The sequence below is a fragment of the Trematomus bernacchii genome, unplaced genomic scaffold (assembly GCF_902827165.1).
Source record: "Trematomus bernacchii unplaced genomic scaffold, fTreBer1.1, whole genome shotgun sequence".
Classification (NCBI taxonomy): Eukaryota; Metazoa; Chordata; class Actinopteri; order Perciformes; family Nototheniidae; genus Trematomus; species Trematomus bernacchii.
Genome location: NW_022987616.1, coordinates 6,353,546 through 6,497,724, shown reverse-complemented (window position 1 = coordinate 6,497,724; position 144,179 = coordinate 6,353,546). Strand labels below are relative to the sequence as shown.

Here is a 144,179-nt window from a genome sequence, read left to right as displayed (position 1 = left end):
GAAAGACTACAAATCCCAGAATCCCGGTCCCGCATGCTGGCTCTTAGGAACCGACTAACTCCCCTTGTGTGTATGTACAGCTCTCGACATGCCCAGACTTGTAGTGATTTTCACCTCTTTTAATACTTTCCGCCTCATTCTGAAAGAAAGAAGTGAAATGTGCCAACGTGACGGCCGTCTTGGTGTGTGGTGCGAGACGGGAGATGTAGTTCATTGAGCGGTTTCACACCAAAAAAGGGTTACTTCACAGTTTTCCGACACATTTTTATTTGTTTGACTTGCAAAATTATCTTTTAAATTGACAAACATCATATGTGTAATTCGTGAAATAAGGTCCCATGGAGGTCCCCCGGAAAGGGAGGGACTTCGCCTCTCTATAGTAATATTTCTTCAGATGCTTCTTTTATTTACCATTTCTCAGTGACTAGAGCCTTCTGACGAGTCACTCCTTCTGTAATGTAAACAGGTTTTACTCACTGGAACAAACACTGAATGCATTTTCTCTCCAACTGTCATCTTGTATTTATAACTTTGGCCCAAATGATATGGCTCTTTCTCTAATGAGCAGCGTTGCATTGTACAGCACTTATGCTTATGATTCTGCAGCATCAACATTTATGACCCCTTTATTACTACATCACAAAGCATGTCAAGAGGTTTCACATGCATCCTCTCCTGTGTTTAAACCCCCTGATCTCTCTCTCATGACCTCCCTCGTAGCGTTGTGTGGAGGCAATCTTAACTGACAAGCTCCACTGTTTAGCATGCAGGGTGGAAAACATTAAACGGGGTTAATCTTCTCTGATTCCCCGCTGCTGTCACTCAGTCACAACATACTCCTGAATCACATGAACGCAGAAACACACCTTTGATTTCAGACAGAAACACAGAAATACCCCGTCATTTGAGCGGCTTCACTGCAAAAATGTCAAATCTTGCCAAGTATATTTGTCAAATTTCTACTCAGAATATGTCGTTACACTTGATATAAAGGCCCGGACACACCAAGCTGACACCAAAGAACTGACACAGACGGACCCCCGACTGTTGCGTCGCCTCACGTCTCTGCGTCTTGGCCATGTGTCGCACTGGAACACACGCAAAGACTTCAGCCGACGGCCAAGAAGCACGTACGAACTGCGCATGCGTGAGTGGCAATAACTCTCCTTACCAGCAGGCGGCGGTAGTGTGTATTCGTCATTCAAAAGAGGCAACAACCGGAAGACAGAGTGCGTGATAACAGAGAGAAGAAGAACAGACTGCGTGATACACCGAGAGAAGAAGAACAGACTGCGTGATATAAACAAACAACAAATAGCGTGCGTTCCATGTTCACTCTACAGCGAGAAGCTCATGGGGCTTTCCCCAACCTGTGTCGAGAGCTGGAGGTAAATGAAATCTCAGATTTGCCTTCTTAATAGTTTGTTTGGGTCCCTCACTTCCGTTTCGCTTCTCATGCACTGATTCGCTAGTTGAACAGCCAATCAGAGTGATTTCTTTTGCCGACACCTTTTCGGCCGAAAAGGCGTCGGCACGGCTGAAAAGACACGACGGTGCCGGACACACCAATCTGAGTACGGCGTGGTGTGTCCGGGCCTTAAGACTTAATAACTTAAGTCTTCAAGGTTCAAGGTTCTTTATTGTCAAACTGACATAGCTACAGAGTAATTATGTTGTTGAAAATCTTATGTCACAGGCTTCTCCAACAATGCAACATAATAACAATACAGATAGCAAGAGCAATACAAAAAGAAAAATAGTTATAAAATAAAGTGAGCATGTGGAATAGTGCAGTACGAGTCTATATACAAGTTATTGGAATGATATATATTAGATATTAGATACATATTACTGAGTAGCAGACGAATGTTTTGAAGTTGTTTCAGCAGTTCAATTGTTTAACAGTCTCACTGCCCGCGGGAAGCAAACTGTCTTGTTTTTAGACAAGGCATCTTAAGCATCTTTCTAAGTCAAAGTCTCTTAAAAACATCTTATTTTATAGGAATATCTCCACTAACATCAGAAAGCTGAACATGTCTAAGCATTTCTGGCTTTTTTTGTTAAAGATTCTCTAATTCTGGTCAAATATAGTTAAAAATAAAAAAATACAATTTCCCAGCTAAATACAAGATCTCATTTATCTAAATATCCCATCTTTACTTTGAGGAATCTTACCAAGCCATTTTGTTCTTGTTCTATTTGCAGATTTGTTCACTTATTAAAAGCGAAAACACCTTGTTTTTATTATACATTTTTTCCAGTGTTTCTAATGTTTTTTGTGCTAATCACACGGAACAAAGACAGATATTTACCGTGGAGATAACGTCTGCTATTCCACATTTTCAACCAAGGTCCAATTAGCAGTGAATGTTGTACTTTCTCTTCAGTGTACACTTTATTTGTACAGCTCTTACAGGCGTGTTTTTGCCTCTCGCTGAACTCTTAATGTTGTGTGATCAAGGTGCTCATCAAAGTTCCACTTCATTATGGCGTCGGTCATTAATCTTGTGATTAATCATTTCAAATCGGTCGGGGGCAATTTAGAAATGAATATGCTGGCAGATCTGTTGCAGCTCATTAGCATATCGTGCCCCGTTTGTTGCCAGTTTGTTGAGTACAATAACAAGACTGTGCAGAAACAGAAACACCCCGTTGTGTTGGGATAAAGTATGCTTACTTTAAACTTTTTAACACTCTCAGAAATACATTTAATTCTGCAGCTGCAGCTAAATCTATACAATAAGGACGATTAAATGCTTCTAATCCTGACTCGTTTAAACAAATGGAGGTACGGCTGTGAACATCAAATAGCTCTTTTGCATTATTCATTGCGGTGTAGAACTTATTAGAAAATAACATCTCATTATACCCGTCATGCTCAATACCAGAATATGTTTGCAAAGATATGCTCTCTGACTTTATGCAAACAGAAGTGATATTATTAATTGAGCTTAAACCTGGACATTTAAACAGTTTTAGGGGTTTTACCTCAATTTCCTGCCTTAAAAATCAATGGAAACTGCAAAAAGTGCAAATTACCGTCACAGAAATCACTTGAATATAAAGATCTTTAAAGGTCCCATGTCATGCTTTTCCGGTTATCACCCGTCCCCTTGTGTGTTATGAAGGTTTTTCAGCATGTAAACGGTCTGCAGAGTCACAAACCCTCAAAGTACACCCTGTAAGGAGTAAAACTCTAACACAGAAAAGACCTGTCTATGCTGCCCCAGAACGCCTCGTTGGACATTTCTCATTTTCCATTTGTTTCTTCCGGGAACCGCATGACGTCATGCAGTTCCCGGAACCAAAATGGACCAATCCGCGGAGCTCCTCACACACCAGGAGGGGTGGGGACCTTTAGCGTACGTTTTCAACTAACAGGGAGTCCCCATTGACTTGCATAGAGCTCCCTGAACGCTGGTAATAGACGAGTTGGGATGGCGGAGAAATTCTCTCCGCAGACCCATTCTCTCTTATAAACCTTTTTCTTACTCAATATCAAGCCACACTTATTGTTTTTACTTCGGCTGTGAGTGTTTGTGTGTGCTCAGGATGAGTTTCGCGCTGTCCCGCTGTATCGCCGACCCGGAAACCACACCAGTAAGCCAGCTCAGTGAGCAGCGAGCCTCGCAATGTCCCGACCAATCAGAGCACACTGGGCTCACAGGGAGGGGGGGGCAGGAGCTCCAACAAGCCGTTTAGGACAGAGAGTGAATACACATACTTTACAGAGACGCTGTATGAGAAACCAATGTGAGTTTGGAACATTGCACAATATAAATCTATTCTAGTAGACCTCAACAATGGAAATATGATCAGTAGAAATGGCCATGACATGGGACCTTTAAGCACGATTCGCTCTCTGATGCTATTTATGTTATATCTTTTCTTTGGTTCATTGCTTTTTCTTTTTTCTCAAGGACTCCACGCAGTGATGTTATCATTTTTGTATCCATAGCCTATTGTTCTCAAAGTCATGCATCTGATGATCCATCCGATCAGAAGGCTGCTGTTTAAACATGGTGTGCTTGTGGACGTCAGATAAAGCAAAGTGTGAGGAGATAACGTTACTGTGCTCCAAATGTCTTTTGAATGTGATTATTCAGCATCGGATTAGAAAAGGACGCAGCGGCTGAGTTAAGCTTCTTTACATTAGCATGAGTCGTTTCAGCATAACAGATGTTCTTTTCCCCAAATCCCCCCCGAGGCAGAATCAAAACGTCTTTTCAGTTCAAAAATTTCAGTAAAATATAATAAAAACTAAAGATCCTTTTATTTATTTTAATTTTAAGATACCATTTGCTCCTTCTTATTCCCTCACTAATGAAATTCTCCGTCCAAATCATCGGAAATATAACAGCAGCTGTGCACTTCAACTGTTAGCATCAACGTAGAAGTACACTGAAAAAACTAAAACGTGGACTTCAATTAAATATATTATGTCAATTTCACATAACTGTATTAGGTTCTGTTGACATAATACCTTTAATAACTTTAATTTAAGTCAACGTACCAGTTTCTCAGTGTGGTGTTGCATTGGGAAATCTAGAGAGAAATCTACTTTATGTTGTGTTCGGGTCTCCCGTGACCCGTTTCAAGTTACATTTATATAATAACTACGCTCTAGTTTTTTGTATGGGAACAAGGCTTAATGATATCCTCCACAACAGATATATAAACACTACAAAACTGATTTTGACCATTTTTGCCAAGTCTGAAGGTCTGAAAAAAAAAGTGTATAATTTGGTGTTGGGGTCTGGGGAGACCCAGCAGAATTGTTGTGGGTGACTCGAGGTCAAATTTGGCCCAATCAAGATTCATCGTTGACTTTAGACGCCCCTCCCCCACCCCCTTCACCAACTGTAACAATAATTTTTTGCAACATGCACCTGGTCTCCCCCATGGATGTATAATAAGAACTGGATACAGCGTGGGAGGCGGGGCCTCATTCATTCCTATGAGAGTTGCTCATTCGCGCATGATGATAAAATGGCCCAACTTTTGAGAGAGCGAAACGTCACAGATTACCCGGCATGCCTGAGAAGTACCCGTATGTGCGCTCATAGCGCATGCGCAACTTTAACCATGCCCCCCAAAATGCTCGTTCACATCAAGCACGTCAATTTGCGTACACGTAACAGCACCGCACGTTCATGACAGCATGGTAATGTTTGTTATGATAGATTTGATATTAACGAGGCGGCAGTTAGCAGCTAGCGGTTAGCTAGTAATTATGCTAATTTACACATCAATTGTTATGTACTTTTATATTACGCTGTAACAGGATCTAGTGATATCCAAGCAACAGAGCTTCATTTAGCATGAAAGAATTATTGCACTGTATATATATATATATATACACAGTGCAATAAGCTTCTTAGTGCAATAAGAAGCTACAGGGACGTTAATCTACGTCGGTAATATTAACTTTATTTAATACAACATTTACGGTACAAGATTTAATCATACAGCCCATGTAGTATAATATTTTACAAATTATGAATTACAGCAAACATGTGCAATATATCCATTATTACAGCTCCGTGGGCTGGCAGTAAGGCGATATGGGTCCGTTCTTATTGTACATCCATGGGTAAAGATAAACGCATGTAGTGCTGAACACGTAACATGAACGTGCCGGGCGGCGCGGTCCCGTGGGTTAGATGCACGTTCATAATGCAGAGGGAAATAACTCTCAGAATAACGTTATTAGCACATTTTTACAACTTGAGAAACGAATGTTTTTAATAAGGGCTATACAAGTGTTCATACTGGGTAGTTTATTTAGTTTAAAAAAATGTATCCAACGATTTACAGACCACTCTTTCCCCATGTAAGTCAATGGCAAAAAGTGTTTCCGGGCCTGGCAACCAAAAGGAAGTGTAGTACCGCCGTTTGGCCAGCACGAATATTTTCATCAGAGTCCGGCGCACTTCCTGGGGGCTTGGTCTCCCCTCCCTCTGGCCCCCTCCCCCCACGGGAACTCCACCTTTCTCAAAGAACATGTACACTAACACTTGAACCTGAACTCACACATGCACGTGTGCAATATGTGGTGTAATGTGTTTTGGGGCCATAACATTGAATTACAACAGGATTGTACGGTTATGAATGCATTATAAGTTAGTTATGATGTAGTTAAAACAATATTGGATGAAAGTCTTTTTTTTGTGTGTTTTGGACTGAGATAAATCATGGGTCAAAATTGACCCGCGAACACCATGAACGGTAACAGCTTTCATACACAACACAAGGGTTAAAAAACCTGCTGAACGAAGTGCCAAAGTACATAAGATGCCAAAATCTAACAAAATAAACTATAAAAAGTCACAAATCCACTCAATTTAGTCATTTTCTTAAAGTGCTCACTGGCTCAACGGGCATACAACAACTCAAAACTGGATAAAAAAACACCAAAATGAATTTCTCCTTTCTTTTAATTAGTAAGTAAGTAAGTGAAATAACATTAAACCCACTTTTTGTCTAATTATCCCTCCACTTTTCCCCATAACGTCCTCCCTTCCTCTGAAACCCTGCAGAGTTTGGAGTAACTCTTGTAAATGTGCACTTGCATCATCTTCATTGACCTTTAAAGACAAATCTTTCTGCCCCAATAGTCCCGTAGAGAGCGCGCCTCTTCACGGCCAAAATCAATAACCTGTTTTCACACAACATTCATCTCGGTGTTTACGTGTGCCTCATCAGCGATAAGAGAATCTCTGACACTGTGTGCAACCCTCTGAGGCCCCGCGCTGCAATAATGCTGTTTTTCTGAAGCTCATCTGCTTTCTGCGCTCCGGAGCTTTCACTGCAGAGGGTTGCTTAATTGGCCTGATGTTGGCTTATTAAAGCTGCGTCTCTTCTTTATTTCTTTTGAGTCTCACAGACCCTCTAACACCCGCCGTAATTATTATTCTATCACAGCAGCGTTGTGAGCATTTCAGGCAACCATTAAATCATGATTTCCATATTTCTTTAAGGCTAATATGCTGGGAATAACACCATAAACACTTGTCTCGTCTTTCCCATTACCTTTCTGTACTCCCAAATATGTGTACGTCTTAATATTCTTTACACAAGCCATGCATTTGGTATTTACTTTGCGTAATGCATGATACATTCGAGTTTTTAGCCTTTATTTCACATCTGACTAAGCACAGGGAACATGTTTTTAAAGGAAAGTGTCAAAGCCTCACCGGCACTTGTTGACGACAGTGGAAATTGAACAAGGATGAAAACATGATTGGAGGCTTCAACGCTGCAGACGGAGAAACAAAAACCATTATTGAGAATGATTGTGCAGAACCGTCTTTGCACACAAGAGTGGAAAACACACACACACACACACACAAACACACACAAATATTTAATGTGACACTGAGACATCAACAAACATGAGTCACATTTGTACTTGCTGAGATGCAAAATGTACTTCAAACTGCAGCGTACAGTATCTCTGTCTAGTTGTGGCATGAATCTAAGTTCACTGAAGTACAAAATTGAGGTATGTGTACTTAACTTAAAGGTAGGGTAGGTAAGAATGGAGAAACCAACTCGAGTGCGCTAGAATTTGAAAGTACACAACCGTACAAAATCTGCCTCTTCCTTCAGACTTCCTTACAGAGCCCCTCCTCCAACACACACGAACGCGCACATGACCAATGAGGGCACGAGATAAGTTTGTGCACAGATGGAAGGCTGACAGGCAGGTAGGCCATCCAGTTATTTTAGCTGGGCCGGCTCAGATGATTGGTCGTGCTTTTTACAGCGCCACGGCTTCCACAGATGCATTTTTTTAATGTATTTATTGTCAAAGCATTTAATATATTCATTGCTATCGGGATGTTAAGAGCATTCCATGGAATATAACAAGTGTTTCTGAAGTGAATTACCTACCCCACCTTTAAGTATTTACTTTACTGCCACGTTATACTTATACTCCAATTCAAAGTAATATCATTATTCTACTTCTACTGCATTTATTTTACACCGTTAGTTACAAGATGTTTTGAGAGTTTTTTTAAATAGAAAATGTGTTTTTATTAATTGAATTGGCCAACAGTTTATACAAAACAGCATTTTGAGATCTTTAAAGACATTTTATTAGCGTCTATACACATTTGTTTGTCTCCTATCTGTTTAATCTTTTCACAGATGTCATCACAACGAGTCTCTATATTTCAGTTTTCAATCAGCTCTTAATCATTTCAAGTTTGCGGTCTTTCTGAGCTTCTGATTGGCTCCTGCGGTCACCGATCGTCACATGATCGATGCTTCCTGTCGCAGAGCTAACACCCAGACCATGACCCTCTGTAAGACACTTCCCTTTGTCTCGAACACCTCCCAATCCCACAAACATCCAGACCCAGCACTCTGACAGCCACACACACACACACACACACACACACACACACACACACACACACACACACACACACACACACACACACACACACACACACACACACACACACACACACACACATAGGGGGGAAATACAGTACAAACACTAACACACACACACACACACACACACACACACACACACACTTATATATATATATATAGGGGGAAAATACAGTACATCCACTAAAACACACACACACACACACACACACACACACACACACATAGGGGGAAATACAGTACAAACACTAACACACACACACACACACACACACACACACACACACACATATATATATAGGGGGAAAATACAGTACATCCACTAACACACACACACACACACACACACACACACATAGGGGGGAAATACAGTACAAACACTAACACACACACACACACACACACACACACACACACACACACACACACACACACACTTATATATATATAGGGGGAAAATACAGTACATCCACTAACACACACACACACACACACACACACACACACACACACACACACACACACACACACACACACACACACACACACACACACACACACACACACACACACACACACACACACACCCTGTCCTCTGGGGAATTGGAGCTGTGAGTCAGCTATTGGAAATGTGGCAACTAAGGAAAGCACTTGATATGCAGGCATCTGCTTTGTGGCTTATCTCCACTGCTCAACTGTGCAGAGCAATTGCTGCTTGGCTGGCCTCTGTAAAAAGCTTTCTCTCTTCTCTTTCTCTCTTCTCTTTCTCTCTTCTCTTTCTCTCTTCTTCTCCCCATCGTTTCCTCTCCCTTCAGTTCGCTCTCTCTCTGACTGCCTATAGGGCTTCACTGCTCTTAATTGCTATTTTGGAAAGACATTGTTAGAATCATTTCCAATTATGTCAATTGCAATCAAACGGGTGATTTAACCCTAATGTGGAAGATGGTCCGGTGCCAGGCTAAACTGTGTTAGCTGCTGATGGGAGAGTGAGGATGGCAAGCAGGGAGGGAAACAAAAAGCTCCTAATCTGTGGTACACAACAATAAAACCAATATCTCCAGGGTAATAGAAAAAAAACTGGAGCAAATATGAATAATCCTCATATTTGGATTATCTCATGCCAGAATACATAACAAAATAGACTAACTTTGCATCTGGTACAGATATTATGTGGGGTAAACTAGTGGTGGGATTCAACAGAAGACACAGAATATGATATTATTCAGAAATGTAAGTCACTTTTAAACATAATCCAAGGATTAAAATAGCATGTATTGTGATATATATTACCTTATTTGACCTGCAAATGGTCAAAATCTGTTTTATAGGATATCAAAGCATTTCTCTCTTCTCCTAAATCTCCATCTCTGTTAATCAAGCTTCTGTCTATCCTGCTGACCTATTTGCAATATTTATCATTTATTGTGTAAAGTAGGCAATCCTAATCCAGCAAGAGAAGGGCAGACTATTGAGCAATCACTATTTAAGATGCATACTGACGATATATAGTGTAAAAATAGGGATATATGTCATAAAAATAGGAGGGATAATGACTCTAATGACCTATTTAACAGCACATTTACTATGAAATCCTAATCAGAGGATTACTTGTTAATAGAGAGTTGGTTTGAACATCATTCATAGTCAAGTTTTTACTCAAGGATTCGTTCAATATCATGAAACAAGTCCTCCACCTGTAGTCTTTAGCCCTTCTTCTTTGATGGTGCAACCATTAGGGCAGCTCTTCTGTCCTCCTGCTGTGAAGAAAGCAGATCAGAACATGTCACTGAGAGTAAGCTCAGGCGCTGGCTTTTATTCAAATCAAAATATTAAAGTGAAGGAAAAAGGTGCAGGTTTCCTCTGCATTTATGAGAAATCTTAAATATCCAGAATCCATTAAAAGCTCCACCAGTTTCGTACGGGGAGGACACTGCAGGGGGTCTGTCCGCTGCACTGTTTGATCCTCACATACCATATATATAATCCAACCAGTACAGCTAATCAGGCTGCATTGAGTTAGAATTAAAGCACGTCAAACTGTCACTAAAATCACCCACTAATTGTTCTGCATTTGAAAGAATGAAAGAAATCATAATGTTCATAATGTCCCAATGGCATTAGAATCAAAAGGTAATTGTTGGACGGGAAGTGACTGACGGTAGGAGGTAATGGGAAATTCACTTTTGTGGTGAGCTTATAATGAAGCCTGAAAATAAAAATGTATCTTGGCTTTATGGTATTCACTTATTAATCCTGATTGCATTCAACTGAATAATCATTAATTTACCCCCTGTATCTTTCTCCAGGGAACCTACACCTTCATTTCTGCCTGCATACAGTTGTATAACCTTTGAATACCTTTCCTTTCTTTGTTCCCATGCCTGTGTTACAAGGATAAACTCACAGACGAATGATAAGGACTATTTGTCAGTTATTCCCAGCTCGCTGCCATCATATTACTTTTTTTATGAGAGCTTCTGACACCTTTCCTGATGCCCACATCTATCACTTAAGGTTCCTTACGCTGTCCTGCAATAATAAGGTTGCTTACGGTGTCTATATTTAGTTCATTCAATGTCATGTAAGGACGGGAGGAGATACCCACTGTGTTTTGTGGCAGGGTGTTTTTAAACTCTATTATGTAGCTGTACAAAGACACTCAAACATGTTGTCAAAACCCTTTTGTAGGTTCATAATCTAAGTCAAATTGTTGTTTTTTTAACGTAGTAATTAAAGCCTTCCCTCCGTACTTTCCTGTCCCTCTTATTTGAAGTCAGTTTTTCCTCTGATTGCTCATTCTGGCTCCATTATGTATGTTTAATGAACAAATAGACTCACAGACGCCATTAACTTGCAAATGTAACTCTTATAATTACAATTAGGCTGAAATTACACAATCTGAGGGTGGCAATTTACTCTAATGAATTCTCACGTCTTGCTGTTATTAGAAGTACTTTCTACTAATTGTCTCATATGAGCTCTGGACAATATGACACAGATGATACTGCAGTCACTTAGCCGGCTTGTAATTTGGTCAGAAACAGTTTCCATCCTGCTTTCCATTAAAGACCTCAAATAGAAAGCCCCACTCCACCCTGTCGAACGCTTTCTCTGCATCCAATGAGACCACCACCTCTGGATGGGACCTTTACATCAACAATGTTTTCGGTAGCTTGAGCCAACTCTCTGACAAATGTCGCCTCCCAGACTCTCATCTATTTCACTACTTCCAGGTCCGTAACTGGGTTGAACTAAATAACCCTTCCTTCCCCAATGTCCCTCCGGATTCAATAATTGACTCAATTCTGGACACTCTAACAACCGAAAAAGGTCTGGTTTCAAGAATGTACAATTCCATCTCCCGTCTCACAGAAACATCTCTTGGTAAAAATCAAACAAGATTGGGAAGAGAAACTAGTCCGAGCAAAAGATGATGAGGTCTGGGATGGCGCATTAGCGAGAGTGAACAATAGTACGTCCTGTTCCAGGCTCAATCTCATACAACTTAAAGTTGTCCACCGTATCTATTACACCAACTCCAAACTCCAAAATATACCCTAATGTCACGGATACCTGTAACAGATGTCACACGTCACCAGCAAACATGACTCATGGGTTTAGGTCTTGTCCTCGCCTACAAGGATACTGGACAAGCATTTTCAAACCCCTCGCTGAGGCCTTGGACGTGGTATTGACACCATGTGCAGAAACTGCCATTTTTGGAGTACTACCTGGCCACCGAATGATGAGGAGGAAAACTAAGGACAGTATAGCCTTTGCATCTCTATTAGCACGTAGAAGAATACTCCTTGAATGGAAATCCTCAATAGCACCTAATGCTAATCTATGGCTTAAAGATCTAATGTTATACCTGAACTTGGAGAAGATTAAATATAACCTGAGGGGCTCTTCAGAAATGTTTGAATCTGTCTGGGGCTCTGTGATAGCCTACATAGCTGAACTTAAGACACTAAGTTAGGAAGAAAGGGGGGACTATGTATGTGTATGTGTATGTATGTGTGTGGGTATGGGTGTAGATATGTACATATATATATGTGTATGTGTATATGTGGGTATACATATGTGAATATGGGTACATGTATTATTGTTATTATTCTTTATTTCCTTATCTATTACTTTATTTTTACCTATATATGTATTTATTTACTTTACTAGCTAGGACCGGGAGGGGGGGGGGGAAGGAAAAATATAGACCGTATGAATGTAACTCATTGTGCCTGACTCAATAAAAAAATATATTAAAAAAAAGAAACAGTTTCCATGCCAATGTTATGCTGGAAAACCCATTACTCTGACAATTATATATATTCTTACCCTTTTCATAACCAATCCAAGTCCTCATTCCTTCACTAACCCTAAACCCTAATCTAACCTATGGGCTGCGTGCCATGCCTTTGCAATAGTTGGAATACAAATATGGCTGTTGTTCTGCATAATAAGAGCCTCACATACTGCACTTCTGTGTGTTGGATGGTGTTTATTTTCAAAGCAATTGTCATTTCTTTTGGGGATATTTTTGAATGAATAGGCTTTTGGTCGAATGTGACATTTTTAGGACATCTGGAGGACTCCCATAAGAACAGTCTCTTGCCTTTTCTTGAATTCCTCGTAGATTTCTGGGTCATCCCTAACCGACAGCAGCTTCCTAATATAGCCGTTTCTCCATTTGGACATTTCCATTGTCATTCTGGTGTAAGTAACCTTCGTCTTCTTCACTCTTGGATGCTTGTTTTCTCATGATTTCACTCCTACGCTACTGACATTTTGTCCAGGAGGAGGAGAAGTGACATTCAGTCCATCTCTGCATCAGATAGAGTACTTTGGGGAGTTTCTAAATGTGGCTCTACTATATTGGCTGCCTGATAAATAGTTTACTGAGATGTGATCAATATAAATGTTGCTGTCATACTAAATGGATTACTATCGATGTTTTATATGACAAATAAAGAAGAGAAGTGGGTCTTCGAAATGCAAAGATAGAACCCACGTGAGTACTTTTTCAAGATGAATAAGACAATAAGCGTAGGATTTTTACTGCATATCAATCCACCTGCACGACATCCATCTGTTTGACAATGGTGGCATGAAATATGAGTGCGGCCCAACAGCGTGTGATTGATAATTGCTGTAGTGTGGCTGCCTCTCTGCCAATTCATCAGCATCACAGGCAGATTGGGCTATGACTAATGTCTGGGACTTTCTCTGACAAACCTCGGCTATACGAGCGCTTTCTGGCTTATTAGTGAGGTGACAGTCAGACGCTTGAACTTGGCATCAAATGAAAATATAAAAGGGGAAAGAAATAGTTTGAAGTGCTTTACCCCTTCTGATACTTCAAGAGTAAAAGTCTCCCCAAACAGTCTTAAAGCTTCAGCTACTTTATAAGCTATTAGTGCTGGATTCTGAAGGTCATCCATTAAACTTAGTTTTTCAGAGCAGTTCTTTCAGTGAGAGACGAAGAGGAACCACACAAAGGATTTTCTTTTAGATGTAGCAGCTTTCAGTGGCTTAAACGGCTCTTAGTGGTCTTATTTATAGATGTACTGTGAATATGTTGTGTACTGTGAATGTCATGTCCATTAGGGTTAGGTGTATTGTGTCCAGAATAGCCAAGGAACAAGTAGTATTCTTCAGTCAAACGATATCAACATTGAACAAGAACGGAAATACTTTTTGGTAGGGCTGTGCGATTATGGCAAAAATCATAATCACGATTATTTTGGTCAATAATTGATATCACGATTATTAAATACGATTATTCATTGACTTTGAAAACATCCATTTATTGAACTTTTAAATACAAATAATAATTTGAACAGTATCTTTTTAACTGTTGATTTCCCTGAGCGTATAATTCAACTGAAAAACCAATACAAAAATAAATTAAATGATACATTTATATCTATATTTAAATAAATAATATCAAAATAATAAATACCAATAAACAAGATCAACAAATATTTTGGAGCGCACTTCAACAAGCTACTAAACATATATAAATATGATAAATAGTGCACTGTCACAACCTAGCAAAGCAAAATAATCGTTTTTTTCGATTATGTTGTTTTCGTAATTGTGGCAGGCCAAAATCGTAATTGCGATTAAAATACGTTTAATTGCACAGCCCTACTTTTTGGATGGTTTTTCTCACTGCAAGCGTTCTTAGACTGCTCCTACCACAGCAGATACATCCCATAAAGCCTGTGATGTTATGAAGTACTGCAGGATATTTAATACTTGTATTTCATACATTTCTGTACACTTATTTAATTGGTATGTTAATCATTTGACTCTTTCAAAGTGTGTCTTTGTACACATGTGTAGTGGTGGTGGCATGTTACACAACTGAATGCTTCCTGAATACTTGATGGTTATTATTTACTTAAATATATGCGTTCATATTGCCCAGTATTTCCAGCTATTAGCATTTCATCCATCTTGCATTAGTCGGGAGATTCTGTAACCTTGACTGAGACTCATTGTCTTATTTAAAAATGTCTGCTTATAAGGTGCACCCTGCCTACTGTGATGAATAATCCACATATAAAGTGGAGGTGAGAGGACACTTTAACCTGCCCTGATTAATTAATAGTTTTAGCGTTGAACATGTGGTGCCACCTGCAGGCGTCGAGACCCCGAGTGACAGCAGGTCAAAGGTCACATGTTCATATCAGAGCTTCATGCTTGATAAGGTTCCCTATTTTCCGTTCGACAACACCGTCATTAACCTTCAGCAGCAGCATCTGATGGAGCAGGACCACTGGAGCAGCAACTCATTTGCTTAATACGGAGCGTATCTGTGCATGAGGGATGGAAATAAGAAGTCAATCAGCAGAGAACAGAGAGAACAGAGAGAGAGAGAGAGAGAGAGTGTCTTTGCTTCATTAACACACACGGGAGGGGGTGTGTGTGTGTGTGTGTGTGTGTGTGGGTGTGTGTGTGTGTGTGTGTGTGGAGGCTGGCAGCACCTGTTTGTTTCCCGCTTTGGTAACATGAAATGTGTAGGAATGTATGTTACACTACAAAAACTCGAAATCTTGCCAAGTATATTTGTGTAATATCTAGTCAGAATATGTCTCAATTGAACAGTCAAAACATCTTATTTTGATTTGTATCTCAGATGAAACACATATTTTTTTACATATTTATTAGAAAATCACCAACTAACATCAGAAAACAGAACACTTTTGAGTATTAGCAGCTTATTTTGTAACACAACATTTCCTGATTCTGGTCAAATATAGTTCAAAATTAGTTCCCCCAGATAATTACAAGATCTGATTTATCTAAATATCCCTTCTTATTTCAAGAAATCTTACCAAGCAAATGTTCACTTGTTCTATTGGCAGATTGTTGGACTTATTTCAAGTGAAAACAGCTTGTTTTCATTACATGTCATTTGTTGACGCTTTTATCCAAAGCGACTTACATACATTCAGTACTGTGGGACTCGAACTTGGTACCCCCTGATTCAAAGTCCAGCACTCTACCCACTGAGCCACAGCCGCCCTCATTATTGTTTAACTTGTTTTTGGAGTAGCATTTTTTCCAGTGTAGAAATGGCTCCACATAGGACTGAAAAATAATAAGTAAAGATAGTATGTTACTCTTCGTTTGTGAGCATTAAATCGAGCGTTATTTTTGCCGGGAGATCAGACAACTGCTTAATGAAGAAGGCTAAAAGGGAACCTATAGCTAATAATCGACTTTATCAATTAGAAATGTCACTGTGCAATCAACATTTACTTCACAATAAGTTAAAGCAAAACATAATCTGTCTATTGCAAAAGAAAATAGAACATTATTCAATAGATTTTGTTTCATCTGTTAAGTTTAGGTCTTTAGGTTGACATTTATTTAGTGTTTATTTAGTTATAACGCCTTGTGCAAAATGCTTTGGCAATATGTTTAAAATGTGGGCATGTCAATAAAGCCCCTTTGTATCGTATTGTATTGTCTACTTATTCTGAGAGAGACAAATTAAAAACAGAGCACTATAGTGGGAGTACTACCTTGCCAGACTGTAATTGACTACACAACCTCACAGTACACGGCAGGTGAAAACAGTTGTACTCTTTCCTATTGTGTTAGCAGCTGAAGTTTCATGTTTATTTGCTTTGCTGCTGGCAATATGCTAATCAAGTTATTGTTGGCGACAGAGCGCTGTGATCCCAGAGCTGCACTTGAAATGCCTCTAATGCATCTCAAATTAATAGCTTTTCCTGTTTGATTTACCGCTTCTACTCCACGAAAAGTTTCCCTCCTGTACTGTAGTGTTGTTCAACTTCATTCAAGTCTTGTGTGTTGATAAATCCATTTGCTTCTGCTCTATAATCTGGTTTATTTGATTTTTCTTTCAGTCAAAGCGCACCAAACGTCAGCTCGCTTCTCTTTCTGACACCGAAACATCTCTTGCCGTAGGTTAATTGCCACGTTAGAGCAGCCGACCTCCTTTGCCAGCGTTGAATGCATCTTTTCTTTGTCTCCTCGCATGAAAAGAGGAGAAATCAACAGCGAGGATCCTGAGGGCTGGCAGCCGACGCTGGCTCCGTGCCGGCTTTCCACAGAAAATGATTTCATTCGCAGCAGGCTTTCCTCCCTCAACAGGGGATGGAGCTGGATTTTCCTGCATTACACCAGAAAATCACTTTCAGTTTCAAATCTGGGTGTCACTCTTTTCTTCAGTGGAAACATATGGCAGCTGAACTCAGACGATCAGCAGGATGTACAGTATACTGTTGAAGTCAGTGCATACTTGCCAACTTTGAGACCTCAGAAATCGGGAGCATTTCCAAAACCACCGCGGGGGGGGGGGGGTGCTAGTGGATCGCCGGAGCTGTATTAGATTAACATTAACATGCTTATTGTAGTTGTAAGTGCACTGCCTTGCGGCCTGTAGCACCATGTGTGGGCTGGACCAGGAAAGGAGTGAGCAGAGGGTAGCATTGTCGATTCTTATTCTGTTTGCTGTGACTATCTTCCTCACCCTCTCAGACTTTCAGTTGCGCACGCTACGCTACCATGGAAACCAAACAATTAAAGTCCGAGTGGAAACAGTCCTGAGTAAATCTGATTTTGTCAGAAATCGGGAGAAATGCGGGAGAAATATGACCCCGGGAGGAAACCGGGAGAGGGCAATGAAATCGGGAGTCTCCCGCGAAAATCGGGAGGGTTGGCAAGTATGGGTCAGTGGTCGCATTTAGATGATCGCTGCAAATCACTAAGCAAAATGTCTGCTTTCATCAAACGACATAATCCATGCCTCAGGTAGAACTATGCAAAGAAGAAGATAATCCCAGCTCTGTTCCCTTTCCCTGGTGTGTGAATATGTGGATTACTCTTTCTTATACACATTCACAAGACATGAAAGAGTTGGCTTTCAAATATGAGTCACTTTTAAAGGCCAAACACTCTAATCATCACTTGAAGGAAGTAGTAGTCGTTGTTTACTCACATCATACTGCCACGCAAGTAACTTCATATTTGTTCATATATCTGCAAAACCCCAGAACACAATGAATGACATTTTTTAGCCAGATTATCTGTATAATATGCTATGGATAGCCAGGACATGTTTAGGCAAGGCAAGGCAAGGCAAGTTTATTTATATAGCACCTTTCAACACAAGGCAATTCAAAGTGCTTTACAAAAATGGAAGACATTAAGAAAATGGCATTTAAGATCAGTCATTAAAAAGAAAAGATAATAAAATAAACATTAAAAGAAAAAATACATGGATAAAAGTTAAAAGTTACAGTGCAGTTTAAGATGTGAATAGTTCAATTAAAAGCAGCGGCAAAAAGAAAAGTCTTCAGCCTGGATTTAAAAGTAGTAAGAGTTGCAGCGGACCTGCAGGTTTCTGGGAGTTTGTTCCAAGTTTTGTTAAGTAATCTTCCATGGTTCCCAGAGGAGTCATTTGATAACTACAGTCACTTTTTTATTCAATGCCATCAGGTTTTAATATGTAATACTTTGGTTTAAGAAGTGCAAGCAAGTGATCAGTGTTTCGTGTAAACTCATCAGCATTCATTTATTGCAAGCTAACAAGATGAAGAACCTGGTAGTTCTTATACCTTCCAAACATTGACTTATTAGCATTGTCTTTGTGAACCTATTAGCACGATGTTGTTAGCATTTAGCTCAAGTGCAGCCCAACTAGTGTTTTCTATGTCAATCATTTTTAAATCCTCAATTCCTGCAACATCATCTGCCGAACTACCACATCACTTCTGACTGTCACCTCTTACACCTCTGATGACTTTGCACTCTTGAATTGATTGATTCCAGTCAGAGATGAGTCTCTCAGCATTATCCGTCCTCATCTGAATGTCCTTGAGCGTTTTGACATTTGACAGTTGGGATGAAACCTTTTTTTTCCTGCATTCAGTCGCTGTTTCAACCTGCAACATTTTAAACAAATTAGACCTCTCTTAACTGTCAGTGCTGCAAAGTCATACCTCCACTGTATGATTCTATCCCACATTTAGTACTGTTTGACAAACTGGTCGTTTGCTTGTGCCACAAACCTGAAACCTATAGAACAGCTGAGAGAGAGAGCTATCAAGGTGTTTTGACAGAAAGCCTTATTCATACCACCACTGTTCCATCCTTGAGAAACACCATTTCTTGAGCTTTGACAATTTTAAGTATTTGAAATGTATGTGTTTTATTTATAAATGTTTACATGGACTTAGGGGAATTCATCCACAAAAAACACCCTGGACGCTGCACTAGGTCAGAAACCAGAGGAGACTGTGAGGTCCACCGTAGACGGACCACTTTTGGACAAAATGTCCTCTCCGTTAAAGGCAGCTCATTGTGGAACAGCCTCCCAACTGAGATACAGGATTGTCCCACTCTCAATACCTTCAAAGGTCAACTCAGAGAATGGTTGAGAAACAAACAGACGTGCAATCACCGCTAAATGCACTTTAACACAGGGGTATCTTCTCTTGCACTCTATGTAGCACTTCTCCACTTTATATATCATAGCTGCTACATTGTACTGCCATGTGATAAATACTTGTGTGTGCTGCTCATGCTCTTTCTGCATATCATGTATTTATTTTTGCTATGTTTATAAATGTCATGTTCTTAAATGTTGTATGTGAGGGACTACGGATGGAAATGAGCTCAAAGCTCAAATCCGGCATATTTACATTTGAAGCATTATTTGTTTAAGGTGTTCATCAATGCACTCTGTCCCGGTTCAAATAAATGTAAAATGAAAAAAATGTTTCTGGTCTTCAGATCGTTGTTTCTATCTGGCCTGCCACATTATGAATTACTTGCGATTGTGTGCCTATTTACACGGCAACATCAATGAGGCAGCTAATAAACAAATGTAGCAAAACATAATTAATCAGTCAATTAATTATGCATTATTCTGTCTATGCTCGCTGAATACATTTCCACTTTGAGAATGGATTTGTGAAATTGTCTTGAAGCCTGATATTGTTTTGTTTTCTAATTCAACTATGCAAAACCCAATTGGCACAATATGCTTGTTTAAAGGTTGGTTTCATTTAATAAATTACAAATGCCCTGAAGTGTTTTCAATGGATTTAAGCGCTAGTAGGAATGAGTGGAGTGGAAAGTGCTGCATTGTGTTTTAACGTGACTCAACAGTGCAACAAGTATAGCGTTTCCAATTGATTGTTTCATTATCATACTTCATTTAACTCTCCATTTTTCTCCTTTATTTCAGCTTCACGGCCGATAAATAATACACAAAGCTATTTCAATCCCAAAACCCCTTTTCAATTAGAAATTAATTATTTAGGAAGCGATCTCCGTGCCACTCCAACGTCTTTCATTGCCCGTTTGATTAGTGATTGTTTGTTCATGGGCCTAATAAAGTTTAATAGAGAGCAAGACAGCTGACTCTGCAATTTAAAAGTGAGCTACTGTGAAATAAAAAGCCCCGAAGTAATTATAATGTCACAAGTTATTACTCTGTTCTTCTTTCTTTCTTTCTTTACTTCTTCTCTCTCGCAGCTCGCCGGCGGTGCTTCGGCCAAGAAGTTCAAACATTTCATCTCGCAGTGAGGAAGAGGAGCAAGCAATTAGACCCATACATAAAGAAGAGCCAGCAGGCTGTCACCGAGCCGGGTTCACAACAAGGTCGAGAATTAAGTGCCGTGCTTCAGACAGAAAAAGCTGAATTGTGTCGAGGAGCAAATGTCCCAGCATGCATCAGCTTTAATGATTTATGTATACGTTCACATGACAGCATGTTTCTCGCTGACCTATTTATGACTCAAACTGAAGCTAATAAATGATGTCTTGTATTATTAAACGCTAAAGGTATGACCTAACATGCAGAGTTGTTCCCAATGCATAATGTATGCCGTGAAATTAAATTAGATCAAGCCTGGATTCTCCAAATTTGATATTTTGGGATAAAACCTTATACCTGAAAGTGTCCAGTTTAAAAGTGACCATTATTCTGTATCAAAGTTCAATCTTTAAGGCTATTCTTTTATCAGACTCAATGTATTTTTTTCCAGCACCACCATCACCTGCATGATGAGAAGGGATTCAATGAAGACTTCAGAGAAAAGGTGAATTGAAAAACACGCTGAGGACAGGTATATTTAATAACTTTCTCCCTGACCTTTGTTGTCCGTGTTGCAGCTGCTGTTGGAGTGAAGACGGAGCAGATCCAGGATCAGCAGAACAGGAGGAATTCAGCAGCTCTTTATCACCGGGGATGGGAAAGGACGGACAGGTAGGTCACTCTCAATACTCCCCCCATCACTCTTTCTCTCACTCCATACATTACTGATGGCAGAGGGGGTGCAGGTGAGATTTATTTCAACCCACAGTAACTTTGGGTGCAGCAGAAACCAGCTAACACTGAAACACTAGGGACTCAAACGTTAATATGATGCATTTGTTGCTTTGAACCATCAATCATTTGGATTTCCTCGTCTCCAGCTAAATGCCTTGTTAATCTCCAGGATTACAGTCACAGTTGTAAATGAAAAAAAGCTACAAAACTGCTTAGTTAGGTTAAGTAAAACCTTATGATTTAGCTTAGGAATTGTATGTTTGTTAGGGTATTTTTGTTATGGAAGTAGATTACAATAAGTAAAGTGGATTAACACAAGTAGTTTTTTCTGGGTGTGAGTTATTTTACCTTTCCATCACACATCATTTAAAGGGGACCTATCATGCAAAATGCACTTTTGTACGTCTTTTCTACATGAATATGTGTCCTCGGTGTTCCAGGGAACTCACCAAGTGTCAGAAAACACAACCCTCTCTATTTTCCTCCATACCCAAATCTCTAAAAAAGGGGCTGCAACGGATCTGATAAAAACTGATCCAGATTTGAACACTGTCCTGACGTCAGGACGGTGGCGCTACGGCTATTGGGCCAACTCCACCAATCAGGAGGAGACAGCCACGGCCATTGCCGTTCGAAAGCGCTGGAGACGCTGTAGTACATATGCCAGGCCAGTAGGTGGTGCTGTTCTCACTGAATCAGCCCTTGCACAAACAGAGCTAACATTTTTCAAATTGAGCGAAATGAGGCATGGCTAAAATGCATGATCTGTTTGGTATTTTGAAGAAAAAAAAGTATAAATATGCCTTACATAGGTATGGTCCTACACTATATTATTCAAATATAGCATGATAGGTCCACTTTAAGGATTTCCTCTGATTTTGCATTTGCATGTTTCAAATCAATCTGGGAGAACATATACATTTTAAGATGTTTCGTATTTGTGTCCTCCTGAAGAATGTAATTTCATAAATCATTGTTTTTCTAAATCTGTTTTGGTCTTCATGATCACTTTAGGGAAATATTTGGCTTTATAGCAGCTAATTGCTAACTTTATCCCTCTAGTTTTTTTACTGAAAACATCTGCTCACTGAGTCGATGAAAACGGTGAAGTTCAGGGCAGGTAAACCGAAATGAAGAACTAAAAAATCCTAAAACGTTATGTGTGTTTGCAGGTAACACGACGTGAACGTTATTTGCAGACGCATCCCCTTCACTTTCACACACAGTTTAACCTAATTAACTCATTTCCAGGACATTGTTAAAACATGTGTGGCAATTTCATGGCTGTTTTGTTTTGTGTGAAGCCACATTTAATTAGAAATCGTTTAGTGTGAACAGTTTCAACAACAGGCTCATTACAGGCGTACAAATAACGTTCACAGCTGACGATTTATTTAGCCAAAAATAATACTAATTTGCTTTTTTATTCCAGTCTAGTTCATTTGGATAATCCAATCCAAAAAGAAACCAAATAAACAATCATAATTTCTCTTAAATCTAAAAACAGGACACAGGGTACAAGGATTGTAGAGTTTAAAGTGTGATTGAGTGTGTTGAATGATGACTTTTATTAGTTCACCAATTACAGGAACATATGAGTGAATAGCAGAGAGATAGAGAAAGCTATTCATCATTTAGAAGTACAATCATCTGTAGGTACTAATGGAAATACCCATTTATCTTTAAACTCACTGATAATGGTAATGTATGTCCTGTTGTCGCTGCTGCTGTGCTATCTTTAATAATAGTTTCAACTAACATGGAGGTAAGATGGCTTATTTAGTTGGTAAATACTAATATTATAATGTCATGTCCTTCGTTGATTGGATTCTTTAATAATCATTATTACATGGCTTAGTTGAATACTCGATTCTGATTGGTCAATTCAGAACACGTGACACGTTGTTAATCCAGAACAGACAGACCGCTGTCAAGGATTTATTGACCGTTGTTAAGGACGCTCACATCTGCAGAAAGAAGTCCGTTTGATTTAACTGTATACAGTTTGGTCTTTTCAAACCGACAAGACAAGAGGGACAAGAAAACAGCGGAGAAGTAACGGGGCAGAAACCCTCCTTTTTACAATAGTATGAAGCTGCAGCGTCGGAGATTGCAGTTTCAGGACCGCAGTCCCGGGACCCTAGTTGTTTTGCAACATCGCCACCTAGCGAATTGGATGCCCGCAAAAGTACAACCAGCGAGTATTGAGTCTCATACACAGCGAGTCTCTTTAGACATTGTAATGCTTGTTATCATATATGCTTGGGGGGGGGGGGGGGTTGCTAGTGACTGATCCGACCGGCCCACATCGTTCGACCGGCCCACTTCAGTACCGGCCCATCGGGATTCGTCCCGAACGTCCCGATGGCCAGTCCACCACTGCTTCAAGGTCAAATGGTGACTCATCGGGAACAGCTTTACCTCATTGTTAACCCGTGTGTGTGTGTGTGTGTGTGTGTGTGTGTGTGTGTGTGTGTGTGTGTGTGTGTGTGTGTGTGTGTGTGTGTGTGTGTGTGTGTGTGTGTGTGTGTGTGTGTGTGTGTGTGTGTGTGTGTGTGCATGTGCGTGTGCGTGTGTGTGTGTGTTGATAAGGTGAAGATGGAGAGGTAACCTGAAGTATATTTCAGCCTCAGAGACATTAATGTCTTGTGTTCAGCGCCAGGTATGAGTCAGCCGCTGTAATGACTCGGTGGCGCAGAGGTGTTTGTGTTTGTGACCTAGATACTAACGGGACACACTGTGCGGGTCATTTGTCCAACACTGCCTGTCCTAATGGCTTATTAAAATAACAACCTAAGCTAACAAAACAAACTAGTGCATCATAACAGAGCCTTGATAGCTTAGATAGACATACAGTACAATAAGCAAACAAGGTGAATAGGATTGTTTGTATTTCATCTCTCTGTAAATTGAGCTGCTTAGTAACCAAATGTCGTTAAAATGAAATAAATTGACATTTCTTTATTGTACCATGTGCTAGTTTGACAGCTTAAATACATCCCTATAGAAGTACATGACCAGATTTAATTTGGATTTAACATCTGGGAAAAACATTTATATTTGTATCTTTAATTAACTTATCACTTGTGCAGTAAATTACACATGCAGAATGGACAGAGAAGCATAGTGAAAATCGTGAAACATTGTAAGTTCTTGCACACAGAGATGCTGTTGCACAATAAATGAATGCTGTGGAGACCTAAATATCTCTAGAACTGCCTGATATGAAATAAGTGGCTTTTGTGTGTGTGTGCATTCACTTGTTATGCTCGAATAACGCTTGTAAACTACAAGTGGTCCCAACTCCAGACCCTTTGGCCCCAATAATTGGACATTGATATAGTGCATAGCTTTGCAATATTACAAAAGTCAGACTACTATGTATTTTTGTATTCATAAAGCAGGTTTTTAAACGGCTTTTGCAACTGCAAGCGTAACATTTCTCCATAGAAACAACCTCTGCATCTTGAGCCTCATAATGTGAATGTATTGAATTGTGAAAACCACAGAAAACACATTTTTAAAAACTACCATTTGTGACTTATGGATGTAACAAAGTGCCGCTACAGTTGTGCACCGGCTGCAATAATAGTGCATTGAGACCCTAAAAGCACAGATACGACCAGGAGACACAAAGAAATGAAATCAGACGGATCTTAGTCAGGAGGAGGGGGTTTGGAAGAGAGTGTTTTTGACAGAGAGGGGTAACACAGGTGTATTCAGAATGAGAAAAATGATGTGTTTTTATTGTAAACATGTTGAAGTTGGAACCTGAAATACATAATGAACCTGGAAATGAGCATCATCTGTCCCCGTTCATACCCAGAACACAGTCATGTTGAAACTGTTGAACCTGCTGAGTACAGCATGCGCTCATCGTGTCATTTGTGGAGCGTCAAAAGTGGAGCCTCTTCATTTCCTCTCCACCCTGTCGAGTGCAGGCACAGAAACACACGGATGGAAACACCTCTGTCATGACTTCACACTGAACATTGTTTCTGCTCTCATCCCTGCTTTACACACTCCTCTGTGTTGCTTTTAACACTAACTATCAAAAGGACTTCATTTCCCTTTGTTCTTCTTTCACCTCACTGAAGTAGAATCAGATGAAACGATAAAAGGTGAAAGGCTAAAAGAAGGAATGTCTGCCTACTGATTTCTGCAGCTAATCACCCATAGTGCTCTGTGGGTAATGTGTGTAACCTTCTGGACTTTAACAGAGGCTTATTGGCTGCAAGCGACAGTCGAGCGCCGCTTCTCAAGGCTGCCGGGTTTGGAGATACGCTGTTTAATATGCATAGACTCACTAATTACAGCCCTCTTACTCTAATGATGTGGCCTTGAGACCGGCATGCAGAGGGATGGGCTCTCATGTGAAGCCATGCACACACACACACACACACGCACATGCACACGCACACACACACACACACTCACAAGTCACTAAAACACACAACACCCAGGCTGGAATCAATCTGACTAGCCCCTCGAGCAAATCTGCATGTTTGTGGGAATGTGAGACGGTGGTGCGTAGGTTGGCACATAACGGATAAAATATAACAGCGGCTCATCAACAGCAATGAGAGAAATAAGCATTTAATGGCGTAAACATTCAAATTTGTGTGCACATGTGGAGAGAAACCCAAAAGATAGACCTTCAGATTCATGGCTCATTGAGCTTTTATTACTCGAAACACAACCCAGAGGAGATGCTGTCATCATTTGGCGATGAAATGGGTGAGTGTGGGTACGAGGCTCTCATTCTGGACCTGAGTGAGGGTGAGTCATCTGAAAGCTCGCCTCCTGCATCCCAAATCAGCCATCTTTTCCTCGGCTGTCTGCAGCTTTCCAGGAAAACACACACACACACACACTTTCTGCACACACACACAGTTATTGAGCTGCCCCGGCATTTCTTCTTCTCCTCCTCCTCTGTGTTTCCATTCACACACAACAACTCCACACACACCCTGTGTACCTTTTGTTCCTGTTGTTGTCTCTCGCACAGAGACATAAACACACTCCCTCTCTCAAACACTCTCCAAAGGCACTGCGCTGTGGCCGAGACATTAAACACATGGAGGCAAAACGTTGTGTTTGAGCCAACACTGCACTCTTTGATAAAAAACCTCCTGCACTTTCAGAGGCTGCAGGAGGGGAGATTGCATTGTGATATAAAGTACATTTCTACGCCATGCTTTCTTTGCCATGAATCGTGCTGGATTAGTTAAGTTAAGGTATGTTTATTTATATAGCACATGTTCAGACACAGAGGCAATTCAAAGTGCTTCACATCATCATTAACACTTAACAAGAAGACAACAGAAAGGAACACATTAAATAAACATAATGGAATATCAGATTCATAAAAGACATGCATAAAAGAGGTACAGAACAGTGGCGTTTTCTCCCGGAGGCCAAGGGAAGCCAGGCTTCCCCTGTTTTTTCGGATTGTAGTTATAATTTAAATAAATAAATAAAAACACTTTGTTTTGTTTCGATAATTCTCCTTTGCTGTGTGTTGCTGCCGGCCCGTCTCTCCCCCACTCTCATTGAGTATTTTACAAACAGCGCCCCTCTAGATGTTATGGTGAAACAGTAGATTGCATTCACTGTTGCGAGAGGAGGCCAGTCAGATCGGGCTTCCCTTGGTGAAAAAAATGGAGGGATTGACCAATCAGATGAGGCCCACGTGATGCCCCTGCCAACCTGTGATTGGTCAGGGCCATGCCAAGGGAAGCCAGCTGCTTCTGGCTTCCCTTCAGAGGCGGCTGGCGATTTCACCTGAATAGATGAGATTGTTTATATTTTTTAGTTACTTTTGGACTACGGACTGAGCTAATTACAGAGACGAGGACTGTTGCTGCACTTGCCGTGTGTTAGAAAGGGAAGGGAAGAGAAGGTGGACTATCGCATGCAAATGTTTCTGTACATAATTGTTTTTGAATTCATGTGTTTCATACACGCCTACTGATACTTTGATGTGTACATAAAACTTTAAAGGTCTCCTGATTTACTTTGTGAATGAATGCACTGCGCATTGAGCGGCTGGTATTGCATTTGGGGGGGGGGTGTGTCTGCATAAATTAATAAGAAAATGCTTAAATTAATAAAACGAGAGCTGGAGAGTGCGTGCGGACCTGTCGGTTAGATAACAGGCGTGTGCAAGTCCTGCATATGTGTGATACAAATGTGTGTAAAATGATACCGGGTGCTGTAATCACTCATCTGGTTACGTTATTGACACCCCCCCCCAACCAACCCAAAAAAATGGGCTTCCCCTAAATTTTTCCCCACGCCACGCTACTGGTACAGAATAGTTTAAAGTGGACCTATCATGCTATATTTGAATAATATAGTGTAGGACCATACCTATATAAGGCATATTTATACTTATTTTTTTTCAAAATACCAAACAGATCATGCATTTTAGCAATTTCTAGCTCTGGATTTGCAAGGGCTGATTTAGTGAGAACAGCACCACCTACAGGCCTGGCATATGTACTACAGCGTCTCCAGCGCTTTCGAACGGCAATGTCCGTGGCTGTCTCCTCCTGATTGGTGGAGTTGGCCCAATAGCCGTAGCGCCACCGTCCTGACGTCAGGACAGTGTTCAAATCTGGATCAGTTTTTATCAGATCCGTTGCAGCCCCTTTTTTAGAGATTTGGGTATGGAGGAAAATAGAGAGGGTTGTGTTTTCTGACACTTGGTGAGTTCCCTGGAACACCGGGGACACATATTCATGTAGAAAAGACGTACAAAAGTGCATTTTGCATGATAGGTCCCCTTTAAACAACATACGCAGCTGTAAAAAGTAGTGTTTTTAGCCTCTTGTACATCTTCCTGTAGGGGTAAAAAGATGCATTGGCAATTCCCTTCAGCGAGTTCAGGCTGAAATTGAAAGTAAAGCATCCAAATTGTTCCTCAGCCCTCAGCGGGGCTTCTGCAGCGACACAGCAGAGAATCCTCAGCTACATGCAGCACTGGGCTATCAGGGGTAAGAGGAGGGGGGATTACAGCATTGTGTTTGCTTTCTGAAGCTGTTCCTTCGCCCTGCTCAGCGGGAGGTATTCACACCAACAATGGATCAATTACTCTGTCACAGACACCCATCCTCAGCGCTCTCACACAATTAACTCTGCTTGACACATGACGAGAAGCACCGGGTGATTTGAGGGCTGCTTCCTAGAAATCGATCGAGATGCATTCCCTCTCCAAAGAAAATAACAAATCATTTTTCTGTTGCACTCCAGCTCTTCCTCTGTGTATTTACCAGCTCTTTGAGTCCTATTGAGAACCTGGAAATGTTGAGTTCCACAAAGTTTTATGATAGAAATGTATAGTGTATAAACTCATGGATGCTAACATTTTCATTGGCATAAGTTGCATTAAATATTATGCAGACAATACCTACAAAATGGCTTGGTGATGTGGGCAATTTTGGAGTGTTTTTGGAGGATTTAGAATCATATTTTGTCATTTTCAGGATAAAAAATGACAGGTTTAACCACAAAGTGCCATATATGTACTTCCAGTGGGCTGATTGTGATACATTTCGAGTCAATTCTAACGTTTTAGGGCACTCCAAACTGCCATTTTGTACCCTTAAATGTCAGAAATAGTTTCAACATCCTCAAAAAACACATCAACATTGTCCAAATCCACCAAGACATTTTAATTGTCTTCATATGCTTATTAATGAAAATAATGCAACTGAAGCCAATTGTGCAAACTGCCCAACATATGCAAGTTAGCATATTTATTTTCGCTGGAGACCCGTACCATACATTTTGGGTGGAAAGTAGACAATTTCCTCATGTTGCAGCCTCAACTCTGGCATATCTATATATGTGACTAACACACAGTTTGGACTTAATTAGACACGACTAAAGCTCTGAGACCCACAGTTGTTTGCACAGACTCCAGCATTGACCCAATTGTCAGAGTCATGTTGGTAACAAAGCGATCTGCTCTGAATGTGACGCCCCCCCATGAGGTCGCCCGTGAACACGACGCTGCTGTAATTGCTGTTTTGTGAGCAGACATTTCATAGACCATTAGCTCAGAGAGTGTCATGATGTTTGACTTACTATAATGAAAGTGTAATTACATGAGCTCTGCAACAAACAGGAAAAATAAATACTTTATCTTATAATAGTTTTCAGAGTCATAAGCCTCCAGTGTGAGTCCAGTCATATCTAATGTTTTCACACACCCACACACACTGATAAAAAGATCAGTGTATGTACAGTAAACACTGCTTTGTCACATGTTGAATGCACTGATGCATCTCATGCTTTCAGAAAATGATGAATGCTTCCTGAATGTAGCATACCAGTGATGAATGCTTGTTGACACACGCGATTGAGCATACAATAACACGATAGAAGTTAGTGGCAGTTTATATTACTACTGTTTTCAGATGCTCCAAACCCATATCTCCAGGGTCTTATAGATAGTTTCTGCACACCAACGCTCCGTAACTTTGATGTTTTAAGTTTGTATTTGTCAGATTTACGGAAAAACAACTGGCAATATATGCATTTTTTTGTGTCTATTTCACATTGTGAATCAGCTCATGGCTATGCCGGTGGTCTATGCTCTCCAAATTCTCCTATACTATAGTTTGACTTGTTTTCATTCCATCAATTAATCAATCAATTCCGTTTTTTCACAAACAGTTAAAATAGAAGTACAATCTGGATCTGAAGCTTGAAATTGCGTTCCAACCAGACTGAAGCAAAGATAGCGTAACTTGCGCAAGTTTGACAGCGCAATCGTTTGTGTTTACTCGCGTCAATCAAACTACGCGTGCTGCAGAGGAGGCGGGGCTTATCTCCATGTAAATACCAACAGCTTTTCAGCCAAGGCCGAAATCAATACAAACACTAAGGATATAGCATTTAAAATATATGTTTCCAAACATGTTAGAATTTCTATTTGTACACGTGTAAAATACAGATGATGCATCGCCTCTAATGGAGCTGGGTTAAGTACTAAAAGTTAATTAATTAATGAATTGATTAATGTTGAGTAATCTGTATTGACTTGTAAATTATGTTTCCTGTGATTTTCCAACCCTGATTTTGCAGGAAAGGTAAAGTGCGTGCGTGCAGTCATCCATCGTGCAACACACCGTGAACTTGTGTGTGTGCATGCATTTGTGCGAGTGTGTGTGTGTGTGTGTGTGTGTGTGTGTGTGTGTGTGTGTGTGTGTGTGTGTGTGTGTGTGTGTGTGTGTGTGTGTGTTGTGAGTGAGTGAGAGGAAGGGAAAAGGGACAAAGCTGGCTCAGCACTCTGAACGTCTGAGGGTCACCTCGTCACGTTTTGTGGCGATCATCACGCTGCGGAAACAGAAATAAAATCTTTATGTCTTTCAATGTGATAAACTCATAAATAACATAGTGAAACTGTAGCTATTACTTTAGGACCAACTTTTCAGAACAACTCGCATTCCCATTAGCATATGTTCAGCCAGACATTTTATTGCCTCCCTGGATTTTTTTTTTATTGCTCCAGCAGATGTTCTTGTGGCTATCATCAAAGAGATTTATGCAAGCTGATTACAGCCAAACAGTCTCCAGAACTGAATAAACATGTTCACGCCGGAAATGGACCCCGTGTCCTTCTGTGGCCGAAGGAGGTCTGCTCTGAAGTTTGACCTGCATGTGGACGGAGAATAACATGGAGGATGGGAAAATGTCAGGGATATCGTGATAAGTGGCTGCACATGAAGACTTTCCTTCTCATTATGTGTGAGTAGCAATACAAAAACCTCCAGAACTGAGTTATAATGTCATCTCCACTCGTCAGAATGTGTGCAAAGGTGTGCAATTGTCAAACTGTTAGGAAGATTCTACCAATTATCCCCCTTTTCTGCCTTAACCCTTTAGAGTCCTGGGCTAATTTGGCTGTTTTCGCCGACGTTTGATTTGTCTTACTGTTGGGGAAATATTTTCCAAGGCCCATAACTTTGACCCAGTTGATCAGTTCATACTGTCCTGACTGAGCGCAGGCACCTGTAACCTTGGCTGCTGTGCTCTCAGTGTTGTGTCTCCCTGTTCCTGCCTGTTGGCGTCAGCTGATAGAGGTGTTATGCACAATGTTGATTATTCTCTCTGAACTAGCTACATACACGGGTCTGGGGTAGAGTTCTTCAGAATTGATTGTGGCATCTCAACCGTGTGGTCAGATCGTGGCCCGTGACTTGTTTTGTGAATTCTCCGGCCGAAGCTCCAAATAAACCGTCAGTGTTTGCCATCAAAGCTCCAGCTCTCCATCGTATCTCTCTCTGAGTCCTGACTCGAATTGCTTCAGACGTTTCCCCCACACTTACTAAACCCCGTTAAGAAATGTTTAACATGTCAATATTTGGTATCTATTTTTTTAAGACAACCTCAACTATATAAACTTACTTTTTACATTTTTGACCCAATTCAAAACCACTATTTAAATGGAAAATAAAATCAACCGTGACCTCAATAAAACTCAATGTCCACCGTCTGATTACGTGATTTAAGAAGTGGAGCAGTACAAACTATAGAATAGCTAAATCCTTATTGACATGTTTTACTGTGATGTCCTGTGTTTACACGACAGAAGATATGTCGTCAAAAACAGATCGGATTAGGATGCATCTTGGTGACTACTTTAGCGCTGTCCATTCATGAGCCTTTTTCCCCCAGATGCATTTAAATCCAAGGACGGCAGCAAACCTACTTTTCTTCCACTCTTGCACGTAGCACTTAGAAGTGTTTTTCTTATTTGAAGCTAATGCAAGCGCACTTCCAATGGTTTGTGTGATTTCTGATTGAAAGCTCATGTCCTTGCAGCCTTCTTGCTATTTTGAGTTTGATTCTCCGTGGTTGAATAAGTCACTCTGGATAAGTGTGGGCTAAATCAAATGTAATGTGTGAACAAGGTCACTCTTCCCACATGTTGTTTTGTGACAACAGGAAAGGCAAGTTTATTTATACAGCACATTTCCACACAAGGCAATTCAAAGTGCTTTACAAAAATGAAAGACATTAAGAAACATATTATAAAATGGTATCATTTAAAAGCAAAGATAACAAAGGTACACACATCTGAAATGGTTAGCTCTGACTCTCAATCATCGCTAACCTTTTAGCAGAAATGTCTTTGACCTCACTTTAGTTATTTCAAGTGTTTCATGCTAAACGAACCCCCCTTTGGAAAAAAATTCAACGGATCCTGGCCATATTTGTGTAGCATATAAAATGTATTTTCTCCCAGACATTCATGTGGCTTGCTAGTTGTGGACCCCATGCATCTGTAACCCCAATACACGCAATAGCATGTGCTGTTTGCCCCGAATGCAGCGGGTTGTTTGTCCATGTCTTAACATTTAATTAGAAACGTAACAAAGAATCCCTCAGAGTCCTGCGAGCTGACCTATCTATCAGTATTTAACTTCCTGCACACATTCAGTCTTAAGTGACACCATTTCATTACAGTCAGGCAGCACAGGGATCTCCTGGGTCCTCAGCTGTCAATATGAAGGACGGAGAAACAGCTACTGTCAGCCGAAATCAGCGATTAACAAATAACCTTTATAGGACCGACCCTTAAATCAGACTGGAATAGTAAATACATTACACTTTAGTGCGCCAATAAATGTGAAATGTAGTGTTAAGAAACAAGGAGAAATCATTGATAATCAGAGGAAAGTCATATTTTCATTTCCTCCTTCTTCTCTATAAACTTTTATTGAAGTAATTTGACATAAAATCCACTTTACAGATGAATTAAGAGGTGAAAAAGCTTTTACAGTTAGATTAACAAAGACCTGAGCTGCCATTGTCCGAGTGAAGTGATTTCTTTCCTAAATTAAAAGCATAATTAAGAATGTTTTCCACTTAATTGCTCAGATGTTCATTAGTTGTTAGATTTGTGGGTTTTTACCATGCACATAAACGTTTTGTTCTCGTGTCAGAGAAGTCTCTTAGCAATGAATGTCTTGTATTAACGAGCAGACATCCTATCTGTTCCTGACTCAGCACTTTCCCCTGATGAGCTCTGTGTGAATGCATGACAAAGAAAAAGATTAAAACAGCAGAAATATGTGACTCGCAGCACCATTACATCTATTGATTGTCCCGAAGGCGACTAAAAGGGATTTCTGTCCTCATTGATTGTTTGTCCTTTTCAATTTGTTGATTATTTCAATTGATTTGGAGCTTCGGTGCGTTGAAACCTCTCCAAGGGAAGTGCAGTTTTTACATTAGGGTCATTAAATCTAACCGTGAGGAAGACTCATATTTCTCCTCATGAACAAACCAAGTTCTCCAAAGTGCAGACCACGTATTGAACAGTGTGTTTATCGGCTCTGATGCAAAATCAAATATCATAAATACAGAGAGGGACTCCTACTATTTTAGAAAGCATATTTGCAAACTGACATCTCTCAAAGTGCAGTTTTTACATTAGGCTAATTAAATCTAACGGACTTGTTCAAATGCAAGACACGCTAATGTTTGCAGCTTACAGTGAGAAGACAAACATATCATTTTATAGATTAAACTGCAGCTTTCTCAAGAACTGCTCATCCAAAACACATCAGACTCATCACCACTAACATTATATATAATATAAACCTTATTGCATTTCTAGAAAAGCATCAAATGCAACCAATGTCTTTATTATGGAGGATTCTTTCTCTCCAAAATGTTTCACTTACACGTATAAATGTGGTCTAGCACAGTGTATTGTTGGAATTTACATGAAGACAGCTTAAGGGACTGTATCTTGTAACTTAGGGATTGTATTTTTCTTTTTCTTTTAAAACCCTAATAATGTGCCATGTCAATTTGACCCAAACACTACAAAAGGGTCCGAAATGAAAACATAATTCAAGGGTGAATTAATAATGTCAGTGGTAAATCTGCATGATCAGTACACATCTCTCCAAGGCTCATTAAATCTCAATATGAAAAAGCAATAAGACTTGGATTTCTCCACATGATCAAACCTAAGCAAAAGGACTCCCTACTTTTCAGGAACTACTCACAATGTGTGTGTGTGTGTGTGTGTGTGTGTGTGTGTGTGTGTGTGTGTGTGTGTGTGTGTGTGTGTGTGTGTGTGTGTGTGTGTGTGTGTGTGTGTGTGTGTGTGTGTGTGTGTGGTGTGTGCGTGCGTGCGTGCGTGCGTGCGTGCGTGCGTGCGTGCGTGCGTGCGTGCGTGCGTGCGTGCGTGCGTGCGTGCGTGGGTGCGTGCGTGCGTGCGTGCGTGCGTGCGTGCGTGCGTGCGTGCGTGCGTGCGTGCGTGCGTGCGTGCGTGCGTGCGTGCGTGCGTGCACAGCGCCTCTTCCTCCCTGTGGTCTGCTGCTGGCTAAGCCTCTGTTAATTTCTCTAACCACCTTGGCCATCTTCTCCACAGTCACCATTAATCATCTCCCCCCCACTTCCTCACCTTTTATTTCCTCCCCTTTCCCATCTCCTCTGCTGTGTGAGATAACACCAACAGGACCAGAAAGCAATGAAGTTAACAAAGAAAGCTATACATACAACTATTTATTATGATTAGATATAATGTCCTCACATTGTTAACAAGAACGTGCTATAAACCATAACTGTTTTTTAATAATGACTTTTTTATGATGTAAGTCTTTGACAAAGCTGCTGCAGGCTCAAATGTTGACCACACAGTCGATGTGAGCCATTCCTACACATTACACTTAATGACATTAGACACTGGATTAATGGGGTTGTTTTATATATGTAATCACAGCTATTATTCATACTGAACGACTGCATGTAGAAGAAATGTAAAAGAAGCAGTAAATTCAGAGGAGAGATCAGAGGAGAATCATTCAGCCTCTCATGAAGTGAACATGGTTTGAGATTAGAGCAACATGGCAGCAGCAGATGAATTATTTACCCGCCATATTGCAACGCGTTCACAGGCCTGTGGTTCACTCATGGATCCATATGTTGCCATGCCCTGTTTGTTTTTGTGAGTTATAAAAACAGGCATTAACATAATCCATTTTAGAGCGCAGTGGATGCATCTACTGTGGAATTCAGCAGACTGTTTGTACATCACTACCTGCCGCCAAACTTAGAGTCATTAGGAAGCAGCAATCCTTCAAAACAAATCACTAAATGCATAGGGATGTCTATTTTAAGGGGACACAGTGTGACAGCAGGAAGTTGGACTCTGTGGTTAATTAAGAAAGACACCAACAAACATGATGGATGAATTAATGTCCTTTCATTCTTCAGGCATGCATGAACACGTTTTAACAGTGTAATGCATATCTGCCAGTTATGGTTATTCCTCAGAAAAAAAGGTGCTTTTACAAAAGGTTAACATCGCGTCATCGCTAAATATGTTTTTTTCAAACTCAGCGCCTCCTCTGCATCAGTTCAGATATTCTCCTCTTTAAAATCAACTTCAAAACGTTCCCCTTTCACTCAGACACAATCTGTTCTCCCGTTATAACACACTGTAACTGCTGCCCCAGTAAACTGAATTTGTCACACACCAATGATGTGACTTCATATATCAATGAGTAGGTTATGACTCTCAGCTTCAGAGGAGAAGCCAAAGTTACTGAAAAAGTACTCAATGTATTTTGTACAGTGTGCTGGAATACATTTACCAACCTGACTTTGTATTCTTCACCACCAAAATCGTATATACACTCCTGACTTTCTCCCACATTGTGGTACTTTCAAAAGCAACGACATTACTTTCAGTTCAAGCGACTGAAACGTAGCGTGCACAAACACGGAGGTAGCTGATAAAGTGGACTCTGAGCGGGGGGTTTCAGGGTGAGATGATCTCAGCAGGGGGTCTTCAAACATAGGGGTTACTATAAAAGGTCATCTCACTTACACAGAGCCCCATTGGCTTCACAGCGGAAACTAGATCTGTGTGTGCAGCGGGAGTCCTTTAACACATCTTTACACTATCGCAGGAAGTGTGAATAAAAAAGCTTTATGTCGGCAGAATTCTGTGGTTATTTAGGGATTTTTAGGGAGTTTGGTTAATGTTAGTGTGTTGTTCATGTTTCTGTAGTCTCTCTTATACTTCCTGTTTATTGTCTGGGCCTCTATTCTCAAGCTTCAGATAGCAGATAGATACAAATGTCTCCATAGTGTCTTGTGATTGTACTTACAATTAATTGAATGGCCTCAACATAAAAATCAACAAATGAACACTAACAGTTTCTATTATATTTATCTCCAGACCATGAGTCCCAATCCCCCCCATGATTTGGCCGATACTTGGTACAGTCTGATTGATTACTTCCTGTATTTAAAGTCTCTGCTTTTGGACAAGATGTTCCTCCAGCAGCAGAGACACCCTCAGCATGGTAACTCAAAGTTAAATAGACATAAAAACAACTTAAGAGAGATGTATCCATGTATAAGTTGTCTCAAATCATTGATAGCTGCATACGAACTCTGCATTTTACATTACTCTGATTATTTCTGGTAATAGTTACGCTGCCACTTTTCGGCCCCCCTCAACATATATTATTGCAAGTTAAAGGTGGTATCTTTTGAATGTAGTTAAACCTTACACATCACTCCGATTCTTTCTGCCCTGCACTGGCTCCCTGTCCATCTCAGAACCCAATTCAAGGTATTGGTTTTCACATATAGAGCTGTCCATGGCCAAGCCCCAGCCTACATCAATGACCTGATCCTCCCTCACAGCACAACCCGGGCCCTGAGGTCCTCTGAGCAAGGCCTCCTAAGGGTGCCCCGAACCAGGCTAAAAACTAAGGGGGGCCGTGCCTTTGAGGTGGTGGCCCCAAGGCTTTGGAACAAACTCCCCCAGACACTAATGGCGCATTTCCACTACACGGTCGGCCTCGGCCACACTCGGTACGGCTTGGCCGCGTTGGGCCTTAACAGGGCCGACTCACTTCATGCTGCGCTTCCATTACAGTTTAGGAACTGGGGTAGTTACTATAGTAACGCAGTGTAGGCGGAGCCGTGACGTCATCTTCAATGAGAAATCCAGAAACACAACACAGCCGTTAGCTGTTAGCACTCAGAGCTCACAGCTCCTTATATATGTTCAGAAACTCGACAAAAGTTAAACAAGTACAAACCACAGACTGCCTGTGTCATGGTGAATACAGTCGCTGCTTTATTTATGTCTGTATAGGCCGTTGTTGGGAGTGTGGACGGTCGGAGCATATACTGCGTTAGCTTAGCCAATCTCCATCTAGAAAAACACGAATTTTAAAAGGTTTTTCTCCTGCCGTCTGTCTGCAGACTTGACAAAGCATTAATTCATGGTTTTTACTAACCGGTATCAGTATGTTGTTACTTCGGCATCATTTTGAAACGTGTATTACAATTAAATCACGGTCAAATATGTCCATCTTGTTGTAGTTCTAGCCCTCTTGCCAGCGCTCCTCTCTCTAGTTTAGCATACTCAGCCCGACTCAGCCCTGTTTGTTGGCCCCGATAGAACCACAATTTTCTAGGGCCAGAAAAGAGGGGAAAAAGTGGCCCCGCGCCGTGCCGCGCCGGAACGAGGCCTAGTGGAAGCACAACCAAAAAAGGGGACGGCACGACACGGCACGCTTAAAGCGAGCTACGCGCTGCAATGGAAATGCGCCATAAGAGCCTCTGCCTCAGTAGAGATTTTTAAGGGGCAGTTAAAGACCCACCTCTTCCGTCAGGCCTTTGGGGCGTCGGAGGAGGTGAGTTAGTAGCTGTCTTTTATTGGTGTTTTATCGTATGTTTTATCCTATGTATTACCTGCTGTTGTTTTATGCCTTTTTATGCCTTTTATTCTACATTTTAGTTGTACTGTGAATTGTGTACTGTACTGTAAAGCACTTTGTACATTTGTGTTGAGAAGGGTGCTATATAAATAAAGTTTTACTTACTTAATTACTTACACTTGGGCTCTTTCTGCCTGTCTTGTAATGGCCAAAAGGTGGAGTTTTGTTTGCCACATGCTCTGTTTTGGCATGCAGGAAAGAGCTTAACAGGCCTGCTGTGCTACTTCTGGTTGCTAAGCTATGATTGGATTCAGTTTATTGTCATTTTTATTGGGTACTTGAATATACTATACTATATAGTGTTCTTTTTCCAAGCCAACAGCAGTGCGACAAGAAAGGGTTTACTGTACGTCTAAAGATTACTTTAAACGCTACACAACTAAATAAACAATGACAAACCTTGACTTGCCATGGCTTTGGTATTGAGAGCCAATGTAATTGATTACATGCATATCCTACTGTTTTGCATCTGATTTGCACTCTGGTGGTTTATGGGATAAACAAACAGAGGGCTGAATCTGTGTGGGCGGTGATTCTGGCTTCACTCCCCCAACCTCAATCCAAGAAAGAAATGTGTGTGTTGCTGACATTGGTGACTGTATCTCCCCCATCAGGGGTGTTAAGGCCCACAGAGTGTCACTCCACAGGGTCTATCGCATCACCTCCCACCCCCCTACCAAGTGCCTAATGAGGTCAAATGACGAATTACACAGTCAGTTTAACGCGGGGGGTTTCTTGCACAGAGCAGATTGCACTGTGTATGTTGGACCAAGACCTGTGAAGTTTCCTTGATGCCATATCATATGGAGAGGAGGGGGAGAAGTAACAGACATGTAGGAACAAGAAGTTTGCTGAAAAGTGTTTTTTAAATCGCACCACCTACTGGCCTGGCATATGTACTACAGCGTCTCCAGCGCTTTCGAACGGCAATGTCCGTGGCTGTCTCCTCCTGATTGGTGGAGTTGGCCCAATAGCCGTAGCGCCACTGTCCTGACGTCAGGACAGTGTTCAAATCTGGATCAGTTTTTATCAGATCCGTTGCAGCCCCTTTTTTAGAGATTTGGGTATGGAGGAAAATAGAGAGGGTTGTGTTTTCTGACACTTGGTGAGTTCCCTGGAACACCGGGGACATGTATAAAAGACGTACAAAAGTGCATTTTGCATGATAGGTCCCCTTTAAGTTATCAAGTTATATAAGCCTTATCAAGAAAGAAAGAATACTTAAGTTGTTTGTTATTTTATTTGAGTTGTGCCTATTTGACTATTGTAAAGCCCTCTTTTCTTTGTTGCATGTGTAAAAGTTTGTTATTTTATTTTGAGCAAACACATCGCATAATATCATCTAAACCATCGGAGGCCAAGCAACTCTTCAACTGTAAGTAGGAAAGAAAACGTGTTAAAAATGTCTGTTTAAGGCATCTAGTGGCTTGAAAGAAAAACAAGGAAGGACGCCACGACAACACCGGTGAGGCAGCCATATCATATGGAGAGAGGAGGGGGAGAAGTAACAGACATGCAGGAACAAGAAGTTTGCTGAAAAGTGTTTTTTAAATCGCCCTCTCGTAGAACTACTCAGAAATGTGCAGACCCGGCGCAGAAATGCAGCCGACGCTCAGGTTCACAGACAGTGCAGCGGCCCCTCTTGGGCTCAGATTAATTGCTGGATGGATAAAGCCACAGTGATTGACAGATGAGTAGCAGCATCGAGGAGACGAGAGAGATGAATCTGGAGCATCTCAAAGTGAAAATTAGCATCGAGCGCTTTGAATTCCTCAAAAGAAAGTATATTAGAATCAAACATTTGGAGTTTATCTTGCAAAGTGTGATTTCAGTCATTTTGCAACGCTTACAGATGTCAGCGTTTTGTTCAGACTGTGCATTTGTACCAGATATCTATGCAGTATTATGTTCTCTATTCAAAGTAATGTATCTGATCTAAATTATGCATTGTGTGCTGTTCATTTTCCATTCCTCACCTAAATGTCACAGATGTTGCCTCCATCTGTAAGTGTGATAGTGTGCGCATGCAGGTATTAAAGCACGTCTGACCTTCTCTGTGTTCTGGACTGTAATGCGAGCATATGAAACTCAGCGTTACCTTCATTTAAATCACAGGTTTCAAAATATTTCAAAACACTTAGGACAATGTCTGTGCACAATTCAACATTTTAATGTAGAAATACAATACAGTTAAATGGATCCAACTTTGATCATTTGCTGGGCTTTTTTTGTGCTTAGTCCACTTTATTATATATATATATATATATCAGTCTGTGGCTATAAGTATGGTTTTATTGTCTCTTGCTTTTACATTAGTGTGCTATATAAATAAAGTTGGATTGGATATCTTTTTTCCAACAATAGTTCAAAAACGTTACATTTTTCCTTTTCGGTTTCCTTTAACCGTGTGTCATTTTGAACGGGGTTTATAATGGCATGCTGCAGTGCAAACTAACAAAGGCACCTCAACACAAGTGAAGCCACAGGTAGTTTATGTGCTTTCATCTGATGGAAATATGTTCCCACCTGCTCCAGGTGCTGGGCCTGATAAAGGGAATCTATCACCAGAGACCCAGACAGCTAACGTAGCATAAAGAGCTCAAAATGCACCGTGGTGAAGCGACCTTTCCTTGTAATTTGTGTCCTGCTTAATGAACTGCGAGGCGCCTTGAATGACAAATAAATTGTGTTTTTTTAGGCCAACACATTGCTCAATGCATCACTAATAAGGTTAATTTGAGTCCCAGCGCGCAGCAGGAATTAGCCAAAGTGTTTATCCACTCCAGCGCTGTCCCCTGTTACTCTGACAAACAGAGGCTGCCAGTGTCATCACAATGACACAAAGTGAGGCTGGACTCACTCATCAGCTCTGTGCCAAGTGAGCACCATGCAATCATGAATGACTTGCTGTTTTGGATATGCTGCGGGAAAATATACTTCCTCTGACTGGTATTCTGCAAGTGAAGCGTATGAGTCTTGGTGTTTGAAAGACAAGCAGAGAAACTGTTGGCGTGACGTCAAAGCTGGGAAATGAGCAGTCATGAAAAAGCTTTCTTTAATGCTTGTGCACATATAGTATATTTGGGTATCTTGAGTGCCTACCAATCAACAAATTATAATAACTGACAAACCAGTCAGTGTTTTGTATGCCATCAGAAAACATAAGATTCAACAAGACAATCAGATTTTCTTTATTTAACTTCTAATCATACATTTAAAGAGATCCACTGGGTTGTTAATATGTGTAACACCACTGTTATCTGGAATTAAATTATGAGTCCAAATGTAATGTATTCAGGGTTTCAGTTTAATCTTTACAGATATTACTGACGCAGGATTGTCTCGTAAATCACGATCCATTTTGTGTAACTAATCCGAGGGAATGTTAGTTTGCAAAGTGGCAAAGCTCTACCAGCTAATGAGTGGTGATTTGCATGGTGATACATTCAAACATATCTTATGCATTTCAGATTCAGGAGATACAGATATGAAAATTGCCATAAAATAATTATTTTCTTAAGTCCCCGAGTGGGACATTGGCAAGATATAGAGAATAGTTGCTTTGAAAAACAACGCCATCTCATCCAACCCTGAGAGCTACCTCTAGAGAGGGGTGCCATATTTTTCCTACGAGCCAATCAGAGCAGAGAATTTTGGGGCGGGGTTCTTAAAGAGACAGGCGCTAAAATGGAGCCTTTAACAAAAAAGTGAACACAGTTGTTTTAAACCAGACAGTATGATAAAAACAATTATTTTTTTAGAAGATTAAAGTTGAAACCATGTTCTATTACCTAAAGCACGCGTATGAAACTTAAATTGAGCACAATATGTGCACTTTCAGTGAATATAAAGCATAAAATGGAGCAGTGGATGTTTAACGTATTGATATGTTTACCAGCCCGTGTGTAGTCGTGTGCGCTGCATGTTAAACGTCCGGCGCCCATTTCCCTAAACTGATTACAATTACAAATGTTCTGTTCGGCCGACACAGCACAACAGTTATCTCCGGCCAAACGATAGACCTCCTTAATTAAAAACGTCCGACTTTGAGGCTGCTGTCGAATGAATTATTTCTCTGAGATGCCTCGACGCCTTTCAGTCAAACAGACAGTTTATACATGGTAAATTCTCCAGGGCTACTGTTGCATACAGTGGGCGCGATAAGCCTCATTTGAATAATTCCCATCGTCTTATCTCCGAGTTTACCCATCAGAAACGTGCGGCGTGCTGCTTATAAAGTTGTGAGGCACCTCTGTTGATCAATAACAAACTCTCTGCATTGTATGTTGCTGCAGATATTAATGACATCCCCTCAGACTGGAAGATCTATAATAGGCTTTGCAGAGAAATTGACATTTTGAATTATTTTCAGCCATGAAATTTCCGAGGAGCCATTCAGACTGTGGGCTTCCTGGGAGTTGATTGCAAGAAAGAGACTGGCGTATAGCTTCAGTTCTGTTTTGAGTTGGACTGAATCCCAGGTCCATTAAATCACTCTGTATAACAGATTAGCAGGAGCCTATTAGTTGAAAAGAGTTCTGAGATTTCCCACTCCCACGCGTATTCTCAAAGTCAGCTTGTCTCCTGAAATATTTGTATTACCTGCTGTAAAAAACACTTTTACAGCAGTGAGTGAGCACGGGCCGATCTCTGGGAGCGGATGTAATTAAGAGTAGGACGTTAGAGAGTGTATTTATCTCTCCATCTCAAGAGGGTCCTTGCACTCAGTGGGCATAACGTCACAAAAAGATGAGGTCGGTTTATTAAAAGTATATTTAAAGCCGATCCAAATTGTCCACGAGGAACATTAACATGCACACTGAAGGGGAGCGGGTCCAAGACGCTCTGCAGCATCTGAAGATGGATATTGTCCGCTGGATGCCAAGACTATTTTTGGGATCCGGAGCATCTGACTTGTCCCTGGGCTCTGATCAGCTCTGTCATCAGGTGTGAGAGCCGCTACGCACGCACGCACGCACGCACGCACGCACGCACGCACGCACGCACGCACGCACGCACGCACGCACGCACGCACGCACGCACGCACGCACGCACGCACGCACGCACGCACGCACGCACGCACGCACGCACGCACACACACACACACACACACACACACACACACACACACACACACACACACACACACACACACACACACACAGCCTGACACTCACACGAGGAAGGAAATGGGTCTTTGTCACTTTTCTGAGGAATAAAAGGGAGGAAAATGGCTTCTTCACTTTACCTCTCTGTCTTTTTGTAAACATGGAGAGGTAAGGATGATAACCTTGAAGTGGTTGGCTGTGTTTTATAGGTACCACTCAAATACAACAAAGACTTTAGGGCAAGGTTACTTTGGTTTGAGAATTGGGACCTCACTTTCTGCCTTTCTGCGTACTTTTACGCAGCGTCCACACGGCAGCGTCGCGTTGAAGCTTGCCGGTGGGCGTGTCTGAAACTCGACCAACAACCAATCACATTAATCTCCCGCCCCGGACACACAAGCATGCGGTTTGATTGTCTAGAGCTTGTACTGGCATATGATTTGATTGGCTGACGCTTCCGTCGAAGCTTCAAAAGTTGAACTTTTCTCAACTTTTGAAGCGAGCAACGCGAAGCGACGGAACCACAATGCAGTTCGGCAAAGCGTGACGTCACCACATTCAAAGTGAATGGGAAGAAGCGTTGAAGCTTCAACGCACGCCGCCGTGTGGACGGGCCGTAAGTACATTTACCCATGTACTCTGCTTAAGTACAACTTAAAGGGGACCTATCATGCAAAATGCACTTTTTGATGTCTTTTATACATATATGTGTCCCCGATGTGTCGGGGAACTCACGCAGCGTCAGAAAATAAAACCCTTTCTCTTTTCCTCCGTACCCAAATCTTTTAAAAACGGGGGTACAACGAGCGGATACAGATTTGCTGCCGATATGACGTCAAATCGGCGGCGGACCCACAGAAAGTTGCTATCAGAAACAATGCCTGACGTGTTTTGGACGTAATATGGTCTTTGTTTACATTAGCAAGCCTCGCTAACACTCAGAGCTAACCTGTACTGGAGAGCACATGTGTTTAAAAAGCAGGAAATAAAAAAAAGAACTCACCTTGTGATAAACCCGCAAGAGAAAAAGCATTTGAGCTCCATACTGTTTCAGAAACAATCCTTGATGTGGTTTAGAACAGGATGGCGTTTTATCACAACAGACTTGAACTTTATCTCCGGTAGAATTCTGATCAGGCATTAGCTCCGCCTCCTCTTTTTTTTTTTTTTTCAAGAAACAAAATCCCAAAATCCGCGTTTCTCTAACAGGGCTGCAAAAGAGGGGTTTGAGCAGTATATGAGGCATGGCTACAATGGGTGAACTGTTTGGTATTTTAAGCAAAAAACTTCACAGACATGTTTTGTATAGGTATGGCCCTACAATATATGTTTCCAATATAGCATGATAGGTCCACTTTAAGGGAAGGCTACTTTGCTTGAGAATTGAGGGTCAATTGTACATTTTACTCGACTACTTTGGTCTGAAGGCTTTAGGTCCCTTTTAATATATTTTACCATCCTCTTCTTGTTGTGTGAACACTCTAGATGTGTTGATGTTGAATGTTGCTAATAAAGTGAAAGATGAAGTGTTTCGTTCAGGTTTGAGTTATAGTTGATTTGAACCGGATCAAAGCTGGTAATGAGCAGGATCAGGATGAAAAGCATGCTTTGGTGCTTCCTATTTCTCCCCCACTTCATTTCATTCTGCAGCCTTTCTCATGTTTGATCTCGCTGATAGAACTCTGACATGTTATTAGCGTGTGTTTGTTTATTCCATTTCATATCTCATTGCCTTTTTCTGCTTCCCTTTCCATTTCCATTTCGCGGCATTTCTCCACGAGATGGAATGAATTCTGCTGCTGCGCACATACGAGCGTGTCCTTCTCTACTCCAGTGTGTGTGTGTGTGTGTGTGTGTGTGTGTGTGTGTGTGTGTGTGTGTGTGTGTGTGTGTGTGTGTGTGTGTGTGTGTGTGTGTGTGTGTGTGTGTGTGTGTGTGTGTGTGTGTGTGTGTGTGTGTGTGTGTGTTGAGGAAGTGCAGGAGAAGTTTGCAGTGCCTCAGAAGTGCGTGCGGCTGGTGGCGCATTGGCCGGCAGTGAACGGAGGGAGGAGGGAGATCACACATTGACTCTTTGCTTTCCGCGAGGACTCTCCTCCAGTTGGAAGAAGCCGGGAAGACAGAGGGACCCACTCAGATCTGGAGCTACAAATAAAACCCAGAGGAAAACACACTTCATTTCGTTCTTTTTCGGTTTGGGTACCCGGTGTTTTCCAGTGGATTTTACGCAGCGCTAGAGAGTGGAGGCACGGCTGCAGAGATGAGCGATGCGCGGTGAAGGACCCCCTCTCCTGATACAGGGACCAAACCAGGCTGATATTTTCTCAAAGATGATTGCAAAGGTGGAGCGATTAGAGAAGGGCTGATGACGGGACTATTAATCCTTTCAGTGCATCAAAAGCACCAACGGGAATTAGAAACGCTTGGATGGAAATCGGGCGAGTGTTTAGAACTCTTTTTGGTTTTATATGAAACTGGTGATTAGTTCATCTGCGAGGATCTTTCTTATTTCCCCTTAAAGATTTTAATAAGGAGTACATTTCCCCCCCGGAAGGTTGCATGGTATGAGCGGTTTCCCGGAGTGAATTTTCAGAAACTCTCATCTCAATCTCTTATTTCTCTCTTCAAGTATTCCTAAATCTAAATGGAATTAGTTGAGTCTGAAGCCGCTTGTGAAAGGAACAGACATGGTACATGGGCACAGCTTCCATCACGGTAAGACTGCAGCAGATCAACAAGCAGTGCTCATTAAGATCTGATTGCTTGTACCCTAACGAGAGAGAAGTAATCTTTTCATTAAATACAGAGCAACAGCTTAAAGTCAGAATAAGAGCATGCTGATGAAAGTAATATCATGAGGGCATGCACTGACTCACTGCAACCTGTAAACTGAAGGTCATCAAGTTCTTGGAGGACTTCAGGGAACATTATTTTGGGAGGAAATTATGTTCAATAAGCTGTGGTGATTGCATGTGTTTATAGTCAACATTCATCTCACAGAATCGATTTTATACTGGTATTTATTCATTTTGTAGTACTTTGGGTTATTTTAGTTATATTAAAAGTATTTTTAATTACATTTTTGTTGTTACTTCTCTCATTTATTTTTGAATTATATTTGTATTATTCCAATATTTTTTTTTGTCATTTCTAGGTACTTCTTTAGTTATTTTTTATATAAAAACGAATTAAAAGGGTAATATCCTGATTCCTTTCAAAGGAGTCCTTCTGTTTATTTGTTTTTACACTAAAGGCCTAGGTTATTTTATGTGCTATTTGGATTCTTTCAGCCATTTTGTACACAACAGATCATTGGCTGTTATGGCTATTGTTAGGTATTGTGTGCTTTTTTGGGCAGAAGGTCGAGCATACTGCTGATCATGAAATGTGTTCCCTGCTGACTCAACCCTACATTTAGCTGAACTCAAACACAACAAATGTTAACAAACAGTGGAAAATAACACAGAAAAAAGCACGCCTCAGTTGTCCATCATAATGTATTTGTCTTTCTCTTCTTACAGTTGTTGCAAGTCTTCTCATACTTGGGTTGTCTGGGGCAACAAGGAAGGATACAGCAGGTAATCTGCATCCCAACACGTCTTTCTTTACTGCTTAAACATGCTCTTTCCACGGCTTTAATCTCTCACTTTCTGCTTTTCTCTTTGCTGAATAGCGAAGAACAACTCGGGTGTGAAGCCTGCAGGTCAATGTGGAACGTGGGTGAAGGAAGCAGAAGGAGGGATCTTCACTTCTCCCAATTACCCAAACAAATACCCTCCAACCACAGAGTGTGTTTACATCCTCGAAGGTAAATACTCAGCCATTTGTTCCCTAAAACCAATCCCACAGTAACTTCTTAGAGAGCGATCAAACAGCTCATTAAACCAGCTGGTGTTTTTTAACGTTATGAGATATTATTAGATAGATCAGATAATCACAATGTGTAGAGGCTAATCACTTTCACAGCTTGGTGTTTGGGAGATGAATTGACAAACAGCCGGGGTTGGAGGTATTGAGCGTGAGGGCGTGGTGATAATGAAACAAGTTGAGCGTTCATCAATGAAAGCATGACTAATATCGCCCCCCCCTGCTGTGCCGGGTGGTAATTATTTTCATTGTGTCTTCCAGCACCCCCAAGGCAGTGTATTGATCTACACTTTGAGGAGAATTATTCAATCGAGTCCTCTTGGGAATGTAAATTTGACAACATCGAGGTTCGGGATGGACCCTTTGGCTTCTCTCCGATTCTGGGACGGTACTGCGGCCAGCACAGCCCGCCTGATATCAGGAGTAGCGGCCGATATCTGTGGATAAAATTTGTAACGGATGGTGAACTGGAAGCCGTGGGATTTTCAGCAAGTTACAACTTCACTGCAGGTACTTTTTATCCTCACTGCTCTTGTCACTTCACTCTCTTTGTGATGCTTTATGGCTCTCGCAGCGGATGAATAACAAACATCATCCGGGGAAGTCGCCCTTGTGGGAGCTTCTTGCAGGTTTATTGATTGTCTGTCTGCACACACTCACTATTTCCATTGTCATTGGCTGGGACACTCTTGTAACTACGCTGCGATTTCCTCTCTCTGTATCTGGAGTGGTGTCTGATTTTAATTCAGTTCAGCACTTTACAGACCAGGAAGTAGTTGAGAGGGCGAAGAAAACTAATCGGTATTGTCGAACACAATCTTGGCAATTAAGGTTGTGTGTAAAACCTTGGCTTTCTTAATTTGCCTCATCTATGGTTGAGATCCCATTACTGAAGCAAGCGAGAGGATTGATGACAAGGAATCAGGGCATAACCACAATTTAATATTCCTTCACCTACACTCGACTGGGTTTAATAACACTGTCAACTTTCTTGGTGTGTTTGAGCTTTGAGAGGCAGCGTGCCAGGAAGCAGGAACGCTATGCCAATTTGTCTTCACATCCACTGCACCTTCAGGGGGATTTTACCGTGAGTTTATAGGATGAACACTTGTGCAGTACATCAAACTTTCATCCCAAAAAACATGCTATAGCTGCAGGCAATGCGAAAGAGGGATATAGATTTATCTTTCAAGGCTTTGTGTGTGTGTGTGTTTGCGCTATCAAGAAATCCGAAAGTTGAAGCTCCTTATGGGAAATTACAGAGAAGAAGTGCAGTCAATAGGAATGAAATCTAGTGAGGAATAAAGTGAAGGACCGTGCGTAGTTAGGCAGACGTGCAGCTACTGTTCTGACATTTGCAAGCAGAAGTTAAATTGCTTCTGTGAAACTACACCGAAGTAAAACTGCTCGATGCATTCAGCGTAAAAGCTACAAGGTGTTCCACTGTCAGATACAATATTTGTCATGCAATTCACAAAGTGGTTGGTGAGAACATTTCAAGAGGAGTGTAAGGCATGATTATGTTCTCAGTTAAAGTCTGAGATTGCTGTCTGCTGAGGCATGAATCTCCTGCAGCTGCATATACACACAGCGCTATCAACTTTGATTGTAAGTTTATATATTGACAGTACATGCATAAGCTTACTTAAAGCTCTTCAGCAGCTAGGCTTGTTGTGTAGCCAAACCAGAGAATATCATTGGATGGATGGCGTTTTAGCTCATGCTAAGTATGCTAACATTTAAGAAACAGTTTGGACATTTTGTCTCAGTTCACCAAGCACAGGGCTAATTGTGCTAATTGCATCTTCCCATTGATTATGCAATTGAACTGCCTCTAGGAGTAGCCTTACATCATGTATTAACCAACATTTAAGCTCACTAAATAGCACTATTTCCTATTTATGTAGTTGCGTTAAAACGTTCATATTGCTAAGCGGTTAAGATAACCAGCTGCAGCCTCATATTCACTATACAGACAGTTGTATTCATCTTTTCATCATGGCAAGAAAACAAATTAGCATATTTCCCGAAGATGTGGAACTACTACATCTACATGCTTGTCTGGGTTTTTTTCTCGTTGTGGTAAAAGATAGTCTGCAAAATCGTCTTCTCTAATGGAATCGACCAAAAATGAAGTATAGTATATAAATGCAAGGAAACACCATACAAAGAAATGATCCAGAAGATACACAGGGAAGACGATTTGTCATTTCCAGGCCTTGATAGTCAGAGACGAAGCACCCGGACCACATTCTGTGTAACATGCAGTTGAAGTATTGTTCCTCCCGCCTGCTTCTCTCGGGAAGCTCATTGAAAATGTGCTGAGAGGAAAGAAAAAAAGCCCTGCCTCTCGCCTCGATAGGAAATATCTGTGGCATATGATTTACATAATTAAAGAAGATAAAAGTCCTGAATTCACTCCACTTGATACTCCGATATGTGTATATATGAATAGTGTCTCACAGCTGCTCTGCTAACCATGCTAATACAGCCCTCATCTGATGAATGGGAGAGGAGAGAAAGAGGGGGTGAAATGAATCAGCTTCTCTTTCCTCAGCGACTCGAGGAGCGGAGACATAAAAACTGGATGCCTCCTTTACATTCTGAGCGCGTCCTCTCAGAGACTCGTGCTCCTGATGACTAATGCGCTCAGTACAGTATAGCAGTGACTGGAATCTCACAATATCCATATTAAATGTTGAGGTACCTCAGTGTAGCTCTTCAAGTCTGCAGCTGCTTTGTGTTGAATGTATATCAAAGGAAGTAGGAGCTGTAACACACTCACTCACTTACTTACGTAGTGATGTATCTGTCAAACAAGTCACACCCAGATGACTCCTGCTTGCGTCACACAACAGCTTTTTTACCTCTGCAAAATGCATCAACGTTGATCTTTTCAATATATTTCTGTAAATCATCTGTTCAACTATCTACTATTGAATTATTCAGGCACAAAGAAATGCTTGCAGTGATGAGACTGTCTAGCATCTGTGTGAGGATTTAGTGCAGGGAAGCTAACAAGGCTCCATCTGACAGGATGTGTGTGTAACTCACTTTTTAGGACTTGAAACCAAATAGTTTAGTTGTAACTAATCCGGAAAATGTAATTCCATGTTTAGGCCATTATGAAAATTGGCTTCTAAGTGCAGCTGTTTTCGTGTTTATTTGTGCGATCTGTATCCGGATATGTGTGAAGGACAAACACATTTTAATGAACACAAAGCGATCAGATCAGCCAGTCTGCATCTTGGGCTGAGGGTTAGGATCAGGTCAAGTGTAAATGCAACTTGTTATAGAAGAAAATCTGTTGTAAACACAACTCCTCATCTTGCTAACTCAAGCTAGCCTCGCAGTATTAGCATAAGATAGCAAGTTCTCCTCTGCACTTGTGCACTGAATTGTTTCTCTTGTCACTGGTACTGTACGTGCCATGCTTACTGACAAGTCTGTGGATTGGATTTCAATATCCAGATACAAATCATGTGATAACACCAGGTGTAAATGCAGCTTTAGATAAAACCACTCACAGTCTTATTTGTCTTGCTCTTTGCACGACAATAAGAGCATTAAAAAAAAGTGGATAAGTGCATATTATTACACTAGTAGCGAACCTCGCGAAAATGCCAAGATGCAGAATACTTACCTTAACAAACGTTCCTAATGCCTCCTTCAAGCATCATGCAGAGCATACTTTAAAGGGGACCTATCATACAAGGGAACTCACCAAGTGTCAGAAAACACAACCCTCTCTCTTTTCCTCCATACCCAAATCTCTAAAAACGGGGCTGCAACGGATCTGATAAAAACTGATCCAGATTTGAACATTTCTCTGAAGTCAGGACGGAGGAGCTCCGCCTATATGGCCAACTCTCCACCTATCAGGGGAATGAGAGGTTGCCGTGGCATGGTAACAGCATGGTAACAGCATGGTAACATGACGCTCGTAACTCGGCCCCCTCCTTTGCAGGGGGGCGTGGTCAGCTGCAGCGCATGCAAAGACAGGGTGGAGGAGAGCAAAATCGAGCGAAATGAGGCATGGCTAAAATGCATGATCTGTTTGGTATTTTGAAAAAGAAAACGTATAAATATACCTTATATAGTTATGGCCCTACAATATATTATTGAAATATAGCATGATAGGTCCACTTTAAGTGTATAGTAGGAGTCATCATGCACTGCTATACAATCAAGAATAAAATGCAGTTTAATGAATTGGGTGGATAGGAACGATCTGGAAATCTCAGGCCGAAGCTGTGTTTGAATTTACAAAGTAACTCCTTGTATGATTCCTACTTTGTGTCACCTGGTTGGTCTTTGTCATTATTCTGTCCAAATATATTCTTCCTGGAACAATAATTCAGCTTAGGGGCAGCTTTAAAGTGAACGTGTGATATTGGGCTAATGTCTAAAGTCAGTTTGGTTTTACAAAAAGGACCAAAGCTTATCAGCTGTCTGTCACAAAGCGCTGCAGGGATGAGCTTTTTATTTAACCTCGCTGCCCTGTTTCTCCACAAAAAGCAAATTGGATTCCTTTCCATTGGAATTTGGATTTCTTTCCGAAAATAAGATTTGTAGCAAACAAAAGCTTTTGATTGTTTTGTTCAGCATGCTTCACAAATGAAGTCCACTTTTATGATTTTTGAAATGCAATCGGCAGAAATGAAAAGCCCTCGTTACCGTAAGAACCAACTTCATCACATTGGTAGGATTTTCGATCGCCACTTAGCTAAAGATGGACGAATGTTTGGCATAATGACATTTAATCATCTCATTTAGGCACTTGTATTGATGCATGAATGCTTTACATGTACAGGTTGGTATTTAATGACATACTTTAAGTTGTACAACCATAGGTACACATCTCTTATGCTTACACACCTTATTTCTGGGATCTGATTTGGTTCGGGAAATTGTCAAATATCTGGAACAAACTCCCAGAAACCTGCAGGTCCGCTGCAACTCTGACTACTTTTAAATCCAGGATGAAGACTTTTCTTTTTGCCACTACTTTTAATTGAACTATTCACATCTTACACTGCACTGTAACTTTTATGCATGTACCTGTGTTATTCATGTGTTATTCTTGTACAAATAAATCTAGTAAAGCCTGAACAGTAACAAGCCTCGAAGCACATGTGAAGTTGCCTCCTGCAGATTCACATCGTCTCCGGAAAGCCAAGGTGTTGCTTTGTGACAGGCATCCTTTCAGACCTTATAGCAAAGTGGAGTGTGCAGCAGGGAAAAGAGAGTAGGAAGCACGGTGTGTACTTCTGTTCTGTGACTGCAATCTGAGCAGGATTCTGCTTTTCAGTTCGTCCTATAGGGCGCCGTGACCTTACACCCTGTGGATTTGTAGATTAAGTGATGTTTCAGCACCTGAAGCCAGGGCACAGCTACTAAAAGCTGCAAGTTCTCCCTCTCTTGTTCCCGGCTGTGTGCAGAGACCCAGTGGTGAGGCAGATGCTCTATAGATGCTCCGGCAGTATATCTTCGACTCAAGGACAAGTGATATACTGTTCCTTTACTGAAAATCTTCTGGGGGACATGAAAAATCCATAAACAGAATACTCAAGTGGACCATTTCAGCTGCGTCTTAGATGTGATGTATTTCTTGCGACAGTGAAGACATTTTAAAGATGCCTGTGTTGCTTCAAGTAAAAAATGAATTGGATTTGTGCAGTTTTTAGTATATAATGTATTTTTCTAAATGTATTTTGTTACCATATTAGAAGCTGGTGTGGACTGTGGAACATTTCTTGGACTTTTTACTCAGACATTTATCACTGAAATCTGAAAATATTAGATAGATACAGTAGATAGGTAGGTAGGTAGGTAGGTAGGTAGGTAGGTAGGTAGGTAGGTAGGTAGGTAGGTAGGTGGGCGGACGGACGGACGGACGGACGGACGGAAGGACGGACGGAAGGACGGACGGACGGACGGACGGATAGATAGATAGATTAGAGTCCAAAATAATTCTGAAATAAAATAGCATTAAAAATTATGCTGTTTTGTGCCAAACACAAACTCATATAGTGGATCAAAGTTATTGGAGTGATATAGAAACTGGTCATCATGCCATTCAGCCTCACATGTGACCCCATAGTGCTCTTACTGTGTGTTTATAATGAATCCAGGCCATGTCTAATGTATCGAGATGACATTGATTGATCCACGCGCCTCATCGCCCCCACCGAGCTGTAACTGGACTGAGAATCATTTTGCAATGAAATGAGTCAAATGGCATTTAAGATTATAGCTGGAATAGGATATATGGGCCTATCATAAAGGAGACAGGGCCATGAGATCGAACCTAGATGGGCTCAAACTGGAAAATTGGAAATTGAAGCGGAGAAGATCGACTCCTGGCTCTGAGGAGGAAGTGAATCTGGCAGAAAGTTCACAGACTTCCCGGATTTATTCTGCCCCAAAAGCCATTTGCTAGTGGCAACAACCGACATTTAAACATTGGAGAAGCTTTTTTATTCAACTCCATCCAATGAAATCCCTGTATAAAGTTTCCAAAGTCACTGACCTTCACCAGTTTGGCAGGATACATTGATTGTTATAATTTACTGTATTTTTTGACACAATTTAACATACCCCAACCTCTGAATATGATAAGATTGAAATAGCTTTTGGGAATTTGGCCAAAATAAAGACTGCAGTGTGAAAAACTGCCAAGGTGATTCAAAGATTCAAGATTCAAAGGTTTTATTTTCATATGCACAAAGATACAGTGTAGAAATGGCAATGAAAATCTTCTGACCTGAGCTCCTCCAACAATCCAACATCAAAATACAAAATAAAAAGTAGTGCAAAAAGTCTATATACATGTAAATAGAATATGGTATGTAGCATGATGTTAGATCTGGGGCTCTTATTTTGAAATACAAACCAGAGCAATAGAATAAGTCGAACAAACACACACTTCACAGATTTGACTGAACAGACCCTCAGGACTTTGTAAAGTTGTGACGTAACAATACGATACAATACAGTAATCAAAATGGATGTCTTCCAGTAAGAAACTGATCGTGTTCTGGCTCTTTCCTCTGTGATACCTTTCAACCTAAATTCAATAACGATGAGTCCAAACTAAGTCCCGAGCTACTCTATCTCCTGAGGCACTGGGAGTTAAAATTCATTTTCCATGGCCCAGGATTCACAAAGGAGTGATAGATGAAATTCATGAGAGAGAGAAATCTCCTGTGGTGCTTTTTCTGATGTTCTTCCAAGATCCCAGTGAGTGTTTTTTTCAATGAGCTGCTAGCACAGAACTAAAAACATCTCCATGCTGTTCTCTAATGCTCATTGTCCCCGTTGCTCCCCACAGAGCAAGTCACTTTCTCTGGGAGTCTTCTTCCTGTTGGTTCAGCACTACCCACTGTTTCTCTGATTGTCATGGCTCCGTCTTTTCCCTACTGAGAAAATGTGTAGGTGTGCTTCACCCACAGCGGAGGTAACGCTCCTCGTGTGGAATGAATTTTCGCCCAAGGTGATGCGATGTGAAGGGGCTTCGGCAAATAGAAATGGAAGAAAGCAGGTGTGTTAACTCTCTTCAGATGCCTCATTTCAATGATCTGATAGTGCACAAACACCCAGATGTAGTCATTTTCTTTACATTTCCCGTTGGAGCCCATCATTACGCTGTTGTCTGCCCACATTAATCTTATTTCCAAAAGAATCTCCTGTGCTCGTACGTGGGTGAATAGGAAAAGGACAGTTTATACGCTTAAGTTTAGCAGAAGCAGAGGTGGAAGTAGTATTCAGATGCTTTAATTTAGTAAATGTACCATTATTTTATTGTCAAAATACTTAAAGGGGACCTATCATGCAAAATGCACTTTTGTACGTCTTTTCTACATGAATATGTGTCCCCGGTGTTCCAGGGAACTCACCAAGTGTCAGAAAACACAACCCTCTCTATTTTCCTCCATACCCAAATCTCTAAAAAAAAGGGGCTGCAACGGATCTGATAAAAACTGATCCAGATTTGAACACTGTCCTGACGTCAGGACGGTGGCGCTACGGCTATTGGGCCAACTCCACCAATCAGGAGGAGACAGCCACGGCCATTGCCGTTCGAAAGCGCTGGAGACGCTGTAGTACATATGCCAGGCCTGTAGATGGTGCTGTTCTCACTGAATCAGCCCTTGCTAAAACAGAGCTAGAAATTGTCAAATTGAGCAAAATGAGGCATGGCTAAAATGCATGATCTGTTTGGTATTTAAAAAAAAAAAAAGTATAAATATGCCTTATATAGGTATGGTCCTACACTATATTATTCAAATATAGCATGATAGGTCCACTTTAATTTGAAAGTCCTGCATTCAAAATCGTACTCTAGTAAAAGTACTAAAGTATTGTCAGCTATATACTATAAGTGTAAGTAATCATTCTGCCTGAAATGGCCTAAATGTGTGTATATAATTACATTTGTATAATGTGACATTTCTAGATCATAATGTAGCATCAAGTATCATAGAGATAAAACAAATCTGACTGACTTTTTGTAGAAACATTTAAATAGTTTGACTTGTTTTTGCCTTAAAGAGTTTTTTTACAAATGCATTTTGTTAAAAGTAGCTAAAGCTGTAATGACATGTCTTAAGTAGAAGTATACATTTGCATTAAAGTACCTCAACGTTGTGCAGTCCTTGAGTAAATGTAGTTACTTCCCCCCTCTGAGCAGAAGTCACCCTTCCCTCCACGCTGCCTCTGTTAAAGTGTGAAGAGTAAATGGAGTGAGTTAGCATTGCAGGCACACCTCCTGCAGCTGTGGAAGAGGGCCGTCTCCCCCCCCCGCTCTGCTCACTCATCCCTCTGTCTCTCTTCTTTCCTTTTTTGTTGCCAGCACTACCTCTTTTCTTCCCTCCTCTCCTCTCCTCCCCCCCTCACATGCCAGACTCATGGTCTCTCTGCGTGTTCTGCAGCAGATCCATGTGAAGCGAGATGTCGCATTAATCATGTTTTACATGTGGGGCTCCAGGAGACTCAGATATATATGAAACCATCAATGTCCACATGATACGAGTGTTTGACAACCTGGTTCTTATGTTTCATAGTTTGGGCCGTTATCTTTATCGGCAACATTTGTATTTTACTTCACAGGGAATCATTTTATATATGAATGACTTGACACATGATTAGGTAAAAGATTAACTGTTAATTGTTTAACATGTCTTGTTTTATTAGTACATGGCCTACAGATATTATTTTTTGAATATTTACCTACTCACCTTAGTTGTTTACGCCCCCGAATATATTTGTTGACACCCCCTTGGTCTCCTATTATGTCTGTTTATGGGAACATAAGCTCCGTCTTTCAAACTGTGAATTAAATTAGCAACCGAGCTAACCATCTTGCTAATTGATAACGACTGACAACTTAACTTAATAAGCTAGGGGAGCTATTGCAATTTGCTCGCCAGCTTCAGTCTTTTACCAACCTGCACGTTTTCAGAGCGTCACATCTCCAGACGTCTGGATGAATACCACTTTCTTTCTGGTGCTCCTTTCTACTCCTTCTCTCTCCTCTGAAATCACTTCGACCCGCTCAGCACAGAAGTCCCGGCACAAAATGTTCACGGTCTTATCAGACAATGAGCCTTCACTCCGGGGACGAGCAGTCTATCGCCCCCGTGGAACTTAACTCTCTGTCCACCTGCGAGGGCTGATACTCGCGTCCTCTGGATGTTTCTGACGCTCCTAGCCAATTACCTTTCAGATCAATCAGCGCTCGGCCTGCCTCCTGCCTCCGTCTCTGGGCAGTTTGTTAGCAAGGCCTGCTGTTCAGCTGCAGATGCTGGGGGGGGGGGGGGTCAGGACGCTGCTGGGTGTGGGGGTTTATTAGTGGCCTGGTTTGGGGATTGGAGTGAATGGTATGTTGTTATAGTATATATGTTGCATGAAATATAATGTTATTCAATGTACGAGGTAAAACTGTAGCATTAAGAGTGTCAAGGTCAAACGAAAAGGCCATCTTTAGTAGGTTCAGGAAAACTATTCTTCACATTCTCTGAAATGAATGAGGGACGAAGATACGGACATTGGACAACAGTAAAAACTCCTGATGTTCAGCTGCAGATGCTGGGGGGGGGGTCAGGACGCTGCTGGGTGTGGGGGTTTATTAGTGGCCTGGTTTGGGGATTGGAGTGAAATGTATGTTGTTGTAGTAGGATGTGTTGCATGAAATATAATGGTATTCAATGTAGTAGTAAAGGACTCAGAATGGGATCATTATGGTATTTAATGTTAAGAGCATATTGTGTGTGAACTAGGTTAAAAACAAGGCCTCATAAACTGTGGAATTAAGAGTGTCAAGGTCAAACGAAAAGGCCATCTTTAGTAGGTTCAGGAACACATTCTCTTAACAAATGAATGGAGTACGAAAATACGATAGCAAATGGACAAAAGTAAAAACTCCCCTGCCACGTGCTATTAAACTAACAAGGTCAAGTGTTGGTTAATGTAATGCAGGGAACACGGCCTTGGACACGTGTACGGAAACATATGCGAAAAACGGTTACAACAAAGAATTGGGAAGATGGTTAATCGTCCGTCACCACGGTCAACCAATAAGGAACGAGAAGTCTTTAGATATAAAAAATGCTAATGCAACGATTGTTTTGCAGTGAGTCCCGGGGTCTACTTGAACTTTGTTTTCTGGCTTTGACGAAATAAAGTTATATTGCATCGTACTGTCTGCTTCCAGCGACTTCTGAAACCTGCATCAAAATAAGTTAAAGTGTTGAGAAGGAGGTCCGGACAACAATGTCTGTCTACACACACCATATGTAAATACAGTATGCTGTAACATTTGTTTGTCATCTCTCCAGTCTGTAACTTGGCTGCCTTCCTATTCAAACCCCTGTGTGCTTCCTGTTTCACAATACAGCGACCTATTGTGTATTCACGCCGTGTTTTCTACATTGCACACATGGTGCATATGGTCTTTGCTCTCAGAACTGCATTGGAAATTAGCTCCCTTGCTCTGTAGGAATAACAGCTCGCCCAGGGCTCTTTGTTTCATTAGCCTATCAGAGCGCTGGATCCTTCGCTGCCTCGCTGAGAGCCTGACTCTCTACATTATATGCTGTATTAGGCAGCAGAGAGATTGAGCTGTGTGTTTTATCTCTGCTCACATTAAGGCTTCCGTCCATGGAAAACGTCTCGGAGAATTATTCTCCCAACAGTTGATTGAAAAGGTCTTTTCATTTTCGGAAGGTGAACCAGTGTTGTCTGATTTTTGGAAGGACGTCTCAGAGCAGATTGCTTTCCACGCTTGATGAGTTTTGCATTTGTTTTCATCTTCTCATGAGTGTGAAGCCCTCATTAACATGCAGGGATAAAAAGTCCAATAACTGCCTCAAAAGGTGTGTGAATGATGGACGGTGTGTGTGTGTGTGTGTGTGTGTGTGCGTGCGTGCGTTCATCATCCACACGTTCCTCCCCCAGTTTATCGCATGCTTTTTGGCAGTGGATTGGACTCCCAGCTTATCATCTAAGAGCAAATGTCTGATTTGTGAAGGAACCGATCTAATAGGTAATGGCAAGCTTTTGTTTTTCCGCCGGGTGAAGGATGTCAACGACAAAGGAAGCTAAGACCTTGATGGGATTATAAAATGTGAAGTTGGAGTAATCCTCACAACATTTCAGAATGATAAAACGTTAGTAGATCCAAGCAGACGCCCACATCAACATATAATACCCCCATATCGGAAAATAGGACAATAAAATGAGTTAATGGTACATAACATGGAATGAAAAGTGCAGCGTGGCTCATATACTGTTGGGATTGTATTAGCGGTTTAATGCATATCATTACAATTTGATAGGCTTATAGGAAAGCCATGACAGTATGGTTTACAAACCGCACTTCTCCGCCTGCTCTCAGTGCTTCATATTTCATGTATTCACTGGTTCGTTTATGGAAATTATTAATATAATAATAGCGACAATTTGAATACAAAGCAGAACAGAATAATATATAGTGGTGTGTCTGTGTCTGATTCAAACCATACATGTCAGGGTTTCCAGGCAGGCCAAGGCTACATGTCTTATCCCCCCTGTTCCTCCCCATCTGTGTTAAAGACAACTATTGCTCCCAGAGGATCCATTATGTGGGCTTGAGTGCTGCTTCAGAGCTCCTACAGGAAACGGCAGGTTTGGATGTTTACCGTTTGTGCACGTGGCCTTTGGTTTCCTCGGGGTGTGAAACAGATTGCAAGATGTTCCATGCCCTGTGAAGGGTGTCAAGAAAGATGTGAAACCTTGAGTCATGAAAGCTGGAAGGACTGTCAATATGATGGCGACAAAATTAGTTATTAGCGAGGTGTTGGTTTCCATTCGCTTTCTTCTCGCACATTTCCTCGTCCTGGTCAAAGCTCAAATTGCTCACCCATCTGCGGTCATTGAGGTGCAGGAGGGTGCGAGAGAACATTTAATTTCCTCCTCAAAACCACTGAGTGTTCACCAATGGAGTCCGGCGAGTCAATTAAGACCGCCGTCTCCCATTGGGCGGCAAAGCCTTTCTGGCAGATTGCCGAGAGCAAGGACCCGGAAAAGTCATGAAGTCGATCATGTGTGTTCGTCTCTCTTTTCCCACTCAAACAAACACTAACCGCTGAACACCACGGCCTTACTGGCATTTCATTTTCCATTTGGCAAGCTCGATTAATCACAGCGCTCCTATACAACGCGACGCACCCACCCATCGCTGCTGGCTTTCATTATATAAAATGTACAGCTGAGTAAAAAGCAAGAGAAGTGCCACGGCTAATGTACTGCATATATGAGCGCGATGCAAAAAGACAAAGGAAAGACGGATTTTCAGAGAGAGCTTTGGATTGCTTTGAATAGGTTATGGCTGTGAGGAAGCCTGATAAAAGATTGGTGCTGCTCCATGTCCCCTGAAGGCTCGGCTCCTATCTGAATATTCATTGAGCTGACACTGTTTTTTCTCGCCACCGTCTACTAAAGCGTGCCAGTTGGCTTTTTACCTTGTGGCCACTAATAAGCTTCTGTGCCTAACACGCATGCAAACGACTCTCCATGATACACACATATCTGCACCTCACATGAACAGCCTTGAAACAGCTTGCCCTGTGTTTGGATTGCGTGAATAACTAGATAACAAGCTTTTCCGTGGCCTTATATCTCCGGGATTTAAATTGACACGTGCTGACTTTATCTTATTGATGCTCTATGATTGTTTATTCATTCTGGATCATGAAATATCAGATCTGTCTGCTGCAGGGGGATCCAATTGTTTTGGGAAATCTTTCAGTTTGGAACAAAAGTAGATGATGTATCCTCTCAGCGTACAGATAAACAAACACACAGCGGACACGGCAGTAAGATGACATGGCAACTTCATAAGACATTCGAAAAAACAGACAAAATGAAAGATATGGGGACGAAAATCAAGAGAAATAAAATATGCAGAATTTCAAACAACCATATTAACAGTGCAACACACCACACAAACACACACATGGCATGCACAGAATATATATTGTTGCACATAATCCATCTCTTTACCAGAGCTTTTTCCCCCTATTTCCTAGTGTGTTGTGCTGCTTTGCAATGGATTGTCATTTTGTATCCAAGCTTCAGCTTCTAATCACCCAACAGAATAATAGTATGTATAACTTGTTGATTATTTTCATACAGAACATACATTTAAAGGTGTACATTTAAAATAAATATTGAGTATGGTCATTTTTGCTGACACACATCCTGCAATATTTACTTTTGATGTGAACATAAGAAGCAGAATTCTCCCTGTAAATGTATGTAATCGTGCATGTGCAAAAATACAAGGCTGCTCTTATGTTGGCGTCCGTGTTTGCAGAGAGGAGATTTCTCATCCAAGTCGATGTGCTTTCTGGCTTCAGGAAGCTACTCAAATCTGTATTCAACTCCTAATCCTCGAGCACACACAGAGACACCGGACCACCGCTGAGCAGCTGCATCGAGCCCTCGCATCATAAAAGTCCTTTCAGTTCCTACTCCAGTTTGTTTGTCGAGGTTCTTAAGTCTGTAAAAAACGGGCGTGAAGAGAAAATATCATCCATTTTCTCTTCAAATACTTCCCCTCGCCCTGTAGAGCAATCTTAAATATTCAGGCACAATCCTTTTGGGGCTCTTCTGGCAAGATGTAGAATTCAAGTGAGATTGAAATCGCCATGCCTTCCCTAGATAGCCGTGTGCCACAAGGACATCATTTTCTTGCTCTTAAATTAGAAAAGATTAGGTTGAATCTGAGGGGCTCGGCTGAGACATCTGTCGCCTGCGGGCAACACTTTCTTTCCGTGTATTTCAAAAAGTCTGCCAACTTTCTGATTTGTCTCATGTTCCTCTCTAACTGTCTCTTTGTTAGAGCAGCTGGAAATATGTGTGCTGCCTGATGAATACCAGATACTGCGTGAAATGAACTTCAGTCATTATTTCAAAGACCTCTGACACACATGCTTCACTTGTGTTTGACATGGAGCAAAATGCTTTACAGTTAATTGTAAACCATACTAAAAGGGCTACGCACAGGGGATCATTTATTGTTTGTAATCACACACTAATCTCCACTGCCACGGCTTTTAGTCCAGCGCAGAGGAAGAGAGTCTGAAACGATGAATACATCAGAAAGAGAAATAAAGGAATGTAGGGGTGTAGGAGATGGTGGTGGGATTAGGTTCAAATCCCCCCTAAAGAACCCTCATTGTGTGTTTGTGGCTTAAAGCAGAGATTGACTGATCAGAAGTCTGAGTCAGTGATTTTATCGGCTTTTCTGAAACTTAGATTGTGCTGGAAGGAGCTCAGTGAAAAATGCTTAAATTGACTGTGAGGAGAGGGAGGGCTTTGGTGTGGCTTAAATATTCATTTGCTGGTGGCACTCGCTCTTGAGTGAGTTTTTTAGCTCGTAGCGGTGGATCTCTTGACACGCTACTTGTCAAACATCTGTGGTTTTGCCCTTTCGGCGGAAACAAAGGTGGTTTTAAAAAAGTTACAAAGCATTAAAGAATGACGAAGGCTCCAGCAATGCCTCTCCAGAGCCTGAAGCCTGCCGGCGTGTTAGTAGTAGTTTGGCATGGTAATGATATACTCCTTTCTGATTGGGCAGTTGTTTTTCTCCTGTTGCTGCTGTGGTTCGTTTCCTGCACAAGTTGTTTTCAGGAAATGCAGCTTGGTAAATGGTATTGATTGTGGAAGTAACCGGAACAACAGGATTTCTTTCCATAATTTGTTAAACCGGTCGTTTTTTACTCACTCTGGCTTAATTTTTCACTTCAATATGAAAGTCATGCAGCTTTAAACAACACAATCATTGCTCCACCTGCTGTAGATATTGTTTTCTGATTGATTTGATATGTCAAGTTACTATGCTTTCCAGTTGCGCTATGGACAGTATAATTAATATTTTTAACGGGATCTAGTCAATGCATACGGTTTATTGTGTGCAAACCTCTTAAAGGAGACATGTAGAATGAAGTGATTTTGATGAAATATCTCTATTTTAGGTTAGATTTGCCCTTTTTTTGACAAAAGCATCCCTCTTGATAAGTCAAGGACTGTCAGAAAAGTGAAAATCCAACGAGAATGAGTTTTCTTGCGATGATAAATGTTTAAAAACAAACAGACATGACTTTCAAACCCACTGGCAGGTTGTCGGGTTAGTGCTTTTACAGAGTTGAGGTGGAGTAAAAACTGAAGTGTGATTGGTTGTCAAGATATTTTGAGTTTCAGTTCACAATTACTGACAGCCTGTCATGTTTTTGATCCTTTGTTGACATTAAGATCCCACCCCCTCCTCAAGTACCCTTTAGTTGCTCGTTTAGTGTCAAGTATTTGATCCCAACATATGGGGTGTTTCTCAATGTCGAGGACGCTTGCTTGGTAGCACATGTCTTCCGAGTCACTTGCTTCAGAAGCGAGACAAGAATACTTCCTGGCATTCGGAAAACGAAGAGTGGAACAGGCGAGCAAGTGTGCGTCATATGAGAGGCCCCGCCTTACATCTTCCGCCACAGATTTGGGGAAATTGGTCCGTGCGCAAAGCATTGTGGGGATTTTAAGACCGCGGAGGAATTCCAAGTATGCTGGACATTGGAACAGTCCTTCGGCGGGACTCGATGACGTAGTATGCTTGAAATAGTGGCTCTGGAGCAGCTTTACTCGACATTGAGAAACACCCATGATCACTATGTGTGTTTGAATGTGCAGCCAAGCCTGAGAAACCTCTTCCAGTAACGGTGTCTTCCTGGAGCCCATCATAAAGTTTTATATGAAGGTTAAATCCATAACTTTACACACACTCGCACTCTTCAGAAACCAGGGCAGTGATGCTATGATAGGATCTGGCACAGCTTGTGTTTTGTCAACATGCTTTCAAATCTTTTTTGGGGCTTCTCGGTGCTGATTGGGATTTCTCATTTCATTAAATGTGAGAGGGATTTCATCAGCTGGAGGCAACAGTTTCCCTGGGGGTCAGATGTGTTCGAGGCAACAGAAATTAAAGAGTTTCCTCCTATAATTAAGAGATGGGATTATGAGAGATACTTCGGGACACATAGAGTTTACACGAGGGCAGGGCATGTCCACCATGAGCCTGTCAAAGGTTTTATAACATAACGGAGGGACAGTCCTAATCACTTTCCCACCTCTGTCACTGAACACTTTGGGGTTTCTTTGAGAAATCTGCGATTAGCCCGCTCACCAAATAGTTTCATTCCAGTGGACTCAGATCTGTTTTTGATCCCACTCTTTTCCCCGTTAATACCCCTTCTGATGTCGGATTAAAACTCTCTCAGTAATATGCCTACGACCCCCCCCCCCCACACACACACACACACACACACACACACACACTCACACACACTCGCTATCAGACACCAAAAGCCAATTTGAGGAAATTAAAAGTCTTTGAAAGGATACAGTTATCTCCCCCTTTTCTAACGGACATTTTTATGTAACTCAATTGATGCATGACTGCTTCCATTAACTCCTGATCCCTCAGTTGGTATAAATACTCTTTTCAATTTAGATAGTGGCGAGTGGTGAATGGGCCGCTTCGTTGCCGTGCATGTAGAGTACCGACCTCCGCCACACTTCTTCACCAATCATTCATTCTTTTATGATCCAGACTCGGGTTCACCTGCTGCACAGCCTCCGGATACACATCTCTCAATTCATTTTTTGGGGACTAAAGCCTTCAAATTGGGCGAGCAAATCCTTTACACCCCAAACCCGTGCTGCTATCTGATTTTATACAGTCATCTAAATCAATTTGCCTTCCCTTTATGTAAGCAAATGCTTCAACGTTGGGATGCAACACCACTGATACGTTAAATCAGTCTTATAGGAGACCAATTTTAGGCCAGTTTTTCTATGAGAGGAGCCCATTTAATGCGGGACAAAATAGAAAACGACGGTGTTCTGCAAAACACGCCAATGTTTCTTATACATTTTTAAATAATTGTTTCATATCGGCCTCGTATAACACTTGCAGAAGCACAAGATACTGCATTATTAACTCTATGAAAGGGTGAGTGAGTCATCATGTTACTCATGTCATGTGACGGTATCTACTTCATGTTTGTCACTCGTTGTACTAGCTCACGTGCAAACACCATAACATATGGACATGTGTTTGGTCTTTTCAACATGAGGGTCCATGGGGATTGACTTCCTGTTGTAATCAGCCAGTTGAGGTTGCATTCAAGGTATCCGTGGTTTGCAGGAACCTACCATGCCAATGTTTCTTCACATGTTCTGAGCTGGATGATTTATCTCCTCAGTCATTCTTCACTCACTGGTTTTACGCGGTGTCAGAGCAACCTCGTGTGTGCACCCTCGAGTCTTCTGAAGCTTGTAAGTGTGTGTGAGGAGCAGAGAAGAGAGGGAAGGAGAGATAGCGACATGTTTTTTTTATCAAAGTCAACCTGAATACTCCAACAGTCCGGGCATGAACATCAAAGCCCGCTCTCCACTCCTCTGCCAACTACTCTGGACATCCATCAAACACCCAGGCAGCGCAGAGCCTAAATTGACTAAATGAGATGACAGAAATGTTTGCATTGTGCGGACAAATACTCTGATGAAGGTCTTCTTGCAGCGCGTCAATGTGATTGTGATTAATCCTGAGATTTCTGAGGAGTTGGCTCTTACTATAGGTGTCTCCTTTCTACTTGAAACTGTGCAAAAGAATGAAGCAGCAGTCAGTAAATTATGCCAAAGCGCTGCAAGGTCTGCTCCAACATAGTTTATGACATGCTATCGATTCAAGAGAAGATGAAAGGAAATGCTGTGTGATTTGATTTCTCATTCAGGGGTCTTAATTCCCCCTGACACGCATTGAGAAACAGACAGTCCTTTTGATTGCAGGGTATCTGAGCAACAGGGTTATTCTCTCTGGGAGAGCAGAGGCCTTCTCTCCATTTTTTATTAGACTTCAAAGGTTACATACAGAAATAAATGCAGTGCATAATATACAGTGTATATATTCGGCTTTTTGATAGCTGTGGACACACTTTAATCCATCATGAATGTGTGTTGTGCTTCGTACACTCGGTTCATTTGGGTGAATGTTTGCATACTGTCCTGGCAGCGATAAATGAAAGTGTATTTTTGTTTAATAAGAAAACTGCACGCGATGGAAATCCATTATTCGAAATGCACTTCATATTCTCCACTGGTCACAGAGAGAGATTTTTGCATAAAGCTGATAATGGTTCCCTTTGAATTGCATAGTTACATATCGTCTTCAGCCATACAGTAGGTTGCCACGCTTAAACAGAGCTTTTTAAGTTAAGGGCAGCATATACTGCAGAAATGGATTATGGTGAGATTGCAGCCCTTCTTCTCTGGTGTATTTATAACTGTTATATTGAAAGGAGAGGTCAGAGATTAGATATTAGCGCGGTCTTAAAAAAGGCTGTGCGACTCACCGCAGATAACAGGTGTTTCACTGCGGTACCTCCGCGTTGTAGGCTGATTTATTTGATAGGATTAGTGTAAAGTCCTTGATCAAATGTCCAAAGGATCACAAAAAGTCATTAGGATTCGTACACATTGTACCAAATTTCAGGGCAATGCATCCAATGGTTTTTCACCACCTGAGGAATATCAGGAGAGCACCAAAACAAAAGCATTTATCTGCAGAGGACCATGAACATCCATGCACAATTCAAGATGTATTTCAGTCTAGACCTATACCAAGAAATCCTCCTGTATTTGAATGTATGTCGTCCGATAAATAGCAGTACAGAAATGGCATTAACAAATAAACTGACATAAATCAAGATTGTTTCTGACGTTTAGAATAAATATAATGAAAGTTATCTGTTTTTCTTCCACATTTAATTCACATACACTTATTTTTTGTATCTAAATGCAGCAGTGCAGTGTAGGCAACCTGCAAAGGCCAATGCACCAGTGACACACACACACGCACGCACGCACACACACACACACACACACGCACGCACACACGCACACACCTTAACTGTATGGTTATTGATTGCTCCCCTCTATTTTGCTGAGACAGATGCTGTTTCTCCCAGGATGCTACTGGACCACTTGGCTGGTGGCCTCTCCCTCCCCCCTCCCCCCTCCACCTTTCCTCCCTTTCATTGCTAGATAGCTATCCTTCATCAGCAGACACACACACACACACACACACACACACACACACACACACACACACACACACACACACACACACACACACACACACACACACACACACACACACACACACACACACACACACACACACACACACACACACACACACACACACACGTGTAACTTGTATTCAGACAGCTTGCAGTCCTTTACATGTGTCTGTTCACCCTCTCTCTGTTTTGCCTAAACCCATCACTTGCTTTTTCCCATTTCTCCACACTGTTTTATAGCATCCATTCTTCTTCTCTCCTTCCCCCCTTATTTTCTCCACCATCTGCTGTTTCCCTATTCTCTCTCTACTCCAAAAAACCCTCCCTATGTCTCTCACTTTCTAGACAGCCAGGATCAATTTCTCTCGGTCGTGTCAGCCGTTGTGTGTCAGCCTGTTATTCCTGACATTTTGAGATGGACAGGTTGTCCTCGACCTCCGTTTCCTAACCGCTAGTCGCTCGTTGACTTGCCACTCGATGATGCCGTCTGTGTCTATAACAAGAAAATGTACAAAGCCCCTGCACTCTCTTGTCTCCCTTTTGACTGCCTCCTTGCCACACTTCATTATACAGTAGTCCTGTAAACTTCAAAAAATCAAACTGTCCGGGTGTGGTCTAGATTGTATTCCAGCAGGATGTTTGTTGTTGATATGTTTTTGACGAGCACACAGATGTAGGTGAAGCTTTTACACAGTTCAGCAAGGTGAATCTGACATATATGTTCAACTAAAGCAGCAGTGATTTATGACAAATAAGTCTTACGTTGGGTGGGCTTATAGACTAATATACTGTGATGTCAACCATTAGTGTTGCACTGCTGTTTCGTAGTCTAGAGTTTTGCTTCTCGGTTGTCCCCATCTTTGTTTTTGGACCCGGAAGTGACATGAAAGGGTGGAGTTAAGTACGATCAAGCGCTAAGCAATATTACAAATGTTACAATTAACTTTCATGAACTAAAAACACATTGTAGTTGTAAGAGTATAATATGAATAACACTGTGGTATCAACCTGTCAATCATAAGTTAGCCCCGCCCTAAAGTTAACTTTGCTTTTTAGTCAATTACACTTTAAATGGAACCATGGTTTACTAAATGACCATGATGCTGTGTTGAAGAAGAATTGAAACTATAGATTGAGGCCATAAACTCAACAGGAAATGGTACAAAATCAGGAGAGAAGTTGAGTCAGATTTGTGTTTTATACATAAAATTATCAGAGTAATAAAGAGGATTGAATTTAAAATAATTCTTAAGTCTTTACAAATTGCAGTAAATGCAAGAAAGTCGTTTAATAATTCATTAAAAAACCTCTATTTATTGAGATTTTCATTAAGTCACATAAACTACATGGGAAAAGTATTATTATGCATGCATACAAATCACTGTCAGCGTTAATTCACCAATGATGAAGCAATAAATACTGTTCTTGCATCCTCCTTCTCCCCAGAAAGCTTCCTTGTTCCCTTACAAGTGAACTGTGACCTGTGGAGTAATTTGGTTGGGGGTTGGGGGGGGGGGTGCAGAGTCGTAGCAGCTTAACAAGCAGTAATCTCCTCATCTGGCATGCGCACTGTGTCAAGCACAAGTGGGCTTTATTCCACTTCTTTCGTTGGCACCCATCAAAAATAGATGGAACTATATTTAACTTGGCACCTGTGAAATAATGCATGTGAGGAAAAGATAATGAATGATCATAGCAGGTGTCAGAAGTATTCTGGTTTAAAGCCTCGGGGCTGCGGAGAAATTGGACAGATCTTGGTGTGTTTATTTATTCATGCTGGAATCTGGCAGTGGTATTAAAGCTATGTTTCGGTGCAGATTCCCTGCTGCTTACAGCCCTACAGCGTGTGCTGAGAGCTAGTGTTGGCTAGCTTCCTGTTGCCTTCTTATTGTGCTGGTGGCAGGCGAGAGTCCCACTGCCAACTAGGCCTTATCCTCCCTTAAAGCTGTGTTTGTTATTGGGGGGGAAAGCACCATCACTGCTTATAAATGAGGCTGCAGAACTCCTTCAAGCTCAAATTGGAGCTCAACTGCTGCTTGAAAATGTGTAAAAATCTCATTTTCTGTACAAATTACAAGCTTAAATCTTACAGATATTCGGTGTTTAAGAAAAGCTTTACTTGTGTATGTTCTCCAAGCTCTGATGATGTCTTACTTCTAATAGTTACTGTTTACAAATTTGAATTCCCAAAGACAGTGAGAGGGAAATAAGCCTAATTTGGATTAATTAATGTTGTTAGCCAAATGTTCAGGAAGGCTTCAGGAGGTAAAACATTTAAGTTGTATTTGTATCAGATTTCTAGCAAATACCTCAATTTGTTTGTATTTCTCTGTTATACACACACACAGAAACGTGCACTGAATCTGTATCAGAAGGCATGTATTTGCAGATGTTGTGTTAGTAGAGATAACATTTAACGTTTGAAGCTGTTGATCTCCCCTGCGGAGGAGCTATGAATTTAATGGATACTCAAACACACTCACACTAGCTGAGTGAATTTATGAACTAAACACAAGTATCTTTACAGCCAGAGTGTACCATATCATGTAAAATACACACACACGCTGCACTAATGTCAGCTTTAAAATGCGCCCTCATAAAGCTCATGATCAAACTCATAAACAAACACTGATATAAAGTTGTTCATTTGCACTCCGATGAACATTTCATGAGGTGAAAGTGTACTCCTATCTTTGTCGTAACTGTTAATCTTGCCGGACTTTATTGGGCTGCGAGACATGTGGAACTACGATGGAAATCTAGGAGATGAGTAGGAAATTGACAGAGCATTGTTTGCACATTTTAATAAATAAATAACTGGTTTCCAAAGTGTTTTGACAGTCAGAGAAAGCAAGACAGAAGCAGGAAACAATGCAATATAACAGACGCACACAAACGAGTGAGACTACATTAAATCAACACATGAACAGTCAAATCAATTTTTCCTCTTTTATCTTGGAGGCGTGTGACGCAGTGGGTTGTGCGTATGTGTTCGGATCAGGGGGTCACAGGTTCAAACCCCACTGCGGTCAGCATGTCGTTGTGTCCCTGAGACACTTCACCCCAAATTGCCCACAGTATTGAGTATGTTAGACGCTCTGGATAAAAGCGTCTAACAAGTGACATGTAATAATATAATATCTTGTGTAAAACAAAGCAAGCGAACACATCATGATGTAGATGGTAAGCTGCCGTCTGGTTTTCAGTGTGTGATAATGCTTCACTGGAGTTTGCAATAAAAATCCTGATGTCATAAAGATAATTTCCACCCAACGGAGGTGTGATGATTTACAGAAATCCTGAGAGCCATGCAGAGGAGGCTAAGTGGTTTTGGAGGTCATTTGGAAACCTTGGTTAGCTTTATTGATCGTCATCTTAATCACACATCTGACAGCAGGAAGTGTGTGACTTAGATAAAAAAGACGTAAATCATTGCACAGATATTACATTTTAAAAAAAGGAAAATTAAACTGGCATTCCAGTATTTCGTAGCTACGTGTGAGCCTTCAATTCAGCCGTTTGCTCTCCAGGGAACACAGGGGTTTTAGCCTTTTGCAGACCATTTACATGCACTAAAACCTATATAACAGTAAAGTAAGTAAGTAACAGTACATATTAAAATAACAACAATGGAAGTATGTGTTTTTCCCTTTTATGTCTGTGTCTAATAACATCCTAAATCTTGCTTGCAATGTGCTAGACATTTAAATAAAGCCACTGCTACTGACATTATGTCCCGTGAAGCTGTTCCTCTTGACACAGAGGTCACATGACTAACAAGACAACAACCCCCTGATACAAAGAGATGTCTGACATGTTGAGATGATGCAAACCTCAGGGTCTGAGTCTGGCATCTTTGTTTCTGGGCTGTCATCACTTTCACTCTCTAAAGACCTTTGACCCTAACAGTGACAGCACAGAGACCACGGATACAGAAGCGTTGTCAAACACATGAAGTGCACGATATAGGGTTTAAAACAGACACCGAGGCAATGCCGTTGTCGGACCCTCGGTTTGAAAACGTTGACGGTGTGTCACACGGCGGTCCAGTGACATCCTGTTTGACGTTTCCAACTGCAGAGTGATGGGCAAGAGGATGAGAGATGAAGGAGAGAGGAGGAAAGGAGAGGCTTTCTTTTCCCCTCTCTGTTCTGCACCATGGGATGGGAAGCACAGGCGCACAGAGTCTGACAGGACAGGAGAGAGAGCTGGCATGTTGACAGCTTCTCTCACACACACACACACACACACACACACACACACACACACACACACACACACACACACACACACACACACACACACATACACACATAGAAAAAGGGATATTTTCTGCACTGTCTCGCTCCTGTCCTCTCGGTCAGGTGTGCAGCTCTTTTTACCATAATTTGTTTTTCTTTCAAAGTAAGTTTCCCTATGAACACCCTCACTTTGTCATTGAACTCTAAAGTTATGTTTCAGGATGCAAAGCGTGCCAGGAAGCCTTCTGGAAAGCATTGTTAGAACGCTGTGGCAGGACAATATTGGAAGTACTGCAGGAGCTGGTAGAGGACAAAGCCATCAAAAACTAAAAGTACGCAGAGGCTGTACCGAGAGAGATCTGGCAAGGAGTAGTATCTTTAGTTTTCCAGATTACAATCAGCCATATACTGCAAAGGATAAATAAGTAGCGTGAGTTGTTTGCGATTGATCAATGTAGTATAATTCTTCTTTGAAACCCTGCTGCGACGGTCGAACATAACCGCCTCGGTGAAGGTAGGAATAAATAAATGAACACAGCAAAGAGACCAACATTTTTTCATCCTGTTGTGTTATCCGTTGCTTCTGCCTCCACACTGTAGGCTGAAGTAATGATGCTGCTATCTCTACAGTATACATCGCAAATAGATGATCCGATTGATAACACGGCAACAGTTTCTCTCCTTTTATCCATAGAAGAAGCGGATATTTCAGTGAGGTGCCGGGGGGGGGGGGGGGTTGAGTGCAGTAGAATAGAAAATAGATGGCGACTGAAGAAAGGAGGGGATAAAGAAACAGGATATGAGTAAAGTCCAAAAGAGACAGAGCAGCACTTCTGTTATTAGATCTCCTATTGGGAATGATAATAGATTCAGACGCACTGTTCTGCTCCTGCATCGACTCAGGATATCAGCAGAAAGAGTCATTATTAGTGTGAATATTTCGCCCCCAAATGCTATCATCTGTGTTGCAGATAGTCTTTATTTACTTTTTAGAGTTGTTTAACCAGCTTTGTCTCGTTGTGCAGCTCCATCTGCACAGTTTGTATGTCTTGACATTGCTTTATGGAAACAAACTTAGAGTCTATTAGCTGCACATAATTGGCTCTGTGTCGCTGCGCTCGAGCTAAATGCTAACGTGCTAATGCTCAGCCATGTTCACCTCACTGTTAGCGTGTAAAGATGCTAGAATTTGCTACCAAAGCTGGTCCTGATGGTTCTCGTTGCAGCTGTTTATTCATCAAATATTGTAGAATTTTTTTTTATAAATAGTAACCTAAAGATTGCACAAGATGTTACAAATAATGGATCCAAGAGAGTGTGCTTGTTCAAGGTTCTTTATTGTCAAACTAACATAGCTACAGAGTAATTATGTCGTTGAAAATCTTAGGTCACAGGCTTCTCCAACGTACATGAACGTGAACGTACATTTTTGGATTTTATGCCAATGAATCCAATGGTTGTTTTGGACATTTCACTCAAAACTACAACTCTTAACCAGCTCCATTGATATCTGAACTGAATTGAAAGGAAAGACAGACGACATGCGAAATGTTCTTGAGTTGGTAACTATGTTTTATAAGAAGAGAAATCCTTGGCTTATGGTGAAGCAGTTTTTCTGCAAGAGGACTGTGGTATGTCTTTTAATTTATTGCTCACTTATTATTCCAATACGGTTTTATTCTTTTGTTCCCTTCCTCCTCTACATGGAGGTCAGAGTGTAGGTCGAAAACAGAACAGAACATCTTCAGAAGCTTGGATTAATGCGTTGACCCGCATTTACATGACTTCTCTGCATCGTTCATCACACACTGTGAATGTTCTGCTTTACACCTGCAATATGATACCTTCGAAACTAAGGAAACACAGGTATTTTTCCATCCATGACCAGATGTGGATGTATTTGTTCATCAGTGGTTACAAGGTGGTCTATTAATATCATTCTGGCATTTCAGTGGCCTTCCCTTGATTGAAATGATGAGCCTGTCACCGGAGATGTGTCCATATGGGAGCATGTTGATTGGCGGTCGTAAAAAGAATGACAGGAAGGAAGCTGTGCGACAAAATGAAACATCTGGACGCTGGAATCCGAGCATCCGTGCAAATACACACAAGCAGCGTGGGTACTAATGCACATGGTTTCACACCGACATACAGATGAGAGTATACAGCATCTCTCAGACAGAGTGTGATTGACAACACCAGAACAAACGTAACTGTACTTAAGTACATTTTTCTGGTGTCAGTACTTTACTCCACTACTTATTTTTCGGACGACACAAATACCTGTACTTTCTACTTCTTACATTTTGAACACAAATACCTGTACTTTCTACTTCTTACATGTTGAACTCAAATACCTGTACTTTCTACTTCTTACATTTTGAACTCAAATACCTGTACTTTCTACTTCTTACATGTTGAACACAAATACCTGTACTTTCTACTTCTTACATGTTGAACACAAATACCTGTACTTTCTACTTCTTACATTTCCAAACAGGCTGGTTCCTTTAGTTTGAATGTGTGTTTGGTGGCGTGATCATTATTATTTAGAGTCATTGCGTGCCTATTGATTTGAACACGATCCGTGTATCCATCATTTCCTGGTCTTCTCTAAAGAAGAGGGACCAATGAAAACGTTGTCATGTTGCCGTTGTTCAGCATGGAAACATTCATTAGCTAACAATGACATTATTGTTCTATTCATATAAAGGGAGGTCAGGTACTCTTTAAAACAGCTGCTAGTTATGGGTACTTTGTACTTAATTTCGAAGCCCATACTTTTACTTGAGTAAAGAAGTTTAGTCAGTACTTCTACTTTTACCAGAGTATTTTTAAACACGAGTATCTGTACTTCTACTTGAGTAAAGGATGTGTGTACTTTTGCCATCTCTGGAAATGTACTGTGTGACACTGAACCGCAGGATTCGGACACAGCGGAGTCGGAGAGTTTCTGTTGATTCATCAGCGGCTCGGTGTGCCAATAGGGACTCAATGGAGTGTCACTGCAGAGAGTGGAGGCGGATTTATGTGCGTACCTATTTGTGTCTGCTGGAGAGAAAGTGGAGGGGGTTTAACATCTTGATGTGTTATAGTGAATAAATCTGAAGTCTTTTATTCTGTGAGGCTGTTGATTTATAGGAGTTACTTTTTGAATACGCTTATTTACTTTCTTGTCTGTAGGCCTGCGGTGAATGTTAGCTTTGACCAGAAACAGTTTTTGCAGGTTGAAAAAGCAAGGTACTGCATTTGTTTATATTGATGTTGCCTCTAGCGAATTTCTGAGTTTTCAAGAAGCCAACATAAAGGTGCGTCAAAGTGTGGAATAGGGCCGAAAAACAGGAAGTGCTCCACTCCAAAAGCAAAGGGCAAAGCATTTCGTTTTCATTGAAAATAAATACATAAGACCCTCCCCTTTTCTACTTAAAATGCTGCCCCAGAGGATCTGCTTGGCACATTTTGTTAGTGTATACAGACACTAGCTAGCTGTCTCCCTGTGTTTTATGGTATATGTATGCTAAGCTAACAGGCTGCTTGCTGTAGCCTTATATTTAGCGGACATACAGTATATCAAATCAAATCAAAATTGAGTATACGCCCAAATCGCAAGAAATGCCTCAAAGGGGCTGTACAAAACAAACGTCATAGCATAAAAATTATAAAAACATTACACTACATTGAGACTGGTATTGATCTTCCCATCTAACCCGGCAAGAAAATAAAAAAGCATTGTTCCAAAGGTCAAAGTATTCCTTTAATTAAGAGACTTAGACCCCGTCCGCTATAGTTCGTCCACACGAGGCCATAACGGAACCACGGAAACGGAGCCCTCAAACGATACCGCATCCCAAAGTGGGAAGGTTTGGTAACGTAACGCTTGCGGCACCGTGTGTACGCCCTAAACGATCATAGCCCCGCCTCTCCTGCTCACCCGCGTCATTGCTGATGCGTTTCGCCAACAACAACAACAATGGCGGATCGCAGGGTTGCGTTCGTGCTCCAGACGCTACTGACCATGCTACAGATGTTAGTGCACAATCTACAGCTCCTCTACCACAACCATCAGCAACAAGTGGACATGGAGAACTACAGGAACGTTGCTAAATCCACCGCGGAGAATAAACAGAAGGGCAACCATGGCAACCATGGCAACCATGCTTCTTCGCTGCTTTTGGTGTATTTTGTGGCGGAAGCAGCGCCACTTACAGGCCCGGCATATGCACTACAGCGTCTCCAGCGGGTCGAGCGGTCTCGTGTGGACGGACACGTTTCTTGTGCCGATTCCGTGTGGACGGAAGACTTTTTTGATATCGACCTCGGTTCGTTTTCGTTTCGTCTCCGTGTGGCCTTAATGTTTGTGTCAATGTAACTAGATCATCTAACTGTAGCTTGCATATGTATACAACAAATTAAACACACACACCTCGCTAAAAACATCTGCATTTCTCATGACACCGTACGTGGAAATGCAAAATGAAGTGCTGATTCCTCAGTTCTGTGATATTGATTATCGGCTCCCAGTGCCATCAATAAGTTAGATCGCGATCTAGGTAGATGAAACCCTGACTGCAAATGTACAGAAGTGCTGAGCTTCTACACCTGGATCAGTGTGATGGACACATTGACACTAACACCCCGCTGAGTAAAGCTTTTACCTTCAGAGCACAGTGGTTATTACACAGTGTTTGCAGCGGTAAAACAATTCTCCCTCTGCTGTTATTTTAATCTGCAGAAGCACCTGCAGGCTTTCCAGATCCTCTTGGGGATGAAGCAATAGTTTAGAAAGCGTCTAAAACGTACTGCAACTTCTTCATTTGTAATTGAATTGGCTCTCCGTGCATGTTTAGCACATACAGTAATACTCTCAAGTGGATTTAAGACGCAGTGGATGTAAGCTTCAGCATTTGATGTTGCTCTGAACCTACAGGGAACATGTAAAGCAAGGTGGAACAAAGAAAGAAAACAACCTTTTTTTTTTCTGCTACACTTTGAGGATCAAATCCTTTTAAATTAACGAAACAGCTGCAGGATGTTCAGCTCCTCTTGGAGACAAGGCCACATTTAAGAAAGAGTGTGATATACAAAAATTACACTGTAATAGGTATTCCTTAAAGTGGACCTATCATGCTATATTTGAAAAATATATTGTAGGGCCATACCTATATAAAACATGTCTGTGAAGTTTTTTTTTCAAAATACCAAACAGATCCCCCATTGTAGCCATGCCTCATTCTGCTCAAACCCCTCTTTTGCAGCCCTGTTAGAGAAACACGGATTCTGGGTCCTTAGCTTGAAAAAAAGAAAAAAGAGGAGGCGGAGCTAATGCCTGATCAGAATTCTACCGGAGATAAAGTTAAATTAGCTTGTGATAAAACGCCATCCTGTTTAAACCACGTCAAGGATTATTTCTGAAACAGTATGGAGCTCAAATGCTTTTTCTCTTGCAGGTTTATCACAAGGTGAGTTCCTTTTTTTATGTCCTGCTTTTTAAACACATGTGCTCTCCAGTACAGGTTAGCTCCGAGTGTTAGCGAGGCTTGCTAATGTAAACAAAGACACGTCAGGCATTGTTTCTGATAGCAACTTTCTGTGGGTCCGCCGACGTCACCTCGGATGGACACGTCAGTTCAGATGGAATCTGTATCCGCTCGTTGTACACCCGTTTTTAAAAGATTTGGGTACGGAGGAAAAGAGAGAGGGTTTTATTTTCTGACGCTGCGTGAGTACCCCGACGCACCGGGGACACATATTTATGTATAAAAGACATCACAAAGTGCATTTTGCATGATAGGTCCCCTTTAAAGATGATGTGTTGCCTGTATTGGCTCTCACTGCATGTTTAGCATACAGTAATCATTTCAAGTGAAAGGCTTTGTGGATGCTTGCTTTAGTATTTGTTGTCATTTTGAACGTACAGAGGAAGTGTAAAGGAGGTGAAACAAGAAAGAAACCTTCATTGCAACACTTTGACAATCAAGTCTTTTGGTCAAACTGTCATTTGTAATATAAAAAAAGAAGAAAGCTCTAATAATAGAGAGGTTCAAATGATTGAAGTGTATGGATTTCTAAAGCCAACCCCACTTCAATTCGGCTGTTTATTGTTCCCAAATTGTGGTCGAAATGAAGTCCAACCCTGCAGTTACCCTCCATTACCCTCTGTCTGCTCTGCTGGGACTTCTTTGGAACAGTAAAACGTAGAGTTTGTAAAGTGTAAATGCACTTTTCAGCGTGCAGACATTTCATTTCTGTTAGTGTGTGACTCCAGCATGCCTCGCTCTCTCTTTCTCTGGTGATTGCATTTAGTTATTTGGATGTAATGGCCATGGTTTGAAAAAAATATGCTATGCAGCGAGGAAAGCACTCACCTGGGTGTTTTCTGTCATTACGTTTAACCACTGTGGGAGATTACCTACCTGGCAATTTCATGCGATTTCACACTTAATGTGACATTTTGGGAGAATTCACACAATCCTTGCACACAAAGTGATTTCATTTGACCCCAAATAATGTCAAATGAAATGAGAGTTCTGGTTGGCGTGAAGCCATACTCGTCAGTCTCGCTGCCAGTCACTCTCTCCAAGAATAATTTGCTGACTGGCGTAAATATGTGCTCCATCAGGATTGGTTGGCTACATTTAGCAGGAGGTGTGTTTTTTAGAAAGTGTCGGGAGGAGACGGTGTAAAAGAAAGACGGCATTGTACAGTATATTACTTTTTATGAGTTTTTGCAGGGAGGAAATGAATCCAACAAATCCAATTTAAACTGATCAAACCTTTTATTGTCATGAATGAAAGGATTATGTAAAAATACCTTACATAAAAGAGGAAAATGAATCCATTTCAGTTCGATCAGAGTAGAATGATTTAACAAAAGGGCCTCATTTGTCCTCATACTGTTTCCAATACTGCTTGGAGAGACACCAGCAGATGGATTATCCTCTGGTTTCAGTGGAGAGAGGCTCAGTCAGACCTCATCCCAAGGTAGCCCACCACTGAATATTTCCATTGTGATCCAGACAATTTAACACCCGTCGTACCGTCGTAGACAGGGGTCAAAGTGAAGGAGACAGCAGATCGAAGTTTGTGGGTTTGCATGTCAGAGAAAAGCCGCTTCGCTTCGTCTTTCCTCTCCGGCTTCTTGTTTGTGTGGTCAGAGAGGTCAGAGTTAAAGAAGCTGCATCTCCTTGGAGACAGAGTGAGGAGACAGTGTGGTGGTAATGATGTGTGAGGGGCTGCTGAGAGGGAAAGAGAACTTTTGATGCATCCTAACATGCAGTCAGGTGGGATTATTGTTAGACTTTTAAACTGTTTCCAAGTCTGCAACCTGCACACAGATGATAGTCCTGTTTTGCTGTACATGTATACACACAACATACAGCAATAGGTGCAGTTGGATTCATTACTTCAGGCTTCTGCACAATTGTATACTTAGGGGTCATTTGCTGTAATGAAGCCACATATGCAGCTATTCACCTCCGAGCGTCTTTCTCCTCTTTTCTTGGATTCACAAGTCACAAAGTTACTAGTTGACCTTTTGGTTCAGTCTCCCTGCCCTGGTAGCGTCATGTTGGGTCACAGTAGACGACTATTTCAGCAAAAAAGCCTTCAAATCCTAATATATGATAGCTCTCTAGCACCTTAAATAGATAACAAAAAGAGAGGTCTTGCAACAAATGGATTATATAAAAAAACAGTGGCCAAATTCAATGCATAATGGCGCGTTTCCACTACAGCGCGGAGCACGGTTTAAGAGGGCTGTGACGTCAGCGGCCCGTCTTTGGTTGCGTTTCCACTTGGCCTAGTACCGGCCGGCGGGTCCTAATTCACCGTTTTTCTGGCCTCATAAAATCGTGGGTCTAGGGCCAGAGACAACGAGGCTGAGTCAGGCTGAGTATGCTAAACTAGAGAGAGCATCGCTGGCAAGGGGGCTACAACTACAACAAGATGGACATATTTGACCGTGATTTAATTGTAATACACGTTTCAAAATGATGCCGAAGTAACAACATACTGATACCGGTTAGTAAAAACCATGAATTAATGCTTTGACAAGTCTGCAGACAGACGGCAGGCGAAACACCTTTTAAAATGCGTGTTTTCTGAATGGAGATCGGCTAAGCTAACGCAGTATATGCTCCGACCGTCCACACTCACAACAACGGCCTATACAGACATAAATAAAGCAGCGACTGTATTCGCCATGACACAGGCAGTCTGTGGTTTGTACTTGTTTAACTTTTGTCTAGTTTCTGAACATATATGAGGAGCTGTGAGCTCTGAGTGCTAACAGCTAACGGCTGTGTTGTTTTTCTGGGGTTCTCATTGAAGATGACGTCACGGCTCCGGCTACACTGCGTTACTATAGATACTACCCCAGTTCCTAAACTGTAATGGAAATGCGCCATAAAGTGAGCCAGTCCTAACGAGGCCTAGCCATACCGAGCGAGGCCGAGCGAGGCCGTGTAGTGGAAACGCGCCATTAGAGTCCAAGATATGCTGCGTTTAGTCCCAAAGGGTAAAGCTCTGTAATAACTGGATCCTACACTTCCCATGATGCAACTTGAATGCATATTTTCCACATTTCTTTAGGGTAAATTAAACTCCTATCAGAGGCCCAAGCCTAGGAATACAAATCTGAATCACGAACATTACAATGTACAAAGGATTTTCACTTCGTAATATGTTAAAGGTAACACCTCCCATCTTAGTTAGCTGACTCTTGGTAAGTGAAGTTTCCCTTTAAATGTTACAATTACATGTTGTGAAAGGTATGTGAAAGCCTTTTGTATAGGTGAACATATGCTTGTCCAAAAGATTACTTTAGAATACTGATTAATGTATTCACCATGGGTGCAACATTACTTATTAATACTGTCTCTATTAGACTATTAAACACGTGTCGGTCTCAGTTGTGGTTAACATTTTGTGTTTCCTAAAGTGTAAACCTTCTCTTGGGTTTCTCCTCAAAGGAAATGCGTCACCACTGCAGTACACTTCACTACCTTTTAGTAGCTGTTGCATTGTTCTAGAGATGATATTCTCACAGGGAACGTGAATGTTTGAGAGGTTTCCATCACAGCTGACAGGTTTGATTGTTACCAGCAGTGCAGGTTTTACACCTTCCTCTGCTTCTGTCTCATGTTGCTGTGCACTCACTGGTGGTTTAATATTCTTAATGCAGCTGTAAAACCTTTTTCTCTTCAACAATATGTGGGCACTTAAGTGATGGAAAAGTGGAAGAAAGTGTGACGCTCTGAGGCCAAACTCTCAATCTGCATCCTCGTCCTCCCTGTTTCTTAATCTGTCTCCGATAATCTCTCCCCGCCCGTCTTTCTCTCTGCAGATTTAAACGCTTCTGTCTTTTATTTGCCTGCTGACTCACTCTATTTAAAGGCTAATATAACACTCGATTTCCCCCTGAAATCACATTCTAATCCTAAAGCATGTTACCATATTGCTAACGCTGCAAATAATTAGTTCTCTTAAATCCACTTGTGTTTGTGTTGGCCGCTAGCTAAAGTGTGCTTGGCTGCACTTTATCACCCCGCCGGGTCAAATTGAACCCCGTTGTTGGCGTAGAAAAGTCTGTGAGCCATTGATTCCCCCCCGGGCCATCAGGAACAGACGCAGTGAAAATTGAAACAGGAGTCTGCCACCTCTCATAATTCCATGACAGCGAAATGAAACACTATCTCTAGAAAGCAATCAGACTCTCAAATTACCTTTCCTGGGGCTGCATTGTTTGCAGATCAGCAGAAGTGTCCTCACTCTGTCCCTTTATGTCCCTGCGCCCCCCCCCCCCCCCCCCCCCCCCTCTCTGCGCCTGCAGTCTCTCTTGGTGCAGTAATGAGTGGCAGAGTGGCGATGTTGGGTTGATTTATTGCATGGTTGCCCAAATGGAAAGGGGATGGAATGTGTCTGTCATTGGGGCGTCACTTAGATAGAAACACCTGTGATGCCTCGGGACGACTAACTGCTCCATCAGGAATGGGTTCCCGCCTGCACCATCACTGCTTTTTATACACACACACACACATGCACACACACACAAGAGGTATACACACTCAAATGCACTCAAAACAAAACGTGCACTCTGCGTTGACAAAGCACAAATTGGATCGCAATATGATCAGTGTAGTGGTGCTTTTATGCAGATATAAAATATATGGCACTAAAAACAGTATTTCACAGATTGAGCGGTACACTTATAAAATGATGTCGGGCGCACGATGGACAGTTTAACAATAACAGTGTCAGAATTGATGCAGAAGAAGAGAAATCCAATTTTTTTGCTCAAACCAAGGCTGACGTCACTTGAGGCAATTTATCTCATTTTGAACATAGGCTTTATTTAAATGTGCATATATGCAGAAGCCTGAAAACAGACTTTGATGGCTACATGTGGCGTTCGCTTGAATGATGCACATGAGAAGTTAGTTCCCTGAGTTTATCCTTTAAGGCAGTGTCTCCTTGTGTGCTATTGTTGTTCAGGTGAAGCGCTATTTTCCAGATATCTACAAGGAACAAAAGTCCTTTATCTTGCTGTCATTCACTAACCTGCGAGCTAGCTAGCTAATCGTGCAAATGCACAGCTACAAAGCCAACGCACAAAAGCACATTATTAAATTATTTGTCACTGTCTGCCAAATATGACACAAGGAGGAAAGAAGCATCCGCAGATGGAGACGATGACTCAGAGGAAGCATTAGTTAACAACACTTTACCAGCAGCCTGAACCACAGGGTTTCACAGCCATTCATCATAACACTGTTACCAGAGCATCTGCCGGCATCTTTGAATCTCCTAACAAGCAAGCTACTTCTTCCTCTGCGTGGAGGAAAATGACAGCAAACACACAGCATACGATTGTCCTATTGATGCAGTGTTACAAATAAAACGACCCAACAGTGACATAGTTGAAAGCTCCGCAGCATGCACAGCAACCATGACACAACTACACCACTGCAGTATACCAGAGCTCAGTCACACACACACACACATGCACACACACACACACACACACACACACACACACACACACACACACACACGCACACGCACACGCACACGCACACGCACACGCACACGCACACGCACACACACACACACACACACAGAGATTCTGAAATCCATCACTCAGGGTTCTTACGGTCATTAAAAACCTGGAAGTGTCATGGAAATTCAAAATGCTAATTCCAGGCCCTGGAAAAGTTATGGAAAACAATATTTTTCCCAAAGTTTTGGAAAAGTCATGGACATTTAACTAAAGTTGCATCAAATATAATTTATATTTTATCTAATCGCCGAAATAGTAATACTATAATGATAATACATACTGTATCGTATAGTAATGAAACGTAAAATGGCATTTAACTGACGAGGTGTTTTGTTGGTGAGAGATTTTAGTTGCTTTAGCGTGTCGAAGCTAGTAAGCTTATTTGATTTGTTTTAGATGGGCACAACATGTTTCATATGCAGACCTTATTTTCCTGTTCCATGTTAAAATAAACCATTTTCAGTGGTACCGCTGAGAAAAGAGTAATTCTTTTGGTCATGGAAAATTAGGTAAAGGTCATGGAGAAGTCATGGAAAAGTCATTGAGAAGTCATTGGTGAAAAAGTGTATGAACCCTGATCACTGAGTAAAATGTTTGAAATTAAGTGACTTCCTGCTCTCCTTTCAAAGCAAGCATCTTAATGGACACTTGTATTCCAGGTGTCATTGTGTCACTGCAGTTTGTTCCATCCTGTAACAGCAGAAATGTTACAGGAACAAAACACAGAGAGATGGATTATTGGACAAATGAGCAGATTCATTTAACAAATAAGAGGTTTTCTCCGGCGACGCCAACGTGCTCAATGGGCTGGAGAGGAGAGTGACATTTAATTCAATTAAATCAAATCTAATTAAGGGATTAAGTGAACGCAATTAAAACACATTAAACCACATCAGAGAGGTTTCAGAATGCAATTTATTGTTCCCATATGGAAATATAATATATGTGCATTTATTAAAATGGCATATCTGTAATAGATTCACACAGTTGATGTTATATTTACATATTTTAAATTGGAATGTATTTGTGGGCATATGCGGTATGCTAATATATGTGTTAAAAATATTTAAAAATAAAACACCTGCTCAGGCAGCAAAGGTCTCTGTGTGTCTGAAACCTCTCAAAGCAGCTTTTTAATTTCACAAAACATATTTTTCATCATCCAACGCTTGTCAAATATGTTTGTTATGTAATCTTACATTTAATAGGATCCCCAAAAAGGCTTTACTTGTGTCCGACATTTCAACAAACAACGTTTAATTTTAAGAGACACATCCAATAACATGAAATTGTGGATATGAACTTTTGTGAAAAAAAGAACTCTTGAAAGAAAAACAATTTTGTAAAACGTCTTCGCTCTATCTCTGCCGGCTGCAGGGGTTGTTATGGTTACACACACACACACACGCACACACACACACACACACACACACACACACACACACACACACACACACACACACACACACACACACACACACACACACACACACACACACACACACACACACACACACACACACACACACTCCTTCCCCTGGTTTTATGTCAGACATGAACCACATGACCCTGAGGTTTCATGATGGTGCTCGTCCTTGAACCTGACACTCTGTCCTGTTCTATACCTGCCGCCCTTATGGAGATCAATAATGTATCACATGAATCTGCAGTTCACACACACGTCACACACACACACACACACACACACATACACACACACACACACACACACACACACACACACACACACTCAAATCAAATCAAGTTTTATTTATAAAGCACATTTAAAAGCGATTTTTGGTCGAGCCAAAGTGCTGTACATGTAATAAAAACACATTACTACAATCACAATAAACGACAATAAATTACAACAGATATATACACACACACACACACACACACACAGTTCTTGAAATCTATCTGAACCTGAAGTGCTGCGTCAGTTAGTCCTTTGAGCTCCGACACGTGATCCGTTTTGTTTTTAAAAACTCATATTTCTGCATACTGAACACCAGCAGTGGGACCAACAGTTAAGTGCCTTGAAAAGGACATATTTTAACCTTTGAAGATAGGTCTGGGGAATATTCTGCAGCTTTTCCAAGGTTTACCCACTTTAACCGTCTTACCTGCACACTTATATTCCACCATAAGAGACTATTGCTGGTCTGTGGTTCATAGGCAAACCCCAAATTACTCCCAGCAGTGTGTGTGTGAGTGTGTGTGAGTGTGTGTGAGTGTGTTAGTCTCCCTGAGCAGGTTTATGCCAGCCTTTGCCTTTGCATGGATGTGTGTGAATGGATTAATTATGACTAGTATGTGTAAAGAGCTTTGAGGTGCTGAAAGACTGGGAAAGCGCTATATAAATACAAGCCATTTACCATATTATTAACATATGATATATTCCACATTTCACACGGATTATGTTAACAGATATTGTATATTCTGAAATGTTAGATCTTTACACACTTTCACAATTCATCATTTTTGTCATGGTTGTTTTCACACAGAACGTGATCATAACATGCCAAAAAACAACCTAATTTTTTCTGAAAAGGCGCCAATTTCTCTCAGCTTTCGCACTGCAAACAAAGGCATGGACCAATCATGTTGTGAGTAAACAGCAACATGAGAGTATTTCTGTGTTGTGTGTGTTTGTCAAGCCTGGGTTTTGTAAAGTATGTGTACATATGGCACCATATTTTGCACTCAGTGTGTTTTAGTGTTGGCGGCTGCTTTGATAAATACAGGGTGATCCAAGGGCAGGCTGCATGAATGCCTGTTTGAAAAGAGTTAAGCTTCCCTGCATAAACAACAGAAACAGTGTCAGTTTGTGCACAACGGACACGAAACACACACTCTGTTCCTCTGCAGACAGTCTTAGTGTGTTTGCTGGTGTGTGTTTGGAGTGTGTTTGGCGTGTTTGCTGTTGTTTGGCGTGTGTTTGGCGTGTTTGCTGGTGCGTGTTTGCTGGTGCGTGTTTGCTGGTGTGTTTTTTCTGTTGTTTGGAGTGTGTTTGGCGTGTTTGCTGGTGTGTTTTTGGTGTGTGTTTGCTGGTGCGTGTTTGGTGTGTGTTTGCTGGTATGTGTTTGGTGCGTGTTTGGTGCGTGTTTACTGGTGTGTGTTTGGTGCGTGTTTACTGGTGTGTGTTTGCTGGTGTGTGTTTGGTGTGTGTTTGGTGCGTGTTTACTGGTGTGTGTTTGGTGCGTGTTTACTGGTGTGTGTTTGCTGGTGTGTGTCTATGGTGTGTGTTTGCTGGTGTGTGTTTGGTGTTGCTGGTGTGTGTTTGCTGGTGTGTGTTTGGTGGTGTGTGTTTGCTGGTGTGTGTTTGGTGGTGTGTGTTTGGTGGTGTGTGTTTGGTGTTGCTGGTGTGTGTTTGCTGGTGTGTGTTTGGTGGTGTGTGTTTGCTGGTGTGTGTTTGGTGGTGTGTGTTGGTGGTGTGTGTTTGGTGTTGCTGGTGTGTGTTTGCTGGTGTGTGTTTGGTGGTGTGTGTTTGGTGTTGCTGGTGTGTGTTTGGTGTTGCTAGTGTGTGTGTGTTGGTGGTGTTTTTGTTGTGTGTTTGCTGGTGTGTGTTTGGTGTTGCTGGTGTGTGTGTGTTTGCTGGTGTGTGTGTCTTTGGTGTTGTGTGTTTGTTGTGTGTTTGGTGTGTGTTTGTTGTTGCTGGTGTGTGTGTGTTTGGTGGTGTGTGTTTGCTGGTGTGTGTGTGTGGTGTTGTGCGATACACACTGCCACTAATCTCTGTTCGGGCAGAGGCCCAGCTCAGCGGCCATGACACCCAGGGTGTGTGAATCCTCCTCTTTTCACAGCCTGTCATCCGCAGGGTCAACAAAGCTCCGTCCTGCGGGGGTTACTAATCTGCACAGCAGAAAAATACCCAGATGTTTTCATACCTTTTGTTTGCTCAGGCTGTTGTTGTTGTGTAGCCTGTGTGCAGTGATGGTGTATATATAAAGTAAATTCACTAAAGTATCGCATTTAAGTTTAATTTTGAAGTATTTTAACTGAGTATTTTCATTTTATGCTACTTGTTACTTCCTCTCCAGTGCTTTTTGGAAGCCAATATTGCACTTTTTACTCTATAAATCTTGAGTTTGTTCCACAACAGGGAAAATAACGCCATTACAGCAGCAAAGATACAGTGAAGATGTAAGGCAAACGTCTATAAACGTTTAGACTGATATATTAGATAAAGGAAAGCACACATTATTAAAACGATATATATACATTAAAGAAATAAGCAAGAAAACAAATATGCAAACCAGAATACAAGTAGCAGTATCCTAACAACATTTAAGTGAATGTATAATGCATTGAAGGAGCCTGTAACGTTAACATATTGTAAATAACTTAATTGTTAAAGGAGACCTATCATGCAAAATGCACTTTTGTACGTCTTTTCTACATGAATATGTGTCCCCAGTGTTCCAGGGAACTCACCAAGTGTCAGAAAACACAACCCTCTCTATTTTCCTCCATACCCAAATCTCTAAAAAAGGGGCTGCAACGGATCTGATAAAAACTGATCCAGATTTGAACACTGTCCTGACGTCAGGACGGTGGCGCTACGGCTATTGGGCCAACTCCACCAATCAGGAGGAGACAGCCACGGCCATTGCCGTTCGAAAGCGCTGGAGACGCTGTAGTACATATGCCAGGCCTGTAGGTGGTGCTGTTAAAAAAAGTGCAAATTGAGCGAAATGAGGCATGGCTAAAATGCATGATCTGTTTGGTATTTTGAAAAAAAAAAAGTATAAATATGCCTTATATAGGTATGGTCCTACACTATATTATTCAAATATAGCATGATAGGTCCACTTTAAGTAAGAAAAATAGTGAATTGCACATACTTTGAGTATATTTTGATGCCAATTCCTTTGTACTTTTACCTGATTATGGTTTTAAATGCAGGACTTTTACTTGTAACAAAGTACTTTTTACAATTTAGTACATCTACTTTTACTTCCACCTCTGAATGTGTGCTTGCTTTTGAAGCTGAAAGCCAGGCGACCTGCTAGATTGGAAACTGCAGACTCAATAGCGCTCTGTGAAAGAAATGACAGAGACAATCACCTCTGCCAAAATGGTGCTTTAGTTGTGATTGAAAGAGCTGGAGGTAATCAAAGTGTGGAAATGTTTCCTTTTCCTCCCCATCTCTCTTCCCGTCTCCACTGCTCCAGCCTCAGTGTGATTAATGGCCGCCTTTCATTAGCTTGATCAACCACTTTAGCGGAGATTATTAATCAGGTGCTTATTTAAATGTCACCGCCTAGCAGTGAGAGGAAATGAGGCCGCTGGGAAATTGAGTTTTTGTGTCCTGGAATATTGCCACACACAGATAAGCATTCATTCATACGCTGTTTAACATACATTACAGTCAGCAGCTCACACTGAGGGGACGAAGCAGAGCTCAAATCCAAAGGAGACGAAGTGTGTCTTATTAATAAAACATAGTGTTGTGCCTTTGTGATGAAGAGCAATACTTCAGGGAGGGACATTTGCATCTCCTGACACTTCTGCTATTCCCCTTTTCATTCGCACTGCTTTCTAAATAAAGGACGTAGCCAAACCCGGCGCCTACTCATCATTGGTTTAGTAATTCTTTACCAGAACAAATTCCTAATGATTATTTTTATGTCTGGCTGTCAGAGTGAATTACTGTCGCCGCACTGCAAACATGTTTTTGAAAGCAATGTGATTTGAGCTGCTGTTTGCAAGCTGCTCCTATTTTAATTCTGGAGGCATTTTGCAAATAACTTCTGTAAGCGATGCTCTTTGGGTTTGGTTTGTTTCACAGGTGCCACACATGTTTTGGGTATTCGGATGATGAGTGATTTGCTTTTTGATGAGCTGGAGAGCGGTTTAAAAAAAACAGCAAACTTTAACAGAAGTTGCATTGAGTTATTAGATGCATTAAAGCTCAAGGCAGGTGTTTTTATAGCACATTTCAACACAATTTAAAGTGCTTTACACAAATATTAAAACATATAATGCCCATTGGCGCATTCGCATTTAAGAACATTAATAAAAGTCTGCAAAAAGCCAAGGGAATTTAAAGTAAAACAAGCTAAAAGGCAATAATACTAGTTTAAAAGTGTAGTGTAGGACATGAATACTTTGATTTAATAAAAGGCAGTGACAACAAGAAAACTCTTCAGCCTTGAGGAAGAATATAAATGTTAAATTAATGAATGGTGAGAAAGTTGAATAAATCCATCTTTTAATTTGTTTTCAGACGTTGAAATAGATATTAGAGACGGGAGTATCACCTGTTTGACTTCATAAGCAGATTTTAATACATCCTTAATGCCCAGAAATGTTGAATATTGCAAATATTGAAGTATTATCTATTTCTTAATGGTATGAATTTCAAGTTGTCATACACATGTTCACTATAGATGGCAATTACTTGGCAAAAAAATAAATAAAAAGCCTTTTCACCCAAAGATTTATCAGGAATTGATGACGTTATAGATATTAATGAGATCAATACCCATCGGCAGCTGGAGGGCAACTTCCCGTCTGACCCCGGGGCTTTAAAGTGAGCATTTTCTGTTGCAAAGAGTAAGCTGCAGAAGATTACACTCTTCGTGGAGCTTTATGAAGAGTGTGTGTGTGTGTGTGTGTGTGTGTGTGTGTGTGTGTGTGTGTGTGTGTGTGTGTGTGTGTGTGTGCGTGCGTGCGCGTGCGTGCGTGTGTGTGTGTGTGTGTGTGTGTGTGTGTGTGTGTGTGTGTGTGTGTGTGTGTGTGTGTGTGTGTGTGTGTGTGTATATTTATTATTCACCGTACAGCTTGAAGTAACCTGGTAGTCAAATATTACACACGTGTGCTGTGAGCCATAAATAACACGGTTAAATCACGTGAAGGAGAACACACATTTATTTAGTTCATCCATCATTTTATCAATCCATGTAATTGATTGGATCGATTGATCAAGGAGGGGAGGGGGGATGATTGATGGAGCAGGGGAAGAAACTCACCTGATTGAAATTCAGAAGCTCGAGACTCAAAAAGGTCAAGGGTCGCAGCGAGAGACATTTACAAGCACAGCGTCCTCCGAGTGGGTCCTCAGGAATCATCAAGTGTGTGTGTGTGTGTGTGTGTGTGTGTGTGTGTGTGTGTGTGTGTGTGTGTGTGTGTGTGTGTGTGTGTGTGTGTGTGTGTGTGTGTGTGTGTGTGTGTGTGTGTGTGTGTGTGTGTGTGTGTGTGTGTGTGTATCATGCTTGGCCTTGTGATCGCGGCGGGTTAAGTGATGCCGAAAGTCCAATAATAAATCTCTGACGCAACGAGAACACATGACCTGAAGGTCGCCGTTTCATTAACTGTCTTTCACTTTGATTTTCCCATCACTCCTTCCTGTCTGCTCGCCTCACACACCTCGACTAAACCAGAGGAGCACACACATGATGAGGATCACGGGACAAATAAACTGCACAGGTCGACATTATCGGGAAATATTCACTATTTTAGTGGCGGAAAATTAGATATAAGATGTGTTTGTTAAATATGATTCTGCAGCAATGAGACGGTTAGCATAGCTTAGCATAAAGACTAACAGCTAGCCTGGTTTGCTACCAAGGTCAAACCCACTTACCAGCAACATTACATCTCCTTTAGTCCACTTGCTTTTGCTTCATATTTACCTTACATGTATTAAAGGGAATCAATCGTCTCATTGAGCTTGAAGATTTTCCTAAAATGTCCGTCCAACAGTTTTTATTTTAAAAGGTTCGCAGCTAACACCCGTAATATTGATTTGTCGCAAGTTAAATAATTTCTACGCTACAATGGCACATTTTCCAAGGGGTTAATCTCGCCTCTCAATGTGAATATATGATTATAAGCGACCATATTGTCTGTATAACGGACAGCTTTGATTCACTTCTGAGGAAACTGAGAGACGAGAAATGATAGACGTCTGTGTCTTGCTCTTAAAAAGAAAAATCACTTTCTTTGTCGACGTTTACGGCTCACCAAGCAGAGCATTGCTTTCCCATCAGACAAATAAAACGTTGTTCACTACCAGTTAGCAGCACCAAGGCCAGAGGGGCCACCTTAAATTGAACCGCAGTTCCTGTTGAGCCTTTTAAAGATAGGATCCTTTGAGTTTAGTTGAAAGCAACAATTAATCGTGAGTATAGGCAGTGAAAGCCTCAGAGGCTCTTCTGAATGCTTTTGTGTTCACATGAATGTTTTACGGCGTCAAGGAGAGAAGCTTTGCTGCAGCCTTGAAGATTTGTTCCAGGCTTTCACCTAGAGTTTCTCGAGCTAATGCACGCTAAAGGGTCATTGAAATTGTTTTCTCTCAGTGATTGTGCTGTTATGTTAAATGTTTGTTGTTCATGTATTTCATGTCAAATGTCAGACTTGATCTGACCATTAAAGTATCATCGTATCGTAGTTTCAGACCAAGACTCTCTTCATGCAGCGAGTGTCATCATCACACACACCGAATGACCTGTTTTTTTTTTTTGTCCGGAGAGCACACACACACACTGAAGCTCTGACTCATGTCTAGACAGAAAAGTTGGGGCGGACATAAAGGCGGTGACATTTATGCAAGAGGTTCCCGCTGTGCAATCAGACCTCATGTTCCACACTGGGCTCAGTCAGAGGTAGCCAACAGTCAGAGTACATGTGAAGCCTTTTTGTGTTCCCTGTATTCTCCTCGTCCAAAGAATGCAGCCCACAGCTCACAGCTAACAGGCTTCTTTAAAAGGCACTGCTGCTGCTCTGGAATCAAATGGAATCAGCAGGATGGATAATTTTCAAATAACGGTGATTTTCATGGCATGGCGACAAGGTGGCGACCATTAAAGCAAACTTCTAGCTCAGAAATTGGTACATAAGTACATTATCCCGCTGCTTCTGTAATAGGTTCCATTATTATTTCCCTTGTATCGGGTTTAAAAATAGTTGGAATAAGGTGCTGCGTTCGAGGCTGATGAATGTGATATTCTGCCTGGGTATACGTCCCTGCACAGCGGGCACTCAGAAACGATGACGTGGAAGAACAGAGATTGTTCAAGAGTCAATTTCTGTCTTGTGTGAAGTCATCTGAGGAGTGATATTGAATCTGCGGGGAGACTGTGAAGTTCCAGCAGCAAGACGAGGTAACGCACCTCAGCCTGTTGATGTAATTTACTGCAACAGAGTAAAAAAAAGATGACTTTCAAAACTTTACCAGACGCTTCCCTGATCTTATTCAGCTGACAAAACCTATGGCATCAGCTTTGTTAAGGTTTTTTATTCTCAGTTTGGTTAAGGATTATCGTCCCAGACGGTGTTTAGAAACCTTTCCTCAGGATATTTATAATGTGCTATTCATCTCTTAAGCTTCAGATGTGTTTTTTGTTCTGCCACGGCACAAGGGAACAACAATAAGACTTAAACGTATTTGTTGAGCTCAGTTTTTATCCGTGGTGTTTTGTTATTTCATCTTATATAAGTCTTTAGTGACTCCACAGTGAGCTTATTGCCTTTCAGTTTTAGTTAGACCGGCTGTGACTCCCCCAGAAAACATGCTTTCACAGACACTTTGTCCAAGAAAGAGTATCTGGTCTTATTATATGAAACCTCATTTTAAAAAATGACTGTCAAAGTTGCAGTAAAATACAGCTGCGTGTTCTTCTGATTAGCATGTTGAATGAAACCCCGGGAGAGCGTCTTGACCCCGCTCCTCTCACATTGCCTGCAAAGACTTAATTGCCAGTAAATTTGGTTGATTCCAGAGTTTGACTCATACAGCTCTAATGGGGGTGTTTTGCATAAGTGGGCTCATTCTCATCATTTGGTTAGCATAACAGCAATTTAGAGCTGTGCCTTTTTGGGTCAAAATGAGTTTTTCAGTTACATAATGCACTCTACTATCACAGATTTTAATTTGGCTGGAAAAGGCTTTTGCACACAGCTTTAATTAGTTTACTGGAAGTAGGAAATATAGGGTTATATTACGCTATTAAATGCATAAAGCCCACATGTAAAGGCCCGGACACACCAAGCTGACACCAAAGAACTGACACAGACGGACCCGACCTTGCGTCTCTGCGTCTTGGCCAACAGTCGCACTGGAACACACCGCAAAGACTTCAGCCGACGGCCAAGTAGCACGTACGAACTGCGCATGCGTGAGTGGCAATAACTCTCCTTACCAGCAGGCGGCGGTAGTGTGTATTCGTCGGCCTGACGCCCACCGACGGCCAAAATCAGCTTGGTGTGTCCGGGCCTTAACCCTTAACATTTTAGCCATGCTTGCAACACTACTTACAGATTGACATTTTTCAACATTTTTCAGAGGGATTGACATAAATGTGAAGCTTATTGCCTTCCTCATAATAGTAGATTACAATACAATAGTTCCATGTATTTGGTATATGCATAACAAATTTGAAAAAACAAGCAACATTCACATCAGCCTAAACTGTATGTAGTTGTAATTAGAAATGTTGGTGAGCATGCTACCGTAAAATGCTAAATTAGGATGACTGTAGCAAACATTATACATCCTTAACATCAGTGTGTAAGGATTATCACTGTGTGTGCTTTAGCATGCTGGTTCCCATACAGCAAAACTCAATTGTTATGTCATGTGAGGGAAACATGTTCTCCCGAATTAAATTGAAATAACTTAACGTTGACTTTTGGATTTCATGAAGGAACCTCACACAGGTCACTCTTTAAACGTTGTCCCTTGAACTCTTTGCACCCATCATAATGACTACAGCCACTACAGCGCGTATATAATAAAACGTAAATATGTAAAAGTCCTTAATTAGGTTGTTTTTCGGGTTCAAATGCAGACATTGGAGTGCTGCAAAGCCAAGTTAATTTAGGAAGAGAGCCATTTTGTGTACAGGAAGTCCCTCTGCACACCTGGTTGTTTTTGCTTCAGTTTGAATGTTATTTTCATGTATTAACAATGAATGCCCCCCCCCCCCTCTCTTCTGTTTTCTCCTCAGATCCGGACTTCGCAGACCAGGGAGTCCCCCCCCCTCTCCCCTGTAGGTATTCTCTCTCTCTCTCTCTCTCTCTCTCTCTCTCTCTCTCTCTCTCTCTCTCTCTCTCTCTCTCTCTCTCTCTCTCTCTCTCTCTCTCTCTCTTTGCCTCTCATGTTTCAACTCATTTTACCTCAAAAAGCATATTTATACTGTGTCTTCTCTTCTCCAGTTAAATGCTATTTTTTGTGTAACTGAATCCGAATACTTTATAACCCCCAGGGAAATTAGGTTTTGTGATAGTCCAACATTTTTTAAATATATCAATTTAAAATAAAAAATTGAAAGAAGAATGTGAGATACAAATATACAGTATAATACAATAAATATATTTAAATAAAAGTGAGAAGTTACCCTAAAATGTAAAAGAAAATTATGTATACATGTTTTTCTAAATGGATACAGTGGTGTTTAAGCAATAACAGAAATAGGTCCTAGGTAAATGTTATTTTTTATATTTTCTGAATCAGTATACGTTATTAATCCTGGGGAAATTAGGTTTTGTGATTGTCCATTTTAGATTGAAATAAATACATAATATATATATAAATAAGAATATCAGAAAATACAATTCAAATTAAAACTTTCCCTAAAATAAAAATAAAAACTACGTACATAAGCATAATACGTTAAAATTCAAAAAGTGTACATTGCATTCATTATGTAACATGGTTTTAATATATATACAGTGGAGTATAAGCAATAACAGAAATAGGTCGTATATGTCTGTTTGTTGTGGTTCCACGTGTGTTAGTTAGCTTATCCACACCTGTATATGTGTGTGTGTGTGTGTGTGTGTGTGTTTATGCCTGTGTGTGTGTTGCAGCCTGTCAGTATGACATGGTGGGTCCAGAAGGAATCGTAGAGTCTCATCAGATCACCAGAGACGGGAAGGCGAGCGCCTCGGAGGCCGTGGACTGTAAATGGTACATCAGAGCTCCACCTCGCTCCAAGGTGAGTCACTGTTAGAGCCAGTGTTTTGTTTTTATAAGAAAGGCCACCTAATCGTGACGTTTGTAGTCAACCAGAGTATAAAAGACTACAATTCCCATGGCACTAGTGTTCATTTCGTTGACTAAAACTATGACGAAATATGTTCGTCAACGACCTTTTTTTCCATGACTAAGACGAGACGATATTTGGGCCCATTTTCGCTACAATGAGGCGGAGAAAAAAAGCGAATGCATTGCTTTATCAGAAGGGAAGCAATGTGGCCATAACACAGGTAAAACACCACAAACCATATACTCTCTGCAAAGCTGCATTCTTATGCGTTTTTCATCAAATAAGGATAAGATATAATCTTATTATGAAATAAGTTTGACGCAAATGACAAATTATTGGTTTTGGCTAGACTAGTTTGCCTGAAATGTTCAATATCTGATGACTAAAAAATACTAAAATGTCAACAGTTTTCATTGACAAAAAGTAGACCAAAATAGTTAGTTTTATTTGACTAAAATAAGACTAAAATGCTCAGACTTTTAGTCGACTAAAACTTGACTAAATAAAAACAGGATGAAGGTGACTAAATATGATTTAGGACTAAGACTAAATAAAAAATAGCTGACTAAATGAACACTACATGGCACCTCCTCTAAAGTACAGGGTCCCCGCGGATCCTTAAAAAGTCTTAAAAGTCTTACATTTATTTTTTTGATATTCAAGGTCTAAAAAGCTCTGGAATTTTAGGAGGGGAGGTATTAAATGTTATCTGGGGAATGAGTGCAGGGGGCACATTGGTTTCCATTGGTCTACTGCCATACCATTTTTTCTTTTTTGTTAATGCGAAGGCAGTCATGTTGGGTAATGTGCACTGAATATTTCCCATTATTCAAATGCAATAAAACTCAGTAACGGTTTATACTGTTGTCTAGTTCATCGATTTTTTTGTAGTGGTATTATTTTTTCCTTTTAGAGGTCTTAAACAGGTCTTACAAGTCATTACATTTGTACTTAAAGAAATGTGCAGATACCCTGAAAGTGACAGTGATGAGCAACCTGCTAGAAAGACAGTTTTTAACAATGTCGTGGCTTCCTTCCTTCCTTGTCTTTCTATCAAGCCACAAGACGCCTTAAACAGACATTTTTTAACTCGTTCAATTACCCTTTAAGTTATCTAGTTATATAAGCCTTATCAAGAAAGAAATAATATCGTTGTTTGTTATTTTATTTGAGTTTTGCCATTACTGCAGAATCTGGAAATGTCACACAGAACAAAATGGAAATGTAATTGTGTTGGGATGGAGACAGCAGCAGACGAGAATAGACCCTGGAAAATACATCTCTGGGAAACTTTCAGCCCCAACTTTAAGACTCTATTGAGCATTTTTTTTATCTTAATTTGATGTTTCCACTTTGCATTCCCTCACACCCGCCTCTGGATCAGTGGTTGCATCAGGAAGCTTTGATTCTGCTGCTGGGTTAGTGTGCAGCTGTCAGCAGGGTGTGAGGGTTGGTGGCTGCGGGGGGATTGTACCTCTGCTGGGGTCAGACAGATACGAGCAGGGTTTACTCCAGGTCAGGCCCCCCCTTTTTTTTGTAATCAGCAAGCTGTTGCCAAGAGGAATGAAGGGATGGAAGCAGACGGAGAGACGGAGGGAGAGTTAGCGCTGATGAAACAGCGTTGCCATGCAGTTTGACCCCGAGGACTCCTACAGCCTGTATTTGTTTTCCCTGCAAGTCTTCTCCACGCATGCACAAACAAATACTGACACACACAAACACACCTTTACTACATCCCAGACATGCTTTTTTCTCATCTACACGAGCTACCTGCAATGCATTAAAGCTAACGGATTAAAAGTGTCCCCGAGCAGCAGTAGGAAAAACCACATTTAACAAACTCTAAAACTCCTCATGTGGCTCGATCATATACGCATTGCAGTAAATCTACTCCTGGAATAGTGTAGCAGGACTTGATTTAAAAGAATAAAGCCACGCTTTTACTTTGGCTTTGGACAGAATTGAGGAGGCTTGCAGTTTGTTTACAGTTTAAAAGGTTTGGTTGGCTTTTTTCGTAACTAAAAAGCTTTTTTAAGATGTCATTTCAGACATTTGAGCCTATAAGAATGTAAAAACGCGGATAGAAAAACATCCTTCAACCCTTATAATACATTTTATTTATCAAGCGCTATATCAGGAGCTCAAGGACACAGCTTTAATCACACATTAAAAGCTAGTCTGAAAAGGTGAGTTTTGAAGGTTGGGAGGTCAGTGCAGTCTCTGATTTGTTGTGGGAGTGATTTCCTAAAGGTTATACCAAGGTTATAGCAAGAAATAAAATCAACACATGTGAAATAGTGACTTACTATGAAGGTTTTTCACTTTGGGATCAGTCCTCAGAGTGTGTGCAGAGTGAAATAATGCAGCTGCTTAACCGCGTCACTATCAGTTTCACTAATTCAGCGCAAGATGTTATCCTCCGCCACCACAGAGCTCTTTCTCCAGTCACACAGCACACATTAGGGAAGCTATTAAACTTTCTCCCATCCCTGATGACGACTTGCACTTTTTCCATGCAGGTCTTTCACACTGTGCTGCACATACACACACACTCGTATGAAATGCCCTGCTGATAATATTGCTGTGATTCATGGCCACAGCAATTTCTTAGCTTCTTATCTGACGTATTATTCGGGTCGCATATTTCTCCTGCTTCCGCCCATGGTTCCCGTTCAGAAACGTCCTTCGAATTTTTCTTTTACTTTCATGCCCAAGGCCACGAGAACTAAAAGACTGCGACATCCACCCAGAGCCCATTCTCCTTACCATCAGCACTCATGTGGAGCCAGCCAATAAACTTTGCAGCAGGTATAGGAGGGACCCTGGCCCCGGCTTAATGTTAAGGTCGATGCAAAAAAATGCAGCATTGATTCCTCCGTGCCTCTAAGTGGTTTGCATACGTCAGCCAGTACATGTCGGCTGCAGAACCAACGAGGACAATAAGTCAATTTTGCGCGAAATAGCATTGTGTGTGTGTGTGTGTGTGTGTGTGTGTGTGTGTGTGTGTGTGTGTGTGTGTGTGTGTGTGTGTGTGTGTGTGTGTGTGTGTGTGTGGTGTGTGTGTGTGTGTGTGTGTGGTGTGTGTGTGTGGTGCGTGCGTGCGTGCGTGCGTGCGTGCGTGTGTTGAGGACGTGCAGGAGAAGTTTGCAGTGCGTGCCTCAGAAGTGCGTGCGGCTGGTGGCGCATTGGCCGGCAGTGAACGGAGGGAGGAGTGTGTGTGTGTGTGTGTGTGTGTGTGTGTGTGTGTGTGTGTGTGTGTGTGTGTGTGTGTGTGGCTGGCTGTGTATGAAAGAGTGATGGAGCCTGGCAGTATGATGTATTTTCCTCCGTCTGTATCAGTGTCATATTCAGCCCTGCAGGAGTGTCTCGCAGGGCAAACGCCTGACTGTCATTGGTTCTGATGGACAAGGAAGCAAATAAAAATGTTAGCACGGATCTGTCTATAGTCAGTCCTGAAGATCTCACACCCACCACCACCGCTCGCTCTCAATTACCCATAAAAATGTACTCTACTGTCTTTTTAAAACACACACATGCTGCAGTGAGAGACCGCTGTGTACAGTAGGCGTGATTTTATGACTATGCTGATACAGTACTGCACTTCACCCAATGTGCCTGAAACAGCAGAGAGATAATGACATCCTACACTGGAGGCTCTAATTAAACCGGAGCACTCCAGAGAGAAGGCAGGAGAGGGGAGGAGGAAGAAAGGGAAAGATATACTTAATAATGCATTTTATCAAATATCTAAATGCACTAAGAGGAGGTTTAAGGGTGACACAGAACGGGGACACAGACTGAAAAATATACCTGCTGCAAGTAAGCAGTAATGACCATGTGTTGTTGCCAGAAGTGACAGCACTGCAGCAGTTTGAATGCCATAATGGGATTGCTTTACACCACCTTGTGTCATTTGAATTCCTTCCCGTAAATGAGTTCTGCAGGACTACCTCGAATGAAATTAATTCGTTTTATAGGTGTCCAAAGTAACGTGAAGCATGCAGTTGAAGGCAACACAATATCACCTTTTAATATACATACACAAAACTCTCATCTTCTGCTCTCTGTTTGCATCAATTCTTCTTCTCAGCTGTCTGAATTCAGCTGACAGCTGTTAGTTGTCGATGAATATTTCCCGCATTTTGACACATAACAGTTGCTGCATTCATCATGTGTGTCTCGTCTGTTTTTCACCATCTGGCCTTCACTGTCTGACACCTTCCTGATGATAATGGCCAAAATATGGACATTCATACCGACTATAATGAACAGCATGCACGCTGCGACAAGCCCCTTTTAAGGAAACACTGAGAACATATTCTGCCCCAGTCAGTGATGGATTCTGCGTCGTTATTGGGCGCTGCAGAATCAATGAGGAGGCAGCCTATTTTCCTGCAGGAGAGCAATCTCTCGCCTTACAAATTGGTGATTGTATCTATCTGATCCATTGCCGTCATTTGGGTTTGTGATGGCGTCTGCAGTCTGATTTGTCTTCATCATCGGCCAGTTAGAAGTGTTCTGACACAAGAAAAACCCAAACTCTTTTTGCAGCATGTCCCTCTTTAAAGTAACAAGCATCTATCAGACATTACTCAAGTGCATGCAAATGTTAGGAGCATATATCACAGGCATGAAAATGCTAGTTCTTGTTTTTCCTTGATAAACTCAGCGGGAGATGCACACGAGCAAAATGGGAACAAGGTACCATTTCCATGTCATAAAAACAAGACATTTCTGATGTAGGACTACAGTCATCTTTTACAACATAAAAGGGTTTGCTGTACGTAGCAGCATGGTCCAGTATTTTATGGTTTCATCATTGTGTTGGTAACGCTAAAAACCAATAATTGAAAATGTTTTGTGTTTCTTGGTTCTTACAAGTGAAACCTGCAACTGTCAGCACTAACAAAGCTAGCTGTTTCCTTCTGTCCTGCACTTTAACAGTTCATACAGTTGCATTTTAAGATACGGTAGTACATCTGTAGTGCTTATGTTCTATTGAAATGTGTTGTTTTCCCAACCATAATGCAACAAAATCAGCACCATGCTTCTTATTACAAGTCAGTGAAGCGTCAATATGTTTGTAAAGGTGTTACTTAATGGTGCATATGAATAGTTGTATCAAATCATGTGCTATTCATCAAGTATATTTTGAAATAGTTCACAGAAAAAGCATAATATGGCATCTTTATAATTCGAATATTCATCCTCTGGACCATGAATGTGTACAAAGTTTCCATCTCTGGATTCAAAAACACATGCAAATCAAACAAATTAGTTACAGTACTTTGGTCAATGTGGAGGATTATGCTTTTAAACCATTGACATTTTAACCAGCCATTACCACCACATGAAGTCTCTTAAAACCAGTACACTTAATCAACAATGTGTTGTGTTTGTAATGGGTCTCTACATATTGAATTAGCTTTTACTGGTTACAGACGGCTGCTCTAAGTGCAGTCTTTGTGCTGCGGGTGGAAAACCTCTGGTCTGATTTACCTGCTGCTCGCTGACGAGAGAACGAGCGAGCTAATTAACATGCTGATAGCTACCTCTCCCCATTACTGGCCTCTTGAACCTTGACTGTAACCTTAACAATAACCCATGAAATCAGTCCTCTTTGGCAACGAGCCGCATGGAATGGCGACCTTGGGTCCCTTGAAAGGTGCTATATAAATGCAAGCTATTATTATTATTATATTATTATTATTAATGGAGCCATTTTTAATAACATTGTCCACCCATAAAACCTACTTTCCTCGTTCTTAATGCAAGTGATTGCTGACCGTTTTCTTCCAAAAAGTCCTTCATACTTTGAAAGTGAAGGCATGTAAAGACTCGGATCACTGAGCTGATCGTTGATTCTTTCTGAGTTCATCCACCTTATTGAGAAACCGTATTTTATATCTCAATTGTTCACATTTCATTTTGGGAATCCGTGCAATACTGGATAGAGATAGACCATCGCAAAAGCATTTCACTGTAAAGTCTTCAGAGCCTCTTCCATCATGAGGCCCTCTCCTGCTGGGATTAAGACATTAATATCAATACAAGGACACATTCATTTCAGGAAAGACACACACACACACATGCACACACACACACAGGCTCCCCATACGTTTATCTCCTCGTACATTCATCTTCGTGCTGTGAGGCCAGCAGTGACATTGAGCAGAATGTATTCCGGTATTGCAGCATGAAAGACCAATACAACGCTGATTCTTGTGCCTAAACAGTGGCTGAATATGACAAATCTGGAGGTGGAAGATTATTGACACTAATATAAAACCCCGGGGGAAATCGACTCGCTTGCCCCCCCCCCCCCCTCTCTCTCTCAGATCCATTTCACCTGTCATGTTGTTGAAAGCGAATTCGGTCCATTATCCTCCTCCATCTGCAGCTTTCCTCGCTGGGCATTTGAGCGGTCACATTTCGCTGTCACACAATTAACCGCCGTAATGATGGCGAGTGTTGTGAGCATCGGACCAGAACCAGAACTGTGATAGGACGATCTCTGCCTGATGAATGAGTGACAGACAATGATACACGGGCAATAGGGAAGTAACGAGGGATTGTTAGTATCATTAAATAGTCCTTATATCTGCCATGCTTTTAATACATGTGTTTGAAGTCCATTCTTTTCAAATAAAGGGTCTGAAATTAACTTTGTATGGAGGACACCTTTCTTTCTCTCGTGGTAAAATGTAACAAGGTGTTAGCTTTATCTCAACAGATATGAATAATGAGTCTTAAGCTAATGGCCTCTGTCAGTCTGAGTCCTCATTTGATACGAGTGTGTAATGACTTTGTACAAGAAGCAGTCTGTCGGTCCGGTGTCATCACAGAGCCGCTTCATCAGGCGCTGGATAATCAGTCAAATGAAGGAGCTGGATTATTTCCCCCGTCATGTCCTCATGTCTTTAAACCTCCCCTTTGTTTTGGACAGATCTACCTGCGATTCCTCGACTATGAAATGGCCAACTCCAACGAGTGCAAGCGCAATTTTGTGGCTGTGTATGACGGTGGCAGGTGAGACATTTCAACCTTTCAGTCAGATAAATCATGCTCAGACTCATTATCTCCGGATCAAGACTTAATCATGTCATTAACTGAACATAACAACTGACAATTTAGTTTTTCGTGAACAGTTAAATATTTAATTATGTAAAGACAAGACATTAATGGTTTTGACATCTTGATCCTCCTTAGCAACGGTCATTACAGTCCTTAGCAACGGTCATTACAGTCCTTGACAGCGGTCTGTTCTACTGGATTAACAACGTGTCACATGTTCTGAATTGACCAATCATAACTTTATTTAGCCTCCGTATTGTTTATGGTTGAATGTGGGCCACGAAATTTGTTTAGATTCTTAAGTGGGCCCTGAGTTGAAAAAGGTTGGGAACCGCTGAGTGAGGGGCTTAAGATATCAAAGAAATGCTTCACATTCACAAGATTCATATTGAGATTGTTGATGGTTATTTCCTCTCCTCCTCTCAGTTCGGTGGAGGACCTGAAGAACAAGTTCTGCTCCACCGTGGCCAACGACATCATGCTGGTCTCCACGCTGGGAGTCATCCGCATGTGGGCGGACGAGGCCAGCCGCAAGAGCCGCTTCCGCATCCTGTTCACCACCTACCAAGAGCGTGAGATATCTGCACTCACACACACACTGTCATAAAGATGTTTACTGCAGCATGACCCCCCCATCTGAGGGAAACTGATTAGCCTTATTAATCAGACCACCGCTCCATGACAGGAAGGCAGAGTAAAAAACAAGTCTGGTGTTTAGTGGTCGCCATTAAAGGCAGGAGGAGGTGGAGTGACCACGTTTATGGCGACTTATATCCCACGCTGTTAATAGGAAAGGTGCTGTCACAGGTTTCCATTTAGTTTTATGAGCGTTTAAACTGCAGCAAGCAGGAAACGGAGGTATGTGATTTCCATTATAGGGAATATCGCCTCCGGGTTAGTGTGCATATGATAGCATTGGTGGATTTAGCTCAGCCAGCACTGTTCTTTATGGATGCAGAGAGAGAGTGAGACACAGGATGAGCTACAGTATGTACACACACACACTTTCACACACACACAAACACACTTTCACACACACAGTAACTCTTCCTCTTGCTCCTCACTGATGGCAGCGTGTAGTTTGACAGGGGTTGCAGAGGGCATCCTTTGTACTAGTGAGGTGAATGGAGAGGGTCTGAGGCTTCAGTATACAGTATGTCAATGTCAGCTCCTTTAAATGCCACACACACACACACACACCCACACACACACACACACACACACACACACACACACACACACACACACACACACACACACACACACACACACACAACATTTTTTAGTATAACGTGATGAATGGTGCATTCATGTGCTCCTCTGATGGTCCGTTTTTCCCAAATTCGGGAAGTCCGATTTTGGTGTTTATAAGTCACATTGTGGAAACATATTTAGGACGAGTTTTCCTAATCTGGATTGTACAGACAACACATGAATACGATGAATCTTGCAAGTAAAACTAAATTCTCCCTGTGATTCTGATCCTTGCTTAAAAGAGAGTGTTTTTCCACAAAGTTTCATGAAATTGTCCAGAAGTTAATCCTGTTGACAGACATACAGCCAAACATCATTTTACACTACATTTTCAGAGGTGCTTTGCTCTGTATTTTTAGAACTTAAAAAAGACACCCTGTGCCAGATACATCCTTTCAAATCACTCCATTATTGCCTCAGTGTGTCACATTGATGCATCATGAATCAAGGCATGTATTTCAAAGTCACTTCTTCTTTCAAAGAGAGTAGAATTAGATGTTACGTCATGCTTCACGGTTGATTGGATTTACTTAAATGTCACAAACTAGTTCCCAATGTTTAAGAAAGGTCATTCATTTCTACAACATTAAACATCTACGGTATATTGCGTGTATGTTGTAGTGATTCGGTTTAATGACTATGACTGGGTTGTTTGTGTTGTCCTCTTTGTGAGGCCAGGATGTGCTGTTGCCCGGGCAACGCCTCAGCCTAAGTCACTCAGGCGGTCTGCAGCGAGACCCCAACAAAATTACATTATATTTAGCTGATGCTTTTACCCAATGCAACTTACAATAAGTGAAATAAACCATGAAGATTTTTGATTTGATTTATTCCGAACGTGACAAAAATATTTTAATCATAATGAAAGATAATTATAATGTTGTACAAACTCAAGCAGTGTCAAATTGATTAAAAAAAATATGATTGACTTACAAATGATATGTAAACAAATGATCTACCTGATTACACATCCGAAAAGGGGTGGAAAGAAGTTTACACTTATTTAATCCCACCCCTTCTCCCAAAAACGACATTAAGAAGATTTCAACTCAGATCAACAAAAAACATTCCGGTTTATAGGCTTTAAAATGTTTGAAGCTCTGTGTGATGATTACAGTTTATACATTATTTAGATCCAAAGAGACTTTCACTAAGTGCATTTCCACCATCATTGAGGCTCCATCTTATATATATTTACAAATATAAAAAGTGATGAGCTGCTGCGTTAGTTTCAAACGGGCTCAACTCTTTAAATACTGAGTTGAATGGCGGAGATGCAGTGGAAACATCTGTCTGCTTTGAAGATGTGTAGACTTTCTGCCGTCCTGATATCAATGAGGAGCTTGTCTTTTTATTGAAGACACATAGATAAGACATTTGGTACATTGAGAGGAACCACAGTTACAAATGTCCAACAGTTCAAAGCTACTAGTGTTCAACTTAGTCTCTACTATTGTACATCAATCAAAAGTAGGGGACTAACTGGACAAATTGATCCATATAGATCAGGGGTGTCAAACTCAATTTCATCGCGGGCCACATTCGCATAAAGGTTGCACTCAAAGGGCCGGTTGTAACTATATAAATATATAATATATATATAAAATAATGTATTATATTACATTATTGCCTCTGAATTGGATTATTATCGGATAGGATAATAACTTAGTAATTAACTACGTCTGAAAGCAGAAGTCCAGGGCAAATAATTGCAAGTCTCTTCAGTGCCATGTCACAAAACGAGATGCATTGTGGGACATGTAGTTTATGGGCAACCTGCTTCTGTAAAGTGGCATGTAACCATATAATAAACGTATTATATTCTTTGCAAGCTCTTGCTGAGCCACATAAAATGAAGTCGCGGGCCGGATTTGGCCCCCGGGCCTTGAGTTTGAGATGAATGCTAGATAAAGATAAGGTAGTCTAAAGTCAATGATGAATCTTGATTGGTCCAAATTTGATTTCAATGCACTGCTCTTCCTAGACCCGAACACCAAATTATACACTTTTATTTTCAAAGAGACCTTCAGACTTGGCTCATATTGTCAAAATCAGTTTCGTAGTGTTTATAAAGCTGTTGTGGATGATATCATGAAGCCTTCCGATTAAAACAACTAGTAGTTATTAGTAGTATAATCTTAACTTGAAAAGGGTCACGGGAGACCCGAACACAACAAAAGGGTTAAAGAATATTTAATTTTAGCAAATGTTTTTGTTGAGGGTTACCCCGGTCGCAGCGAGCCGAATATCATCCAGCAGAGAACAGAGCGGTGCAGAGTCACTGTCTCCACACACTCTGCGGCAGAGCAACGTCTTTTAGATGTGAAACACACTATAGACTCGAAGTAGTGGAGCCAGGCAGCTCAAATCTATACGCATCAGCATTTTGTCACACGGTTTGGACAGATTGTTATAACCTGTGTGCACTCTTTCTCTTGTTTGCCCACATTATGTGTATTTCTGTTGTTGATTTCATCATATAATAAAACAAGTGAAAAAGCCTACAGTCATCACATTGGAAAGCTAGAAGGGCACAGCAAGGCGAGGAAAGTATTTTAATGAATCCACTGAGCGGACAAAATACCGACTGACATTAAGATTTGAAAGAAATATTCCACCTAAAACAACCCTGTGCTGCCCGGCAACCACTCAAATATGTTCAGTAAACCAATGATAGGCGTCTGTAATGAGCAGTGGACTTTGAAGTATGTTCCCATCAAAATTCCCGATGGTTAATCAACATTTTACAGCATTTGAAGGACCTCATTTCATTTCATTTCAAACCTTTATTTATCCAGGTTGTATCCCATTGAGATCATTGATCTCTTTTTCAAGGGAGACCTGCTCAAGTAGGTTCCACATGAAACATTAAAAACATAACAGAGCAACAAAAGGACATCATACAGTAGCATTACAGGGATTACAATTTACATACTATCCACATGCACAGGTACCAACAGCTTCCGATTATTAAGGTCAAGTATAATATCATTATATGTAATAATACTGTTTTTGTATTGTACTGTACAGGTGGTCATTGTTCTCTGTGTTGTTCTTGCATGAATGAACTCATAACATTTCCACTTAGAGAAACTCACATTGTAATGCATTGTTAAAAGATTGTGATTATAATTAAACTTTATGAAATATATAATACATTATGACTCTTGAAAGAAACAATTATATTCTATACGTCTTTATAAGTGATTATAAAATGCTTAAGTGGTGGTTGTTGTAAAGTGTTATGCATATTGATTGGTTCTCATAACTATTATACAGCTCTGTAAGGAGATAATAAATCTAAATAAATATATTTATAATGCATTATTGACATATAAAGTGTACTCAAAACATTTTTGAAAGTCATTGCTAATGAAAGAGTTGATATGGGAGAACTACAGAAGAACAATATAAAGTTAATTACTTCCCTTCCCCAAGTGAAAGCAACACAGTGTGTAATTTTTACAAGAGAGTGTGTGTTTTTCAGCTTATATTGCAATCACAATAAACTCTCCCTCGCTGCAGCTTTTCTGTTTGTTCACAGCTGCTGTTTCCCAGTGGGACCAGCAGCTTTTAGGGGAGGAACACGTTCCCAAATCTCAAGCACGTTCCCACCTGCAGATCTGTTTTCAGGCTCACACACACTCCTGCTATGCACGCCTACAGCGTTAGATTACCAGTGTGACGTATAAGAAAGTGAAGCCTATCTTTACCCAAGAAGCAATTATGTCTTAGGTGATAAATGTGCCTGTGTGACATCCCGGCTGTCAGCATTGTTACGCCTCATCAACAGAAATCTCCGGGGCTCAGAGGGAGATCTGCTCCGGCTTCACTGCACACATCACTTCTGGTTTTGCTTGCAAAGCTTCTTGTGCTGAATGCATGAGAGCGTTTGAGAACAACACAGTATGCTAATGCGCTGTTAACGTATGGATCTCTGCTCTGCTGGGTCTCGGATCAGATGATATCCTCTCCGAGCACTTTTTATCTCGGTTTACTTTGAGATTAAAAGGAGAAGTGTGGGGTGATCAGAATGAATTGTCAACTCTGTTTGCATCTCGTCTGCTAGTTCGCCTCGGGGCAGAAGACCTCCAACGTAGTGCGAGGCGAGGGTGGTTTTATAAAAAGGTGTTTTTTCAGACAAGGTGGTTTTAAATAAGAGAGAAGAAGAAGTAATTACCATGTGTTGCTTCCCTGCAGATACGCTCTGCACAAACACCCCGACTGTTTTCATCAGACTCTCATTTAGGAGTTAATTTATCCTCCCAGCAGTGACTGGGGATGTGCTTTTGTGTGGGCAAAAATATTACAGAGAGTAGGGAAATTCATTTAGCAGAAGATAAATGTGGATCTCAGTTTTCATATCGTCTGGTGGAGGAGAAGGAGGAGAAGAAGAGGGCTCCCTCTGCTGGTTTTGACAAAAAAAAACATCTTTGGCATAAAGTGTATGAATGAAAAAAGGCTGAGAGAGAGGAAGTGGAAGACTGAGAACTTACAGAGACAATGTGAGTCAGGAAGTGTTGGCAGACGGGTTGGGATTCAGAGAGAGATGGAGATTATTCACTCTAATTCAGGGTGTTATTATTCACTCGGGATGAAACAGCCGTGTATCACCGTGGTAACGCTGTCAGTCCCAGAGCTCTGCCAAACCTCTGCATGGCACGCTGCTTTAGGACCACTGCCAGGTGTGTGTGTGTGTGTGTGTGTGTGTGTGTGTGTGTGTGTGTGTGTGTGTGTGTGTGTGTGTGTGTGTGTGTGTGTGTGTGTGTGTGTGTGTGTGTGTGTGTGTGTGTGTGTGTGTGTGTGTGTGTGTGTGTGTGTGTGTGTGTGTGTGTGAGAGATGAGGGAGAGATAATTTATTTTTATGCACATTTTACATTTGCCCATAAAAACCCTGATAGGAAATACGATCATTTGAATAAATCTTGAAAGATTACGACAACGTTTTATTCACTTGGTGTAAAAGCAGATTTATGGATGAAAGCAAAACGAGAAAGATAGAAACAGATTTAGGGAATAAAAGCTATATTTAGCTTTACTACTGTATACGCTTTTGTTTATACTTTATCATAAAAACAGGAGACACATGTTGCTCCTAATCTTCTGAGTGTCACTAATAAATCACTAATCACTCAAATAAGAGGATTTCCACTCATTATGACACTTTATACACTTACAGTAGTTGGCTTTTAGCCATGGGTGATTATTGTAATCTCCAACAGCTGATAGTAAGTGGGTACATTTGTTAAAATATTCAACCACAGTTCAATATTTATATATCTATATCTATTTAATGCTACTTTGTAGTTCTAGCCACTGCATTTTAGATGGAAATATTCAACCCAGTCTCACGGCATTTCGTGTTATTAGTCACGAAATTAATTTAATCTATTGATTCGTGTTCACCAACACGATTTTCACCTTTTTTTCGTGTCACACAGAACGATTTTAAATGCAATGTATTTCTATTGGTAGTATGTTTGGTGCCTGCAACACGTCTTGTTGTCCGGTCGGGTCTTGGAAGACCAGAAGCTGTGTGGTTCATAAAAACATGTTCTTACTCAATATCTTACCCTAAGCCTAACCCTATCCCTTTTATTTTAAATTGTATAATGTCTGAGTTTTTTTTGCCGTCAATGAGGAAAATAAATGGCTCAGAGCCTCAGAATACTGACATCTGGATTTTATGTCATCTTTTTTTCCTTCTAATTTGTTATTATTTACATTGCTTTTAAAATCGTTCTGTGTGACACGAAAAAAATTGCGAAATCGTGTTGGTGAACACGAATCAATAGATTAATTTCGTGACTATAACACGAAATGCCGTGAGACTGTGTTGAAATATTGTGCTTTTACTCCTTTTTAGCTCATTCATATGGCGAGTGACTGGAAAACAACCCTTGAACTGTTCATTTTAAAGTAAATATCCAAATCCTAACCAGCTCCTATGATCCCAAGACACTGAAAAACTCTGATGCATACTTATAGTGGCAGGAAATGACATAATGTCTGTTTAAAATAGACAAACTATTAACATGTTGTTAGCTTACAGTTGCTCTCGTCCTCCCTGTGATACAGCGACAGCATGAAGCATTAGCCGCTTTCACACCAAGTACTTTGCCGTACTTAGTTCCCAGCACTTAGTACCCCCATGGAACTAAATACAGATCGCGTTCACACCGGAATAAGTCCCTGAGGGAAGATTACGCAAATGAAGCCGCTTCTTCTTCTTCTGCTTTGGGTTTACTGGCAGGCCGCAAACAACTTCACGGCGTATACTGCCACCCGAAGTCCCCGGCCGGAGGTCCCCGGAGTTGGGGACTGGCTTCAGTAGAAGCTGCTGGGACTCCCAGCAGCTTCTACTGAAGCCTTCCGAGTAAATCGCCAGAACGCCGACACCTCCTCCGCGGGACTAATGCTAGTAATGCTAATGCCAGCAAATACAATGGCGGCTTCAAAAAACTTTTCTGAGTTTTACGGGGCGTGGTTTGCAATTCACCCAGCCAATCAGAAATTGGTACTTTTTTCTCCCCAGGAAAGTACCACCTCTCTAGCAGGGACTAAAAATGGGGGTAAAAGTTGCAGTGAACGCAAAATTCCAGGCACTATCGGAACTCAACGGGAAAAGTACTCCGGTGTGAAAGCGCCTAATGAATTGGCTAATCAGCTGGTTTATGCATTAGTATGATTGGTAGTTTCGAGCAAAGGCACCTTGAGTTTAAAAGATATAGCTCATCATTCTAACATTAGCTTTATGGTGGAGATGCACTTATTGTAAGTCTCTTTGGATAAATGTGTCAGCTAAACAAATGTATAAACTGTCATTATTACACAGATTCTCAGAGGATTTATCATTCGTTTGAGGACATGCTCATTGTGAATCTTTGTTGTTACTACACACACTCATACCATACACACACATGTCTACGATGTTCATTTGTATATTAGAAGTTGTGTCTGCAAATATTTGAAGATGAGATGAAAATTCATGAAGAACAGATGGGTTCTGGGGGAAAAGGTCTGATCTGAGGAATGCACATCCCAATCTCACAATCTGGCTCACTCTCTGCAGCCCTAAATAACACTGATCTGTTGCAGGGTATCCAAAACATAAAATGTATATTTATGTAATTGTGTGTATTTGTTTTATACTTCCAGCTCCATGTGATGCTGACGCCTTCTTCTGCCACAGCAACATGTGCATCAACAGCACGCTGGTGTGTAACGGCATGCAGAACTGTGTCTACCCCTGGGATGAGAACCAATGCAAAGGTGAGATGATATATATTTTAGAATCATAACACACTACGTTTGATTGTGTCAGCAACACGGAGAGCGACAGTGAAGCAGAGAGGGTTTACACACTGCTGGACTTGTATTATAATCCTTTACACACTTACAACATGTAACTGTGCAGGTGGAGGCAGTTTGGCGTCTTCTCTTTGTCTTGCTATAACCAGAAGGCGAAGTGCGCAGAAGAAAGTCAAACACTGTCCATTTGCAAAGTATAAGTATTTTGGGTTATTTTATTAAGATATTTATGTTGTGCTCTTCTCACTGGTTTTCAAGTGTTAATAATAATAATACATTTAATTTAAGACGCCTTTCATGACACCCAAGGACACCGTACAATTTGTTCAATAATATATGAGGTGAAAGCAACAGGACGTGTAATACAAAATGCTTAACTTAGCATTGATATTGTTATTTATAGTAAATCATATACTTTAGAGGATGATATTTGTTGTGCCAGCTGATCTGGTTGTTGGTCCAGGTCTTTGAAGCTGCTCTCTTTCCTCCTTGCCTCCAGGCATCAAGTACCTGTGTACTCTCTGACTTTGTGATACCATCAATTCCTTCATTTCCTCTGTAGTTTGATCCCTCTCTGCACTTTGAATTTTAAAGCCACTGGATCCATACATTGATCCCCAGAGTCTGCTGCTGGCAGCTCCATAATTCATCCTCTCACTGAGGATTTATTATTGCTGCTTCTTCGTTTGTATGCCATTCAATTAATTATCTGAGACGTGTGAAGACTCTGGGGAAGTTTTTCCTCTGCATTATATCGCCAATTCATTAATGTTCTTTTCCTCAACCTTTCATAACACAAGTACATACTGTAAGGTGGCATCTATACTGTAGCCCTAAAGCATCTCACACGTCCATGAATACAATATGTTTCTGCTGTTCATTACGCTGCTTGCAGGTCAGATGTGTTTTTATGTCAAACTAATGCATAAACACTAACTACCTCTACTACTGTGGTACAATTACCTTTAGTTTCTGTTAGGAAATATCACTCGTCCCCGGCTTGAGCTTCAATCTCAGGATCCATGTATTCCTGACCCTCTCCAGAATGGAAGTAGTCATCACATACAGAGCATCAACTAGTTCCTGAACAGTGTCCTTCACATGCTGATATCCAAGAGAGGGAGTTACACAGTCACAAGATGGAGGAATACCGGTTATTGTAGGAAATCATACATCCTATCATGTACAGAATACTAAGTTTGTTCTCAAAATGTTGGCTTTTTTCTCAAAATCCTGAATTTTTCTCCCAATCTCCAAATTCTGAATTTCTCAAAATCAGAATTTTTTTTCACTTTCTCTCAAAATTCTGAATTTCTTTCAAAATGTTCACTTTTTCTCAAAATGTCGACTTTTTTCTGAAAATCTCAGAATTCTGAATTGTTCTCAAAATTCGGACTTTTTCTGAATACTTAAAAATGTTAATAAGCCCTCTTCACCGGCTTGAGCTTCAATCTCAGGATCCATGTATTCCTGATCCTCTCCAGAATGGAAGGAGTCCTCACATACAGAGCATCAACTAGTTCCTGAACAGTGTCCTTCACATGCTGATATCCAAGAGAGGGAGTTACACAGTCACAAGATGGAGGAATAGAAAGCAGTATTCAATGTTTACTTCAGATTAGCTCCACGTCAGAAATGATCATGCTTGTCATATGTCTATCTCCATAGAGGCTGAATCATCATGTTAATCACATAGCTATCATATGCCTCAAACAGTCCTGATGCTCTTCTAGGTAATCATACATCCTGTCATGTACACAGCTACAGTTGGGATACCTTTGTTATCATGTGGACTCTGATATTGGAAGAGGACATTCAGTATTTTCCCAACAGTTGCTCTGCAGTAAACCTCCCTTCAGCCCCACAGTTACCCTTCCTCCCTGCATCTAACTCTCTCTTAAGCAGAGCAAATGACAAATTGCATCAATTAATTAAACCCTGCTATAGCTCACTCACACTGAGAGAGCGCTCCAGCCTACAGTCAGCGTTTGTAACCGTGCAGCATGAAGAGGCCGTGTTGCTCTCTCTCTCTGCACTCAGGCTCACCGCACATTGACTACATTTGTCCTCATTAGTGATAAAATGTCAGGTTTTATCCCTTTCTTCTTTACCCTTCTGATTGTAACCATTTACTGTCATTGAAGCTGCTGTGTTACATGTTCATACAGCATGTAAATGTCACAGACCTCCCCACAGACTGCCTCTCTTCTCTCATGACAAAAGACCGTAGCTTTGACCCAATGTGACCTTCTCTCCGTCCTTTTGATGTCATATGAAACTCACAGAGTCTTGTGCATGTGTTAAAAAATGTGTTTTACATGCAAGCTATAGTATCTATCTTTGAGTTGTTGCTAAGGAGGTCTTTATAACCTTTTGCTCAGCCTCACCCTCTTTGTGACTGTTACTATCATCATTACATCAACTGTGGCAGATTAACTTTTGAAGTTCTTGGTAGTATTTTTTAGATATCAGGTCTTCGATTTTGGACAGAGAACAAAAACTGAAATTAGCTTCACAGGCTCAGTTCAACGATTTTTCAAGAGAAAAGACAAGCACATGTCATGGACTCTCCACACATCTCAAAGTAAGCCCACTTTAGGATGTTTGATTTGCATTACCTGGAGCAAATATGCAATTATAAGAGTCTTTGCGTTGACTTTGTATGAAATTGCGCCAAAAGGTTTGGAAAATTTGCTCTGGGTTCGGTTTGAAAGCTTAATTTACTTGGGACAAATACCAGCTTCTAAACGATGGAGCAATACTATCGTTGCGCTAGTTCTGAATATGTCTTTTTTTAGCTTAACCTGTAAAATCACAGTATCATTTAGTATGAAATGCAGGTCTTGTAAGATAGTTAAGATGAGACATTGAACTCTAATGGTTGGAAGTTAGGATGGGTTGTTTTGAAGTGGATCTCGCAGTATTTTCGAATAGTTGTGCAAATCGAGGGTGTACCGTCTAGAAATGACCTGAAATGTCCCGGGAGGAACTGCTTGGTTTGGTTTCTACTGTAGTAGGGTAGGTAGCTAGACTAACACTTTTTCAGCCAACATGGGAGCAGACACAATGTTTAATCCATCCCTTTAGTTTCCGAAGACCTAAAAATAAGAAAGCACTTTACAAACTCTGAGAATAAGTCTCTTACTGAGTTACATTTTCAGTATCGCGTGGTGTTTAGCCAATGGTCGACTAACTGGGAATAGAACTGTTAGTTGTGTTCTCACATTGTGATGTATCAAGAATTTGCTCTGGGTTCGTTTGAACACTTCATTAACTTGTATTAAAGAGGACCTATCATGCAAAATGCACTTTTGTATGTCTTTTCTACATGAATATGTGTCCCCGGTGTTCCAGGGAACTCACCAAGTGTCAGAAAACACAACCCTCTCTATTTTCCTCCATACCCAAATCTCTAAAAAAGGGGCTGCAACAGATCTGATAAAAACTGATCCAGATTTGAACCCTGTCCTGACGTCAGGACGGTGGCGCTACGGCTATTGGGCCAACTCCACCAATCAGGAGGAGACAGCCACGGCCATTGCCGTTCGAAAGCGCTGGAGACGCTGTAGTACATATGCCAGGCCAGTAGGTGGTGCTGTTCTCACAGAATCTGCCCTTGCTAAAACAGAGCTAAAAAATGTCAAATTGAGCAAAATGAGGCATGGCTAAAATGCATGATCTGTTTGGTATTTTGAAAAAAAAAAGTATAAATATGCCTTATATAGGTATGGTCCTACACTATATTATTCAAATATAGCATGATAGGTCCACTTTAAGTATGGATGAAGACCAGCTACTAAACAATGGTTTTAAGTTAACCTGTAAAATCACAGTATCATTTGAATTGCAGGTCTTGTCTAGTTGGTTACCCTCGATTTGCAAAACTCTTGCAAAACAGTTAAGATGAGACATTGATCTCCAATGTTTAATCCATCCCTTTAGTTATGCTAAGGCTAGAAAAAGGTAAGCACTATCCCAACTCTGAGAATAAGTCTCTTACTGAGCTACATTTCTAGTCTCGCGAGGTGTTTAGCCAATTAAATAGAACTGGTAAAGTTGTGTTTTCACATCGTGATGTATCAAGCTCCCTCTCTGTTGTCTCTTCCTCTGCACAGAGAAGAGGAAAGCCAACATCTTGGACAACCTGAACAACACGAACGGCACCATCATCGGCGTGACGTGCTGCATCGTCCTCCTGCTGCTCATCGTGTCCGTCATCGTGCAGATCAAGCAGCCGCGCAAGAAGTACATCCTGCGGCGCGAGGACTTCGACCCGACGATGTTCCAGGAGGTGTTCGAGCCGCCTCACTACGAGCTGTGCACGTTACGCAGCGCCACCGCTAACGCCAACGCCTCCGCAGACTTAGTGGACCTGGCGGAGGACTTTGAGAACTACCACGCTCTGCGACGCGCCTCTTCGAGATGCATCCACGATCATCACTGTGGCTCCTCCTCAAACCCTGGCTCCGCCCACTTATCCCAGCTGTCTCTCAGTGGGCGAGGAAGCCGTGGGAACTTGAGTCGCGACGCCGCCACGCTGCTGACGGACCTCCCGCAGCAGAACATGGCGGTGCGCCCCCTGCTGCCGTCCTCTGGTAACAGACGCAGCATCCTGGTGATGAAGCACAGCTACTCACAGGAAGCGGCGGATAACGGATGCGACATGGACGACGAAATGGAGGAAGTTCCCACCACCAGCCACCGGCTCTCCCGCCACGAAAAGGCAGTACAGCGGTCAGTATCCATAGATTTCTGATGAGGAGAGCAGCAGTTAGCGATGGGGAAGTGTGTGTGGGATACATTTATTTTTATTTTCATTTTATTTTAGCTTCCTCATGTTTTTTTATAATATAATAAGCTTCTTTTTGTTTGCATTAACCCTGTTTTTTCTCCCCCTTTCTATCATTAAACATATTTTTTTCACAAAGGGCTAAATGATGTCCCCTCTTGCATGCTCATCACTGAACATGTCAAGCACCCCCTGCTAGTTTCAACCTTAAAATCATGATTGATAACCCTTTTTACTAAACTTTACTTTGAAATGTGTCAATACAGACCTAATTGTAAATGATATTAATGATATAATCAGTCCAGTTTTGACTGTTAATGCAAGGGCTTGAATCTGTGCCTCATTGTGATTAATAACATGCAAAAATATGCATTTCTTACTGCAAAAAATACTTATATGAAGCTCAACATTTTGGCATGAGGAAGATTTTCTATGAAGTAAACCAGTATTTCGCTCTGTACTTGCACCTTGACAGCTTAACAAGTAACGGTAAATGTTTAGGAGGTGTGCATATCGAGTAAACACGTTCCTGCATGCACTTCCTATGCGCTCTTTCCAGAGTGTTCTTGACTGTGTATTCACTATGTTCTGCATGCCAGGCTCCCAGAGACTAGCAACGCACCAATGAAGTGTATTTCTGTTCTGTAGCACAATGTGCATTCTGACCTCTCTATGCAAAACGAGTTTGATATTAAAGAAAGAGCCGTGACATTTCAGGTTCTGCCTCATTGGCTCTTTGAGCAAACATGAATCAGAGTACAACACAACTAGGGTCTAAGAGACAATCTCAAGGTAAGCACCCTATCAACGGACATCTCTAAATGTTGTTGTGTAGTCATCATCTGCCCAGTCAGTAATTATACTTTATGTAAGTTATCTTTTCCTTTTCTGTGATTTTTGCGCGGGTTGTTTTCTTGTTCATTTTCACCAAGATGGTTTTCTTGCTTGCGGCCATCTTGCCCTCCTTGTACGTTTTTTTTTTTTGGTGATGCTCCAGTTTGCTGTATGTCTCCCGAAGACATATCATCAGTGGATTTTCATCAGCATGGACTTTTTTCAATCATCTGTAGTTGAAGCTGTTATCGAACAATAATGTCTAACCTCTGCACTTCTCTACCTACAGAAAATCACACTTATCTTGTGAAGAAGCTTGTTAAATCCACATAAAAGCACACATTTATAACGCAGACACCTTACTGCGGAAGAGGATTAGGACTCATTGAGAAAAATGTGTTTGAGTTCTTGATTTAAAACTCACTCTGAGATTAAAGTCTAAATTGCTATATTGTAAAAGTTAACGGACATTAATCAAAAGTTCCTATAAATGTGTCCGTTTAGCTACCTAGGCCACTTTAAACCTCAAATACAAACTGAAATGAATTAAGAAATATATTCTGTCTTTATTATCTGAACTCTGACTTTAATCTCAGAACTCAAATACATTTAAAAAATATTGTTATTAAAAAAAATAACTCAGATTTCTGAAAACTCAAAGTGTTGACATTTGTCCCTAATCCTCTTCCGTACAATCCCACATGTTTTCATTCATCAAATCAGTGGGATGTTTGTGCACACACTAAAGAAAGCTAATTGAGATTATTTTAAAACCTTTTTAAACTCTGTAAGTATTTACTGATGAAACCTTTATGCCGAGTTCCTCTAGTTGTGCATGATTTCTGTCACTTGTAGCATTTGATTTTGTGTTTTGGTTTATTGTGAAGCATACAGCAGCATTTCTGCCTGTGTGTAACACTTCATGTGGATGCTCCATCGCCGTGCTTTCATGAAGAAGTAAGATAACAATACATTTAATATGCAAATATCAGCATAAAAGAGTTGCATTTCAGTGCATATTTACAAAATGTCTGCCGCTTCAAGCGTGCACCCAATGGAGCGATCACAGGAAGTGTTACCTGTAGTTGTGTCTGTTATTGTGAACAGTGTGTGTGTGTGTGTGTGTGTGTGTGTGTGTGTGTGTGTGTGTGTGTGTGTGTGTGTGTGTGTGTGTGTGTGTGTGTGTGTGTGTGTGTGTGTGTGTGTGTGTGTGTTGTGTGTGTGTGTGTGTGTGTGTGTGTGTGTGTGTGCTTATGTTCTCCATCATGTAGACTTCTTGAGTATAGTGCGATCCTGGATCAGTACGAACGGGCGTCACTGACATATGAGAAAGCGGAGCGGGGATTTACACCTGCATGATGCTGATGATGATGATGATGATGATGATGATGATGAAGGGACACTTTGACGAGAGGAGATTGAATATGTAATCATGTGATGAACACAAAGGACTAGATGAAACACTCACTGTGCTGTGAGACGCGTCAGCTCTAAATCCAGATTTATTTTGTCTCTCTGGAAAGAAATGGACCTTTTAGAATAAACATGATTATTGATTATTGATTATTAAACTCTAAATGTGTCATTATCATAGATCCCTCACTGAAATTAATGTAATAAAGTATATTAAAGTTACTTTGAAGCATGTGTTTTTCAAATGAATAGCATACATATTATGATTTTTAAAGATAATCTAGGATGATTTGTTTTATTGGAATTAGTTACTAACCTAATACAAATTAAAGCTAAAATAATTTTGATAACACTTCAAGGTTTGTGCATGCTTCGTCTATAGCCATAAACATTAATAAACTAACATTAAAATATAAAAAGCCCCCATTTACTAACACATACGTCAAAGTAGTGGAAGAAAAAGCATCTTTGCATTGCATGTTGAGAGTTGCACCATTTTCATTTTAACACCTTTTCAAATAAGTTGACTAACTTTTTGCACTTTTAGAATACTTGTTTTTTTTAATTACTTAAAGTCTGGTTGTCTTCTAACCTTCTTCTACTGTAGGAGCCTCTTTGTATGGAAACAGACTTTTATACTATAGGGCGAATTGATCGTTTTTACATTTACTCTAAATATCTTTCAGGGCTGATTTTACTGATGCTTTGTCAAATAAATAACAATAAAGCTTCACCTTTGTTTTATTGGCTTTTGCTTTTCCGTGTGTCCTCAAACTGTCAGCAGCACACACACATTTTATTTACTTGTTGCTTTATTAGCTTTAGAGGATTAGTTTCACCTAGCAGGACAATAAAAAAAGAGTCCAAATAATGGCCGGTATGTGACGGACAAGTTAATTGACTTTTGGTGTTTGCCCTCATGAGATTAACCCCACACACTCTGCAGAAAGGACGGATCAGCCACACACACACACACACACACACACACACACACACACACACACACACACACACACACACACACACACACACACACACACACACACTGCCATTGTCCGAGTTGTTTTCTTACTGTCAGTTTTTATGGTATTTACCATCTATGTGTGCATTTTTTTTTCTGTATTTAATGTCATGTATTATTTACATCCATGCTCGGCCATCTTCTTTTCCACTTTTGCAGAGACTTGAATAAAATGTTTATTTTCTATGCACATTGCACATCTGTGTGTTGTCTTTCTGTTTCGCCACGATATATATATTTAGAAAGCAACCCTCTTCTTAACTGCTATCTTGAACACACACACACACACACACACACACACACACACACACACACCGTCACAAAGTAATCTGCCAGCGTATAGACAGAGGCCGACAGCTCAGTAATTAGTCTGCACCAATTCGATCAGAGCAGCAGGAGATGGGAAAAGGGCCAGGAGGACAGACTCAAAGTAATAGTGTTTTCATTTCTCTGCAGATACATCAGACAGATGCATCATTCCTCTGCATCTTGCCAGCTTTGACAGCATTCGGAGCTAACCTTTTCTCTCCCATGCATCTTGAGTGAACTGAGCAACTTTACCAATGTAGAGTGTTGTGATGAGAAAAATGTAAAAGTAAAAAAAAAAAAAAAAAAAAAAAAAAGGTTTGTGATGTACGCAAGTTTGTCTTCTTTGCTTTGGGACAGCAGAGGTGCATTTCCCCCGAAAACCTGCTGGGAAAGACGAGCAGTGGATACATCTGACACGGGACTGAACGTGTGTTTTAAAGAGTACCTTTAATGTAAAGTGGTTCAAAACAGAATCAGGTTTTTTAATCATTTTATCACATTGCAGCTGCTGATTTCACTTTTATTTCCTATTCTGATGTCATCTCTTTACAGTAGAGTATCAGGTTGTTTTTATATCTAAACAAGAGACGCCTTTTTGAGAAGACGAAGAAACTGAATGTCTGAAACAAAGTGATGTTAAACCTCATAAAGCGTGATTCTACTGACCGTCCACTGCTGTTTATTTATCCCTCTCTCTCTGATGAATGTTATTTACTTTCTCTTTGGTCACACTTCACTTCATTGTGGTGTTTTTTAACCCCTTTACATTTGATTTGATAACAGAACATGCTGGATCAAATGTTTTCAATAAACTGATGTTTACTGATCGTTTGGTGATGATTGATTTTGTCAGTATCATACAATGTCTATTACCACTTCCCCCGAATGGCCATTATATATTACGTCAAATCGATGCAAACAGCTGACTTAAGAAACTGATATTTTAAAATGAGGACATGAGGATGTTTAATTTAATGTATATAAGAAAAAAACATAAAAAACAGATTACTTTAATTATTAAGTGATTACACGTTAAATATTCTTTAAATTCACATACAAATCCAGTTCAATTAGGAGTACTTTTAGTTATGTTGCATTTATTCATGTAAAATGTACCCTATATTAACAATGACGTTCACGATAAATGTACTGTTACATTTATTATTACAAATAACCATTTTAGATCAATTTTGATATTATTAAATAGCTTTATGCTATATATAACCTTTCAGCCGAGTCCAAAAAGTAACTGAATACACAATAGTAAACATATATGTTGAGGTATATTTAAATATCTAGAAACTTGTTCAAATATATATATTTGTTGGGTATATTGTGCAAAATGTTGATGATTAGATCTTACTGGTAAAAACTCAGTTTCCCATGAGTCCTTGAAATGGTGCGTGACGTCAACACTATGCGCCTCAGAATCATAAACACAATTTAACACAGATAGCACAGCATGTCAAATAGTTAGTGTGTTAGGTTGTGCATACACGACTAACAATAATTATTAACTTTATATTATTTGATCCTGTGCTCAGTGTGTGTGTGCGCGTGCAGCTTTAGCTAGTTGTCCGTGCTAAAGTACACACACTCTCACAGAGGACACACAGTAATCATGGCTTACACGCAGCTATTCAGAGCTTTGCACCGGACAGCGACACACAAATACACACACGTGAGTTTTCTCGTGCAGACACACCATGGATGTATAATAAGAGACACACACCGGAACGCGTGCACGGTGTCCGGTCTGACCCTCCAGAGGACCGAGGCTCCCCGGTTTTTCCTGCCCGTGCTGAGCTGCTTCCTCCGGGCACAGCGGGGGGTCTGTCTCCGCTCTGCAGCCCGGAACCAGAGCAGCAGCTCCGGGGACAGAGACCGCTCTGTGTCCCGGTATCCGAGTGGGAGCCCGGAGCCCTCCGCGGCTCAGAAAGGTCAGCAAATAGTGAAGAAGTTTTACTAGAAATATACTGTACTTAATTGCATTATAAGATCTGTTCCAACAGGTATTGCATTCAGGTGGACATGACATGTTAGTCTTGTCCTTTTTTCTTAATGTTTCCACACTGTGCCCTTTGCTGTAACATTGTACATGTCCCCACTGTGGGACAATTAAAGGATGTCTGATTTTAAATCTTAATAAAAAAACACATTCAAGGTAAGACAACAAGTAGCAGCATGTAATACTATAACATTGACAGAGTTGTAACACTCTCAAGTAGCAAGGTAGACAAAAAAGGGGACATCAAAACATTATATATTAATTATTTTATTAATTAAAGCAAGCACCTCTTTGCACAAGTACCAAAGTCATAGTAAGAGTCTACATTAACTGATTGTGAAATATATGTTGCAGTGATAGCGGCCGGCAGAGACTTCACCTACCTGATCGTTGTTCTCATCGGACTGGGAGTGACGGGTGAATACAAGAAGATTTCAGGCAGATTTATCATCTGAAGTTAAATAATGGATATGAGCATTAAAATGTGTTCTTTATGTTTCAGGTGGGCTGCTGTATGTGGTTTTCCAGGAGCTGTTTTCCACCTCGAGTCCAAACAAAGTGTACGGGAAAGCCTTCAACATAATCCGGTTAGACCCCGGGGTAAGAGTCGCTGCTGAGGAAAAAACTGCATCTCTTCCTAAAAGTTTAATAACTAAACAACATCTCCTGAAATGGTACAATACATTTTGTTTTTAGATAGTTCATTACTTGTTTGGTGTATAAAACATCTGTAAATAGAGACACATATCCATACTAGGTTCTCAAAGTCTGAACATGCCTTGTTTTTCAGTCCAAAAAGCACAAATATCCACTTATCTCCATATTTGAGAGGCTGAAAACAGCATGTTCTGCATGAAACGTACAACATTACATGGAAATACTTTTGACATTTAATCAATTATCAAAATATTTGATCAAATTCATTCTTCTTCTGTCGATTTACACATTAATTGAACAAGTCATCACAGCTCTAGTTGCACATAGATAAAAACATTTGTGGCATTAATTGGAATTTATGTTGTATTGTATGTTACCTCCTCTACGTTGATTTCAGGGCATATCTTAAAGAAGTCATCTGTTGAAAAGCAAAGTTTAAAAACATGTATGTGTATTGAAATTGTAGGTTGTTGGTGCTTTTGGGGATCCGATCAAGTGTTACGGGGAGACGACGCGCCGAGGGAGAAGGCAGCAAGTCAGGTGGGAGCTTTGTTCTTATTTCTAGTGAATATATTTTTCATTTGTACACATTTCTTTGTACAGTTTTAAATAGATTGGGTTATATATCTGTAAGCATCTGTGTGGTGGTTCTGCTTAGGTGTTACAGTGTTTTTTAACCTGTTTGTGTTTCCACCTCAGTCATCATGAGTTCCTGAAGGACGGAGTGAAGCATCTGAGACTGAAGTTTTACGTCGAAGGATCGGAGCCAGGACGCAAAGGGACGGTGCACACGGAGTCAAGAGAGGTTTGTTTTATTCATTTCCAAAGATGCACCATTTCATTACACAGATTTCCTCCAAATTGAGATACTGTTGTTATTTCACAGAATCCCAAAACTGGAAAATATGAGTTTCGTTACATAATTGTGGAAATGGACACCTACCCGAGACGAACCATCATCGTGGAGGATAACCGATAAGAAAGAAATAAAGATATGAGTGTCACTTCACTGAAAAAGTATTGTGGGAAAATGTGTTTGAGTTATTAGATAAATAGCTTAAGATTAAGTCTAAATGTCATTGACTATTAAAAGGTGTTGTGTTCAAAATCAACAGTTTTGGTTGATTTGAACTTTGCCACAACACTGGAGCATTTGGGAAGCACAGTCTCTTTCACAGGAAATGATCATGGACTCTTATGTGTTATTGTTTTGTAAATAATACACATGCTACACATTGTTTTCCTGGATGTCAACCTGTAATTAAAGATGCTTTTTGATTGTAATAAAAACTGTTTGTCTATTTTATGCAGACATACAAGAAAAAAGTTATCAGTGCTTTTATTCCGGGACAAAATGATGGATGAAGCTTTGATTCTTCAGCTTTATTGAATTGGGTGTATTTTAATTGGCATTTGAAGTGATTTTAATACAATATTTACCTTTAATAAAGTACTTGCTTATATGTGAAGTTTGTAATTTTAGAGATCCTGCTTTTTTATTAAATGTACATTGTTATTTTAGTCTTTGTTTAATACATGACTATGTGGTTGTCTCTTTTTAAATGGTAGACTGCAATACACACCAATGACCACTAGATGGAGGCAACGGATCGAGAGAGAGGAACAACCTGATATAACCCTTTAAAATAGTCTATAATTTATCATATATCATTGATTCTAAATAATAAACAACCATTATATATGAGTTGGAATAACTTCAAAAGGTATTTTGATGATATAAGGACAACATTAATGTAATACAGTCTTTTGATTTTGTCCCATTTTACCATTTTGTCAGACTGAAGTATGCTACCTTCATGAACACTCGGAAACATCGATATTTTTGATGAAACTGAATAAAACACCAAATAATTAGCAACAGTCGAAAAGGCTGCGACTGATATTTCATTTGTGGGGAGGAAATTAGGTCCTATTTATGAATATTTTTAACATTTAAACTGTTACTTTGGCCCAATCTTATACATATTTTGTATAATTGCATGTCATTAACATAGACTCATTCTGATTCTGATGGTTACAACATCGTGTGTCATTAGGTGCTGCATTTTCCCGGTATTAGTGAAGGCAACACTTGTTATGCACACCCATAGACACCGCCCACTTACCAAACCAACGGTTGCGATGCGCTAGCTGAAACTCTTCATGAATAACGCGATTATAAGTTGTTTATTCAATGTTAAATTAACGAGTAGTTTGCCAGGCAACTAGTTAGTAACCTTGTGTGTTACCCCAAGAAGATATGTGGATAAAGTGGTTCATTATCACTGTTTGTTTTGATCGCGGAGTGGATACATAGGCTGTTGTTGTTGTTGTGGCCTGCTAACTAGCATAGCTAAGCTAGCATTAGCTTCAGCTGGTTCCTCTTTGCGTCTCAGAAACGAAGAGGGGGAAATCAAATGGCACACCTTCAAAGCTAACTCTCAAGAGCTGTCTCTGTAAAGTAAGTACAACATCTTCTGTCTGCTTTTAGCTAAGTTAAGTAGCTAAGTGAACGAATAAGCTGCTTAACTTAACATCTGTTTTAAGTTACAGAAAAGTGCTTTAGCTGAGACGATCTGAACGTGTAGGTTAATACAAGTCAGCTGGAGTTTACTTAAAGCCTTTTATTGTAATTGATTACTTTAAGCAAGTTAGTGAATAATGTCTCTTGTTGTTACTGTTTTCTGGACACGTTGTGGTGTTGGCCAGGGATCAGAAAGTTGTCCCCAGCTATGAGAGCCTCTCACCACTGACTGAAATCTCAGAGAAATGGAGCTGTACTGGTACATGTGAGTATCAACGATATATAATTCATCAGTCTGTGGTTAAACACTAGCAATCCACTTATGAGCCTTTTCTGTGAATGTTTTACCATCATGTTAACAAAATATCACAGTATCAGTGTGTTATTAGAAATATACACAATAACTGTCTCCAATGGTTTTCCTGTTGAGTTTTTAACTGGTTATAATAGTTATAATTGGATAAAATAGTTTAAAACTGATGTGTAAAGTATGTCTCATCACCCCCCCCCCCCCCCTCTCCTCTTTCGTCTCCAGAGTCGTCATTGTATTCATCGTTATCAAGATATGCTTCTACGTGTGCTGGTATCGATCGAGACAGAGGCAGCTGGCGGCGTACCTGAACAACCCACGCAACGCTCAGATAGTCATCGTCGGAGGAAGGGCCTACCTCCATCAGATGTATGAGAGACAGAGTGTAAGTTCAGACCCCACACATACACACGTCCTACATTTGAAACAGGCAATCTAGCTGTCAACTACTCGAGTGCTTTAGCGCCTCGAGGATGTGTCTTTATTAAGGGACAAGGCTAACTAAAAGGATTTTGTAACAAAGATGATCTATTTATAGCGGCTGAGAGACTGAAGAATGGTCAGTGAGCAAAACGTGTGCGTTACATAGCGGCAAAAATGTGGCATCGTGTTTCCTGACGATCCAAATAGTTTTTTTGTATCTGCAGTGTAAGGGTGGGTGTCTGAGTTCAACCCGGGCAGACACATTTCACTTAAAAGGAATTTTCACCCATCAAAAGACCATTTAATATGTTATAACTCACCCCATGTAACCTTGAATTCTTGATGAAATGCTGTTTTTCGTGCATGGTGAACCATCCAATAACAATTCATGAATTGAATTAAATAGGGTCAGCGTTTATCAACAGGAAAACTATAGCAAAACATCTGCATAGTGCAAACAAACTTACAAGCAGAAGCATATAGGCTAATTTCAAGTTGAAAAGGTAGGATTTCTTTTTTCACACAACACAACATTATATGCAAACAACAATCTATTTTATTGTCCTTACAATGAAAAAAGTACATTCTGTGTGATCTGTAGTTCCTCTTTATCCACTGTAGCTTCATTTGGCCACAGAAAGTGTTCGCATCACAAAGGGAAGTCCGTGCCGACTCTCAGGACTTTTTCCATCCGACTGGATTTCACTGGAGTCAGAGAAAGTCAAATAGGGTCACGGTTGTGTTACATTTTTGCAGAGGAGCTGTTTGCTAATCTCTCACTCTGAAGAAAGAGAGAGGGCTTGTGGTTTTCAGTCACTTTCACATTGAGTGCAAAGAGGAGAGGCGTGACATTTCATTTTCAGTGACATACTAAGCGAGTGTAGATGAGTATAAATAGGTCGTTCACTTCTGGTTTACATCTTTTAAAACGTTCTGTTTGTTTGACCCTTTTACAACAAAGGTCACAGCTTTGACAGTTGGAAAGCGTTACTCAACTTTTTTTTTTTTTTTTAAACAAGTTTGTAAAATGTCAACCCAGTGTGTGAGATTTTCTTCGTGCAAATATTATCAGCGCAGACAGCAAGGCAGGAGAGGACTGATTCACAGAGAGCACTGTGTGCCTCTTCCAAGGTCTTGTTGTTCCCTGAATCTAAAAAAAGTCTAAATGTCATCCACTGCCATTTATCTTGAGATCTCTTATTATATTTAATTAGCTTGACATTGTGGTTAGTCTGTGGATATTTTGAGCTTCTGTTCAAGAGTCAGTTGATCCCTGGTGACTTTAAGAGTTGTTGGTTTCTTACTTTTGCTGCCACACATGCTTTTTATTCATATTTTGAAATCAGCTACAAATCACAGGTTTATTGTTCCCGTCGAGCACTAGTTAAATGTTTTATCTGTGTTTCACTGATATGTCTAGAATATAAATGCCTTGCTCAACATCCTGTGGGTTTAGATAGACATCATGATCCTGTCCCGTCGTCGAGCCTTTCTGCTTTACTGACTCTGAAACACCTGGAAGCAATCTCCATGATTCATACCCTTCACAAATATGCTCCGTGAATCATCAAACGGGTGACTGAGGTGTTTCTAGGTCATTTCTAACTCTTGCCCACGTAATCCACTTCTTAGTAGCTCCTGCACAAGTTGCAGCAAATTCATCAAGTCATATTTCTAAGGAATGGTTTAAAGGTCACCTATCATGCTATTTTTAGGCAATAGCATAGGTCTCAGATATATAAGAATATATAAAAAACATGTCTATGAAGTGTTTTGCTCAAAATACCAAACAGATCACCCATTCTAGCCATGCCTCATATCCCTCTGTTTCACTTCCTGTTTCAAAAGTGCTGATTTGGGGTATAAAACTTAAAAAAAATTGATGCAAATAAAAAAGGAGGGGGCTGAGCTCATGCGGGACCCGGCAGCTACTGTCTAAACTAAATGCTGCCGTGATGAAACGCCATATCATGGATTATCAAGGATTGTTTCTGAAACAGTATGGAGCTCAAAGGCTTTCTCTCTTGCCGGTTATACCACAAGGTGAGTTCCTTTTTATTTCCTGCTTCTTCACACACATGCTCTGCAGTACAGGTTAGCTCTGAGTGTTAGCGATGCTAATGTAAACACCGACCATATTACGTCCAAAACAGTCGGGCATTGTTTCTGATAGCAACGTTTCTGATAGGGCCGTGGGTCCACATTTCAGATATTACGTCATATCGGACGCAAATCTGGATCAGCTCCATTGTAGCCCCGTTTTTAGAGATTTGGGTACGGAGGAAAAGAGAGAGGGTTTTATTTTCTGACGCTGCGTGAGTTCCCTGACACACCGGGGACACATATTTATACAAGACATCAAAAAAGTGCATTTTGCATGATAGGTCCCCTTTAAATGGAAAAATAAATCCGGTTTCTTCTTGCTGCCGCCCCAGCTTTTGAGATATCTATCGTGGTTGTTAAATCTAAGAGGCAGAGGCTGGGGTATTTTTAGCGTTGTTTGGAATATTTGTGCAACAGGAAATGCCCCATTTCTCCTAAAAAAAAGAGACATTCTGCAGTGGAAACACACCACACTCGTTATATGTTCTTTCTGAAGCATTTCTCAGATTCTTATAAGAAGTAACATTCGGTTTAACCATTTTCATTTATAAGAGAGGTTTAGGGGAAAGGGCATGTTCAGAGGGAGATCAAAGGTCAGCAATACATGCCACATACAAGTGCTGTATATCATCTGAACATAGATTTGAGAAGCGCTTTGTGTGCAGCTGCTCTACTCATAAATCAGACGTATAAATGTTCCCAAACATTTATTAGTTGATTAAAAATAACATGTAAAAGTGCATAAAAACATTATAATTGAAGTGTTTGAGGGTCATTCCCAAGCTCTATTAAGTCTTGTAGGTTGTTGAAGCTATTTTTAGGTTTGAACCATTTGTTACACAGATGTGGTGCAGATGTGATATTTGACCTCTGGAGGGTTCATAATACAAGTACAGAGTCCCACTACTTTCTCTCTTTCTCTCCCTTTTGCACACACACATTTTAATCTGTTTTACTTCCCCTACTTCTTCCTCTCCTCTAGTCTCTAATCTCTCCTCTCCCTCTCCTCCTGTCTCTTCTCCTTCTCCTCTCCTCTTCCTCTCCTCATCCTCTCCTCTCCCTCTCCTTCTCCTTCTCCTCTCCTCTCCTCTCCTCTCCTCTCCTCCTCCTCCTCCTCCTCCTCTCCCTCTCCCTCTCCTCTGGTGTATAATGTTCCTGTTAAGGTTGTAATAGAATGTGCTGCAGGGTCCCTGTGGTCGTCCATAACCCGGCCCACTGAGCGTCTTCTGGAGAAACGCCAAGACGACTCGAGTCCTGGGTTAAATGAATCAAACACAGGGGGGGGGGGGCGGAGAGGGGGGGGGAGGAGAGATGCATGTGGGCCGGAGAGAGAGAGGGAGGAGAGATGCATGTGGGCTGGAGAGAGAGATGGAGGAGAGATGCATGTGGGCCGGAGAGAGAGATGGAGGAGAGATGCATGTGGGCCGGAGAGAGAGAGGGAGGAGATGCATGTGGGCCGGAGAGAGAGAGGGAGGAGATGCATGTGGGCCGGAGAGAGAGAGGGAGGAGAGATGCATGTGGGCCGGAGAGAGAGATGGAGGAGAGATGCATGTGGGCCGGAGAGAGAGATGGAGGAGAGATGCATGTGGGCCGGAGAGAGAGATGGAGGAGAGATGCATGTGGGCCGGAGAGAGAGAGGGAGGAGATGCATGTGGGCCGGAGAGAGAGAGGGAGGAGAGATGCATGTGGGCCGGAGAGAGAGAGAGAGGGAGGAGAGATGCATGTGGGCCGGAGAGAGAGATGGAGGAGAGATGCATGTGGGCCAGAGAGAGAGAGAGGGAGAAGATGCATGTGGGCTGGAGAGAGAGATGGAGGAGATGCATGTGGGCCGGAGAGAGAGATGGAGGAGAGATGCATGTGGGCCGGAGAGAGAGATGGAGGAGAGATGCATGTGGGCCGGAGAGAGAGAGAGAGGGAGGAGAGATGCATGTGGGCCGGAGAGAGAGATGGAGGAGAGATGCATGTGGGCCGGAGAGAGAGAGAGAGAGAGGGAGGAGAGATGCATGTGGGCCAGAGAGAGAGAGGGAGGAGAGATGCATGTGGGCCGGAGAGAGAGAGAGAGAGGGAGGAGAGATGCATGTGGGCCGGAGAGAGAGATGGAGGAGAGATGCATGTGGGCCGGAGAGAGAGAGGGAGGAGAGATGCATGTGGGCCGGAGAGAGAGAGGGAGGAGAGATGCATGTGGGCCGGAGAGAGAGATGGAGGAGAGATGCATGTGGGCCGGAGAGAGAGATGGAGGAGAGATGCATGTGGGCCGGAGAGAGAGAGGGAGGAGAGATGCATGTGGGCCGGAGAGAGAGAGGGAGGAGAGATGCATGTGGGCCGGAGAGAGAGAGGGAGGAGAGATGCATGTGGGCCGGAGAGAGAGAGAGGGAGAAGATGCATGTGGGCCGGAGAGAGAGATGGAGGAGATGCATGTGGGCCGGAGAGAGAGATGGAGGAGAGATGCATGTGGGCCGGAGAGAGAGATGGAGGAGATGCATGTGGGCCGGAGAGAGAGAGGGAGGAGAGATGCATGTGGGCCGGAGAGAGAGATGGAGGAGAGATGCATGTGGGCCGGAGAGAGAGGGAGGAGAGATGCATGTGGGCCGGAGAGAGAGAGAGAGGAGAGATGCATGTGGGCCGGAGAGAGAGAGAGGGAGGAGAGATGCATGTGGGCCGGAGAGAGAGAGGGAGGAGAGATGCATGTGGGCCGGAGAGAGAGAGGGAGGAGATGCATGTGTGCCGGAGAGAGAGATGGAGGAGAGATGCATGTGGGCCGGAGAGAGAGAGGGAGGAGATGCATGTGGGCCGGAGAGAGAGAGGGAGGAGATGCATGTGTGCCGGAGAGAGAGATGGAGGAGAGATGCATGTGGGCCGGAGAGAGAGAGGGAGGAGAGATGCATGTAGGCCGGAGAGAGAGAGATGGAGGAGAGATGCATGTAGGCCGGAGAGAGAGAGATGGAGGAGAGATGCATGTAGGCCGGAGAGAGAGATGGAGGAGATGCATGTGGGCCGGAGAGAGAGAGGGAGGAGAGATGCATGTGGGCCGGAGAGAGAGAGGGAGGAGAGATGCATGTGGGCCGGAGAGAGAGATGGAGGAGAGATGCATGTGGGCCGGAGAGAGAGATGGAGGAGATGCATGTGGGCCGGAGAGAGAGAGGGAGGAGAGATGCATGTGGGCCGGAGAGAGAGAGGGAGGAGAGATGCATGTGGGCCGGAGAGAGAGAGGGAGGAGAGATGCATGTGGGCCGGAGAGAGAGAGGGAGGAGAGATGCATGTGGGCCGGAGAGAGAGATGGAGGAGATGAGACTTATTAGGTTTTGGATCAGTTCTTTAGAAATAGTGGTGACTCATGTCGGGTGTTTCTCTCGTAGTTATCTTGAACTCAGTGTGGTGTGTTTGTGATGAGGCTTTCTTCATAACTCTATTTACTCACTTCATCTCTGTGGGACTTTGTTGCTGTACATATTTTTAAATACTTTTTTATTATAAACTGTTGCTCCTTTCTCTACAAAACAACCACTTCAACCAGCACAGCTAATACACTTTAATTCATATATATATATTTCTGTATTGTATTTCCTATTATTATTATTCTACGGTTTCTATATCTGTGTCTTATACTCAGTGATTGATATGTGATGGATTCTTGCTCTACTTGCTCTTATTTTTTAACTCAAATGTATTTTACTATGTTTATTTTAGTCATCAATTCAAAGAAAATGTGAAACCATACTTGGCAAGGAACTCATTCTGACTCTAGAGCTTCTTCACGGGGGAAAGAGGGGATACAAACACTAACATCTGTGTGATTACACTCAAAGCCGCCATGCAGAGAAAATAATCCCCCTCGTTTGTCATCCTGGATGCTATCATTCCAGTCCTTCCTTATTTAAAGGGACTGATATTCAAATATATATGTTATTATAAATGTATCTTGAATGACTTTTTTCTGTACGTCTGTTTATTGTCTAATGAACTCTCCCTGTGCCCCCCCCCCCCCCCCCCCCCCCTGCAGCAGACCTCTGTGTGGCCCAGTTGGTATGGAGCTCAGGATGATCTGTCCACAGAGGAACCCTCCGCCACCGCCCTGCCTCCAGATGCTTCCTTCTCACAGCTCGACATGCCCCCTCCATACGAGGCCGTCTCTGGAGGTAACACACACACACACACACACACACACACACACACACACACACACACACACACACACACACACACACACACACACATACACACTAGGGATGGGAATGATGAATTGAACATTCAAAATGATTCAGGTATTCGAATATGAGTTGTGAATATTCTTATTGTAATTCAACATTTTTTAATGGGAGGGGTTGATTAAGTTGATTACATATTATAAAATGAATTAATTAAATTTATACGAAAGTGCCCTTTTTAAATGTGTAACGTTACCAGGGGTTAAATTGTGCCGGGGCTGTTTGTTGATTTCCACACACTTGATATTTCGCAAGTGTGCAGAGCAATGCTGATTTAAAATAGCAAGTTGAAGGTTGGATATTTTTAAACCTTTTTTTGTGTATATATTAATAATTTAATATATACCCTCGCACCTCCACAGAGAGCCCCCCCCCCCCCCCCATATCAAATCCCAACTTAACACCTGAACGTTACACTCTACAACGAAAATGTATTCATTATTAAAAAAACAATTGTGTTGCTTTCAAATTCCCATCCCTAACACACACACACACACACACACACACACACACACACACACACACACACATACACTTGAACACAGTATCATGCGTCTGCCTGCTTCCTCCTTCAGCATGTGGATCAAAAGTCAAGCTCCATTCTTATTTCTACCCCTCGTACGTCTTCTTTGTGGATTTCCTGTAAGCCACAGCGGTAGTAACGGGAAAGTCCTCCTTGTTTTATTTCTGAATATCCCCCACGGTCGGTGTGTTTACATACTTTCACTTTCACTAACTGTAAGCAGAGGTCACTGAGAGGCCTGCAGTGGAGGTGGCTTTCATAGATGTGTGTTTCTGAAAAGGAGAAGATAGTTGAGCATTTGTTTCAACATGCAATCTCTACTGGAACAGAAACACTGTGGCTTCACTGAAACCACACAGAAGTAGAAATGCTACTTTAAACCTCAAACTAATCTTACATGTTCTAAGGAATCTCTCAACTCCAGCCACCACCCTGTAAACACCACTATTATAATGGCTCCATCAGAATCTGAAGTGTTATTCATGAGTCAAGCACTTCTATCTGTATCTCTCACACACACACACACACACACGTGCGCGCACACACACACACACACACACACACACACACACACACACACACACACAGACACAGACAGACGCACACACACACACACACAGACACACAGACGCACACACAGGCAGACACACATACAGACAGACACACACACACACACACACACACACACAGACACAGAGAGAGCTTTGTTCGCTTTAAAAGTACACAGTGTGTCAGTAACTTAGTCACAATGAATCAAGCCGCTTCAAGGTTTTCCGACATGCCTCGATGTGTCAGTGAACTCATTTCTGTTGTCTGTTTCTTGCTGTGAGAAATAATCACACACTCAACACACACTCCTGGTGCTTAAGGAGCAACCCGTTCTTTACCATTTCAGCTTCTTCATTCTATGTTCTTTCAACACACTGTGGGGTTATGAAAGATGGGCGCAGTGAGATAGATCAGCTGTTGTTTCTCCTCTTCTGCAAATTGCCTCTAATTTGATCTGAAGGTCTCGTTGTGTCTGACAGCAGGATGTGGTGATGGAGTAGTGACTCTCAGCCTAATTGTGTTTCATGCAGCCTCGTTTTCACCCCCACTGATGATCTTCTTTCTCTCAGAGATACAACAGGGTGACTCAGGGCTTCCTGTCATGTATATTTAGTTGAACTTTGTTAGTGCTTGCATGTATAATAATACCTGCACGTAGAGCTAGACATCTCTGCATCTCTTTCAAAATGCGGCGGTGCAGACTCATATTGTCTTCATCCATTTGTAATTCTATGACCAACAGATATCTTTCAAAATATGGCTTTACAGTCGAATACTAAGGTGGCGTCTGAACCGAAATGTCAGATTGATAAACAGAGAGAGGGTGTGGTGTACCAGAGTTAGTGTTAATTTCGTTGACTAAAACTATGACGAAATATGTTCGTCAACGACCTTTTTTTCCATGACGAAAACGAGACGATGACGAGACGGCACCGACGGCAGTAAACAATAACTGTAACGAAATCATCATGCAATATCGTTGACGAAAAGTGACGAGACGAAAATGTAGTTCACTAAATAAAAACTATGCCAAAATCTCTCTTTACTTTCGTTGACGAAAAATGAGGAGACGAAATATTATCAAAGATAACGTAACATCTCTGAAAGTCAGTTTTTCTCCCATCAGTTCCATTTCCGGTGCTGCGGCTGGGCAGCAGCTGTGTGTCTGTGCTGCGCGCGGCGGCACATTTGAATTACACCGGGCCAGCGGCACACTGTGAATTGTCAGGAAGACTCGGGTCTAACTCATGGTCTAACTAACCTTATTTAACAGAAAATAAAATGGCAATAACAGGGATTGGGAGCAGTGGTCGCACTCGCGTTAACCGAATACCCCCCCGTCAGCGCGAGTGAGTGATAAGTTGTGCACTCGACGGGTAATAATGGATTATGACGGAAATGTCACGATCCTGTCTGTCAAAATGACTGACAACGAAAAAGTCTAAAGCCACCACTGCTTGGGAGAAAGAAACGATGTGATATGTCCCATTTTCGCTACAATGAGGCGGAGAAAAAAAGCGAATGCATTGTTTTATCAGAAGGGAAGCAATGTGGCCATAACACAGCTGGTAAAAACACCACAAACCTGACCACTCTCTGCAAAGCTGCATTCTTAATCATTCAACCTGTGTTTTTCATCAAATAAGGACAAGATATAATCTTATTGTAAAAATAAGTTTGACTAAAATGACAAATTATTGGTTTTGGCTAGACTAGTTTGACTGAAATGTTCAATATAATCTGATGACTAAAAAAGACTCAACAGTTTTCATTGACAAGTAGACTAAAATAATTAGTTTTCTTCGACTAAAATAAGACTAAAATGCTCAGACTTTTAGTCGACTAAAACTTGACTAAATAAAAACAGGATGAAGGTGACTAAATATGACTAAAACTAAAAAGGAAATTTAACGCAGGACTAAGACTAAAACTAAATTAAAAAATAGCTGACGAAATTAACACTAACCAGAGTGCTCTTTTGTAAATAATAATAATACTTTTCCACAATTAAGAGCTTGCACTGCATTCATTTCATGAGCAGTGCAAGTGGTGGCATTTTCCACAACACATATTTCAGAATAAAAGCCAACATCAAGGGTTTTATTCTGAAACTGGAAATATTGATTTCATTCCTGTGACAGATTCTCCATATAAAGACATTGAAACTGTGGTAATATTGACAGTATGGCGTCAATATACTGTCAAAATATCATTTTCACTGTCTATTCTTGCCTTAATTTGCATGCGACCAGCAAAGAAGTAGGCGAGTTTGAATCTCTTAGGGAGACGCAGCCGACTCGCAGCCTGAGCCGCTCACGTGGTCAGTGTTAGATAATAACTTTGAAGGAGAAGAAACACTTCAAACTTTAATCCATTTTTGAGTGCGACGGAGGAGTCAGGATTCCACAGCTCTAGGGTCAGTTTCCTCTAACATCTCTGTCTCTCCTCACTGTCACTGGGTTTCTGAGTTCCTTAAAGTTTCACCGGGTATAGCTCCTGTATCTCTCACCTGTGCTCAGTTTGTCACACACACTTTTCATTTGGTGAAGCAGCTAAGGGAACGATGGGAGTGATAGTTTTGATGCAACAGTAGAAGTGTTATCTCTGAAAAACTAGATTGTAGGAGAGATTGTAACCTTTTTAATAACCGTGATGTATTTTTGACCTTATGCAAATTGATTTAGAGACCGCAGATCATCTCCTTGACCCGTTTCCTTCTTCTTCCCTTCCAGAGGACGACCTGAAGCCCCCTCCCTACAGCGAGTGTGCTCACCACGACGAGGCGGACGCTCCTCGCTCCCCCCATCACACTGTCGTCATTTCCGAGGGAGACACCATTAGCATAAATGAAGCCCCGCCCCCTTACACACTGTCCCCCCCTGCTGTCAGTCAGCCAGACGTCCCTGTGAACCACAATGAGTCCGAGAGCCGCCCCAATTAAACCCCCCGAAACCCTCCTCTATGCCAGTATGCCTTTTCCATGCACTGCCTTCCTACATTCAACCATCTGCCAGCCTGCCTCTCGTCACATGAGAGCAGATCTCTGGGTGTGTGTGTGTGTGTGCTGGTTTCTAGAAGTTTTTCTACTTGTCTGACGAGATAACGGGGGACATGAGAAGCCTGCGTGCCTCAGTTTTGACCTGCCTCCCAGCGAGGATAAAGACCTCGAACGGCCCGTCCACACGGCAGCGTGCGTTTTTTAATGGGGTGACGCGTGGCGGGAGATTAATGTGATTGGTTGTTGGTCGCGCTTCAGACACGGCTTCAAGCTTCAACGCACGCTGCCGTGTGGACGCTGTGTAAGATCAGAGGAATCAGAGCGACGCAGATAAGCAGAGAGTGTGTTAAATAAATAAAAGTGGTCTCCCGCTCTACGTCTGACTTCCTCTCTCAGATCTAAACCCGTTAACTATGTTTGAGAAATGTTTTTAGTTCCTGTGATACATAATCTGTCGGACATCACTTCGTCTTTTTGTGAAGCTGCAGACATTTGTTCTGAAAACTAAAAAAGAAACTGCAAACTCTCCCTTTTATTAACATTAAACAACTCATAGCGATTAATAAGACTTCACCTCGCTGTGAAATATGAAATCGTTTGAACAGTTTTATCTTGAAACAACTCTCATCGAGGAACTATTTGATAACGAATGCACTAATTGTCTTAAATAATGACCTCATTAGCATAAGTGGTTATGTTTAATATATCATGGTGATTATTCCGGGACGTTAGGCTTTTCAAGTGCCTATTACATCTGTGAGGGGAAGTGAGCGAGGACAAGCGGAACAAGTGAAATCAAATTAACATTTATGAGCTATTTTTTTTTTTTCTCTGATCACCTCGGCTGCTTTAACTAAACGCCTGAAAAGGGAGATTCTGTGTATTTAGTCTTTCCAGATAGTTGCGGGGTCAAACAAAAGGTTGCTTTTTCCCCTCGACACATGAAAACATATTTCCTGTGGCTGTAAAAGAATCCGATCAGTTGTAATGTTGAGCTGAAGGATTGATTTGAGAGAAATATCAAGTGGAAATGGAGCCGACGGTTGAAAATTCAACAACAAATCTCAGTTATTAATTTCTATTTGCATTATATTTGCAAAAGAGACTAACCAAAAACTGTTTTTTAACAACAGCACCCTGTAACGTCCCTGTTAATCTTCCACAGGCTGGCAGTGGACTTTGTGTGTTTGCTCTCATGTTGCTTTTGGAAAAGGTTGTTACCCTGCATCTCAGATAATCCAGAAGCAGCCCTCTCTTATCCGTTTCACTTCCTGTGTTTGTTACCGTATAATCCGTGTATGAATTCTGAATATTATTAAGAAACATGAATGCTGTGTAGGTGTGTTTTGGGGGAAAAGTATATAAAAGGGGATTTTTGTGAAGAATTGAATGTGTTTTGTGATGACAAATCTCGGGGCATCGGTCACTGATGCCTTTTTAAAAAACCTTTCCTGTGGTTTTTCTGAATGTAGATTTTGAACTGCGTTGACAGCATGGTGGTGATTAGATCATGAATAATTACAGGCTCCTCTGTAATGTCCGTCCTGTGTGTTCACTTCATGTTCATTCCCACGGTGGAGACATATCAAATCCACTCAGCTGTGTGAGGAACGGGAACTGATCTGTGTTTTGATTTGGGGAGAGGTTCTTCTTCTGTATTAAACTGTTGTTATATATAATACTGATGAGTTGTTTTCTGATTGTGTTGACCTTGTGTTCAAAGTCTTAACATCCTGTACTGAGGAACAAAAGCAACACTCTGCTTCCAAGATAGACGTATTCACCTTATTTCACACATAAAATAAGGCCGTCATTTCAAAGGATTTATTTCAAATGATACTAAATTACTTATAATATTACTTATTTTAGCAATTGACTATAGTTTGTGTTCTTGATGACTTTACTTTCTCAACATTTTAAATTAACCTTGTAAGTTGTATTTTAGGGGAAAAAGTTGTGTTTGCCAGAATTTCGCTGACAGATCTTTTGTAACCATTTCTACTATTATTAGTAAATGTATAGCTCTTATGTTTGTAGTTTTTATTAACCATATAAATGCAAACTTATACCATATAAAGACACGCTGTCTTGCTATAAAATCAATATGAAATTACCGTAAAAGTTCCTTTTGAAAGCCTTTTTTTAGTAGGAAATTCCCTCTTATTTTTTATCGCAGGCACTCTCTTATTGCCCAATGAATCACAGAGGGAATTTCCTACTGAAAATATTCATTTTGATTTGTGTTACTCTATAAAACTGTCCTGTAGATTTAGTCACCTATCTCGTACAGATAGGTGACTCAGAGGTTGATTTAATTTGATTTAATCTTTTTAATGGCTTTTCATTTGGGTTAACTTTCAATTCTCACTTGTATCATTGTCCATGTTTTACTGTATTTGTGTCTCTTTTGCTTTTATTTTACATTTTTCATTTTACATTTTAACATATTATCACTGTAGATGTTTCATCTTGTTCTGTATTCATTTTAATATTATTTTAATATTGTTGTTATGTTTTCTATAAAGCACTTAGGGCTGCTTTTTGCATGAAAGGTGCTATACAAATAAAGTTTATTATTATTGCAGTGCCCAAAAAACCTGAAATGCACATGTGAGTATTGTTTAAAGATGAATGTGTAATGCTGCGTTGATCCACTAGAGGGCAGTGTTGCACCAGATATGATTTCCTCCCGCAGTGTGCAGCGTGCACCTGTTGCTGAGAAGACACGGCTCCTGCTTCAGTATTGATTCATGTCTTTTATAACTCTTCTTGTGACAGGAATGACATCGACATTTGCTCCAACGTTTTATTCTTGAGATGGAAAAAATAATTGGTCTTGATCAAGATCAATCGCAGCCCTCATGTGGAAAGTATAGCAGCGGAGTGGAAACTCAAGGACATTCATTTGTCATATCTTAGTCTCTCAGCTGCTGCATCACTAAGCTGCATACAAATCACAATGTGTGCACACTTGATTATACAACTTTTTTTGGGAGCCGAAATATAGTTTGCAGTCAAATCTGATAACAACAGCAGAAGAGGAATTAAAAAAAACGTGGAGCTCTCGGGATTGTGCAAGAAGACGCTCATGTTATTAAAATATAATTAGGAATTAAAATGCACTTGCATGCTTTATCTAATATGTATGCAGGTAATCCACCAGGATCCATCCTTCATTCACTCCTGTATTCATGTGTGTGAGTGTCAGTGTTAAATACAGTTAGATAAGCACTCTGTTTGTCACTCCTGCGCTTAGTAATTGATGCTTTCAGGGGAAATATTAGCATTTTGGGAAACAGGCAGCAATCCATCATTCAAACTGCCTTACTAATCATTACATCCCCGGTATAAACATCTGCATAATGGATACAACACGGTACACTCCGCTCAAGGATATTCTGCGAGCCCATCCGGAGATTATTGAGGTCTTCAAGGCCGTTTGAGCAACACAAGAGACGTCTCAATTACCCTCTGTCGTCCCTCAAAGATGTATCGCTCTGCCAGGCCTTGCATATAGTCACTGCACCGTTTATAGGCATGCAGTGGTAGCGGAAAAATAGTCCACACCTTTTATAAATCCGGCTTGAAAAGCACATTCCAGGCTTGGGTGAGAGTGGATAAGATGTCAAAAAAAACATGCCTGGTATTGATTTCCCCCCTCAGAGTCATTTCAGGAGGGGATAGCCGTCTCAGAAGGTGTGAGTGTACACTGTTTACATTTACACCCGGACACAAATTCATATTGCATACAGAACACTTTAATGCAAGTCATTTAATTCATAACAGATGTCTGCCTCTCCCTGTCTAAACATCACTACTTCTTCTACTTTATTTACTTGGTTCATTGTGATGTAACTAAAGTCTGTAATGTGCATTTAAAGTTTGTAAAAACAGTAAGGAATTGGAAGCGCTCAAATTGTGAGCGTGCCATCTGTTTCAAACCATATTTAAAGATGCAGTGGTTTGGTTAAGAAGTAAAATAGGTTTGTTCTTTTGTCAGTTTTTGTCATCTGTTTTCCTACCAAGTCTCCAAACACTAGCATATGATTAAGGATTAGAAACCCTGGTGAATCATGTCTGTGTTAGCCCTTTATTGGATGTAAACTGCAGACTAAACGGTTTCTCTGGAACACAAAGCGCTGTGTTACCACTGATGTCTGTTTGCTTCTCATATGACAAAGTGGAGTAATGAAAAAAGCATTGGACATGTACTCTTAGGTACTTTGTGTTAGTACACTTAACTTGATCTCCTTTTTATCTACTTCATAATCAAGTACAAATCATGTCAGAACATATTGTAAAGTTGTCCATCACATCATCTAAAATCAAGTTAATGTCTTCAAATAATACAGATATTCACTTTGATATGATGTTAAACAGAGAAAAGCAGTAAGTCTCTATGTTTGAGGCTTAAGAGCAGCATTTCTCAAATGATTGCCAAATCTCTTTAAAGGTCCCATGTCATGCTTTTCTGGTTATCACCCGTCCCCTTGTGTGCTATGAAGGTTTTTCTGCATGTAAACGGTCTGCAGAGTCGCAAACCCTCAAAGTACACCCTGTAGCGAGTAAAACTCTAACACAGAAAAGACCTGTCTATGCTGCCCCAGAACGCCTCGTTGGGGATTTCTCTTTTTCCATTTGTTTACTTCTTGGGTATAGTGACGTATTTCGGGTATAGTGACGTTACGTCCGCGGAGCCGTTACGTTTGGACCAATCCGCGGACTTCCTCACACACACACACTCGGCGGGACGTTGCGAAGGCTCGCTGCTGCGAGGAGCGGGACACTGTGAGCTGGCTCACTGGTGTGGGGTCGGCGAGACACCGCGGAACTCAGCCTGGGCACACACACAAACTCCCAGCCAGGCTGCGGGTGTGTGTGTGTGTGTTTCGGGCTGGGTTTCGCTGTGTCTCGCTGTCTCGCAGACGGCCACTGGGCTCACAGGGAGAGGGAGTGGGGGGCAGGAGCTCCAACAAGCCGTTTAGGACAGAGAGTGAATACACATGCTATACAGAGATGCTGTATGAGAAACCAATGTGAGTTTGGAACATTGCACAATATAAATGTATTCTAGTAGACCTCAACAATGGAATTATGATCAGTAGAAATGGCCATGACATGGGACCTTTAAATAATTATTCGATTACCAAAATAGTTTGCTATTATTTGTATCAACCAATCGCTTAGTCGACTATTCAAAGATAAGTGAAGGGCCGAGTCAGAAAGAGTGATGCTTGTGAAGGAAAGTTAGGGGACTGAAAACATGTTTCCCTTCAGTCAAAACAGTGTGTGTGGTTGTCTACACACACACACACACACACACACACACACACACACACACACACACACACACACACACACGCTGTTTTTACATCTGCTGTCTCCCAGCTTTCATCACCATCAGGTGTCAGCAGCATGATGAGCACCTTCATCACGTCTCCTCCTCCTCCTCCTCCTCCTCCTCACTGATGCGATCTAGAGGGCAGGCTGTGTGATGACAGATAAGTGAGGATGTCTCAATGTCAGGAGGAAGGGGTACTATTTACTCAAGTACAATGTTAACATACGCGTACTTGTACATACTTGTATTTTTAAACGTATCTGTTTTATGCTATGATGCAGTACTACTAATCCACCTAGTACAAAGTATTTCAAATGGACTGCTTGATGAGCTACAACATTAAAATCCCCTTTATTAAAAACCAAATACATTGCAGAAAGCTAAAATTAACTACAATGTGGATATACTTTTTTCTACTTGGGTACCTAAGTTACTTTGTACGTAATATATAATATGTTATATACGAAGTACTGTACTACTACGCAGCACACAGTATCTAAAATACACACAATGCACACTGAGTATACTTTAGATACTTACAGTGCATATTGCTGATCCTTTTATCGTGCTTTTAGTTAGATAACATGTGTATTCAGGACTTTAACTTGTCATTTCAGACTTTGGTATTTAGTTTACAGTCTGAGTACTTTTTTCATTTGACGGGATGCAGACAGGTGTGTGTTTGAGCTTGAGAAAGATATGGGTATTTCATATTAAATATGTATTTTACCTGCTGGATATAATCATTCTTAATGTCTCTGGATATTATTCCAGTCGCACCACATCGCAGGCGGTGCAGTGTGTGGGATGTTTTGCATTTTTGATCTAAGAAATATCCTCCGAATGTAAATCTGTCATCCAGCCAAGTGCGTTAGTGACTTATATCCACCAGAGGCGTAATCTGAATGATGGAAATTACACTCAGCTGAGAGTTGGTGCAGAAACAGTTTGGAGATGTTTTTCAGAGATGTTGTAATTCTTATCTGGAGTCAGTGTTCCATGTTGCATTTGCCCTTCAGCGTATTTGCTTTGTCGTGACGTGCATAGGCTTATTTTCTTTTTGGAAAGTACAACGAGTCGAAATAAAGTGTCAGCTCCTTGCAAACAATGTCTCTCCTGGCTGTGCAGTTTGTAGAGAAACTTCAAAGGAGCAGGTGCAGAGCAGATTGAGTTTTCTGGGAGCTGTCAATACGTAGGAGATATGTGTTTGTGCAGAAGCCTGTCAATCCCTCTGAATGTCCTGAATCCTCCGACCTCTGACCTTCTGTTAATCCCTCCTGTTCCCTGTTGCTCACCTGCTGTCCAACACAACAGATCCAGAGTCTGTTGGTGAAGAGACGCCTCCTGTCTGGAGCCAGAAAAAACTGAACTGTTTATCAGCTTAGCAGAAATTTACATTTTAATTGAATGCTGATGTTGGGCCAAACAAAAGTTGCTGAGTAACTGGAGCTCCTTTGCAGAAAAAAAATACTTTACCGAACTGAAGTGTGAACGCATGGAAGATGACAGGCAGTCAGAGCCGCTCACATCCAATATGCATGATTCTACTTCCTGTGCCAACACTTATTTCTGGGATTACGTGTGTAGGAATGTCACTAAACTACTGGTGTGTGTGTGTGTGTGTGTGTGTGTGTGTGTGTGTGTGTGTGTGTGTGTGTGTGTGTGTGTGTGTGTGTGTGTGTGTGTGTGTGTGTGTGTGTGTGTGTGTGTGTGTATGTGTATGTGTGTGTGTATGTGTATGTGTGTGTGTGTGTGTGTGTGTGTGTGTGTGTGTGTGTGTGTGTGTGTGCATCAACTTCTATGGTTTCTAATGAGTTTGAAGGTGCCAGGAGTTTTCATGCTTACAATGCCAGGGATGCACAACAAACAGCAGGGAATCTTAGGTGTGTGTGTGTGTGTGTGTGTGTGTGTGTGTGTGTGTGTGTGTGTGAGTGTGAGTGAGTGAGTTCTCAGATCAGTCACATATCAGCGCTCTATCACACTAATTAGGATGGACGCGTCCACCACTCCTCTCTCTTTGATGCGGCGTGCTGGCCAGCTCTGCTGATGTTGGAGATTGTGTGTAATAAGATGTGAGATAAAGGATCTGATTCGTCAGCACCTGTCTCCGTTTGCTCCACCTTTTGCATCTATTATGAATATGTAATCAGACAGGATGAGGGTGCCTCAGTCGATGCTGCAACACCTCCTGGGTTAGCGTTATTTGCATTATTAGAAGTTGTGTATTAATAGAGATCCGGTGGGTTTAATCCTTTTCTCTGAGTTTTGAGGACAGGAATGAGGCGTGAAGATCAGGAGAACAAGTTTTGAATATGTATGCATTTCGAGAAGTCAAACGTTCAGTAGTAATGCCAGCCACGACAAAAATACATCTAAGGAGGAATATATACTGTGTACACATCTTTTGCATTCTCCTCTCTTTCTGAACAGACGCTGTTTATCGATGTTCTTCAAAGTCGTAATATTTATTACCACACTGTGTTTGTGCTCTAGAAAATAATAATAATAAAAACTAATTCTGAATTACAATTTCAATAGTAGTTTGATCTATTCTCAACTTGTCATTTAATAATGTTTCTTTAATGAGGTGTTTGTGTTTTATCTCCAATTAGATACACTTGTTAGTTGTGTCCTTTCTCTGCTCTGTCCTCTGTCTCTGGAGGTCTAAAACTAACTGATTTCACATCCCAGAAACACGTTTTGTTATTTGGAATAACGCTGCAGAAACACTGTTGACCCTCGACCTTTAAGACTGAGTTGTTCTGTGTGAAAACATCTGCTCTTCCCATTCCCTCATTAGACTATCACCAGAGCAGTTTTACAGGTATTGTTCGGTGCTTTTTACTTCACAAAGAACCAGGAAAGGCACCGTAATCCATCTATGTCTCATTTGCATCAGTGTGGACCAAAGCCCAGTCCATGAAAATTACATTTAAATGCAAATTTCTATCGTTGTTATTATATTATTTCCAGACTTCAGACCCCTGCAGGTCCCACTCAAGAGGTTTGCATTGTAACAAGCTAGCGATTAACTTCTGCATTATCACACTGATAAAGAGCAAAGGGAAAGTCAAGAGCATAAATTGAACAACAGGCTGCCAGTTTCCAAAAGAAGTCATTAGGATTCAGACTAATTACATCTGTGTGACCTTCAGTCTCTGAGCTTCAACCCAACAAATAGACGCTCTGCTATCTCTCACCTCCTGCATATAGAAATGAAAATAAAGTTGTGCTAATGGATGGCGACATTGTGACTTATGCTTCGGCGTGACACTGAAAAAGTGTTATAAGAGAAAACCAGATAAGAGTTAATGAACTGATAATGGCTCTCTCTGATAAAAGTCGATGAATGGAAATGAAAGGCTGGGAGTCAAAGAGAAAGATGGACTTTTTGAAAGACGGCAGATAATATTATTCCTCCTGATTAAGTTTCACATTGTGGCGGCATGAATGCAAAGAATGCTGAGTAGTCTTCATTTCGCACTAGTATGAATTTCATCATGTCTGTTTCTATGGAGGAAAACAGCACACCTGTCACAGCTCCGCCTTTGATCTCTTCATGATGACCTCTCTCCTAATCTCCTTCAATCACGCCCATAAGAGCGGAGAGCAAAACATAAAAAGAAAACCAAAAACATGTTCTGTTTCCGGTGATTTGAACACATTTCTTCCGTCCTGTATACGCACGGCTTTTGATAAACTTTCCAGCCGGGCAGGTCGAGGTTTATCTCCTCTCTCCTCCTCTCTCACAGATGCGAAACAATGCCCTTTATTCCATTACTCTGTAAATCCAATGTCACGCTTCACGCTCTGCACACGAGCAGCAGGACGAACGGGACGGCGTGGGGGAAATGTTGACACAATCCCAAACGTCCCAAAGGCCACAGCAGGGGGTCATCGCTTTTTTTTAGATTCTGAGCAATTAACCAATAAACTAATGAGGGCTCCATGCGTGATGAGACGATTGGCCCCTGGGCTCAGACATGGAAATTGACACTTTATGGTTGTTTTAACCTCATTCGTCGTCATTTTGTGATGTTTTTTTAATTGCTTTTCCCATTTTCATAGTCGTTTTGAGCCTCGTTGCAGCTATTTTGCAGCGTGTTTTAGTCGTCTGGACTCTGTATAGTCATTTTAAGTGTATTTGTGGTCGTGTTGTCTTTTTGAGTGACATATTGTAGTTGAAGGCTAAGACCCTTTGAGCCCCTGGTTGCTCTCTAATCCGTCCTTACATGAAGTTATTACGTTAGCACTTGTGTCTCACTTGGCTCGTTGAAGTCACGCTTTTTTTATTCCTTGAGTTGCCTATTCCAACCTAAGGGTCACACTTGGGAAATCAGTGCTCTTCCTGAGGGAAAGCTTTCGTACACAATTAAGAAATAATTAGTATTTGGCTGCTTAAAATGTCGACTTGCTCAGATAACGCCAGCTTTGTTGTCACCACAGAGGGCAATAGAGCACATCCTGTCTCGTAAGAAGGTCTGAGAATGAATGACTATCCCAGACATCCGATGAACGCTGAATTAATAATGGATTAGGAGGAGATAAATATTTAATTCTTTAAATCTGTTGCAAACAGCTTGTAATATATCTCCTGTAAGATTCA

General features: G+C 41.2%; 3 protein-coding genes across 8 annotated transcripts; all 3 read left to right on the top strand.

Moving 5' to 3' along the window:
* Positions 1-45,145: 45,145 nt before the first annotated feature.
* neto1l (neuropilin (NRP) and tolloid (TLL)-like 1, like) lies at positions 45,146-118,760 on the top strand. Of its 2 annotated transcripts, none has more exons than XM_034132446.1 (11): positions 45,146-45,812; positions 46,619-46,675; positions 46,771-46,905; positions 47,226-47,474; positions 92,887-92,928; positions 93,749-93,876; positions 100,874-100,956; positions 101,428-101,573; positions 109,414-109,527; positions 113,682-114,300; positions 118,080-118,760. In XM_034132446.1, the coding sequence occupies exons 1-11, from the start codon at positions 45,785-45,787 to the stop codon at positions 118,123-118,125; spliced, it is 1,647 nt and encodes a 548-aa protein (XP_033988337.1). In that variant the 5' UTR covers positions 45,146-45,784; the 3' UTR covers positions 118,126-118,760. The 2 variants fall into 2 exon arrangements, with proteins under 2 accessions (XP_033988337.1, XP_033988338.1); XM_034132447.1 differs by lacking the exon at positions 118,080-118,760 and adding an exon at positions 116,461-116,864.
* Positions 118,761-119,365: 605 nt separating this feature from the next.
* timm21 (translocase of inner mitochondrial membrane 21) lies at positions 119,366-121,923 on the top strand. The gene is made up of 6 exons (XM_034132469.1): positions 119,366-119,872; positions 120,295-120,357; positions 120,443-120,540; positions 121,064-121,137; positions 121,297-121,402; positions 121,484-121,923. Exons 1-6 carry the CDS (start codon positions 119,554-119,556, stop codon positions 121,574-121,576), a joined length of 753 nt encoding a protein of 250 aa, XP_033988360.1. The 5' UTR covers positions 119,366-119,553; the 3' UTR covers positions 121,577-121,923.
* Positions 121,924-122,711: 788 nt separating this feature from the next.
* On the top strand, positions 122,712-135,917 carry si:dkey-118j18.2. Of its 5 annotated transcripts, none has more exons than XM_034132477.1 (5): positions 122,712-123,058; positions 123,307-123,386; positions 123,657-123,816; positions 129,961-130,093; positions 133,967-135,917. In XM_034132477.1, exons 2-5 carry the CDS (start codon positions 123,367-123,369, stop codon positions 134,173-134,175), a joined length of 522 nt encoding a protein of 173 aa, XP_033988368.1. In that variant the 5' UTR covers positions 122,712-123,058; positions 123,307-123,366; the 3' UTR covers positions 134,176-135,917. The 5 variants fall into 5 exon arrangements, with proteins under 5 accessions (XP_033988368.1, XP_033988365.1, XP_033988366.1 ...); XM_034132474.1 differs by having other exon boundaries at positions 129,958-130,093; XM_034132475.1 differs by having other exon boundaries at positions 123,302-123,386; positions 129,958-130,093.
* Positions 135,918-144,179: the final 8,262 nt, after the last annotated feature.

Coding starts and splice junctions, on each gene's coding strand:
- neto1l (XM_034132447.1), top strand. CDS start 45,785: ATGGTACATGGGCACAGCTTCCATCACG. Junction 100,957..101,427: donor GCTGTGTATGACGGTGGCAG/GTGAGACATTTC, acceptor TCCTCCTCTCAG/TTCGGTGGAGGACCTGAAGA. Junction 114,301..116,460: donor CACGAAAAGGCAGTACAGCG/GTCAGTATCCAT, acceptor TCCATCATGTAG/ACTTCTTGAGTATAGTGCGA.
- timm21 (XM_034132469.1), top strand. CDS start 119,554: ATGGCTTACACGCAGCTATTCAGAGCTTTGCACCGGACAGCGACACAC. Junction 120,358..120,442: donor CATCGGACTGGGAGTGACGG/GTGAATACAAGA, acceptor TTTATGTTTCAG/GTGGGCTGCTGTATGTGGTT. Junction 120,541..121,063: donor TAATCCGGTTAGACCCCGGG/GTAAGAGTCGCT, acceptor TTGAAATTGTAG/GTTGTTGGTGCTTTTGGGGA.
- si:dkey-118j18.2 (XM_034132474.1), top strand. CDS start 123,367: ATGGAGCTGTACTGGTACAT. Junction 123,387..123,656: donor ATGGAGCTGTACTGGTACAT/GTGAGTATCAAC, acceptor TTTCGTCTCCAG/AGTCGTCATTGTATTCATCG. Junction 123,817..129,957: donor AGATGTATGAGAGACAGAGT/GTAAGTTCAGAC, acceptor CCCCCCCTGCAG/CAGACCTCTGTGTGGCCCAG.